We start from the raw sequence: 105877 nt of genomic DNA on the forward strand, positions 1-105877 counted from the left end.
ATTTCTGATTATGTGTTGAGGATCTCAGATCGAATTTATAATTATTACAATTGAATGTTGTCAGTTTTGTATGATTACGAAAATAGGTATGAAACAAAATAAATGCTTAGGAAAATTTTTATTCCGGAAGTAAAATGGAGTTTTCATTATGTTTTCTGTCATGCGGACTCTAACCCACCTCTATCCCCACCTATTCCAGATAACCTAGGTTATACTTCTTCACTACCTAATTCATTTGTATTTTAAAGTGTGCTGATGAAAAAGACATTGGTTATGACGTAAAAGATCAGAATTATTATGTTATAAGATCACTTTTGATAAGTTGTTTGATACCACTTTAATCGGAGATGGGAGAGAAATATCTTAGAGTTATGAGTTTTAAAATTGACTTGTTTTGGTAACTAGGTACATAAGTTTATATTACTTTTTCAATACTACCTGAAGGGTATGCAGACATAAAGACCATTGTCCGCAAAAAGAGTTAATGATACCATCTAGTGGAGAACTTTGTAAGTTATTAGAGACCGTCACGCTGGCAACCTCATTAAATTTCGATTAAAATATTTTTTGGACAAACAAATTATGATAATTATCATGAAATTTAATGAGGTTGACAGTGTGGACATGGGCATTTTAGATGGCATAATTAGAAAAAAATAATAAAAATCATTGTCCAAACACTGACCTCGGAAAGAAAACATTGAAATTCAAAAGATAGATCATTATCACAAACATTTGACTAGGAAAATATTATAGTAAGTACCTACCTATATAATATGTAATTATTTTTTTTCCAAAACTATATTTAATTAGAGTGAATTGTGAATGTAATTAATGTTAAATTAACATGTAAGGTAACTTTTAATTTAAGTTTAGCAGATAATATACATATAACCAGTTTAAGTTTTTTCACTTATTCTCTAAACTGAATTAATGTGACAATGATTATTCTTTTCGCTTACCCTTCACCTATGTGCCAACAGAAAATTGATTTAATTGTATATCATAAATTTGGGACAGGACTTGAAGCTGTATTCCGGCCAAGCTGCGAAGGCCAATGACCGATATGAGTGAATTTTGGATAGTTAATTACGCCGTAATTGTCCTTTATTTTCCATTTTAACATAAAATCACATAACACTTTTACTGGCAGATATACTAATATAAAGTTTGAATATTACTACAATATGTGTTTCTGGTTAGAAGTCCAACTGAAGAGAGTCTTTTATATACTGGATAGCCACTAGGCAGGAATAATATTGATGATGCAAGGAACCAAAAATGAAACATGATTGAACATGTAAAATAATGAACTCATTGTTTCCAGCCAGAGTCAAGCTACTGATATAGTTGACTCACCAATAGTTACATAATTTGAATGGCACATAACAACAGGCTCGAATCCTATCTGGCGTCATATTTTTTCAAGCACCAATGTCTCTGAGGTGTTTTCAAATAATGTAAGTAGGTATGTTATGGTGAGTATTGTCATGTCCTGTCACGCATTCTCTTAGCATAGGTATAAATAAAATATTGTTTTTCACTGGCTGGCTTGCAATACTTTTATTAATGGAATTTAAATACAATAAAAAAACAGAATACATGTTAAAATGCATGCACAAACATGCACTAACGATGCACAAACGAATGCACTCAAAAAAGTTGGAGTTTTAACATTGGGTGACCCAACGTTTAGCTGGAACACCCAATTTGAAATTGGAATTTTTCGGTTATTATAGGTGCACAAACGAAAAAAAAATCGTGCACAAACGAGCACTAACGATGCACAAACAAATGCACCCAAAAAAAGTTGGAGTTTTAACATTGGGTGATCCAGGTAAATGGACCTAATTTCTTCTTTTCCTGACCAAAATTTCAGTAGACATGGCAACACTGTATCATTGTATTATATTTTTTGTGAACAACTATAACATCAGAATCTATTTACAACGTACCTATTGTAGATTTTGCATACAAAATTAAATACCAGTTATTTATTACAACTTTGTCAAATTTAGAATTATACCGTAAGAAGTTGTACGGCGTCAATATTCTAGTTGATTGTAGGTACCTACTTTCCAGCGTTCGAAATGGAAAATTTTACGAACCGGAGCGCTCGATAATTTTACGAAAATAACAACTATATTATACTATACTACATTAATTGTAAATGTGATTTATAAAAATGAGTGTTATTTTTTTATTATATGAAATATCTAGCTCAGACGGTCAAATTAATATTTCCACGAGACGGAGCGATAATTTTGTGGATTTTATGAACCGGAACGGCGCTCAGGTGCGTTCCGGTCCATTTCGAGCCCTGCTACTCTCTAAAAACAATAACATGATAACAAATTAAGGTGCAAATAAGTGCCACTTTTCCTATTAGAAATTAAAATTAATCTGATGGGAACCTCGCTTGGTAATAAATATAGAAAATAATAAAGATAGTTGTATAGAATTTTATGTTAGAATAGTTAGATTGTAGTTGCATTTCTCATAAACTGTTTATCATGCCAGGTAGGTACTTAACGGATGAACAAGGATTTGGATGGGTGGCTGATGAGATCAGGGCGTACCTTTCGACTTGAATTCAGATGGGGCGAATTGATACACCCCTGTTACAGGCGGGCTTCTCTCGATGTAAAATAATCATTTAGTAGCTATAAGGCGAAACGTAACCCTGACCTCTAGAAACGGCTTCATAAAACATCTAATCTGATTCCTTGCTCAACCACGTAAGTATTTTTTATTCATAAGTAAAGGCCTTCGTCCGGTGTGTGAAAATCATATACTGGGCGGATGTGTAATTAAGATAAATTTAATTTGATTTAAAAAGTATAAATGATGATGGATGAAAGAGATAGGTAATTTTAAGACTAAATATAAGTATTCAAATATAATAAATTTTGCCGCGCATTGTGCAACGGTGAAATCCTCGCGCGCCGGCGCCAGGGTCAGGCTCGTGATTCGCCGAATCATAGATCATGCGATCAGATTTGGCCAATCACGAGTCCTTTTTACTAGTCGGCGTGGGTACGGGAAATTTAAAAAGAAAAACAAGAAAGTTAGTAAGTGTCCTTTGTAAACCGTGTACGGACCTGCGAAACTAATTGTAAAAACAAAATATGTAAAAGACTAAAATAACGTTGTCCAACTAAATATTAAAATATATAACGCTAAGACCCGCACAAGAAAGACTTAGTGTTTTATTTAATTTAACAAACGCCAATATATCGTTCTTTTTTGTGAATCTGGGGTTCGATCGACACCTGAGCTAGCCGCTGGAACCCCGGACATCTCACTAACCTAACTCAACCTAACCTAAACTAACCCAAACTAACAAATAATCCAGTTTATCGGCTATTTTCAAAATGCGTTTTCCGCTGTATTCCGTATAACCAAACAGTACCGAAGTATAACTTCTAACGTGCATACATAAGTACACACACCAAGGCCTGAACAAAAACGAAGCATGAGTGTGAGTGAGAAAGTATTCGGCACCCTTATAATCTCTGCGACACGCGCTAGAGTAAGATAAAAGGTCTACCTATTTTTTAGTTAGTTTCCAAAAGTATCGCCGGCAAATCGTGCTGAATCGCTTCACGCAGCGTCGATAATCTGCGAGTTTGTGTTGCTAAATTTGCTATTTTTTGTGTTAAACATAAAGTCAGTGGTAAATATTTGTAGTTAATTAAATAGGAAAGGTGGTTCTGCGTGTTGTATTAAAATATGGTAGCCGTACTGATAAGCAAGATGATGGTATTACGTTTCATAGGTAAGTTGATACATGTTCGTGACAATTTATTTGTATATTATTATTTATTTTAATATCAGTGACCTAGTGTTTCTTGAAAATAACTTAAATTATGGATATCTTTACCTAATTGGTTGCATTTTGACCGCTTAAAAATACTATATAACGTAAAAAAATAGAAAATTATATTTTAATTCTGAGCGTCTAGTGCGAGCACTTTGGGCGAGCACTAGCGAAATGGTCTATGGTCTCGAACATTTGTAGGCGAATGCGTTCGCTCGCCCACAAACCAAACGCACGGCACGTAGCTTCATTTAGCAATGCAACGGATGGCGTCTAGATGTATCTAAAGTCTATGACACACACTTTAGTGTTATTCCTTCAATTCGCACCTGGGAAATAATAGTGGCACAACTCAAAATTCTTGTTTCTGCAGGAAAGCAGTTTATTAAAAATTGTAAGTAAAATGTTTTTTCAACAAAATTTGGGAACCAGGTATTAGATTTGGATACGAATCTGAATTTTGAAAAAATTTCATATTCTAAGGGTATTTAAGACAAATTTTGGATTTGTGCCATGATGAAACATAATCTTGTTAATAAAAGTCAATTTTTAAACATATTTTTATTAAAACCAAACAGTAACTTAAAACAAAATATAAATAACCTGTTTTACTTCTTACAAAGTTACTTACAATGCAGTTATAAATTAAAATTATCAATGAAAATTATGATTGTACCAAGTAAATCATCGGCATAATTATTTTAGAACCAATAGCTGGAGAAACATTTTAATTTTAAGAAACAATAATTTATACTATTACGCCTCAACACTAACACAGTAAAAATAATAAATAAACAAAATGATATAAGAATATCATCAATCGTATCAGCATCGGTAATAGTGGAAGTCCTCAAATTTTTAATAATTTTCTTTCAATGCTGCTTATTCTCGCCGTCTACTGTTTCGTATGATGCACAAGTAGAACATTGGTCCTTTTCGGGAGGAAAAAACCAATATTATATTCGCAATCAAAAGATTTTTCAAACGCTGTCGTAGTTCCATAAGATTTACCTTCACTTCTACATTTTTCAAGGTAAAAACGATACATAGTTATTATGTTTAGACTCTTTCAATCACTGGAGGTGTCAACTTAAGTATCGTGTAATTTATTTTAAGTGTAATTCTTTTTCTTCGGCCATATTCGAAGCCTTAGTTGGAGCATATGGACACCATGCAGCGCCTCCAAGTATCCCTGTCGCTAACCAGTTTTCTTGGATAGTTCAAGGTTGTACCAGCATCCCGTAGCTCCGCCGCTATCTAATATAGAGCGTATACTCTATAGATAGTATTTAGTGACCTTCCAGGCGCCGGAATCTGGTTGGCTTGAAGAACAGACATGTCAGGTTGAGGTTCTATTCTGGCATCTGTAGCAGGTGGCTGAGCCAGGTCCAACGCCGCCTCTTCACTCTCAGCGTGGAGAAAGGCTGCTTGGTGCATTCTATTATCTCCTTGTAACTTCTAAAGTCATACCATCACACACCTAGTATCCGTCGCATACATCTGTTCTCGAAGCTCAGTATACAATTGCTCTGAGCCTTCGTAAGGTGCCATGATTCGCTAGCATAAAGTAGCACCGTCAGAATCCAGGCGTCGAATAGATAGCAATCGTGAGTCTCAGATACTCCGCATCGAGTTGAATGTTGCTGCAGCCATTCCCATTCAGATAGCGAGCTCTCTCTGCAAAATACCATCTCCTGTGACGTGTATCTCCAGGTATTTGAATCTGTCGACGCTCTCGATGTTTTACCCGTCACTAATCAGTGAGAAATCTGGATCAGGACAGGTGCTATAACACATAACGTTGGTTTTCTTCGCGTTGATTTTCAAACCAATGCGAGACGAGTTTCATTTACAATAGAATTGTTAGGAATCAAATATTAATCTCCAAATGAGTCATCACTATCAGTCATAATTCTATTGTCATGATAAATGCGATACAACTACTGAGTTCACAGTTTCAATATACTCAATATTTTACTAGCATTATCTGGTGTGGTTGTATTATGCGAATAAAGAACTTCGTGTGACAAAACTATATCTGAAACCATTTCTTAATTTCTTTCATTGTCCTGTATAGCTGTAACTGTGTAGCTTATAATAACTGAGGAGTAAGTGGAGTCCGTAGTATTATTCTGTCCTAAATCGGTTGGAATGACCAAAGTTTTTTCACTCGTAATACCCTGAATAATATGATTCTCATCATCTCTGTCTTCTAACAAAATATTATACAACACAGATGTAATCTTGTTTGATAATTAATTACTAATAAAATATTAATATGGATGAATAATTATAAGTAAACGTTAAAATGTGGAATGAGTAAAGAAACATCATAACCTTTTTAATGATTAATGACACAATACATACATAAATACCTTGTTATCCAGTGGCATTTGTTTATTTTCCACCATTTTCATAAATCTTGCAACTCCGCTGGACATTATTATATATTACTTAATGTCTTATGCAATTAAGAACACCCAAAATATAGCTTTTAGACCTTGTAAAGTAAACAACAGCCCTGTCAAATTTTGAATTAAGACCATAGATTTCAAAAGACATTCGCAAGAATAGTGGCACAACGTTAAATTAGCGTGAAGTTGGCACAGTTGTCATCTCATTTTGAATTTTATCCGCAACCACTATTTCTGCTTGAATTCAAGTAAAATGTTATAATATGATAATGACAAAAATGCTTTTAAGGTCACCAATATAATTTTAAGAATTATGCCACTATTTGTGCGGATAGAAATGATATCAAGAAACATTTCTGCATACTTAACTCAAAAATGACAAATTTGGACTTGTGCCACTATTATTCCCCACGAGATCACGTTCTTTATCTTCAGTATCTTCAGCAGCAAAACGGAGTTACACATTTTTCTAGTTTCAACAATAAAAATATGTACCTTCGAATGACGTTTATTTATTGGAGTCGTTAGCTCAATTTATTGTTTTGAAATAATTGGTTTATGATAATGTTTATTGTTTGTCCCAAAGCCCTCTAGGCTACGACACAAAATAAAGATACAAAGTAAAAAGTTTACTTACTACCTTTGCATTTCGATTTATTTTTATGTTTGGTTAATTAAAAATTATGGCTGAGCGGATAACGCATTGGCTTATAATGTCCTAGATCCCAGGTTCGAATCCTGGGTCTCGCAAATACACATATAATTTTTTAATGTGTGTTAAAAGTCAGAGTATGGACCTAATAGGTTGAGCGAGTGACTAACACCAACTTCTCGTAAAAATAAAAAATCTGTTAACACAAACCTATATTCTGTGGATGCCCATATGATCTTATTAGGATCAGACATGGTCCAAAAAAAATGTTAAAACCCATTGAAGTCCCTGCACAAATTAATTTTACACTGTCCACAGTGATACTCATGTGGTTTTCACAGGTAATGCCTTTGCTGTATAATTGTCACTGTAGTTGGGCCGATTGTAATCCCCAATCCCATCCTTAATCATTCTCGTCAACCAGGCATGACAATCACGGGTCATCCTACAACGGTGATGTAATGACCGGCAGTTATTCACCAACGACGAGTGAGTGCACTTGATATAGTGTGACGTTCGTCTAGAAAAAAACTCAATATAACACAAATCAGAACCTTGACTCAAGTCGTGTTACCGACACAAGGGTAGCTGATCATCATTCAATACTAACATCATCATTATCATCATTGCAATTAATCCACGTGTCCAGTGAGAGTGAGACATTGACAAGACAATTTATCTACCAAGTGCGTGAGTGTATGACCCGTGACAGTGCCAGTACGCCCTCAAATCATCAGTAAGGTCAGTGTCTGGCATTCTTGTTCATCACCCCCCTCCCCTATATCCGGAATTCCCAGCATCCTTCACCAAAAATTACAGTCCACAAATGCTCAACCACACAGTTTAGCATCAGGTCTGGGCTTCTTCACTGAAGTGATTTGTAATAAAACAATAAATGATTGAGTCAAGGTAGTTTTTAATCAAATATTTGAGTATGTATAAAACTTTTAATGCGTGGTAGAATCAGAGAATTAGCAATAAAATCGAGAATGCCATGTTTATAATTATATTCAGAACCACTATTTAAAAATTAGCTCATTAGCATTATGAGTAATGCGGTACAAATGAATATTATTTGATGAATACTTACGAGCAGACAGTATTGTGATATCTTACAATTTTTATCTAATGGCATCAATTTTCAATCTAACATCAATAGATTTAGTACACAGCCATTATAGCAAAAGTTTATTATAAATATATAAATAATAATATTTCTGCAAAAAGTTGATAAGTCAATAATTTAGGTATTTAGAGTTAACAATGGATTATGTGGCCATATTATATAAATGTGAGCCAGATAAAAATTCAAGGTTATCCGGTATATAGAACATGCACAAAGAGATAAGCATTATGCCTGATTTTAGAGGGCATGCCTAATTTCAAGTTGCAATTACTCTACGACATGATTTCGAGACTTATCAACTTTTGGCAGTAACAACAATAAATCAATTTTCCCATATAATAATAAATGCAGTTTGCAACTGACATAAGTTTATTAAGGTAATGTCTTCTATTCTGGACGAGAGTTTCATCAAGTTAAACAATTACTGTTGAACCTTGAAAGTAATATATGTTTTATAATAATTAAAGTGTATAAATACATTGAATAGTTATTAATACAATATATATCATCAGCCTGATTAAATTTCCATGTCTATCACATTTTCGTAGCACCTGGAACCGACAGGATAACAGCCGAGCTGATAAAGAGTGGTGGCCCAACACTGGAAGCAAATATCCACAAGATAATTCTCAATATTTGGGAAAAAGAAATTTTACCTGAGGAATGGAAGATGGGTATAATCGTGCCTATTCTGAAAAAGGGAGACAAAACAATGTGCGATAACTACAGAGGGATCGCAATTCTAAACGCAGCTTATAAAGTTTTCTCATCTGTACTGTATAGCAGGTTAATGATCTATGGTGAGGAAATTCTGGGAGAATACCAATGCGGCTTCCGACCAAATAGATCCGCCATAGATCACATCCTGGAATTAACAGTGGTCTATGGTAAACGACTGTAATTTGACACAGATACAGACCTAAGCTCAACGATATATAGCATCGTGAACAAATAATGTAACAAACGTTACGAGATTGCCAAATGTTTCGGTTTTGTCACAACAGTTAATACGTGACCAGATCATAGAAAGTTTAGATTTGGTATACTATAGACCAGCACTCCGCAACCGGTGTGTCACGGTGCATTGCTCCAAAAAAAAAAATACAAATAATTTTGTATATTATACAATACTTACTTAATAGCCAAATTTGCGTACATGGCTGGTAATATATTTGAGCATCTGCATGAACTTAATAAAACAATGCAAGGTCAGAATGACAATATATTGACATGCTCTGATAAATTAGAAGGAATTAAGACAATGATCTCTACAAATGTACCAAAGGACCTACCAGACCACCATTGAAAACAAATAATTAATTTTGGATCCGTCTCAAAAACATTTAACTTTGCCACAAAAGAAATAAAATTTCATCATTAAATATACAATCGATACCGTTAATTTTACCTCAAACACCAATTGAAAAACGCTATTTTAGAGTATCACACTGTTTTTAAACTTAGTAATAGGTAGGGGGGCCCGCCAAAAATCCTGGCCTAGGGTGGCCCCTTCAGGATGTGGGGTCGATGTTTTGGTGTATAAATTGTTTTACGTGTGGTGTGCCATGGAATTCTGGGAATACCTTTGGTGTGCCGTGGGTGAGAAAAGGTTGCGGAGCACTGCCATAGACAATAAAACAATTAATAAAACATAAAGCTGCAATATGCACACAAACAATAATCGGTCGGATTTGCATATCACCCCAACTCGTTAACAATATACTTAAATAAACTTTATTGAAAATAAAATCAATATACAACTAGACCAGTGTTTCCCAACGTGGAAGTACGCCCCACCGGGGGGCAATTTTAATGTTTTGGGTCACTGCTATAGACAATAAGACAATTAATAAAACATAAGAGGGCTCGCACATCAGAACTCGCCGCATGCGTCTTACGATGAATTCGTTGATGTGACGTCATCGTAAACCAAGAAACAAACGTTATCAAATGGAGCTTCGCAGATAGGCCGATGCAACTCGACGCTGCGACGATCCTGCATGCAACATGTCGCATTCTGCTACAGCCTGCATGTTGTATCTAAAAAAAGTCGACTCCGCGCAAGCGCACAGCCCGCGGCCATCGGCCATTTCTGTCTCTATCTCTGTCTACACTGTCATTGCTCGCTCATCGCTGGTCACCGCGTTTGACGTTTGTTCATACAATCAACACAATAAAAATGGCAGACGAGAGACTCTCCGATGCGGCGAATGTCGATATCGCTAGGCAGATATGCGAGGTTTTATCAAGGAACAACGCCTGCCCATTCTCGGAAGCTTTGATTTATGGTGGTTAGGCACACGAGGCGAGTTGTGATGTGCGAGCCGGCTAAAGCTGCAATATGCACACGAACAATAATCGATTTGATTTGATTTGATTAAGATTTGCATATCACCCCAACTCGTTAACAATATACTTAAATAAACTTTATTGAAAATAAAATCAATATACAACTAGACCAGTGTTTCCCAAAGTGGGAAGTACGCCCCACCGGCGAGCTATTTTAATGTTTTGGGTGGCAATATGCAAATCATTAATATTTATCATTAATTATGACACTGATAGACCTAATCATAATCACAACAGATGAGGAGGGCGGGAGTCAATTTTCCAGTCAGTCAGAATCATCATCCTTCTTGTTGTAATCAACATCAAACATATCGGTATCATCGTCATCGTCTTTGGGGTCATGTTGAATTCTATAAATCATTTTGATAAATATCAGTAAAACAGGTATTTATTTTTTACTTGTATTGTCAGCATAGATGATATGTGTACATCATATAACTTAGATATTCATCAATGAACACTAATTGTTATTGAAATATAGTCTATTGTAAATTTAGATAGTGATATTACGGCATATCTGAATATGTCTCTATTGCTATTGTAGAAAATAATCTACAAATCATCTGCTGGAAAAATCATCAAGATGTGCTGCTCCGTTGTAATTATTTATGTAACATAACTAATTTAGGGACAACGTCGGCTCTACAATCTGGTATGGATCTTGGCTGCTTCACAAAGAGGTTTTGTAATATGATTTTTTTACGAGAAATGGATATTAGCCACTCGCTCAACGTATTATGTTCACGCTCTGGTTCCAAACACACTTTAATAAATAACATGCGAATTTTACCAGACTCGGGGCTCGAACCCGAGACCTTCAACTTACAGAGAGGATACATAACAAAAATTGTATACACCGGTAAACACTATTTTAAAATTATAATAAATTCTATAGAGAATTACGCTGTACTGAATATTATTTACTTTATGTGGGGTGGAACTTTATGAGATAACTGTAAAAAAACTTTTTTCTAATAATATTAGAATTTAAAAGACGAGATAGGATGAAATCTTATGAATGTCCCTTTCTTCCATAATTTGGTCTTTTGAGGATGAAACTTCTTCAAGCTTATATTATATAGCTTATGACTGATAGCTATGAACTCAAGAAAGTTGAAAATCATATATATTTGGGATCACACGTTACTCCTCGAGAAGTTAACATATTATATAAGAATTCAACTGACAGTAATTTGAGATGGAGACTCCTCTTGAAGAAAACTAAAATAAAGCTATACAAAACTCTTATCTATGGATTGGAATGCTGGGCCTTTCCAAAAAAAATGAGAGTGAACTGAATATCTTTGAAAGGAAGATATGACTATGTGTAGGTAGGGAAAAGAAAAGTACTTACTCTATTCTAATTATCTCTTGTTCTAGTTTTTGTAGCTCATGTTCTACTCTTAGAACCACCAATACCGTCTCATACATATTCTGAGCCTGCAGGTATAGTTGCTCAAGAACTAAAGCAATCTGATAAAATAAAAACATACATTCATGAGATGAGCTTTTTGATAGATATTAATATTATTATATTTTTATTGACCATGTCCGATCCTATTAAGATCGTATGGGCTTTTACGAGAAATGGATGTTAGCCACTTGCTCAACCTAATAGGTCCATATTTTTGACTCAAACACTAGTTGAAAAACAATGCGTTTTTGCCAGACCCAGGACTCGAACCTGGGACCCATGACATTATAAGCCGATGCTTAAGCCGCTCATGGGAGTACTATAATAAGTGTTAATGTGTTATTATTTCAAGCAAAACTTTTCAATTCAATGATTTTGGTGTCGTGAAATCCTAATTAGTATCTCACAAACTCAAAAACATTGAAAAACACTGCGTCTATGGCAATGATCTATCTATATTTAAAATTTCTGAAGAATGAGTCTCCCGTCACCATGGTTTCCCAAGCCATAGAACAAGAATCGACACCCTGGGTGGTTGCGAGGTGTCTTCTAGGGAGTTACCACTGATTTCTTTTTTACTGTGATGTAAAATTCAATATTAAAATTAATTGTTAATCTCTGTATATGACACTCGATTAACTTTGACTGAAAATAAAAGAATTCGGGTCAAAGTGGTTAAACAGTTTCAATTGAAAGTGTAATGAATAATATATACACAAATAAAAATAGTCAGATATAAAGTCTTCAAGCGACTAATAACAAGATACCGAATCTAATGTATGCTAATTTAAAGTGTAAATAGAATAAGAGAATGAAGGGAGAAAATGTGATGTTCAGTATCCACATGTATTTTTAAATTCTGTGATTTTTTTTTGCGGCAGGGGGTTGCATGCTATTTGACTGTTATAAAACGGGGTCGCGACTTGAGAAAGGCAGGAAGCCTGCGCTCTATCACATGCTAAGCAGCGATTTCCAAACTGGGAGGCGCGGAGTGTTGCAAAGGGAGGCGAGAAAATTGAACACAATTAATATAGCCATAGGTTGGCAGTTTGTAAATGCATAGTTTATAAAACGGCCGCTAGATAAAAAACAGTCCTATAAAAGGTTGTTTGCAAACCTGTCTGAAAATATGGAGACTAATTTTACAATGCCTCACTACAATACTATTGTGAAACGAGGTGGCTATCTCGTGGAAAAATGAAATAAAAGGGTCAAATCATAATGCTGAAATTTCACGCAAATTTGTTTAGGAACTTGTCTATTTGGTTGACATTTAAAAAAAATTGAGTGAATAAATCAATGCAAGGACCACTAATGCATTCGCTGATTTAAAAAGACTTTGGAAATGCTGAAACTCTGAAAATTGGAGCTTAGGAAATCAAAACTACAAAAAAATAAGTTCGCCATGTTTCCACTTTTAAATGATTTCTGCGCCAGATATATTGAAGCAAACAAAAATCTATTTACTGAGTTCTTGGTTAGTTTGCTAATGCACTTTTCACATTATTTTATTAATAGTAAAAAAAATCTGCTTTGTTTCAGGGCTATTAAACGTTTTAAATATGTGGTTGTGCGTTGCAATTTGACATGATACCTACATGATTGATATATTTAAATGATACCTCCCGTGTATAATTTAGGGACCACTACGTTAGAACACCACATTGCTCTTAACCTCAGCGATACATAGATGGGTCCGCCAAAGATCCTGGCCTGGGGGCCCGCTTCAGGATGTGGGGCCCATGATAGAATCCATTTGTCAATGAACGATGATGAATTTGGATTGACTACTATTGAAATTGATTGTGCAATAAACAAGCACATTCGTCACATGAAAAACAAATTAATTTAAAAATGAATATAATATAAGTATCTAGTAAAACCTTGTTAATTTTTATATATTATTTTTTTTTCATTATGTATTAGGTAAGTAGTACATTATTGACTATTTAAAAAGTTTCTTGAAATAAAAGGGGAGACATACCTCATTTTCAATTTCTACGGGGGTAGGATCATGAATAATCATGAAGCACCGATCGGTCCAGGCAAGCGGCTTAGATAATATTTGTGCAATCCAGTCCGTTTCAATTTCACCTGAAAACACATAAAACATTGATAAAACCCACTTTCGAGTATAGAAGCTGAAAAAAAGCGATTCACTTAATTCATTCTCATTAATGTAAAAGTGATTTATTTATCTTGTCACGTCTTTATCGTGTTTTTTTATCTTTTAAATAATCATATCGTCATCCCTACCAGTCTCAATCCACTGCCGGATGAAGGCATATGCTTACTGTCTCCACTCTACCCTGTTCTTAGTCTTTCATTGCCACACACTTCTACCCAACTTAATTATCTCATCGATCTAGCAGACTTATTAATCTTGGACAACCATTAGGTATTTTCATAATACTGGGGTACCACTCTATGATGACCAGCAATAAGTAATCTGTTTTTCGAACGGTGTGCCTTGCGCATCTTCAAAGTTTTTACACTTTTTATAATACTCAACATTTTTGTTTACTTCATTACCCATTATTTCTTTTACGACATTCAGTAATATTTTATTCAGATATCCGAATGGACTCCATCCCAATTTTGATCTCCAGACAATTTATTCAGAAATGCCTCCATCTATATACATCTGTGAAATAACAATGTATAATTAATAATTAAAATAACTAACCTGAATCCTCTTCCGAGTCCGAGTTTACGATGGATTGTGACATGGCAGTTTCTTCTTCAGGCCTATCATTCAATTCCTCCAAATTGTTGGCACTCTGCTCCTGTAAGCATTTTATTATATAATTTTTTTTTTTTTCCGACCATGTCCGATCCTAATAGAATCATATGGGCCTTCACAGAGTAGAGGTTTGTATTAACAGATTTTTGTTTTTTTACGAGAAATGGATGTCAGCCACTTGCTCAACCTATTAGATCCACACCCTGACTCACACACAAATTGAAAAACAATATGTGTACTTGCCAGACCCAGGATTTGAACCTGAGACCCACGGCGTGATAGTCCAACGCTTAAGCCGCGCGGCCACCGTGGGGGTTTTTATATATATATATATATATTTTAGTCCTCGAATTGATCTCCATCACGTTGTGGTGAGGAGTCTTGCGTGTTCCGAGGATTCGTAGGGCTATGCTGGCTGTAGTCTAACTATCGGAAGGGTCTCTCAAGCCAGACAGGTCTATGATGAGGAGCCAGACTAAGAAGGGTCCACTGGAGGAAGGCAGCAATTTCTTCAGTACTGACTAAGGGTGGTGATCAAGGGGATTGGAACAGCCTTAGAGCAGACACTTGAAGGCGATAATGAATACATTAGGAACGGCTTCTATATTGCGATGTGGTAGGCAACGGGAAACCACCACATTAAAATCCCACGAAAACCAAATGAAATGCAACAGCAAAATCGTAACAGTACGTCGGGCGATCCGGCTGACACCCGGCGCCATGTACGGTCCGGGCCGCGTGGTTTGAAATTGGTTACTGGGCACACGGGTGTGATTTATCAGGCAACGTGTGGGTAATCGGATACTGGTAAATCGGTCACGAAAATAGGTACATGGAACGTAAAGGGACTTGTACAACACCCCGGAAAGCTCGCAATCATCGATAAAGAGATGCAGAGATACAGCGTAAATATAATGGGTTTAAGCAAAACACATTGGAAAAGATTCGGACTCTTTGAGACCGAACTTGGCAACATGGTAAATTGTTCAGGACAAAACGAAAGTCGAAACGGAGTAGCCTTTATTGTACCACGAACTCTCCGAGATAGTCTCATTGAATACAATTCGATCAGTGACAGGATAATAACAATAAAGCTCAACGCCCAGCCATGTTTGCTGAACAGTATACAAATATATGCGCCTACAGCTGCATCAACAGACGAGGATAGCGAAGAAATTTTCAAGGAGCTAAGAAGCACAATCCAAGAAATACCGAAAAGAGAGATCACCGTTGTTCAAGACGATATGAACGCCAAAGTCGGTAATACCATGAACGACAATCATCTCAGAGAGTTTATCGGTAAATTTGGACGCAATTTGTAACGCAAGAGGGGAAGGTTTTTTACAATTCAGCATAAAGCAGGATCTTGCAATCATGACAATCATGAATACATGGTTCCAACATCACCGAGACTATATACATGGATATCACCTGGTGATCGCTATAGAAACCAGATTGATTTCATAACAATCAATAAAAGATGGCGGTCATCAGTGTATGTACAAACCTACCCAGGTGCAGACTGCAGGAGCGATCACCAACTTCTTGTTGCCAACATGAGACTAAAGTTGAAAGAGACTACTCGACCGTTTATATTTAATGATACTACGTCATCGCAATTTAGCGAGGAGGTGAATCGTAAAATGACATCACTCTAGGGAGACCCCAGCGACAATATCGAAACAACATGGAATAAGTTGAAGTAAGCCACCTTATGTGCGATGGACGAAGTCCAGAAACTCAATAACTGTAAGGAACATCCGAAACGTCGCAAGATCTGGATATCTGGGGAGGCCATACAAACAATAGCCGATCTTAGGAATAAGGGACTTAATTCAACTATAGAACATGCAAGGTACTCTGAACAAAATAGAGTTGTTCAGCGACTCTGTCGGCAGGACAAGAATCTTTTCCTCAGAAATAAATGTGAAGACATCGAAACCCATGCTGTCAGAGTAGAAACTCGCGATCTTTTCCAAAATTGAAAGAAATCACAGGAGAAGTTCTAAAATCGGCGAATCTTTTGCTTCAATCAGTAAGCACAATATGTTCAATTTTCAAAAACAAGATTATAATATTAAAGAATATGTTCAATATTCTGGAAATATTTCTTCAAGGATTGTTTTTAAATGGGTGATAGATGAAATCTTTGTCATCATGGATTGATGGTTCAAAAATGGATAAAAATTAATATTATAAGAGCAGAAAGTCATACAAAAACAAAAAAAAGAACTGTAGGTACATAATAATTATGGTAGTTTTCAGTTTTGTGTTTTAAAAAACCTTTTTATACCTTGTGTTCGTTCGGTTGCTCCATGTTAAAAAAATAAATAAATATCACTCAAACTAAATATTTTAAAAAAATCTGAAAATTACGATAAATTACGATAAATTCTGGGTAATAAATTCTATGGTACTTTTTTATATTAATATAACAGTTTTTGAAGTTTGAATGTTTGAGCTGACGAATTGTCTATAAATATCCCAACCTCTATGAACACAACTTTGAAATTGTTTTGAAGTTAATAAAAGCAGTGTTGCCAACTCAAATTTTTTAATTTCAGTAGAATGTGTAAAAAAAAATCAGTAGATTCGACGAAATATCAGTAAATTTCTGTTTTAGGAGAAATATTTCGCCGCGGGCCGCAGGTTCCCGATTTTTGAAAGACGACTCGTTTTTTTCCCGGATGGTGGGAATTTTGTGGAATGAAGAAAAAATATCAGTAGATTCAGTATATTGCCAAAAATAACAAAAAATATCAGTAGATCTACTGAAATTTCTGTAGACATGGCAACACTGGAAAAAAGACAGAAAGATTGTGCTGCCAGCCAATAAAATAAAAACAGAGCATAAAATAATAAATCATCCGATATGATTAAGTATCATGAAAAAATTTATCTATGAAAGATGGATGTTTTCGTATAATTTAATTAAATTTATTAATGTATTTATTACAGTAAACACATATTTAACATAATACTTGTATCATAGTAAGTCACACAAAGGATAGTATTGTACCAACGCTTCTTACAACCTTTTTATTTTAAAACGCTGTTTTTTATGTTAAACAGGTTTCTAACAATCTATTTTGGAAGTAAGAAAATATGAAGGTGTAAAAAATATATTTAGTAGGTACCTAGGTATCTAGTTTCATAAAAATATTAGGTACATACCTATTCTTGTTTTTATAAAACTATTAAATACTACAAAACATAGGTACCTAGGTTAGTTTAAAATTAATTAGACAGTTAATTATAGTACTATATACAAGTCAAAATAAACGTATTTTGAAAACATAATTTTAAGGGGAATATATATTCGCACAATTGAATAGACTCTTTTCACAAAGCGCAGACAACATTTAAAAAAATGTTCGTCACATCGGAAATGGATGATATTCACAAATCAACTACGACTCTCAAATGATCGATTTGCACTAAGAAAGTAGTCTTCACGTATCAATATACTATTGTAACCAATTAATCGTAAAAGAATACAAACACTTCTAAGAAAATTAGGTTTAATGATTTTAAACAATATTTTGGCAAAACATAAGTATGTATTAGGTACCTACTTTCAGATTCAAAGTATTATAAGTACCTATTTAAAAAGTGACGTTAATTAAAACTTAGGTGATTGTGCCGCAGATGCCGTCATGAGCTTTTATGATTTTTTTTTACGAAAACAGTTTATTCCACGTAGACAATTATTATAATAAATACCTTTTTCTGTCGGCGCAAAGGTTTTTCGATCCAATAATTGTTAATTTAAAATTTGAAATGCTAATAGATTTTGATGCATCATTATCACAAACTAAAATTATATTAGGTAATATTAGGTTGAGGTAGGTTAGGTTGGGTTAGGTTAGGTTAGGTTCCCCCCTGCGTCTGTCACCTTGTCGTGGTAGGGGGGCTCCCGCTGCCTCGGCAGCTTACTAAGAACAGACAACGTCTTTAACCCAAGATATAGTGTAAGGCATCGTGCTGATGGATGAGTGGCCTGTAGACGCAAAATAACAGGTTGCAAACGATCCCTCAGAGGTACCTGCCAACCCCTCTGAGTATTCTGGCTTATCCGGCTATGCGGGGCTCTGGTCGGATGGACTTCTCTTCCCTTGCCACTCGTGGGATCAACTATGGACACTTATCAAACAAAAACAAATACAACGAAGATGTGGGAGACGGTGGACTTGCTGAAGGCAAAGGTCACGTCCTTGATGGCGTACATCAAGGAAAAAACCAACGTCCACGCCCCGATAAAGGAGGGACTAGCGGTGATCACCAATGCGGTATTGATATTGGCTGACCTCCGCAAGCATGACACGGGCACCTGCCAAGACGTGGCTGAGACTGGGTTGAAGCTAAAAACCAAGGCTACCCAGACTTCATCACTCACGGAAGCTGGGTCTCCAAAAGAAGAGGAAAAGTGGCGCAAGGTCACTTCCAAGAGAACGGCCAAAGCAGAAAAGGCCAAGGAGGGGAAAAAAGAATCCATACCAAAGAGGAAATCACCAAATGGCCCAAAAGGAAAAGAAGACTCTAAAAAAAAGAACGGAAAAGAAGAAAAGTCCCAGAAAGGGAAAGAAGAAAATCCAAGAAAAGAGAAGACAAGACAACTTCCTGGACCCAGAAACGACGCAATTGAAGTCAAAGCTGAGGGCAACGCATCCTACGCGGAGACTCTCAGGCGCATCAGGAAGAACGTCGTTCTCCCGAATCTCGAGGTAGCAGGAATTCGACAAACCAGGAGTGGAGACTTGCTCCTGCAAATGAAAAGAGGCACAAGCCAAACTGAAGAGCTCGCAAACGCGATCACCAAGGCGCTGGGAGAAGGAGCTCAGGTGAGAAAGCTTACCCCCAGCGTCACTGTCGAAATTCGTGATATCGACGGAGCAACTGATACCATCGAGCTGATGGAAGCTTTGACGGCTGCGTCCCCCCAAATGGCAAAGGATGCAAAAGTCATCTCTCTTAGGCCTGCCTTTAGTGGCACCCAGTTGGCGGTCGTCAGACTACCTAGAGATGCGTCCGCAGACCTTATCAAGGGAGGGAAAATACGGATCGGCTGGGTGAACTGCCGACTAAGACCTCGGGCTCACCTCCCAAGGTGTTTCAAATGTCATGGATTTGGGCACCTTGCAGCGGATTGTACAAGCCCTGAAGACAGAAGCAAGGAGTGCAATCGCTGCGGGACGGAAGGCCACAAAGCCGCCGCCTGCACAAACAAGCCCAAATGCAGGACATGCGCCAACCTCAAAAAGAGCTGCGATCACCAGACAGGGAGCAGAAACTGCGCAGCCCTCAGAGCTGCATTGGAGGACAAGAAAAAGAAAAAATGATCCGAGTCCTCCAAATTAACCTGAATGGTTGCCAGGCTGCCCAGGACCTGATGGTGCAGATAGCTGAGGAGCGGCGAGCAGACCTCGTGATAATTTCTGAGCAGCATCGCAATGCCCCAAACCGGTGGTACTCATGCTCAGGTTCGAGGTCTGCAATCTACGTGCCGACTACTCACTTACGCATCACAGGCGTCGGTTGTGATAACGGAGGCGGCTGGACATGGGTAGAGATCGAAAAGCTTAGACTTTACAGCTGCTATTTCTCTCCCAATTCTCCCATAGACGCCTTCGCAAATGACCTCAGACGCCTCGAAGATGACGTGAAAACGTCAATCCTACCTGTAATCCTTGCCGGAGACTTCAATGCAAAAGCTCCAGAATGGGGCTCATCGACAACAGACAGAAGAGGAGTCTTGCTCTCTGAGATGGTGTCTCACTTGAATTTAAATGCGGCTAACATTGGTAGTCGTCACACCTTCGTCCGAGGCAGTAACGGTTCGGTCATTGATGCCACGTTTGCGGACGAATCAGTCGTGGGGGGAATCAGAAATTGGCAAGTCCTCGACGCATACTCCCACAGCGATCACCGCTATATCAGTTTTGATCTAGAAGCGTGCTTCACCAGACTCCAACCGAATCTCGCAAATACCGGTTGGGGGGTCCGAAAGCTCGGCCTGACGGCACTTGATGAGGCCGTTGCTGAAAGAAGGAGTGCGGTGCTAAGCAAATCACAGAGTGCTAGTGCTGAGGAAATTACCAGCGCTCTGAATGACCTTCTGCAACACAGTTGTGACGCTTCAATGCCCAGACGTAGCAGCCAAAACCAGCGACGGCCAGTCTACTGGTGGAACGAAGACATTGCTGAGCTCCGCCGCGAATGCCTTTCCTCCAGACGCCGGGCTCAACGGAGACCTAGCAACGACGACCTCCAACGGAATCACCAAGACCACAGGAAGGCGCTACGGAGAGCCATCAAAGAGAGCAAGGCAAGATGCTGGGCCGAGGTGTGCAGTTCAGTCAATGAAGATCCCTGGGGCATGCCCTACAAAATTGTAAGAAAGAGGCTCCGGACTGCAGTCGTAGATCCCTACCTCTAGGGTCCGGGCAATTTGGAGTCGGTAATAAGCACCCTTTTTCCACAGCACCAGCTCAGAGAAAGTTCCTGTGCTGCGATGGACGAGGTGATCAGCCCATTCTCCGAAGCAGAACTGCTTATAGCTGCCAAGCGCATAAAAACCGCAAAGGCACCAGGACCAGACTGCATTCCAAACGCGGTTATCAAACGAATCGCATTGACTGACCCTGAGCTGCTGCTGGCGGTTTTTAACACATGTCTGCGGGAAGGAACTTTCGCTTCGCCCTGGAAGAGGCAAAAACTAGTTCTCATACCAAAGGGCAAAGGGACGCCACCTGGCCCATCTTCGTACCGACCACTCTGCATGCTCGATGGAGCCGGAAAGCTGCTAGAAAGACTAATCCTTCAGCGACTCCAGGTGTCATTGGAGGATGAAGACAAAGGACTGTCACACAACCAGCACGGTTTCCGTCCTCGTCGATCTACCATCGATGCAATAGCGAAGGTAGTAGCGACGATCCGACTTGCCTGGCAAGGAAGTGTCAAGGCAAGTAAGCACGTCGTGTTGATTGCACTGGACGTCAAGAACGCATTCAACACGGCAAATTGGGAACAAACCCTCAACGCGCTTGTCGAAATCGGCGCACCAGTGCACATCGTCAGGCTCGTCGAGAGCTACTTCACGGAGCGAGTACTCGAGTACGAGTGCACGGGCAAGAAGTGCCAACGTAACGTTTCGGCGGGTGTTCCACAGGGCTCAGTCCTTGGGCCAGCTCTGTGGAATGTGATGTACGATGGCCTTCTTAAAATCCCCTTGCCCGAAGAAGCGACTCTGGTTGCCTTCGCCGATGACGTGGCCGTCCTCGTCACAGCTAAAACAACCCAGCTACTACGCTTTGCTGCAGAGGAGACTATAAGAAAAGTCAGAAGATGGCTTGACAGCAGAGGGCTCGAACTCGCTGTCCATAAAACAGAAGCCGTCTTTTTCACAAGGCGCAGAAAGCTGGCGCCGCCAAAACTTGAGGTCGACGGCTTCGAGGTGCCGTTCTCCAGATCATTACGGTACCTCGGAGTGCAGATCGACGACAAGCTGCGATTTGCAGAGCACGCAGAAAAGGCGGCGTCCAAGGCAACGAGAATTGCAGAAGACCTTGCCAGGCTGATGCCCAACATCGGTGGACCAAAATAAAAGAGACGGAAACTCTACTCCGAAGTGGTCCACTCCGTCCTCCTATACGGCGCCCCAATATGGGCCGATTCCACGAAAATAGAGAGCACGAGGCTCACTCTGGCAAGGGTGCAAAGAAGAAGTGCACTCAGAGTCGCTTCGGCATACCGCACGGTGTCGGAGGACGCGATCCTCGTGTTGACTGCCACCCCGCCCATAGACCTGCTTGCCAAAGAAAGGCAAGCAGTGTACAACGGTCAAAAAAAAGTCGACGCTAAGGAGCTGACCATGCAAAAATGGAAAGAAAGGTGGGATGCCTCAACAAAGGGCAGGTGGACACATCAGCTCGTCGGAAACCTAAACGCGTGGTGCGAAAGGAAACACGGCGAGCTGAACTACCACCTGACCCAAATGCTCACTGGTCATGGATGCTTCTCCAACTACCTTCACAGGATAGGGAAAGAAGTGACCCGCGAATGCCATCACTGTGGAGGCCATGACGATAACCCTGCGCACACGCTGTTTGACTGCCCAGCTTGGGAGGAAGCCAGAAACACCCTGAAAGGGATTGTCAGCGAGGAAGCAATGTCGCTGACGAACATGGTTTCCTCAATGCTGGAAAGCACAGCTGCATGGTCAGCATGGGCAGAATTCGCATCGTGCGTCCTCAAGACCAAAGAAGAAGACGAAAGATCTCGGCGAGGAGAACAGGTAGAAGTGGCCTAACAAAAGGCAAGGACATAGCTGCCTCCCTGAAGTAATGCATAAAAGCGGATTCCGGGGGGGCAGCTGAGAAGAGGAGGGGGGTTTTAGTGGGTAAGAATCCCACACTACCATCAGTCAGTCGCCGCTGACTGCTGGTGGTGTCTTAAGAAGATTTCCCCCCGCCGAAAAAAAAAAAAAAAGAAAAAAAAAAAAAAGGTTAGGTTAGGTTGATTTAGGTTAGGTTAGGTCAGGTTAGGTTAGGTTAATTAGATTAGGTTAGGTTACGTTAGATTAGGTTAGATTAGGTTAGGTTAGGTTAGGTTTAGTTCAAAAAAGATACTTATACAATCTCATGATGGCATCTGCGCCACATTTACCAAAATTTATATCGATGAACCGAAAAAGATATACCTAGGTGGTGTTATTTGGTTGTAGATTTACATCAAATAATATATGAATGATAGCAGCACGAATATATACATATTTACATTACTGCGTTAAACATTAATTATATTGACACCTAAGCATCATTTTTGCGATTGCCTTCGAATAAATTGTATTGCTGCCACAATTATTAGTTTGACATTTGTGAATTTCTACCTTTTCTTTGTGCGATATATCATTTATCTGTGAAATCAATTTTACAAATGTGTGCAGTTGTCAAAATTGAGTGAATTTATATTTACAATGAGTGATTTATGATTTTTGTTTTGTGAAACAAACTATTTTATGTGATTTCATCTATTTAAGGTAAATGTACCAGTAGTTGACCATATACCAGTAGTTGACCTTTTTTCAATAAAATGCCCAAAATAAGAAACGTAGACACGGGATTGCTCTAAATTGTAAAGTTGAGACAAGTGAAGCCATCTGTGGTCAGATTGAGGAACTAACACATCACCATATATCATAGGAGAGTCATAGCAGCTATTTGAAAACAACACATCACGCCGTAAGCATTTTATTTTTAATTTCTAAAGTAAATTGTTAAGGATATCAGTGGATGTAAGCATAATTATTATGGCAATTTAATGTTTTTGACTTAATAATATCAAGTTAATGCATTACGGGCAGTCATAATATTGAAGTATCGATATCATTTGTAAATTTTAAGTTATAGCAAGCAAGTTTGTGGGGGGGGGGGGGTCAACTACTCAAACTTTTTTTAATACTTTTCAGTAGTTGACCAGGGTGGGCAACTACTAGATAAATTAAATAAAATTATTTCACTTAGTTTTGAACAATTTTTACATTCATAAGAATGGAACGATGATTATTTATTAATTAAAAGTGTCTAGGGTGGTTCTGTCCAGTAGATGACCTATGCGTCGACTTTTTTTTTTTTGGTTTGTGTATTTTTTCTTCGGAAAACAAAAATTTCTTGAATTATAGCCCTGAATATATAGCAACTGAATGAAGCAGGCCAACAATAGCCGACAACTTACGAGAAATAGCGACGCGATAAAAAAAATGCAGGGCATCACGGAGGATATACTTTGGTCATTATAACGTACCCATATAATTAATAATGTTAACGTTAGTTTTGCCGCAAATTGTTTATCAGCCTACCTCACCATACTTTTTTATATAACCTGCCTGCTTCACCATACTTTCATATAACCTGCCGCCCCTAGGGGAGCAGGGTCTTAGCCAAAAAAGGAATAGAGACAGTGTACCAGCAGGTAAATGCCGACGATAAAGAATGCATAACCATCATAGTAACAGGGAGTGTCGGTGGGGCTGTCACACCAACGACAGTCCTCTACAAGTACAAAAGAATTCCTCAAGAAATTTCCGAAAATGTGGACTTTGTCCATGGAGCCCTTAAGCTGTAACAGTACCAGGAGAATCGTAAAGTGTGCCTTCAATGGTTACATCAGAGGAACCCAAGCGGTATTTAGAGAGTTCCTGAGTAAAAACATTGATGAGGAAAATCTTGAATCATTCCGCAAAAACAACGATCCTGATAAAGATGATAAGTCACTGTTCGCACTGTGACGAAAAGTAAAAAATGAGTTGGAAAATATCACTCCATCTGACCCGGTCAGACTCATCGATGAGGCATTGCAAGAAGAGGAATCCGATGATATGATGTGTTTGGCCGCCTGGAATACTATAATTATTATGATGTTTCATCTCCAATCGCTAGGGCACCTGTGGCTGGTCTAACGACTTGTGATGGTGATTCGTCTCTAATCACCAGTGCACCTAAGGCTGGTATAAGGATTTGTAATGATACTTCGTCTCCAATCGCCAGTGAACCCGTGGCTGGTCCATCAAATATTCGTAGTCAATTCAAGAGACATTTTTTCTTCCCCGGTGAAGGGGAAGAAAAATTCAAGAAGAAAGCAAAAAAGGGAAAAATCCCCACCCCACTTGCCAGGAGTATTTCTAAACAAAAAGAGGAAGAAAAAAGAAATGGAACGTTTGAAAAAAGAACGAGCTGCAGAGAGGTAAAGAAAGAAAGAACTAAATGAGCAAGCAAAGGAAGAAAAAAATGGGGGAATTGAAAGCAGTCAAGAAGAAAATGCGTTTTTCTTCTGAGTCTTCTAACCCAAGTGTTGACATTTCAGACTCAGCGGAGAGTGAATGGCATAAGTCTAGTGATGAAAGCTTTAAGCCTAAAACTCGATGGCTGCCCGTTATGAAAGTCATTAATGAACATTATATTATAATATTTCCCGGGGAAAATCGTCCATATTTCTTAAGTAAAAACTACTATTTCATCGATGCAAAAGTGCGGGAGACTATGGAAATGGCCAGAGCGACCCGATGTACTTAGCCATGAATGGAAGGCGGTAGTATCCCACATAAATGACCCGACACAAGTAAGCAAAACTCGTAATGTTTATTTAGTTCCGGAATTCGACTTTATTTGGAATATCTAAGGATTTTTATGTTAAGTTTTATTTTGGTAAGTACTGAGCCTATGCGTTACTATGCAGTATGTATGTACTTAGTTGCTAAAATAAATATATTTTTGTATTTTTAGTTTGAAGTAACTAATTTTGCGCCTTTTGTTACCCGAACATAGCTCATGAAAGCTGTCAAACAAAATCCTCTCCTATGTAACTTGTTACTGAACCGGCCACTGCTACCAAGTTGATTCAAGTAGCTATGGGCTAGAGTGGTCTGACAGGAAGCCCTGAGGCAACTCTGATGACAGATTTGCCATAAAGCCTTCTGATTAGACATGGTCAACTACTGAAAAATATAGTGGTCAACTATTGGAACCCCTGATTAGACATGGTCAACTACTGAAACATATAGTGGTCAACTACTGGAACTTTCAATTTTTTGGATGGTCAACTACTGGAACAAAAACATGGTCTTGAAAAATTGAACACAATTTTTTTGTAACAGACCCTTTCTTAATTTTTGTCTTGTCATATTAATTAAGACATTTGATCCATTATGAGTAGACTTGCTTTGCCAACATTCGGTATAATGCTAAACGTTAATCGTTATTTTTGTTGAATTTTTTTCTTAAATGGTCAACTACTGGTACGTATACCTTATTTGTGAAATTATTTAATATATGTGAAAACTACTTTCCAAAAGTTATTTTTTTTTGTGAATTTTGATTATTGCATTGTGCGATTAATTCCCACCCTAATTTTAATGGTTAAAAACTATAATGGCTAAACAAAAAGATGCCGCGACCAAAGAGATTAGACGGTCATATTATTATCTATGGTGCTTAGCGGCCATTGTGTAAACATAAACATGACAATATAAACGTCACTCTTTTTGAGGGATGGTGGGGGCATAGTGATAGAAAAAAATCCTTAGAATATTATTGTGAATTTGTTTCACCGTCATCTCAGACTTCGAAGCCCACAATTGTGTATAAATTTCCAACCTCCAGCGAAAATAATGATCTCTTGGAAAGTGCGGTTAAGTGTATCTTTCCTTTCGAATTTGAAAGGCAAGTTAATACTTTTATCGTGGATTATCTTATTTAATGTTTGGAAGTAAATTATTTATCACTAGAATTCACTGCCATGTCTCAGCCATACAGGAGCACAGGTAGCACGCATGCGTTAAACAAACGACATTTGGTCCTCACAGAATACAGCCTTGACCTCCATGCGACTCCAAGTTGGTTGAATGTAGCCCGCCATACCCATGCGGATACCCACTAGAAATACCACCGTCGAGTCTCGGCTTTTGAGCTTTGAGAATCGATTTCTCCGCCGAATCTTAGGGGTACATTGGTACGACCGCATTACAAACATCCGAGTTCGTGAGCACACACAGCAGCCTTCGGTGATTGAGGTTATCACGAAGAAATTCTTTACGTGGCTGGGACACGTATTCCGGATGCCGCCAAAGAGTGCGACACTTCGTACTCTTGTGGCAGAGCCTCAAGGGTTCCGTCGCCGTGGCCGGGACACCCTCACCCTGCAGCGGTGCTACAGGAACGACCTACGTGCTGCAGGTCTGACATGGCGGGAGGCGTAAGAGTTGGCGATAGACCGAGGGAAGTGGCGTGAACTTGTGCTTGCCCTATTCCCCAATATTGGGTTGTGACAGGGTGGAAGAAGAAGAGAAAAAGTATTCACTAGAAGACACTGATAGTGACCCTCAAGAATATTTTCCGCATAAGGCAATAAACAACCACTCTTAAATAATGTTTAAGAGCAATTTATCTGCAGTTGGTAGAATAAATGTGCCACGGAAGTTTGCGCTATTAAGTTTGTCTCCTTTCTTGAAGATCCATCTGTTATCCACTCCGTGGAGGCCCATATTATGATCCTCTAGGGATCGAACATTGTGAAGTAGTAGTAATAAATAATGATAAGATAATGTATTTAAGTGTACTGTAACTGTGAGGCGTATGAATGTAAACACTGCTTTAAGTGTGTCGAGTGGGTACTACTTAATTGAATTTTTTTTTCCGTTTCAGACCGCGGTCACCATATAAGAAGCCCGTCGTATCCAGGTTCCCCATTATCTATTGCTAGTTAATTCTGGCAGCACATCAGAATGGGTAGTCATCAATATTGATGGAATGTCGATGCAGAAATTTGATTATCACCGGATGGAAGGGCTGACTGACACATTACTTAAACTTATTATTGTTTGATATTGCCATTTTCGGTACACAAAAGAATGTGTAGTTATTGTTGTTTATTTGTATTTAAAAAATGTTTCTCATTATTTTGAAAATTACTAATTATATTAGATTTATCTAGCTAAATCCTGTGTATTTATTATAGTTTTTTTCTAATGTCATTCTTACATTTTCCCAGAAAGTTTTGCGGGAGTTTTGATACTTTACATTTTATGTATTCTGGGGTGTCCGATTATAGTATGGAAGGTAGAGGTAGAGATAGAATCATTGACCTCCTTCATGGGTTCCCAACGAGGAACATTTTTGTTAGATCTACTCTTGTTTTTCCAGTATACACTGGACATTATCAACCCGGTTGGACGAAGTTGGTGAGTTTTGAATTCTGAAAGTACTTCACAAATACCTACCTTCATATTCATTTGTCTGACTTTGATATAAAGATTACCTTTTGGAAATTATTGATTTTTCCCGTAAATACTCTATTTAAATAATCTATTTATATAATTTTGAAGCCTTATTATCCTTTATATTTATTTTAAATATTTCATGACTGCATAAAGAATTTTTATTACATAAAATAATATTCTTTTAAACCTCTCGCTCTAATGTTTTAGAATATAGTCATATTTCGGTACATGAATGTGCAGTGGTGTTAAGATTTTTTACATTTATTAATTTTTAAACGCATTTATAAAACCATTAGTATAATTTATGACGAGATAATTTTAGTAAAATATTTACGATAAAAAATTATATTGATAATCTCTGTGATCCCAAATTTGATAAGAATTAGGCATTTTATTATTCAAAAAATGGGCAAGATTAACACATTTGAAGATGATTCTAAAGATACTTATTATAAGTTTTGTCTTTGACCATTCAAGTGTGATAAACATCTTACGAATAATGATTGCTTTATAATAATTATTGACCTAAGAATAAGGTAGTGTTTTTTTGAAATACGCCATTTCTTTTGGCATTCCCCAGTGGTTAAGCTACAACATACGGCCGTAGCCACAAATTGACAAACTATAATTGAAGTAGGGAGTAAAATGATATTGACGCGCGTGTTTGAACGTTTAAGGAATGTCCAGGATCATGGTTTGAAAATACAATAAAAACTCAATTTTGACCTACGCTGAGCATGTCCGCCCTTATGAAGAAAGTGTAAACTGTGTTCCTCCCATAAACTTCGAAAAGAAACTTTACATGTCCAAAGAGTGTAAAGTACCTCTACATCTACATATTGGTAATTGCTTTTCTTCGTATCATTTAAAAAAAAGTGTATTAGTTGTTAGTTCATTTTACATTCATAGTTTTATAAACTATTTCAAATAATTTCAGTTTTTGTGTTTAATTTGTTTTAAATCTACTCGTACACTATATTATTATGTGACAATAATTATTTCGTGCCTAGCCAGTTATCTAAAGGATCCATAAGGTTGAGTGTAGATTCAAATATTTTTGTAGAATGTAGATGTTTGTTTTACAATTTATTGCTCATAGATTTTGTTATATGATTTTTTTACGCACGCCTCTGCACTGTTATTGGATTGTCTTGATACCTACAAAAATACCAAAATGTAATAAGCTGTGGGAATGTATATGGGTGCATTTTATTTAATTGAATTTACTCGAAAATATGCACGCCACTGCACTGCTATCGGCTAGGCCTCAGCGGACATAAAACTAATGAATTAGTAATAAGTTTTCATTCGGGAATGAATAAGCATTTATTTTTAAACACTTTTACAAAGAATTTTTATTACATAAAATAATATTCTTTTAAACCTCTCGCTCTAATGTTTTAGAATATAGTCATATTTCAGTACATAAATGTGCAGTGGTGTTAAGATTTTTTACATTTATTAATTTTTAAACGCATTTATAAAACCATTAGTATAATTTATGACGAGATAATTTTAGTAAAATATTTACGATAAAAAATTATATTGATAATCTCTGTGATCCCAAATTTGACAAGAATTAGGCATTTTATTATTCAAAAAATGGGCAGGATTAATACATTTGAAGATAATTCTAAAGATACTAATTATAAGCTATGTCTTTGACCATTCAAGTGTGATAAACATCCTACGAATAATGATTGCTTTATAATAATTATTGACCTAAGAATAAGGTAGTGTTTTTTTGAAATACACTATTTCTTTTGGCATTCCCCAGTGGTTAAGCTATAACATACGGCCGTAGCCATAAATTGACAAACTATAATTGAAGTAGGGAGTAAAATGATGTTAACGCGCGTGTTTGAACATGTACCTAACCGAAATTTTTTTTATTTTTTTTTAAACGGTATATAAATATAACGGATAATAAGGCTTCAAAATTATATTAATAGATTATCTACAACGTTTAAGGTATGTCCAGGATCATGCTTTGAAAATAGAAAAAAAGCTCCATTTTGAACCACGCTGAGCACGTCCGCCCTTAAACAAATGCATTAAAGATTTGATATACACATCCTCAAATATTTCAAAAGAATTGTTGCCTCTAAACAACGCATAACCCATCTCTGGCAGTAGTCTTTAGTATATCTTTGCAAATATTTTCAGCATGTCAGATACATGAGTAAAGTTATCCTAATACTTTGAATTTAAATGAACACTTCGCTGTTACTGTAGGTAATGTTAACACTATAAAGTCCGCGAATTTTCGCGAAGTACCTACACCAATATCCGGTATTTTTTAATGAAAATCAACAAATTTCGTTTGCGAAGTTAAAAATGATATAACTTTTGAACCTATTGATATACCTATTTCAATAAAATTTACAGAAAATACTTAAAATATATCAATGCATCAAATTGTGTCATTTATTCAACACTTGTTAACCTCTGGCTCGCGTTCCATAAAGGTAAAGTATATAATTTGTAAATTTTCGTAAATTATTTATTATATGTTATTAGATTAGTTCAATTTGTTAAATATAATGTAAAGGAAACAGCCTATTGATATAAAGCAATCTCAATATATTATTTTTTAATTAAAAAATATAATAAAATATTCAAATACAAAATGTTTTACACCGCTATAGAATACGTATCAATCCATTTTTAGTACTAGCTACTCACATCTTTGATTATCAAATAAAATAACAAAGACTTCCCACAAACTGTGAAGTGTTTAAAAATAAATGCTTATTCATTCCCGAATGAAAACTTATTACTAATTCATTAGTTTTATGTCCGCTGAGGCCTAGCCGATAGCAGTGCAGTGGCGTGCATATTTTCGAGTAAATTCAATTAAATAAAATGCACCCATATACATTCCCACAGCTTATTACATTTTGGTATTTTTGTAGGTATCAAGACAATCCAATAACAGTGCAGAGGCGTGCGTAAAAAAATCATATAACAAAATCTATGAGCAATAAATTGTAAAACAAACATCTACATTCTACAAAAATATTTGAATCTACACTCAACCTTATGGATCCTTTAGATAACTGGCTAGGCACGAAATAATTATTGTCACATAATAATATAGTGTACGAGTAGATTTAAAACAAATTAAACACAAAAACTGAAATTATTTGAAATAGTTTATAAAACTATGAATGTAAAATGAACTAACAACTAATACACTTTTTTTTAAATGATACGAAGAAAAGCAATTACCAATATGTAGATGTAGAGGTACTTTACACTCTTTGGACATGTAAAGTTTCTTTTCGAAGTTTATGGGAGGAACACAGTTTACACTTTCTTCATAAGGGCGGACATGCTCAGCGTAGGTCAAAATTGAGTTTTTATTGTATTTTCAAACCATGATCCTGGACATTCCTTAAACGTTCAAACACGCGCGTCAATATCATTTTACTCCCTACTTCAATTATAGTTTGTCAATTTGTGGCTACGGCCGTATGTTGTAGCTTAACCACTGGGGAATGCCAAAAGAAATGGCGTATTTCAAAAAAACACTACCTTATTCTTAGGTCAATAATTATTATAAAGCAATCATTATTCGTAAGATGTTTATCACACTTGAATGGTCAAAGACAAAACTTATAATAAGTATCTTTAGAATCATCTTCAAATGTGTTAATCTTGCCCATTTTTTGAATAATAAAATGCCTAATTCTTATCAAATTTGGGATCACAGAGATTATCAATATAATTTTTTATCGTAAATATTTTACTAAAATTATCTCGTCATAAATTATACTAATGGTTTTATAAATGCGTTTAAAAATTAATAAATGTAAAAAATCTTAACACCACTGCACATTCATGTACCGAAATATGACTATATTCTAAAACATTAGAGCGAGAGGTTTAAAAGAATATTATTTTATGTAATAAAAATTCTTTATGCAGTCATGAAATGTTTAAAATAAATATAAAGCATAATAAGGCTTCAAAATTATATAAATAGATTATCTACAACGTTTAAGGAATGTCCAGGATCATGGTTTGAAAATGCTATAAAAGCTCCATTTTGACCTACGCCGAACATGTCCCCCCTTAAACGTTTATTAGTCGCGGAAATCCTAATTATTTGATGTTGTTTTATACTGCCAGAGTCTTTGTAATGAAGTAGGTTCTATGGGTTGAATGTGTATCAAAAGATGTAGAAGGTGCATGCGTTTCCGCAACATCACTTGATTCAGATGTCTGTATATCCTCGATCCAAACTAATAAAATTTCATTTTTCATTATTAGTGAAATGTAAATAACGCAATATTTTAAAAACCGATTACATGGCATAGTTTTCGAAAATATGGGAGTCTATAAGTGGATTTGTTGACCAATAAGACTGTAGAGTCGCTTTTTTGACAATGCCCATTATTATCACCAACCCGAACCACTTTTTTAACTCCGACATGGTTATGTCCACTCATTTTTTAGATTTAGCTTCAGGACTTAAATTATCAGTGTCAAATGTCACTCCTGACAATCCTTGAAATGGCTTGTTGTCTCTCGGCGGATCATCATCGTTCCAATCAAGTGTCATGTCGGCCTCAGTTTCTGAATCCTCAGAATCACTCCCGAAATATGTTGTACATGGGGGTGTTTTCTAAGGAGCAAATAAGTCTGTTTCAATATCACTAAAATCTCCGATATCTTCAGTCACTGGGAATATCTGACATGCAATCCGCATAGTTTTCCTCTAAAAACGATTGGTCCTCCGTTTTAAAAGTTTTTTTGGAGATAAAACTAATAAAAAATATATATCCTAGCTAAAATATACTTAAGATTAATTATTTTTTCAATAAAATTAGTGCAATAAATATAAATAATAATAGCTATTATTTATGCAGTTACACAAGCAATAATCTCCCGAAAAAAGCGAACGAAAATGACAACGCGATACAAGTTCACATTTATAACTGTTCTCATTTTCAAGATAAAATTTCTATCATGGATGATGAAGCATGGTGGACGTATGGGTAGTAAACCATTAAAGATAAAATATCAAATAGCACGCAATTTCATGGCCAAAAATCGCGTTCATTTAAAAAAAAAAAAGAATGCAGGTTCATAAATGGTTGACTACCACTGAAAAGGGTCGACAATTAAATTTCGAAGTTGAAGTGACGACACTGACTGGAATATAATATTGAGTGTTTATTACTTTTTTTGTTTATGTCTCGTGATTCACTTGCCTAGAAATGCGCTTGTAACTAATTAAAATATGGTATAGGTACAAAAAAATACTGAATGGTGTTACGTCCGCCATCTCTGTAAAATCCCTGAAATATTTTTTTTCCTTTGTGATTTTACTTCTTGCACATGTCATTCAACCATCTGTCGATAGATCTAGCAAGCAAATATTAAATTTCATATTTTTTTCACAGTAAAGACATGCTTAAGTAACAACGCCACGCCAGTCCGTAAAAGACGCCAATGTGGTGGTCGCGGACCGCAAAGTGTTAACATACATAATTTAAACGCTTTTACGGTATTATTATATATTCTCATCCTTCATCCATTGTTGCCATGAAATTTCCTCTCCAAAGTTTTATTCTCAATAGGCACTTTCATTACACTTACGTTTGAAATCTACTTCAGAATACATTATTGTTTAAAAGTATGTTATGTTAAAATTTTCTTTACTCGCATCAAAAAGTTTATGCAAATTCTCCCGGAGCTCCTGACACTACTCGTAAAGCTCCAAGGTTCTGCGGATCTGGTTTGAATCACTGCACGATATGGGAATGAATTATTTTTAATGTTTTGCGATATAATGGTGCTCAGAATGGCCAAGTGACTACGCGTCAGGCTTATAATGTCGTGGGTCTCAGGTTCAAATCGCGGGTCTGGCAAAAATTCACGTTGTTTTTCAAAATGTGTTTGGACCCAACAGGTTGAGCAAAAGACTAATATTCATTTCTCATGAAAACAAAAATCCGTTAAGAAACGTCTCCGTGAGGCGGCCCAGATCTACATAGGAGCACATGTAGAACCAATATAAAAATATATATATTGGTGAAAACATGCCACACTGTCAGTGTTACCAACTTTTTCTATGCTAATTATAGTAGAAAGGTGTAAAAAATATAGTATTTCAGAAATTATTTTCCTACGGGAACATTTTTCATCTTTGGTAATAAATAGTACACTGCGGATACAGTGTTTGGAGTTTGCATTCCCTCTCATCTCGTTTCTCCTAAATAAATATGACAGGGCGGGGGTATATAATATTAAAATTCATAAACTTTGGTTTCAAAAGATTATTTATTTTACATGAAGGATTGAACATAAAATAAAAATTACCGTATCAAGGCAAATATATGGCGATTATTAATTCAGGAATAAGACAATGTGAGCAATACATTACACGGTTTACTAAAAATTTTAGAAGTTATTTGCTAAAATTACATACTGTTGCATTGCGACACTAATGGTGATTCTGACTGGTAACCAAATAATGCGATTCTTTATGTATCATTATTTTATGAGAAATACACATCACCAAAATCCATTTGTGACTTTGATATACTAATCAAAAGAAAATATCGCCTATATATGGATTGATACGATGTACACGGTTCTGTAGGTTTGGAATAAACAATAATTTAGTTAGGTAATAGATAACCTGTAAAAATTTAAGAACTCAAAACAACCAATCGTGTGAGGGAAAAAAAGTATATTACACTAAAAATAATAAAAACATACATATTGTCATTTCTAGAAGTAATAAATATATACATGGTTCCTATGTGGTTAAATGAAAAATATGTTATACGCAACAACCATTTCAAATCACAATATGAAATAATATTCTAGTAATGCCCGAAACTAATCAAGCTTTATAATGGATTTAACTGTAACATAATAAGTCAGCTACTTTGCAAATAACATTCATGAATTGTCAAGAATTCCATTCCTTAGATTTTTTTGTAGTTTCGAATAGATCACATGTGATGTATGGGATGTAGGTAAAAGCAAATACACTACAAATTGAATCCATGTTGCAAAGTCTAGGAATGAGGACACTCAGATGCATAGTGAGCAAAACTAAGAGATTATAATTAATATCACACAATAAAATAATTTAATGTGACCATCAAGAAAATTTAATATAATATACTAGAATGCTATTGAGAAAAGTTTTATATATTATATATATTTATATGGTATTTTAGTTACCACTTAATTAAGTATATAACAGAAACATTAAAAGTACAAAAGCATCATGGCGGCTGACTAAAAGAACAAAAATGAAATGGCACTCTCTGATTTGCAGATTCTCAGAAAGAATTTTGTGAAACCCATTTATTTGCAGAACAGATCAGTTTTTGAAAGACAATAATATATAATAATATTATGCTGACATATTTTGTTCAAGTGTATATACAGAAGAAATGAATTTATATGTCAGACTGTTCTAGTTTATAGTACCTACTTAAAATTGTACACAAGAAGGTATACTTTCTATATTTTCATAAAAATCACTGGGAAAGGTTTTCATTCTTGACGATACATATAACGATGCATGTAGTATTTAGGAACTAAGTGCAAAGTACATCCAGTAAGCAAATAGACTATGTATATTTCAAATATTTGAGTATCCCTTTAATATTTCACCATTAACATCTTATATAGGACTCATGTGGTGTTTTTGGTCTACAGGATAAACAATATTCAATACACATAAAATTATTTAATAATTAAATCTATTATAAAACTAATTACATAATACATAAAAAAATATTTGAACCCTTTCAAGTGAAGGGGGTTATAACAAAAATAAACGACAGGACAGCGATAGTTGTCATCACATTTTTCTTAAACAAAATTATTATAAAATTGTAAGTTTTGTACTTAAATATAAATGAATAATGTTTTATTTTACACAACGGGATGTACATCAGCAGGAAGGTGTACAATCTGTGATTCGTTAACAAAATTATCGATCAATAACAACATCAGTTCTGTTCATTTATAACATGAGCGAGTCATTATTATGGATGTTTTATGAACAAACTTATATAAAACATAACTATATATATGTAGGCTAAATCAAAATGAAATTTTAAAAAAAAGTAAACTAAAACTAGACTAGTTTCTTCCTGCTCAACTTTTACATCCAATTGTTATTTATCAAAACAAAATAAATACAACCAACACAACATAATCAAGCGGATACAATCACGATAAGTAATCAATACATACATTATATGTATGCACTTTTCAAAAAAAATAATTAATAACCAATGCACTGTTATGATCATAATAACTAGTTGTAAGAATAAATGTAATATTCTTTGTAGATTACTCAATTTTAAAAAGAATCGGCTCTATATACTAAGAGCCTACCGCAGATAAACGTCAAATTTTAAGCGTCTATACCAGAACCCATCCAAATGTCACTTTTTAAGCATAGACAACCATGGCAAAACCGCTATTATAAGCGTAGACAATAAATACGGTCACAGAGAACAGTGAAATATTATACATTATTATTAAAAATTATCACGATGTCTAAATGAATTATATTAGGTATTGTGGTTATATTGTATTATAAAATAGTGGTGTGAGCCATTTTATCGAGGCTGTATTGACCGGGCCATTTGTTTGTGGATGCGAAATGTTTTCGTGGGGCTAATATTAATAATAATAACTATAATTACAATAAAAATATTATGTTCGTTATTTTTAAATTCAATTACTATCATGCGGATAGGTGAGTGGTTCTAAACATTATAATATTTTTAGAATTGAAGACTGACTATGAAGAAATCATGCGAAGTTGACAGTAAAACATTAATGTAGGAGGCATCCAAGCCATTTTCATTCCTATACCTACCTTACTGACTAAATATTATTCATTTTCAACTCTTCACAATAGGTAAATACATATAAATATTTGAAATAATAACACAATAATATAATAATTTGAACAGTAGTGCAGGCTGTTTTGTCAAGGCTAATTTGTTTTGGAATCAAATGACTAGATATTTTTACAATAACATTTTAACATTGTGGGTATTTCGTTCATAAAGCGCGACCCAAACTGAGGTGCATGTCACGGTGCTTGTCGCCTACTGTCACGGGCTGCCGCAACATGAAAAAAGTGTGTAATGTCGTTGTTCTTGGTGTTTAAAATGTTATCAGTCTGATGCTCCCATCCCGTAGCACATTTTGAACCTTTAAACGAACATTGTCAGTTGAGAAAATCTGCCGTAATCACTAAAACAACAATGAGGGCACTTCATGTTGAACTGCACTGCATCAGCACTTGTATGACATTTTGAACATTTTTATCATATTCCACATGGCTGCACTTTTCGAATGTCATGTCAAAATCAAGCTTTTTTTTTTAGCGGTTGGCACATGTATTTTCTATGAGAATGCTGTCTATTATCTATGGTCTGTGGGTTGAGCTCTATTATCTATGAATATCATGCCGCATGTATTTTAACGTACGCACACATAGAAACTGTAAAATTAGCATGAATAATTAATAATAATTCAAATTACTAATACATTATAGTAGGCACTCTTCATCAGTGTCACTTTTCAGTGAATTAACGAAATGGTACTCGTTCAAAATATTCTAAACCATAGACAACATTTTCGCCGCGACATCACATGACAGTAGGCGAAATTATCAAGGTTGGAGCTCAATGCAAGGTTGCACATGGTATCAAAGTGTTTTGGACCGCTGGAAGGAACCATATTCACAGGTGCCGCAAACGGTACGGATATTTCGTTTGAATGCAAACATAAATGCCGAATCATGTTCGTACTTTCGTTTCTCACAGCGGTGACATGCCCCTCAATGTGGGTTGCACTTATTTTTCACCTCTTAAAAATACTAGGTACCAGTTATTAATGGAGCCTGTTTTATTTATTATACATTTGAATGAATACGGATTACTGACTATTGATACATTTTATAAAAAAAATCACTAATCAAAGAGTAAATAAAAAGCATTAAAGCGATTTTCACTGGTCGGAATTATTTGAAATAATAACAATATTGTTTAGTTAACAAAGCTAAATTTTATATAAATACTATTACCTATAACATTATTTTGAACATTGTTCCTTATTTTCACCGGTTAAGAGCGTTTTTACACGAGTGTCTTTGTGTCAAAGGTTACATGATATTTATTTAAATTTTATGAAATGCATTGGCAAACTCTACTATGCTATACTGATTTTTATATTTGTAAGTCTATGCTTATAATAGCGGTTTTGGTTTTGCCATGGTTGTGTATGCTCAAAAAGAGGCGTTTGGATGGGTTCTTGTATATACACCTAAAATCTGACGTTTATCCGCGGTAGGCTCTCAGTACATTGAGCCAAAAAATCTTTTCCATTTATTATTTAATAAGTCTTGAAAAGAGATTTGGGATTTTTTATAGATATTAATTAAATTGCATATATTCAATAATACAATAATAACACGATATGCCTTCGCAAAAATATTGCAGATTCATGAAATGAGAGTGTGGCGAGAATAGACCCGACATTAACAGTCAACTTTTTTTTTAATAGTAAAATGAAAATTGTGCCACAAAAGTAAAAAAAAAAACATAAAATAAAGAATTGCAATTTGATCTTTCTTCAAACCAAGATCAATATTTCAATTATTACAAATAACGTCTTAAAATATCTAAATAACATAGTTAGATGCAATAATATTAATAATTATCACAATCAATTTCAGGAGCATTTCCCTGTAAATCTATTGAATCAATGCAATAACTCTTTGTGTGACAAAATGATAATACTTTGCAGTACCTAATCTTAAACACCTTATTATTTTAACTTCTACATAAATAAATAAGTGTAAGCATATGTAATTTTAACAAATAAAAAGTATATACATTATTATTTTCAACCACATTATACATTCATTGAGTCAGTGGTTGGTTATAATATGCTATTGAAAGTTCCACTTAAGTTTACAAAACAAGTATTTTTGTAAGTCATGATGTTCTTTTGGAAGCACTAGGTTACAGAAAAATCCTAATTTATTGCAATTCGTAGTTATTATTAGTGTCGTTTTGAAATGTCATGTCGATTGCGTATTAGGCGTAACATCTTCACAAAGAAAAATATTTCATACAACAAATGACAGTAATTGGGGAAAATAATACATTTAAAATTTGTTCATCCAAATGTGTTCATTATGCGTAAAATCAGTGAGGAGAAATTTGAATTTGGTGTTTTCTTGACAAGTCTTGATCTGCTTATTAAGAGAAAGTACTCATTCAATTAATCAAAAAAAATTAGATAGTGTCAATGAAAGTATAGCATAAAATAGTATTTCAAAATAATTTTCCTGTAACCATAGTTTTCTTAAAAAACTAACTAATTTCGATTCAGTGCTTCAGTGATCATTTTAAAATTCGTACTTTGCTCATTGAGACATCATCCTCACTGTCTTTATGGGTGCGAGGGTTGGCCCCTTTTGCAGTGAATCTACTCGCTCGAGCGTCAGGACTCATCTTCCGTACTTCTAAGCAATCTGAATTAATCATATCTGTGTAAACCTTTGGTAGTAGGCGGTAGGGTATATGTTCTTCTTTAATATTATAACCCCCAGATTCAATTGAATGCCCGGTGCCTGGTCCCGATGACTCAGCTTCATTTTTATCAACAGGATTAATTTTCGCAGGCTCAATGAGCTGCTTGTCCTCAATATCAGTCTGATTATTGTTGACACGTTTATAAAAAAGAATGTACGGCGAGTTGGATGCCGCCATCCTTTGTAGAGTTTCATCAGGTGTTCGGGTAACGGCTCCATCACTATACTTATACCAACTATTACCATCTTTGCCAATGGTGAAATAATGGCCCGAATCTAGAGTCGTTCCACTATGTATGATGGTCGCGTACAAATTGTAATAAACAGTTTGACCATTTTCGTCAAGAGTGACCATGCTGTTGCTATTTACTTTGTGATTAAGTTTTGACCGAATTTGTGATTTCGGGTCATATGAAAAGTATTTAATCACAAGAATAAGATTTTTTGGGGCCCTCATTAAATTTATAGAGCGCTCAGCGTCTTGGAGACAATTGCAGGTATCACACGAGTACCGATTTTGGCCAGACAAAACTTCAACTTTAAAGTAGTAATCGATAAGCTCTTGCACAGAGCTGCAAACGACACGTCCACGTAAATGGTGGCATGTTTTGTTATCCGGAAAGCCTAAATGAATATCACGGAAAGTATCAGTTTTGACACTTTCAGTTCTGCAGACAGTGCACATAATAGATGATGTCAACACACCGCCGAAGATATTCTGCACTATAGTGTTGAAATATAGGTCAGGGGTGGTTGGCTGCCACTGTTCAATATCAACACGCTGCCGTTTCACAGATTGGTTGTCGTCACCCGCCTCCTCTAGTCGTTTATTGCGAGCTGCAATCAATTTCAAGCATAATAAATATTGTGTGAAAAATAAATAAATTATTGTCATTTCTCGAAGACATAATGAAACTTTAAATCGTTGACAAGACCGAAATTTAAAAAAATAAATTGATTTGGTTTTAAAACCGGTTCTGTGCCATACAAAAAACGCGAACTCATTCGCCTGTCTTTGAAGACAGAATGCCAGTCTCAGGCGTTTGTTTTGAATAATATAAAATTCAGAAGAATACTGGTCCAATAATGAGACATTTAGCAAATGATTGGTAAGTGTTTATGATAAACTTTCAATATATTTAAAAAAAAAAAAAGTTTATTTTTGCTAAAAAAATCGCGGCCTCTCACTTGCCGCCGCCATAAAAAAACCTCCCAGCACAGATTGATTATAGCCTTGAATCCCAGACATTCTGCACTGTACTGCACTGCACGGGATTAAAAAAATATCACTCATCAGGTCACCGCGTATATGGTTCGGATCGCTACTCAGTGCTTGTGCACCAATGCCACTTTACTGACGCATTTGTAACCATACGAGTTCGCGATAAAATCATATGTTATATTGGTTTTTAGTGATTGAAAAACTATTTGGTGCGTAAACTGTTAAATAGAATATTTGAAAGTTACATTGATCAAAGTGAATTTATAAAACATTTTTACAAAAGGAATGCTTTTGGAGATTGCATTCATTCGTCTAGCCGCTAGTATATTATCCGCGAGTTAATAGTTTCAGAAAATAATTTGAACAAGGTGTAATTTAAATATACGAGTCCGCGATTTAATATTACTCTTTGTTTATCGATGATTAACATTTTTAAATACTATTTTCTGGTTATACTACTACGGACAAAAATTGTTTATTTACCATAGTTATCAGTTATTTATAAAGAAATAAGTTAAGTGAATTGAATTAAGTGAATAAACATTTTCACACAATTAAAAATTACTGTATCGGAAAAATTAAAAATATTTTGTGATAGCTACGTATATTTTGTGATTATTTTAAAATGGATATCCCTACTAATTTGTGCGATGAAATGGGAGAATCAATTCATGATCCTGATTCAGATTATGAGTTGAGTGAAAATGACATGGGAGAGGCGGGGCAGTTGTTACGGGGGCACATTGTTACATTGTAGTTAACTTTCCAACCATAAGGTCCCTTGGCTTACGTGTCGCATATCATATGTAAATATCCTGTCCGGAGTCGCTGACGAGATGTCTACTGCATTGATTGTATGCAGTTCAAATAAAACCATTTTGAATGAATTTCGTGTCTCAAAGTATCTTTGGTTGGCTGAATTTGAAGTTTGGTTGTTACCATACTATAATATGTAAGTTGTTTCAGAGTATGCCATTAAAAATTTACATACAGTATAACCCCTATTTTACGTTTTTTAAGGGACTGAAGAAAAAAAACCTAATTGGAGGGAAAATGTAAAAGGGGGGTATTGAAAAAAAAAACATTTAAATTTTATGTTTCTAAAAAAATAACGTTTTATTAAAAAACAACATTCAATTAAAATTTTTATTGAAAAATCGTTCGAATGTCACGACCCAATCATTGTCAAGTGCGCGTAACTCGCATATTTTGAATATTTCCGACGTAAATCGCGGGAAAGAAAAACGTAAATGCGGGTATTAAATGTACTGAAATACATCGGGACTGAAAAAAATACACGCAATTGCCGGGAAAACGTGAATTCCCAATTATTGTTTTAGTTGGTAACAATGTGCCCCTACCCTGTAACAATTTGCCCCCGACTGGGGCACATTGATACAATTTTCATTTTTTGTTTTTAATGCAATTATTATTTTTGGAACGTATGTATGGATACAAATAAACGGTATTGTGTTAGCTAAATATATGTAGAATTGGTAATAGTTAATATGATGTGTCTTAAAATAAACGGATTAGAGATATTTAACTTTTTAGATTTTTGTAACAACAAGCCTCGCCTCCCCCTACTACGATGATTCAGATACTTCCAGTGCCCCATCAGAGAGTGCTACTGCCGCGGCCTCTAATTCAATTGTAAATAGTTATGTTGACGATCTGTCTTCGTGGACTGCTGGGCCGGGCCTTTCATACCGGTTATTCACGAATTTGATGATTTCTTTTCTGGAGTCAGCCCGCACACAAATTTATCAGATAGCTCTAAAGAAATAGATTTTTTTGAACATTTTTTGAATTCAAATATTATAATGGACAGAATCGCAATTGAAACAAATAACTACCTATTATACAGAAGACATTAAAAGACAAGAACCGTTGCCGAAATCACGGATGCATAAGTTTCGGAAGTATTCAAGATATATCTGTTCCAAGTGCCGTTATGTGTATACCCGTGTTTTAGACAATATCATGAAAAGCTTAATTATTGAAATTTTGAAGTGCTAAAAAAATATTATTACGTAGAACAATTGGTGTTGATTTTATGTGTTCTGTATAGTGTAGCTATCATGATTACAAAACAAACTAATAATATTTAAAAAGTGGGGTGTAAATAAAATATTTGTCGAAATTTATTAAGGTAGACTATAAGAATACAGAACTGTTTATCATCTGTCATCGACGCACTTATCCAGCGCCGATTCGTCACTGTCATGGCAGCACTAGGGAATGCTGGCATTTTTTCTATGAAGCAATCTTGTTCATGATTTATAATCAGATTTAGGCGACGATGTTTATTTTTAAAGTCGCATAAAATATTAGGTTCCGTCATAATCATTTTTGAACTTGACACCGATTTTTTACGACTCTATTTGTGTATGTTTGACTGACATTAATTATGATTTATTGATGCTTGAAAGTTATTAAGCCAGGATTCGTAATGCTTTGAAAGGGTTAAGTTTCTATTCTATGATGGTCAATGTCAGTAAATCTAATCGTGTTATTCCTTTCAAATATATATTATATTATTCCAATACCAGTGGCGAATAGTGGTGGAGGTAGGCTGTTAACTTTTGTTAATATTTGTTTTCATTTAACTAAGTCTACAATGTGTGGATAGTGTTTGTTAGTTTTTAAAATTCCATTAAACCCTGCCTAATCCAAGCCATAGAAGGTAATAGTCAAAAAATTGTCTAAAATATCTAAAATTATGCCATTACACATACATAGTTTTAGATAGAAGAATATTTGGTACTGTTTCGGTTATACGGAATACAGCGGAAAACGCATTTTGAAAATAGCCGATAAACTGGATTATTTGTTGGTTTGGGTTAGTTTAGGTTTGGTTAGGTTAACCTAACAAATAATCCAGTTTATCGGCTATTTTCAAAATGTGTTTTCTGCTGTATTCCGTATAACCGAACAGTACCTCTTTTTTATCGATTATGGTTTGGTATAGGCAAGGCTTAAGGAATTTAAAAAAACTAACTGACACCTATTGTAATATGTATTCTTAATTGAACGAAAACAAATAAGTATGACCGAAAAAGTGTGCAATATTTTTGTTCGATCACCCATAGCATACCTAAACTATTACAGTTTGGTTTAGACAGGGTTTAATTGAATTTTAAATACTAACCAGCACCATCTGCAAATTGTATTTTTAGTTCAATGAAAACAAATAAGTATGACTGATAAAGTTTAGTGTGCACTATTTATGTTGAATCTTAACAGCCTACCTCCACCCCTTGTCACCGTCAAATATAATGTATAGTTATATAATAAGATACTAATAATGATAGAAGTAAATATGTTTTCTATAAAATGTTTAAAAATTGTGATAACAATAGAAATATTGAAGTATTGTAAAAATATGACTAAGTAGGTAAATACAAACTCAAAATCTACTTAAAAAATGGAGAATCTGTCAAATTATATAGTTGTATTTACCGATTGATATTGCTTTCAAAGAAGAAGAACACCCAGCTTCTGAAGGTGTTACAATGTCAGGCTGCGATGTCTTATTTGACACTCCTTGGCATTTGTCAGGGTGCAAGGCTAAGGTGTAAGTCTCTCGCTCGTGGAGTTTGTCGAGAAGATAACTGGAAAAAATTACATAATCTTTTTTATTGTCTCAGAAACATAGGTTGATGTTCTAAAGTTAAATCTATATTATATTCCAGTTTATGTTTAGTTATTTAGATGGTAAGGCCATCCGCTCACATGAATACTCAAGAAAAGACAGCGAGACTGAAACTCCAGTATCTAGCTAATGTATTTCAATGGCGGCTCGCTGACGGCAAGACTGGAATCTCTCAGTTTCAAAACGTCCGCGACCGAAACCGAAGAGACGCGACATGCTAGTCTCCCGGTCTCTCAGTTTCCAGTCACCCATAAAATAGTGGTAATATATGGCCAATATCAGTAGATTCGATCAAAAATAATATTTTGTTAACAAAATTGGTAGAACTGATTTTTAATTTAAAATATGTGGCAGATGTTGAGAAATACTCCTGCTTGTATAATTACAGGCTGCCAGAATATTCCCGTAAAGATATTACGGAAAAAGCTTAGAATGAAGTAGGAAAGACGATGGTTTTGACAGTTTGAGGTTATGAGATTATTAGGTTTCAGTAGTGCTGTGTGTGAAGCATCAGTCACTGGCCAGTTTATTAGTTCCATCAGCAACCAATTTGTCGGATTTTAGTTTCTGTGTGAGCGGATGGCCTTAGGTTATGAGAAATGATGTCCACAACATTGGGAGACATTTTATTAGTTTGTAATATTTACATATAATTCACTTTCAAACAAAAGATATTTCATAATTAGGCCGATATTTGATTAACAAAGACCTTTGACAAATATCATCTAGGAAGAATATTTCATAAAATGTGACAGCATGACAAGATTTTTTATGAAAGATTTGTCGTAAAGAATGTTTGCAGTGTTGCCTGTATTATTAATCAGATTGAAAACAAAAGTTAAAAAAAAACTGCTTGATGTAAAATAGATTAGTGGCCTTCGAAGTGTCCTATTCTTATAATCTTCTAAAAAATCACATAAATGTGACGTTTAATCCAATATAATATTAAATTTCAGTATGGCTGTTGTGACAAGTCGTTCAAAAATGGAATATGGCAAAAAATTAACCAAGAACAATTATTGAAAATGATTTGTTTAATATATAACAAAAATAGAAATAAAAGAGTGGAAACATACAGACACAAGCTAACATAGATTTGTTTCTTATACTTGTAACTTTTATAAAATATTTTTAAGCAGTGTAATATATTATCTTTCATGTTTTATACAGAAACGCTATAAAAACATTTGATAAAATATCTTTGATAGTCTAATACCAGCCTTATAGGGAGAGTGATTTCTGGGATAGGTATCATCTTTAAAAATCCTTTGCAGGTCGATTGTTTGGACGCCGCATCAGTTGAAATACAACCTCACGGTGGAGTGAATTCTAAAGAAATTTTTGAGACTTTTTTGCGGCTATATGGATACTATTTGTGGGAGTAACTCTGTTTAAAACCAAATCGCTCATTCAGTGTACTTCCACGTATATACTTTATAGTTTTTGTACCTATTTTCTCTTTATACTATTTTTCTAATACTGCATATATTTCTGTTTTTAAACATCATGTTTAGAATGTCTTGAATTTGTAATTTGTCAATTTGAATTAAGAATATTATGAAACTTAATTGCAATGGAATATGAAAACTTTTATGAAAAAGAAAACCAATTTGATTTACATTATAATAATAATATACAGTAACACCTCGTTAGTAAAAACACTGATAATTCGAAATTCGCCGTAATTCGAAATTTTCTCGAAAAAAAAAGTCCCTTGAACATTATTTTCATATAAAACCATACCTTTAATTCGAAATGAGTCCCTGGCACATAAAAATATTCAATAAATCGTAATAAAGTACACTATTTCGGGAGCCAGTCATTGAAAATTGTGACAGACTTTTCTAAAAACATCCAAAATTACTTATTTTATGATGGTAATAAAAATAATCCTGACATTATATGACCTAATTCGGTAGGCACATCTATGATCAGAAACGAAATTAATGAAAATCAAAAATTTTAATATTTTCCCCCCATACATTTCGTAATTCGTAATTTGAATTTTTTTTTCGATTTTCGGTCCCATAGAATTCGTATTAACGCCCCACATGCTCAGCGTACGTCAAAATGGTAGATAGGTTCCATTACTTAACGGCCCACGTGGGTCAAAATGGAGTTTTATGCTATTTTCAGAGCATAACCCTGGACATTCCTTAAACGTTGTAGATAATCTATTTATATAATTTTGAAGCCTTATTATCCTTTATATTTATTTTAAACAGTTGATGACCGCATAAAGTATTTTTATTACACAAAAATAGCATAAAATCTCCATTTTGACCTACGCGGCGCACGTCCCCCCTTAACAAGGTTTTACTGTATTGGGCAATGATTACCGATTTGTGGTAATCGACCAATAAAAAAAAGATGTAAAAAATAATGAAATAAATGTACCCGAGAAACTCAGAGCTGTCGTGTTGACTGCCAATGTTGAACAAAGGGGGCTTGGCAAGTGTGTAGAACTCCATTGGGTTTATCTGTGCGTATGGCGAATATTGCAGGCGAACAAATAATCCACCCAATTTCCGAATAAATTGGTCATCTTCTTTCAAAATCACTAAATTACTGAACCTGGATATAAAAATTAATAAGAATCATAAACACAAATGGTGCTTAAAACCAATAGCAATGCAAGAACTTATTTGTAAACCAAATCATATAATTAACTATTAATAACAGCAAAGTAATGTCAATTAAAACGCTTTTACTTTATTAAATTCAAAGCACTATTTTTAATTTAATCCATTATATTTAAATGAAGTAACATTTTAAATTTTAATATATTATTTAACACATATATTCTATTGTTGTCATTAATATAAATATTGCAGAGTTCTTTAAATAAAAGAATATTATTTATCAATTTATAAGCAAAAAAGGGTATTAAAGAATTTTGACTAAATTTAGCAGACAAAAAGAGAGGAATTAGGTAAGTTAAATTGAATGGGTGATACACAACCTCCATTCCGTTATTTTAAACGTCACATTGCAGACCACAAGATATTGCCAGCTGGCATATTGCTCTTACAGTTTGCAACGCAATCTATAAACTATGGCAAGTGTGTGTGTATGACAGTTCATTTGTTGTTTATCTCATTCCTCGTTTACTGTTTGCATCCACGTTAAGCGGTCCCGCACATACAAATTTTATCCATGTAACTTAATAGACATACACAAGATTTATGTTATTGATAAATATATATTGGTAAATTGGTAGCGACTAGTCATGCTTTTCGGCTATATATTATATAGTTGCCACTGGCCTATCAAAACGCATTAAATTGGTAGCAATAGAGATAGCATATTGCTGTGAAAACACAACATGACGATGGCTGGCGAATGTAATGAATATTTTTCATACAAACATTGTGAGATATATTCTTTTAACAAAAGGTACATGAAGTATCACTATTTTTCTAATTTATCGAATATTCCCTTGCCAAAAAAAAATTAATCCTTTGCCGTACTGTGTTTTATGTTTTGTCGCAAGCAAATATAAGCCCGGTCGCACATAGAAACTTTTCTCAACTGCAACACATTGAATTTGTCAATGTTATTTTGTTGTCCTTCACAAAATACACATAACTTAATGTACTGCCTCACGTAGTATTGGTGACATTTTTGGTAGAAAAAACACATCTGCTTGTCACATGTAACAAATTTCACTCGAAATGAAGTACAGATAGAATAGCAAATGTCATATCGGCGCATGCTGCTTTTTCATTAGTTTTGCTAGTCCTAGCATGCTCTCGCATGTGCGCACAGAAGAAATTTGCAACACTGGGCCCAGTCTTGATTTATGACCATATCCCAGTTGAGATGATTTTCTATGTGCGACTGGTCTTAATATTATTCCAGATTGGTAAATGTTTTTGAACAAGATGCCCTATTCTAATAGTTGTGTGTACTGTTAACGCTAAATTTAACACCGGCACCCGCACCCATGGTATGAATAGTGAGCACAAACATTTTAGGTACACAAGCAGGTGCTATATTTCATAACGGCAAACACGCCTGCTAAAATAGAACCGCAGGGTCACTCAGCCAATATTAGATTATCAAATTTTATTTTCACTGCAAAGTACATTTACAAATTTAAATTAAATATTATCTGACCCGCCATTTGGGGTTACAATCCACCAGCAGAAAATGGTTCGTCATCGCTGTCCTAAGCTGTACTTTGAACAAATCGGAAGCTATGCTGAGCGCCATAAAATCACACAACAGCAGTGGCGAGGGGTGGAGGTAGGCTGTTAAGATTTGACGTGCACACTAAACTTTGTCAGTCACAAAAAGTTATTTGTTTTCATTGAACTAAGAATATAATTTGCAGATGGTGCTGGTTAGTTTTTAAAATTCAATTAAACCTGTCTAACGAAACCTAATGCTAAGGGCAAGTCGACACTTTTTAAAGTTTAGTATGCACTATTTATGTCAATCTTAAGAGCCTGCCTACACCCCTGGCCACTACACAACAGTAACAATATTTATTTACTATACAATACATAGATTGACACACAGTTACAAGGTTTAAAAACACGCGCAATAATTTAAAATAGTTACAAATTTTTTATCGCATTGGGGTAACTAGTGATGTGCAAAGTGGGACTCGTCAGACTTGAATGCAAATCCGCAAGTCAATGGCGGGTATCAGAAATCTACATTACATTAACAATGGCTAATATGAATGTATTATTCTGATGTTCTGGCAAGTTAAAAAATGATATTATATTTATGAACATACATACTGCCTTGTCAATATTGTTTGTGTGCAGATAATCGTAACTTTAGTTAAGTGCACCACTGATTCTAATTTAAAAACACCTCACATATTAGAAAAAGACATGGCAACTGACTTTTGTCGTTTGAATCAAGATACCAATAATAGGTAATTAGCTTAATAACTAGCCAGCGTCAGGAATCTTTCGAAATTTCAGTCTTACAACACTAGTTTTTGAAGTATTGATGCATCAGGTGTTTTCAATAAAGAATGTCAAATTCTCAAATCTTGTGAATTACTCATTATTAAACTACTATTAGCAAGTCCATGTACGTTAATACTTAGATTTGGAGATTCCTGACACTGCTAAGTCATCAGGGTATTATTGGTACCTTGATTCAAACCACAAGTCAGACGTCAATGTAAAACGCTTCAGCAGTATGACTACTAGTTAATTTCATTGTAATTGGGTAGGATACAGGTGGCTTAATTATTACTAAAGCACATTGGCTGGAATTCAATGGATGCAGGTTCAAATCTTGTCCAGCATCGTATTTTTTGTAATAAGTATATTTCTGAAGTGTTTTCAATGAAGAATATTACATTAACAAAGCTTGTGAATTATTTATTGAATAAAAAAAAAAGTTTCTGAAAATATCAGTTATAAATTTAGGGTAAAGAAACCCAGTGAACTAATTCTAAAAATGTATCAAAGCTTCAAACATTTTTGATAAATCAATCAATTTACTGTCAGTAGGTACTCACTCTTTGGTTAAATGCAGTGCCTGTAGCACGCTGTTCATGTAACATGTATTTCCGAGATTCTGCAATCCTACCTTCATCTTTTCTGATGGGTTTGGACTACTCGAATGCCAGACTGGAAAGTCTACCAAGTTGCATTTGCTTGACTTAATGTGAGAATTAAGACGAACAACCTGTAAGTTGTAAAATACACACTCATTTAAACATATTATTGAAATAGGTTAGGCAAGAAGTTGTAAAACGAAATTTAAAATTATCAAAAGAATAATGATCAGTATCCCCTTATTCAACATATTTTCTATTATTTCTTAATCATATAAATGTTTCATTTACTATATCAAAATAGCATACGGAGACATCCCATGTCACCATGGTCAATATAACCGTTGGACCTGTGTCCCTTTTCCAGATAAAATAATACATCTTTCTGAACACTTCTCGTAAGAAACTTAAAAATACGTCACAGAAACTGAATTTATTTTCCATCATTTTAAGTTGTTATCCACTATAACACATAAAAATAACTGATCTTATTTCACATTTCAGTACAAAAACATGCAGTCAGTGTGAATACCTACGTCGTGCATTACAAAATTTTAAGAATACAATACGATATAGTATATTATTTTTACAAACTATGACGCAGTATTTATATTTTGGTATCCAATATACAAAATTATTATAAACAGTAATTTATTATTATTAATGTAATATGACACCAGTAGATGTGTTCATAGCAAAAGTTGGGAAATGCCAAACTGCCAGCAAGTCCCATCTGCTGGCCTCCAATCAATAGCCATCAATGCAGCGTAAGCTGTAGTTAACAGCAGGGGGCGAAGGGCGAGTGACCGGCGTCATAAAACTGGCCTTCTGGCCAAGGGAAGGAAATCCCCGACAGAAAAACCCGAACGAGCCGACCCTCAGGGCCCTCGTGGCTCAGGCCTCGGGAGCGCTGGGCTTATCACCTTGCCTCCTTAAAAGCAACTGATTAATATAACACCTTCACAGCAGCCTTGGATGACAACCAGCTCTGTAAACCGACGATCCAGCATAGAAATGGACAATGAAACCAGTAGAGTAATCCTCTCTAACAACTCGAGCATGCACATTGGGACATGTTCGCACCCTGCGTACCCCCGGAAAGGATCTGCACGCCACTCGCATCATGCACACCTACGGTGTGGATATCCTAGGGCTGAGCGAAGTGTGCTGGAGGTTTACTCTATTGTCTACTCAGGTCAGGAGTAATATCATCGTCAAGTGGCAGTATTGATGTCAAAGAGAGCAGCTTGTTGCCTCATGAAATGGGAACCAATCTCTGAGAGACTGATACGTGCCTCCTTCAAAACGCCTGGTAGCTCCTTGACCGTCTTTTAGTGCTACGCCTTCACTGAGGATGCCGATGCGCAGACAAAGGATGCCTTCGTTAACGTTAACGGGTAAGTATTGATTAAATATGAAGTCTTTACCTAAATGGATAAAATGTTATTTAATTTCTATTCCGTCTTGACATTTTTTATCTTTTTAATTCTTCGGTAAAAATTCTATCTTACTCTAACGCATGGACTGGAGGTATAAGTATGCCGAATGCTTGCTCACTCGCACTTATGGTTAATTTTCATTTATGGCTCGATGCCATTCGAAGCTTTGAACACGCGATATTTACTTTGAAACTAAAAATTTTAAGTCCTTCAGTCAAAGCGGTTTGGCGACAGGTTTCGCAGTGCTTTTGCCAGAGCAATCAGTCAGTGACGGTGGTAGTCAATTAAAACCAATTGCTGCCTGTTCAACACCTGCATGCTGATGGTGCTGCTTTACGGTAACAAGTTATGGCTCCTTACAAAAGCTCAGTGCAACTGAATACTGAACGGATGCATGCCGCAGGTACTAGGTGTGTGGCAGTATTACTTTAAAAGTAATGATGCAGCAACATTGGATCTAGCTCACTCACCAGTAAAGATCGGTACTGACTTGAGCAAATTTGTGTGCATGAATCGTTTACGCATACGAACATTCATTCGGAATAAAAATTTTGTTCACGCACGTACACGCAAGCAAATTTGACATTGAACTGACATGACACGCACAGTGTTCGTGCGCAAAAATATGCCCAAGTCAGTACTGATCTTTATAGAGTATAGGAAAAAAATATATTGATCGATTGTTACATTGGAAGTGATTTTTTTTTTTATTTGGATAATTTTAGTATGTTATATGAAACTCGACAACCAAAACGTAGGTCCGATAACTCGAGGAATATATGTACCTAAAAAGACAGTTAGGTATATAAATTTGCTGTGATAGTAGAGAATGGTCAACTACCGATCCTTATTAGAACTCTCCATGAGTTCACGTTGGATGATTCATACTCTATCCAGTTAGTCTATTCTATAATTATCGATCGCTAAAGGGATAAATATTATCAAACTTAGCGTAGGTTTGTATCACTTATTGTAACAATTATAATAAGTTGGTTGTAATTGTTGCAATAAGTGCTATATTTTAACAGCACCTCTCTTGGCTGTGATAAAATTTAGAGCGAGATAGACAGTTTTGACTGTTTAGACGGCTAACTTATTGTAACAACTATAATACCTTAATACAAGTATGTAATAAATAGTATCACTTTAGCGGTCGAAAGTCGCCTTGTGTATAGAATAGACCCGCAGGGGTAGATATGGTGAAAATAAATTAGGTACTTACAATCTCAGTATGATGACTTTTTAGGGCAGGGTTCTGATCAAGCAAAGCTGACAGCGTTTCAACCAATTTATGAAGTTGGGCTCTGGTGTTGGGTGAGCTGTCACTTGCTAGCGTCTCCAATATTTCAGGAATTTTCGCAGAAATCTGTAAAAAAAAATTGTCAGACTATATTATTATGTATGAGAGAGGATTTTCTGTGGCCAACAAAGATTTCCTTGATAAAAAATTTGGTGTGTTTACTTATGTACGAGTGTTAGAAGTTATACTTCTTTGGCGTAACAAAACAAAATAAGCTGTTACCTGAGTCTATTAATATTACTGTGGATTAGGTTTTACTGTACGTACAAATATATTCCACGGTGAAATATTCAACAAAGAACTCGTCATTTGAAGAAATGTTATATGAACACATGTTTCACGTACACCGGTTCACGAAGAAGTGTCCTGGGGTGAACTGAATACGTACAAATTTCCGGATACGATACCCAACGCGCATGTGCGAATCAGTCAGCTGTATACAAACGCAAGTTTGATAGTAGAATTTTTCCATTGTCTAGGCCAGTGCTCCGCAACCTTTTCTCACCCATGGCACACCAAAGGTATTCCCAGAATTGCGGCACAAAGCAGCACACCACAGGTAAAACGATTTATACATCAAAATATGGACCCCACATGCTGAAGCGGGCCCCTAGCTATCGCTAAGGTTAAAGACAGTGTGATACTCTAAAGTAGGTAGTGTTTTTCAAATGGTGATTGAGGTAAAATTAATGGTATTCATTGTATGTTTAGCTATTTTTTGTATTTATTAATACAAACACTCCCCAGTCTAAAAATATTAGTATCAGCGTGGTAATATAGCTCCGCAGGCGACTTTTTTTTTTAACCATTAGAGAAAATTTGTAATTTGTGTTTATGTCACTTATCTGGTTGATCTGCCACGCCCCCCCTGAGCCAGACTAGAGCTCTGACGAAAGAAAAACCCGAAGTTCGCATCACCCGTCAAGTATGATTGCTTATCATTTTTAATTATAGCTTGAGTTGAAAAAAGTTGCTCACATAGTTATATGTCGTATAAAATGGGAGCTGAATTGCGATAGCCTTGTCTGAAATCCGAGGATATTCTTTATTAACCGAAATCCAGAAAATACCTAATGGAACATCGGCGAAATTCATTTTTAGCGTCACGTCGTTCCTCAATTCAACAAAATTCCTCACGAATATAATTATTATAGTGCTTCTATAGAATTTCCGGCTTCGGTTGCAAAAGGGTTTCGAATCCAGTCGTATTGATTGTATGAAAGTAATGATGAAATTTCTTTTGCAGCAAAGTTACAAGTTTTTGGACCGGACCCAAAATTCATTGCTTGTTTTCAATGGTAGTGAATTTATTTAATATCCCTATGGTAGTGAAGCATATCAATATATTTTCATTCTGACCTTGCCTTTTTTATTAATTTTATTCAGGTGCTCAAATATACTACCAGCCATGCACGCAAATTTGGCCATTAAGTAAGTATTGTATAATATACAAAAGTATTTGCAATTTTTTGTCACAATGCGCCGCGGCACACCGGTTGCGGAGCACTTGTCTAGGCAACGAATTTATTATAGTCGGCCATTTGCAATTTCTAACGTAAACGAAGGATTAAACATCAGAGTGATAGTAGTTGTTACTTTAAAAATAACAAAAACAATGAGAAATAAATATCATTCTAATTTGATTATGCTTTTTAATTAAAACTTTATTGATTGTATTAAATATCTTTTATCGTATTTTCTTACGTTTTTTTGTTTTGTTACGCCAAAGAAGTATAACTTCTAACGCGCGCACATAAGTACACACACCGATTTTTTTTTGACATTTTTTAATCTAAGTCACAGGTTCTCAAACTTATTTCGATCACCGCCCACGTTGAGATTTAAAAAAAATCTGGTGCCCCAATACCTCTATGAGTGCCCCCCATATTTTTTAACTTATCATTTTACATTACCATCTGTTGCGTATCTTAAAAACAGTTATTGCAAAGATTCGTAAAATAAAAAACGGGAACGAGACTAGTGCATGTGCAAGCGACTCTAGTTTTTTCGTCTATACGGGTCTCCATGCATTCAAGCCTAAAATCGCATCTCAAGAATTTCGGATAGGAATGGGATCGTCGCGATCGACCTAAAATTTTTGTATGAAAAAAAATATCGGAAATCACAGACAATTTTATTTAGTTAACTTACCCATGGACTACGTACATGAAAATATAAGCGACTCTAATTTAAGCGTCTATACGGGACTCGAAGCATTCAAGTAGTAAATCACATCTCAAGTGGTGTCGTGTCTAGATGCCGTCGGATTTTTATAGATAGAATTTATCTGCCGTCGCCCCTCTAGATTTCCTTAACGCCCCTAATTTTCGTTGAGCCTTCTACTGCCCCCCTAAAAGACTCCAGCGCCCACAAGGGGGCGTTATCACCCACTTTGAGAAAGACTGATCTAAATGATATATTTTCCTTACTTACTTACAAAACCGATGATTATATATATAAATCCTGATAACCAAGGTCCTATTTTATAAATTTATTAAATTTAATACCACTGAAAAATGTGATGAAAAAAGAAATACCTTTTGGAATGGTGCCATGGTGTTCCGCATGGATGCCAGTATGTACAGAAATATGCTGAAGACAAGTGGTCTTGAGGCCGAGATGAGTAGTGCATCGGCAAGCTGTGTGATGACCTCCAATGACACGTCAACCAAGATGTCAAATTTTCGAGATGCCTGCATCAATAAAAAAAAATGTGTATAAAAGATCATTTCTCATATAATTCTAGGTTTGTAAGATCTAGAGGAGTGTTCTGCAACTGGTGGTCCCCGGAATCCAAGAGGTCCTCGGACTTTGCCTAGGGTGTCCGCGAGTCGCCTAGCCAAATTATACTAACGTAGAGAAAATTCTTAAAATAAATTAGACATATACAAAGTCTGTCACAGTTTTCCTGCACTCATGCTGTTTTATTATTTTTTTATCACTCATACATACTAGCCATTTTGGAAGTATAAAAATCACAAACAAATTATGAGTAAACCACAAGTGCGCACAAAGAGTGATTAGTTGGACATTGTTATGATGCAATCGATTGCATCATCTGACTTCCGCTAGCAGCTTTTAGCAGCTAGCAGTTTTTTTGTTTGTTGTAAATAAGAATGGTCGAAAGTCGAGGTGGTAATAAATCAAGAACTCATCCGACCATGTCCGATCCTAATAAAATAATATGGGCCTCCACAGAGTAGAGGTTTGAATTAACAGATTTTGTTTTTACAATAAATGAATGTCACCCATTTGGCTCAACCTATTATGTCCATACTCTGACTCATATACAAATTGAAAAACAATATATGTACTTGTCAGACACAGGATTCTAACCTGGGAACCACGACGCGATAGGCCGCGCGGATCACTGATCAAGAATCAAGAACTCACTGTATTAAAAATAAAAATCGAATTAAAATGCTTTAGAACATAACCAATAATAAAATGTCAAATGTGAACTCATATTATGGATTGCAAAAAGATATTAAAATTAGATATTTAACTAAAATTCGTCACCTGAAGTCCTTTAATAAATGCTAGAACCCAATCAGTGAGGACGGGAGTATGATGCCAGGTGCATAGCCAGTGGCAGAGGGTGGCAAGCGAGTTGCGTAGCCCACTGTCTCCATCAGTGGAACTATCGGGCTCAGCCGTACTCGAGATATCATCATCAGTCGTTTGTGAGCTGTCTGGCATCGGCCAGTCTTTGTTCTCTGCACTCTTGCTCCGGATGAGCCATCCGACAGCGCTTTCGATGACTGCCGGCCTTACCACAGAAAGCACCACGCATGCAGCGGGGCATGGTTCAGAGTCTAAAACAGTTTAAACAGATATATAACGGACACCCATTATCAACAATTATTACTAAAACTATTAGTCAAGTGCTAATTACATATAAATCTTTATAAAATGAGTTTCTTTAACCGGATGCACACACTGCCATCTCGGAATAATGGTGAAATACTTCGACATGACATAATATGATAAAATGTAATCGATATTCCATTCATTTTGAAAAGAGCTTCCCCAGGCAAATATAGAGTAATATTATGGGAATTGTAGGAATCCGCATTCACTTGTATTTCGAGGTCGTGTTTGGCATATCTGATTTTATCTTACATGTTTCACAGCAGGAATATTGTGATTTTATAGTGTATTACATAAGGAAAGAAAACAGTGTCCTTTGTATTTGACAAAAATTATTTCTTTATTATGCTGTGTTGTGAGTCTGTGTTTGTTTATTTTATAAGATTTTAGAGTGTTGAGACCTAATCGCAGTGTTAGCTGTTTTTATATATTTACATAATCCTATTTTTTTTTACATATAAACTTTTTGATCCACTACTGACTCAAAATGAAAGGAGAACAGAGTACATCTGAAAATGTGCAACTAGTCAAAAATTGATGGGACAGGGTTGGCCTCACTTAATGACCTGAATGAATCTGATGATGAACAACAGGATGTCTTCAACATCCACACTTTTGATGAATGTGCACCAGTGTTTGAATGAGAAAATTACCAAAATTAACTGGTTCAATAGCTCAAGGCCAGGAACAGAAAATGTTGTAAACAGAAAAAGCAGATTTTTCCAAGATGGTTTTGACCAGCAGACGGTCATGAATTGTATTACCGATGAAACAAATGAGCAGTACAAAAGGCACGCAAAATGATTTTGTATGGCACGCAAATGTTTCATTTCGAAGAGAAAAGAAATTAAGGTCAGTCGGGGGGGGGGGGGGGGCAAGATCGGCATACAAATTGAAGAAGGTGATTTTACGGAAATAGTAATTGAGGTTTTTAATATATTTTAAATTTGTTGAATGAAACATACTACAGTATAACCTCGTTTTTACGTGCCCGGTATTCACGTTTTCCCGGCAATTGCGTGTAATTTTTTCAGTCCCGATGTATTTCAGTACATTTAATACCCGCGATTTACGTCGGAAATATTCAAAATATGCAAGTTACGCGCGCTTCTGAAGAACTGTCTGATGAAGACGAGGTTGATATTCCAACAAAAGAAGAAGCAATGAGGTTCACCGAGGGTTTAAAAACCAACTTTACAAACTTTGCTGATATCCAAGATGACACTTTTAAATGTTTATATAGTCTTGAAAGAGAATTACATAACAAAAAAATAAAAATGCAACAAACTAATATACATATATATGTACATGATTTTTTCAATAAAAATTTAAATTGAATGTTGTTTTTTAATAAAACGTTATTTTTTTAGAAACATAAAATTTTAATGTTCTTTTTTTCAATACCCCCCTTTTTACATTTTCCCTCCAATTAGGTTTTTTTTTTCCAGTCCCTTAAAAAACGTAAAATAGGGGTTATACTGTATTTAATAAAAGTAGTGTTTGTTACAAAAGTATCGTATGGCTTAAATGGCATGATTTTGACAAAAACGTAAAAACGACCCTTATTACGATCTTACCCCTTCGTCAGAAATAATTATTTTCATTATAACATGTTTGAGAACCACACGGGTTTAGACCGTCAAAATATGGTTATTGGTAGAGAAAAGTATCATACCAAAAGTATAAATACATGGAATAAAATATCATTTATGATCATATTTCACAACCATGAGGGTACTTCGGCTTATTGAATGTATGCCGATGTAACCCCATCACAAATGTTTAGGCATAGTAAACAGATCTAGTATTAAAAGATTGTTTAAAATATAATGTTTATTATTCTCATCATATACTACGTAGAAAATTAATTAGGAAAGCAAAGTACATACCGCACCGTGAGTGTAAAACCAAGGCATCTGCAAATTTTTCAATTTCGAGATTAAATGCAAAACAACTGCAAAAGTCGTGAACTTGATAATGTAAAAGTGAAGTAACTGAAAGAACATGCAATATAATGTAGATATAAACCAAATATTATGGTTTTTTTTAGAAACTCTATTTCTCCTAACAAAACGAAGACTTCAAACCTTAATATATCCAAAATATGTCTTTTGCAGATACCTTGGTTTTACACTCACGGTGCGATACATATAAAGTATTATTTTCGATAAATGAATAAGTAAATGGAATTTGTATTGAATATTGAATTGTTGAAGATTAAAATTAAACATAATTTCACTTCTCCTTAAAATTAAAGGTTGCGGAAGAGTACAAATTATGTCTTCATCGAGAACATCAGAAATGTCATCAATAACTGGAAATATAAAAACTGTTTGCTTTTTCGAGACCATATTTTTTAATAAAATCTTTCTCCAGGTAAACTTAACCACGGGTTTGTCTTCTTTGTTGAAACTCAAAATTTTACCAACAAAGTGTTTGATGGTCTTTTTGGTTTCAAACCTGACTAAAATCCAGTCTTCAATATTTTTTTTTTCTTGAGGATCATTTACAACTTGTACTGCAATTGCATCCTCAATTTCTAAAGGGTCTTTAAAATTCTCTTTATCGGTGTCTGGCAACAAGTCAGATATATTTACAGTATCAGATGATGCTGAAGTGAAGTATTCGTCATCTTCAGAGCTTGACGTTGAATATAGTTTTTTTTGCCTTTATAGGCTTAATTTTGCTTCTGATATTATTTTTTTCACTTTGTCTGATTTGTATTTTTTACGATGAGTTGATATTATATTTCTTTTTTTAATATTTTCCCTTTTCTCAATTTCAGTCTAACGTTTTACCACATCATCATGTGTGATCACTTCGGCACCATTTGCAATTCTTATTTTTTTAACCTTGGGAGCGCCAATCTGATTATTACCTCTCATGGTTCGCAATAAAATTTGTTCAAATGTTTGAGGTAAGTTTTCCACAGATGAGAGACCAATATCTGGAGTCGAAAAGTTTTGTTGAACATATTGGATGTTATAGGTAGAAATTGAAGCATGCTGACAAGAGGAATTGAATGAGACGATTTCTGATGATGGTATTGGACTGACCTCTTCTATGAAATCCATAGATCTCGAATCATCAAGCAAATTATTTTGTTCATCACCTACAGGAGGAGGAATTTCATAATTGGTTAAGTTGATTTCAGGCAGTGATGGAGTAAATATCGGGACTATTTCATGTATAGACGAAAATATATCTTGTTCATTAGTGTCGAAGTTTGGTTCAAATCGGTCAAGATTATCCTTTTCAATATCATCAATCATTTGTTCGTAGGTATCAAATGTTCAAATTCCATTTACTGGTGTATTTTCATTTTGAACGTTGAAGTTTGGTAGTGGTGGGCAATTTTGATGTATTTCCCATCGTTCTAACGCATCGGGATCATATACATTGTCCGGAATGACACGCTCATTGAATGGAGAAATTCCGGCTTTTTTAAATCCATTGAGAATAATGTTCTCATCAAGATTTTCCCATGTCCTTGATATTATACATGAAAACTGCATTTTATGTAGTCTGGTAGCGGAATTAGACCTTTGCAAATTGACAAGTCTTTTCATCCCACATACATTTTAAGGATTTAAAAACGCTTAAGTCAGCCGGTTGCAATAAATGACTAGAATGTGGTGGTAGTTTTAGTATGGTAACATCTTGTCGGCGAGCTAGGCGATCAACTCTAGACCTATATGGGTTTTATGGCCATCGTAAATTAATAGAATAGGCCGTGTATCACCAACCGATTTCAAAAAACACCGCGTAAAATAGTTTTTAAAAACTTCCTTCTCCATCCAACCATTCTTTGTGGCTGCATATGCGGTCCTGTCACCAGATATATTTGTTGTCCACTGGTCCCAAACGTTTTTACCCTTAAAAATAATTAACGGAGGTATTTTTCCACCTGCAGCATTACAGGCTACCAATACTGTTGTGTTCTGTCTTCCAGAAGAGCTTGTTGTACGAGTGCACTGGTAGCCTAGGCGGCCAACAATTTTTGTTTTAGATGGGTCTTCAGAAAAACTTGACTCGTCCAAATTCCAAATCTGTGCTGGTTTGTCTGTTAAATTAAGTCCAGCGTTGATTTTAGAAGTTTGAAATATCCTTTGATTACAAATGGATTGCAGGCCTGTTTTCTTGCAAGTTCTACTGCTTGCGGTTTCTTAATGGATAAACGGTTTCGCTTGGCAAAGGCTGTAAACCAATCACTCTTTGGAATGCCATTTTTAAATGGAGTTTTTATTTAATTTATTTGAACATAATGTCCAACTAACTCCATAACTTCCTTCCTCGATAATCTAAAACCATTTCGCTCCATTACGTGTAAATTTTCTGCCAAATTCCGTTCTAGATCAAGGGATAAAGCAGTTGATTTGCCCATCGATGAGGATTTATGCCCATGTGTTCCATTGACGTGGTCCATGAGTGTCATTCGTGGAATTTTAAATAGTTTGGATGCTTGATATCCACTCATTCTTTTTGATGACACTTCATCAACAGCATGATTCATTGCTCTTTTGTGTAAACGTGGCTCTGTTAGACTTTCTTTTGTAGGTTCGAGGCATTATCACGGCTTTTTTATCTGTAACAAACCAGACATTGTTATAAGGTTTTTAAAACTGAGTTGGTAAAAATAAATATATTTCATCTAAGTAGGTATACTCGTACGAACTAACCCCATATTAAAAAAATACGGGTATAGATCGTCATACATGTGACGAACTTATCTGCTGTTAACCAAGTTAACCCCACTAGGGTTAGTCCGTCAGCAGTAAAAAATAATTGAAGGCACATGTAAAAATAAAAAAGTACATACCAAAAATCAGTTGATTTGGGCATTGGATTATCGAGATATTTTACGATTTGACGATCTAACCCCATTTACAATATAAAAGCTGAACGACACAACTTCTCTCCTCTGCCACGTAAGCCAGACTGAAGCTAACTTCATTGCAAATGTGGAGGACGTTGGGTATGAATGTTGGTAACACGGATATGAAGTGGCACTCACCCACATCGCTGCAATAAGAAAATAAAGGCACTGGCCGAACTAGACCCGTTGACAATCTTGCCACGACTTACCTTACTTAATATTTTATATATATTTGTGTTTTTTTTTATAAAAAAAAATTACAAATAAATATCTAACCTACTTACTTACGTACTATATTAAAAAATAATAACGATATAGCCATGCGTATTTTCTTCTGTTTTTCATATTATGTTTACCAATCGATGCGCAAACGGAAACGAAGAAATTCATTCATAAATGACAAATCGCATTGTATAAAAAATAGCAGGCAAATCCTTTTCAAGAATAATCATTACGTTTAATGTAAATATACAATTGCATAGGTCAGTCCTTAGGAACGGGCAATTAAAAATAAAAATATTCAATGAACGAACTTGTGAAATTCATTATCGGCAGTCATTCAAATATAATAATGCTTGTTATTTTGCCTCAAACACAATATCTAAAAATGGAAAATCGTTCAGTGATGGAGAATGTAATATGAAAGAAGGGATTTTAACTGCTTCCACAATCTCTCAGAAATTTGAAAACAAAAAAATATTCAAAGAATTAAAGATATGCCTTCAGCTAGAAATACGATGGAAGATAGAATATCAAAAACTCAACTGTATTTTTTTATAATAGTATTCTAAAAACTATTTTTTTAGAAAACTTAAAAAAAACGTTATTTTTTCGCCATGAAAAACTGCTTGGCACGTCAGACAAAAAGGTTCGCCATCCCTGATATAGGTGGATTATATTCTGACATTGTTTCTTCCATTCTTCTAATGCAGGGGAGGGCAAACTGCGGCCCGCGGGCCGCATGTGGCCCGCCGGGTATTTTTTTGCGGCCCGCCATCATTAATTGTACTTCTGATTACGAATAACTTTTTTTATAATGTTTTAAAAAATATTGACAATAGATTAAAATTTGAAGAATTTGTTGTTTCGTAAATGTATTATCTCAGTACGTCTTCCTTGCGTCTCGTCTCACACTATGTAACCACTATTTTCTACGTTGAACATCGATTTCAATAGATATTGATAGTGTACCGACAGAGCTACAACTTGAGATTATTGATCTGCAGTTTGACACTGATTTAAGAGAATTGCATCGTCGTGAAGAAATCTCCAAATTTTGCAATGCCCTTAATTCAGGCAAATTCGACCAACTTAAAGATTATGCAAGAAAAATGTTCGTTATTTTTGGATCAATTTATATATGTGAACAAACATTTTCGATCATGAACCTCAATAAAAATTCTTTACGATCAAATACCTCCGATGCCCATTTACAAGCAGTTTTGAGAATATCAACCACAAAATTAACACCTGAATTTAAAACAGTTTCATTCTTCTCATATTTTTTTTTGAAATGTTTATTTTTCGTGATAATAAATAGTGTATATCTAAAAATGGTATTTTACTTGCGGCCCGCCGCTCATTTTGAATTCTTGAATTTGGCCCTCCATCCAAAAAGTTTGCCCTCCCCTGTTCTAATGCTATGGTTTTAAGAACATCTTCGGTTAGTGTTACTAGTTCTGCCATTTTGCAGTACTTCTCTTGATGACCAACTAAATTTAGTTAACCCTACTCTCCAGAATGCGGGGAAAAATTTATACCATCGTAATACTTGACCTTCAGATTTGACATAAATTGTGGGCGTTGATATTAGAAAGCGGAGGATCACATGTGGCGAAATTGGAGGGAGTAGTAGTTCATAACTTTGCCATTATGCCAATTTATGATGGTCCTAGAATGGTAGTAAACATACAATAGCATATTTGTATGTCATTAACCCTTTCACCGCGGAGATTTTAATTACCAAATTTAAATAACATGCTAATTATAGCGAATGGCCAATTAATGAGGGCACAACAGTGTGCCGTTCTTGCCATGTAATTGAAAAGATCTTTAAATTTTACTCTGCAAAAAGCTACGGAAAATAATTAATTACTTTGGAATATTTATAAAACATCAAAATGTACAGTAAAATTATAATAATCAATCTGGCATAAAACCACGTGTCACCATTATTTGGGAAATAAATATGCAAAAGGAAATTACCTTGTGACGATATGATATTGTAGAGCTGTTTTAAAATTGCAAAAACAACTTCGTTTCTTATGTCAGAGTTGGCACCGGCAATTAGGTGCTGCAGAAAATTTTCAACGAGTTTCACCTGTTTGTGAAATGTTCCTAGCTTTGACGGATCCTTTGGAATCTGAACGCGTGCTGAAAAGTATTGACAAATGTAAATGAATTTAACAAGTTGACAATGAATATTTGATATCATGTATAACTTGAGCACATTGGCCATTATTATCGAAGAACTAAGGAGTTGTTTCCATCGCTGAATGGAGCCTATCAGTTAATTAACTGGACAAAAAACAATTGGTTTTTATGTATTGCCATCGTCAGCACCTAACCTAGTATTTTGGTATCGGCACCAATAGGTACATGTAGTATGTAATGAATACTTTTTCTTAGATTAATAACTGACTGGAGTCAGTCACCCACGGTGGCCGCGCGGCCTTAAGCGTTAAACGATAACGCCGTGGGTACCAGGTTAGATTCCTGGGTCTGGCAAGTGCACATATTGTTTTTCAATTTGTGTCTGTCAGGGTATGGACCTAATAGGTTGAGCAAGTGGCCATCCATTTCTCGTAAAAAACAAAATCTGTTAATACAAACCTCTACTCTGTGGAGGCCCATATGATCCTATTAGGATCGGACATGGTCGAAAGAAGAAAGAAGGAGTCTACTGGAGCGAACCAAAATTTTTGGTGTTTAGATGAGATAAGAAGCATGATAGTTATCCTTTAATCAGAAAATCAACTGACAAAATAAGGCTGCCTGTATGCAATAACTGATTCAATCGAGCCGACTAAGGTAAGTGCAGACTATAGTCAGGACTGTAGTTAAATAGTCTATGTGTTCGGACCATAAAAACAAATGAAGAAGCGCATGCTGACAGCGAGAGATCTCATAGACAAAATAGTCTAGTGGCCATGTGAACTGCTCCTAGACAAGTCTCACTAACACCTGCCTGTTTTTCTTTGAAATGTATGGGAGAGCGCAGACTACAACAAAACAATCTAGCGTCCCACATCCTTACTGCCAAAATCATCTGAGCATCTGCAAGGAAACAACATGTTTTGTTTTGCTCTATTTGCTGAACCATGTTTGTGGAAGAGGAACAAACAGAAAACATAATCGATGAGGTGGAAAAGTGGCCAGTTTTTTACAATAAATTGACATTGATTTAAAAAGGAACAAAACGGAAGAAATAACTGATATAGGCGTAGATTTGTGTCTTGATAAGCAATGTAAGGCCCAATTAATTTCAACAAATTATTAAAGCTGAAATTATCTGAAAAATTTTCATGGATGATCGATCTTATAAGGTATTATAAAGTGTATAAAATTTTCCGTTTATTAGTCTTTCGCTATATATTATGTAGGATACACCCAATAATCATATTGTCTCTGTTTATGCCGCAATACCCTTAGGATGCCCAGGGCAGCAGCCTCGTAGACATCTATTTTCATGTAACCAAAAAATTTGTCATAGTCAAAAGACTGATTTCACGCAGTGTGTGTCATGTGCTAGTCAAAACTATTTTGTCTCAATTTTTTATGACAAAGACAAGTCTGACCAAAGACTGTCTCTACAAAGTCCACACTAGGCTGTAATCGGAGGGTCTAAAACTAAATTAACTCATACAACGCTGGCAACACGGCTGCTGAGTTGGCATTAGATACTATTAGCATATTTAAATGTGGTAATTAAATAGTAATTAATAATTCTCGTACTAAGAATTTTACAAAAACAATAAATGAATCAGATATTTTTATTAAAATTTTATATCAATAAAATTACATTTATTTCATTTACTTATTCGAATTAGTACGACTTCTGTATTCTGGCTAATACATATCAGCACTGTATGAATTAATGAATTATGAAATGACAGAAGCGGAGGACGGTGTAGATATATAAATGACACAGCGGAAAACATTTTTAGTACCCAAAATAGCCACGATGACATGTCAATCAGAATATATATCGAACTAGCTTACTCTTCTGGAGGAAAAAAAAATTAAATAAATAGAAAAAAACAAATAATAACGAGTTAAGATATTTACCGAGAAAGACAACAATGTTCTTCCACCAAATTATGCATTCTGAGGTGGATGCAAAATATGTTTGCAGTTCGCTCAACGATTCAATCTGTTGGGCCAGCAAGGCAAGGTCTGCCTTAGCCGAATTATCATGGTTAATCTCATGTTTCTTCACCGCCATCTTAGGCTCTGGAAAAACAGGAAAAAAGATGAGAGCGCGGTAGAAACGCTTGATTTTCATAAAAGCATATTTGAGTTTTACATAATCTCATCTTAATAATAATTACAAGATAAAAAGAACTTTTTATATACGTTTTTAAATTTTCTGTTGAATCATATAAACTTGATTTGCTAGCTTAAACGATCAAAAAAAATTGTACTTGATAGAAATAATACTGAAATGTCATTTTGATTTCCATAGTAACGCACGTATATATTAATAATTTAGTTGCTAGGACCCCAGAACCCTAGCAACCAATAATAGTGGATTGGATTACGGATTTCTTCCGAAATAACTTTTCATACAAAACAAAATTAACTGAAAATGAATTAAATTCTACTGATAGATGGCTAAAAGTATTAAAAGAATGCATTGGCATCGTGTTCTGATATATCCTAAAAGTTTCAAATGTCTAGCTAGTCGAGAAGTTAGTTAAAAATCTATTGCAAGATTTGTACCGGACAAATAAGAATACGAGCTAATAAATCGTTGTAAAAATGAGACATTGACAACCCTATTTAAATTCAATACATATATACACACATTATTTCCAACCAAATGACAAAACATATTAAAATTGATAAATGAAATTTTTATTTTCATGAACCACAGTTTATGATATCTACAAGATTTATGTAATTACACTAGCTTTGAAAATTCTTGTGGGTCCTGATTGGAAAAATAGTAAACCTTAAAATTTTACTCGATTTACTAAATTGAACTGACTTACGTCACTTGGATAAGATAAGAAATCAAAGGAACTTGTCAATAATTGTGTGTACTTAGTGTTCCCTAAAATTATTGCTTCTATAAGTGGTATAATTGGCAGCGCATTCGGTTATGAAAGGAAGGTGGTTCGGGCCCAACTATGGAAGATATTTTTCCCATGCGCCTGGAGATATACCTTTCATTGAAAAGCAGAAAAAAGGATGGTGGTTCAAGTTTATCTCGGGCTGTTATTTCGTTTTTCAAGCCGGTCGTGATGGTTTACTTATTACAAACATCTCGACCGTGGAAAGGAAAAAAGGCGTAATCCACACAAATCAAATTTTACAGGAGGCTCAAAAACGTTTTTGGTATGATTTTCGTTCAAAGTTAAAATACAAAATAGACATAACCTTAAAGTTCATATTAATTAATAATTAAGTTTTTTATATCTTTAATCTAATATTAATTATTGAGTTAATTAAAAAAACCCAACAAGAATGATGGTTAAGTCGTTTTTTCCCACGTCACTTCATTATTTATTTTTTTAATTTCTAGCTAACTTTAGATAATAATTCGGCATTTTCAGCTTACGTCCTCTGTACACAACTTGTATTTAGTTGTGTTCAACGTTATTATGCAATAAAACCTATTTTAAAAAAAATTGAGGGTTACGCCCCTTTTCCTTTATACTGTCGATCTGGATTCACTCTGCCAACGATTTTGGTCTACGGCATTTGAAAACGTTTCACTTCATAACTACCAAAATGCATTCAAAATAATCTGTTCGGCAGTAGTATTAAATGGTAAAAATAAACCTTCAATTGGGGAGAGCGTCTTGTCGATCCAGCGAATGACTCTAATAGTTTCACTTCTGTTGCACTTGACCAAGTCCTGTTGTTCATGCAGGTCTTTCACAATGTCTGGGTGGACCAAATCCTTGGCGATGTCCTTGTAAGATCCTACACCTTCCAGCAGTTTCCATCCAATGCGCAACAGATACTTCACTTGTGGCGATTTGGGGTCGGTCAGCAGGATAAACCTGAGGATCAAAACAATCACATTTTTTTTTGTTAAACATAAATTCAGAAGAAACTGAAATAATAATTGTATTCTATATTATACACAGGGTTATATGGTGTGAATTTCACAGTCCTGTTAAATATTTCGTGTGTACTTTTTGACATATAGTCAGTTGAAAGTCTACCGTTTGTTAACGCAATCAGGCGTTTCTACACATAAAAATCGCATAACGCATAAAAATACTACAATCATACAACGAAAATAGCAAATCTCCGAGTGGTACTGTGAAAATTAGTCAGAATTCAGTAGAAATCATTGCCAGACTGAAGGCTGAAAATTGCATATGGAGTGAATATGAGCCTGAGAACCCTGCATCATTGGCAAGGCGGAATAACAATTGGTGGCCAGAAAATAATCAACTTAAGATTCGCAGATAATACGGTATACTTATTAATTGGAATAAGACCAAGCTTATCGATCAGGCTAACCTTCTACCAACAGCAAGTATACTTCAAAACTTAGAAACACTGGATGAGTTTGATCGACCATTAGAGGAAAAGGCGGATGTGAAGCAGAAATAAGGTGCACACAGATTGCAAAAAATGCGATGATACATCGGAGAAATTCAATTGCCACAGTAAACAATTAAATAGTCTTCTCCATATTTTTGTAGTATCGAATCATGGACCCTGAGAGCTGGAGCGGAAAGTAATTGATGCCTTGGAAATCTAGTGGTGGCGCGCAAAGGTTCATATTTCTTGGTCAGAGTATAGGACGAACCAGTCAAACATCCAGAGACTACTGAATTACGGAACGAATCTTGACAATATGTCTGAGATGCATTCTGCAGTTTTTTGGACATATTTTTCGGTGCGGACCGGATAACCTAGATTACCCGAGACTGGTGGTTTTGGGTAGCCTTTAGGGAAGGCAAAGTAGAGCAAGAAAGTCGATGTGCTGGATCGACCAAGTGAAGGAGCTTACTGAAGGTAGTCTTCACTCTGCCTTGAGAGAAGCAGAGGATTGAAAGGGGTGGAAAGTCTTGGTCACTCAGAAGATGACGGATTTTCAAAGTGGTCACGATCCTCGGCCATGAGGGAACAACCAAGAAGAGAAATGTGCATTTGATTTCAAAAGTTGTGAGTCTTTGTGGGTGGGCATATAAAAAGAGTTAATATAAATATGAAATAAATCTAATAAAAGTGATAGCATTGATGGCACATGATTTTTCCTTTGGGACTTTCACTCGGTTCAGCTTGAGATTTTGCAATTTGGATAGTATTATTATCCAAATAATTCACAATATTAGAGAATGTAACATTCCTTTATTGAACATACATATTTTGAAAACACCACAAATATACTTATATTTAACATAAAAAATCTTTTTGAAAAAAATATTGTCCAGTGGGACTCGAACTTGCATACACTTGATTTGTGCCAATGTGCTTTACCTATAGTACCTAAAAACATTTACCAAATTTTAATAGTAGAATTAATTAAATTAATAGTAAGTGCTGTTCAACTTAACCCTCGAATCCGCTATCAGAAAGTCTCAAGTGAACAGGAGCGGCACTATATTAAGAAGACCGAGCCAACTGATTGGCTACGCAGACGACCTCAACATGATGGGCAGATCCATACAGATTGTGAAGAAAGAATTTGACCACCTCCAAAGGGCCGCACTAGAGATTGGCTTAAGAGTAAATGAAAACAAAACTAAAGTCATGGTACAAAGCCGACAAAATCATAGTAGGCTGGGCCAAAGTTCCAGTTTTGGAAACCATCAATTTGAGGTTGTCAACCGGTTCACATACCTGGGTTCCAATATTACAAAATAAAACGAGGAACTGGAAGAAATAAAGGCCCGAATAACCGCTGCAAATAAATCGTACTTCTCATTGATGCCCATATTCAAATCTAGAAATGTCCACAGAAAAACGCACAGTGGTTGCATACGGGTGCTAGTCATGGACGCTAAATATGAAAGCAGCTGAAATGGTGGACTGCTTTGAGAGAAAGATCCTGAGGCGGATATACGGACCCATGAATGATGGGGGGAGTGGAGAATTAGGTACAACACGGAACTATACCGCTTATACTAAGATTCAAAACTCTCCACCTTCATAAAACTCCAGAGGTTAAACTGGGCAGGCCATGTCCAGCGCATGCCTGAGTCACGGATACCGAAGAAGATCCTCGAAGGAAACCCAGGGTGGAAAAGGCCAGTGGGAAAGGCCAGTGGGAAAGCCACGCACACAATGGGGTGATAACATTACAAAAGATGCCAACCAGCTGCTAAAAATCAGGAACTGGAAAAGATGTGTGGAGGACCGTTCCGGCTGGAGGACGGTGGTGGAGGAGGCCAGGGCTCGACTTGAGCTGTAGTGCCATCGAGGAAGAATAGCAAGTGCAAGTACGTTATAAATAAAATATGGAGAAATCTTGACACCGGTTAGTAATTATTATCAATTGATTTAAAATAACAGTTAGATATTGGTGCATACAAGTTTGATACGGTCGACAGTTTCATATACCTTGTATCTCTTGTAACTCGACATAATGATATTACAGAAGAAATAAACAAGAGAATCATGTCTGCGAATAAATGCTACTTTGGTCTGTTAAGACATTTTAAGTCAAGCTTACTATCTCGTCGAACTAAAAGCACTCTTTACAAGACACTTGTAAAGCCAGTGCTCACCTACGCATCGGAAACCTGGACATTAACTCTGCGAAATGAACGAGCCCTGATTGAAAGAAAAATTCTCCGCCGTATACATGGATCGATCAGGGATGGCACCAATTGGAGGAGAAGATATTATGCTGAGCTCTATGTGCTGTATGAAGATTGCAGCGCAGTTCAATCAATTAAGATTGGGAGACTGCGATGGCTAGGTCATGTGCACCGTATGAATGACAATGAACCGGCAAAGAGAGTGATGTCCAGCAATCCAATAGGACGTAGAATAAGAGGGAGGCCAAAGATTCGCTGGTTGGATGGAGCTGCCAGTGACTGCCGTATTCTGGGGGTACCAAATTGGAAAGCGACCACACTGAATAGGGACAGGTGGAGGGAGCTGTTGGAGGAGGCCAGGACCCACACCGGGTTGTCGCGCCCCTGATGATGATGATTTAAAACAAAAAAGCTGGTTTCCAAAAATTAATGTAATTTGCAAACGCTTTAAAATGTAAAAACTACTAGATAATTTCATCCCAATTAGATATGACGCACCTGAGTAAATTGATAAAACACATTGGCTTGATTCCAATGGATGTGAGTTTAAGTCCCGCTGGGATAGGGATTATATAGGTATATGGGGTGTTTTCATATTATGTAGATACAGTGATAGTTTGAGAGTGAAGAACTACAAGGTTTTAAGTGTTTGTCCTAGGCGAAACAAAAGTAAGAATGAGGCAGTTTAGAATACCACAGGTAACCCCCCATGTGTCGCGGGGGATACGTTCTAGACATGGTCATGATAAGAGAAATTTCGCGATCAACGGGGGGATTCCCTTGTTCTACGTTTTTTGTGTAAAATTTGCAAATACATACTGTCAAGTAATGCATTACAGCCACGTTTTACAGCACTCACTCTCTCAGAATCTTCGTCATTCTCTTCTAACAACTCCATTTTCCACAGTTTTACGCTTAACTTTCGCACGGGAATAGGTTCGGAGACATTATTTTCTAGGGACGTATGGCAGTCCATTTCCTGCAGCTCTTCGTTAGTTAAGGGTTCGCCGTATGATTTTAACAAAGTCTGAATATCATCTACATCAAAACTTTCGATGCCTCCGGATATGGCTATAAGACTAATCTCTTCGATGATATTTTGAATATCATTTTCATAATTGAGAAGAAGAGTTAGACGATCCTTGGATGGTTTAAATCTAGAAGCAGTCTTCTCCTCTATGGAAACAAACGTACGTGTTGGCATTCGTTTCCAATAGAGTCCTGTCTCATCCACATTACAAATTAAATTTGGTGGATAATTTCCCCTTTCACAATTTCCGGTTTTAAAAAATATTAAGATTAGGATATAACGAAACCGCACTCGCCGGGGTCGTGATGAACGAGGGTTACCTGTACTTCATTGTTGGGTTTGTTTTCTCAAGCATGAATACTTAGAACCTTGTAGTATTAGGCTCGCGAGTTGTCAAACTGCTAGTAAACATTACATCATTATTATGACCCACTTTTAAAGTTTGATTCCCCGATAATTAAAATAAAATGTTGAAATTGTCAAAAATGCTGAAAGGCATAATGTAGATTGAATAATAAATGAATAAATAATAATATGATGGTCTCTTAAACAGTATTTTAATTGAATACAAGAAAGGATAATAAGACAAAATATTCTCACAACATTACTACATGTTGTTAAGTTTATTGATATTATCATTATGGATATTTCCTGACATTTAATATGATAAGGAATCTAATGATGTCCTTAACGGCCCACGTGCGCCACGTGGGTCAAAGTGGAGATTTTATGGTATTTTAAGAGCATAAGCCATAAGCCTGGACATTCCTTAAGAGTGAGTTGAACAGGAACAAGGTCATTCATACTTCAGTCGGAAAGTGACCTCAGCGTTGAACGCACGTCATTTTAATTTAGTCTAACCTCAAAAACCTCTAACCATCGGGGATTTATTTTAAGAAACGCAATAATTATTAATTACAATTCTCGGTCGAATGAATAATCATTATTATTACCGTCAAACATAAAATGTACGCGACGTAAGCTGTCGCCGGCCGAAGGAATACAGGGCTGTCAAAATAATATCAATCTAATGGTACGTTTTAAAGAGCTACAAATTTTAAGTTAAAAATAGCTTACTGTACAGATGGAACGATTACATATTTCCAAGCGTCAAACAGCATACAATATTCATCTAAAATAAGTATGAAAAGACTAGCTGATTTTGTTATGTTACTTTTGTATTCTTATTTTTTTGCTTATCAAAATATTTAACATATTATCTGATGATGTGTATTTTGAGTATATCGTAATATGTATCCTGTATCATTAAAATTGCTATTAAGTTAATATAACATAGGAAAATCTGTAAATCATTAAAATGTTAATTTCGTTATAGTTTTTAATGAAACCTGTGCAATTACATATTAGATTTAAACACTGTTGGACTGTGTGACTTTTATAATATCAGATAGCCTTACGCAAGATGGGCAAGATAAAAAATAAAACTGTAGGATGTCGGCAGAAGATTAAACAAAACTCAGAATCCTTCGCCGCTTGGCGTGCAGCACGTACGTGTACCGCTGCGGCTGCATCGGGAAATCAGCCGAACATGAAAATCAAATGGACAACCAAAGTAATATAAACTTAGATGGTAATTCTTGCTATGAAGTTAGCAACGGAAACAATTTAATAGAAACAAAATATATAAAACTTTATATAACTATATAAAATTTTTTCTTATCAGAAATTAGAAACTTAGATAATCACAGCAAGTTCGGGTGTAAATTTTCGAATATGGAGTAGCTTTCCGAAAAGAGAGAAGGATTGAGATGGTGCATTGTACTTAAATGTAAAATGTGCAATCTAACTTCTACGTTATGGACTGATCACTTATCATAAGAATAAATAATAAATAATTACGTCTTCGACAGCCCTGGCGTGGTTAAAATAAATATGCTCTTGTCGGTATCCTTTATAATGTTCTCAGTGACCGCCTGGCTACGAATAAAAAAATAATCTGTGGGTGGCTGCACGTTAATAATCATTTTTTATATAAGTTATTTCTTGCATTGGCTTTACTTGCAAACAAAATACAATAATTGTTGTACCTACCTATTGTTTCACTAGGACAAAAGAAAAGTTGCGTTACTTGTTTGTAAAAGTGTCGGACTAAATTTAAACCAATCGGATAAGTAATAAAAATTCACTCTCTTTTTATAATAAACAGATATCACTATATTCTATGTTTTTTAAAATATGCATTAGAATTAAACAATATGTACCTATTTTTTAATATGTAATAGGTCCTACACATTAAAAATAAATACTATTCATTAATATTGTTTTTTGGATAGCACATGAAATAAAAATGTATGTAGATACGTATTTCAACATCCTTCGTATGTTTAGTTCTTGGACAAATTCAGGTTAAAAAGTTATTAATATATTATTAAGTTTATATCGTGGCTACCACATAATTGAAAACGTTACCATCCATCATATTGTTTGCAATACTTCCCACCAAACAGCTAATTAACAAATTGAATTTAGCGACATTTACGTATTATTAGAAGATATTATTTTTTGGTCATCCCATACTCTCTTCACTTCGACCGTGTTTATGATTTAAATTTAATTTACAGACCATTTACTTTTGACACAAACATTGTCGGTAACCTTTGTATATTATTAGTAGACCAATAATTCCAGACCACATATTAAAAAAATCTGTAGAGCGTCCCCTTAAGCGTTGTAGATAATCTACTTATATAATTTTGAAGCCTTATTATCCGGTATATTTATTTTAAACATTTGATGACTGCATAAAGTATTTTTATTACATAAAATAAATAGTATTCATTAAAACTCTCGATCTAATGTTTTAGAATATAGTCATATTTCAGTACATCCATGTGCAGTGGTGTTAAGATTTTTCAGGTTTAATTTTTAAATGCATTTATAAAACTATTAGCAAAATTAATGTTAACATCATATATTGAAATATTTATGATAAAAAATTATGTTTTATAATCTCTGTGATCCCCAATTTGACAAGAATTAGGCATTTTACCACGTTTTTATTAGCTCGTATTCTTGTTTGTCCAGTACTAATTTTTTCTTGTGTGTCCAGTACATTTTTTTCGTGTTTGTTCAAGATTTGTATTGGACGATTGAAGATTTTTAACTAACTTCCCGACTAGCTAGATATTTGAAACATTTAGAATATAATCAGAACACGACGACAATGCATTCTTTTAATACTTTTAGCCATTTTTAATATATACGTGCGTTACGATGGAAATCAATATGAAATGTCAAAATGACATTTCAGTAAGTAAGTATTTTATATTTATTTAGTATTTCTATCAAGTACATTAAAAAGTTTTTATTAATACATAGAATTGTCAAGTTTATATGATTCAACAGAAAATTTAAAAACGTGGTATATAAAAAGTTCTTTTTATCTTGTAATTATTAATATTCAAAAAATGGGCATGATTAACACATTTGAAGATAATTATAAAGATACTGATTATAAGCTATGTCTTTGACCATTCAAATGTGATAAAACATCCTACGAATAATGATTCTTTTGTAATAATTATTGACGTAAGAATAAGGCAATATTTTTTTTGAAATACACCATTTCTATTGGGATTTCCCAGTGGTTAAGCTACAACATACAGCCGTAGCCATAAATTGACAAACGATAATGAAGTAGAGAGTAAGATCATGTTAACGCGCGTGTTTGAACATGTACCTAACCGAATAAAACGATTATCTACAACGTTTAAGGAATGTCCAGGATTATGCTCTCATAGAGAATATTGCATCTTTAGTGAAATTAAATTCAAAGGCATTGTACCTAGACTATGGATCCTTCATAATCTGTTTTTAGACTTCGTAAATGTTCCAAGAAATTTATAAAATCAACAAGGTACTCAATTCCTGTGGCAAACGCTGAAACCCAACCCATGGCTTTGATGGTGTTTTGTCCACACCTTCTAATACGCAGTGCTTTTATGACAATCATTATTAAGCCTTCAGAAGTGTTTAAAACTGCATACATCTGGCACACTATTTATGGATTGGAGGAATATCGAAAAGATCAAGAAACCCAATGCCAAAGATCATACTAATTAAAATGCCATTTTTTGCATACGATAACGTTTGTTTATTATAATTTTATTAAACGTAAAATATTTCTGATTATCTGTTATTTGTTTCATAGGTGCATGCGCTGTTTATAAATACAATATATCTAATAAAATATATATTTGTCAAATATATAATATTATGTAGTCTTTGTCGACTGGCCTGTCATTCCATTATTGGCTATAAATGTGCTTCTGTTGAAAATAAGGTTAGCAACCCCTATGATGTAGTCAGACTGCATCATCTCTAGAAGCCCAATGAATGGAATGTCACAAATTCTTAAAAGACCTTATACCTATACCATCGATCGAAATTTCATTGTGAAGTTGCTTGTTCAACAATACATTGTAGATAAATTTAACATACCTATCAGATATTACATATTGGACACGGGCAGGCACAGGGTTGAAAATCGTTAATCTATTAGATTCTAAAACTAGATTGTAACCTTTTATGTATCAATGTGAAAACTTCTAGAACAGGCATGTTCAACGCATTGATCGAGGGATAGATTTTGGTGGATCGCACCATAGGGACTGAATCAAGAAAATGTAAAAAGTATTTATAGCGCCAGTACATGTGCATGGATTTACTGGTAGCAATAGTGTGTCAATTCTCAACCTCACTCTTCTCATTCACAATTTTATTCTTCAGGCGTAAGCAAGACGCATTGTTGTCATTGTATGGTGTTATTTGATTGGTAAACGTCGAAATGCTCTGCGGTAGTTCATATTTTTTCCGGCATATTCGTCAATATCGTTCTACTGTGCGGGCGCAGATATCGCACAAGTTCCAACTGTCATGTGAAAATTCAGATGCCGCTTAACTATTTTGATCCATGCATACAATATTGCAACTTGCACAATAATACGTACGTACTATTAGCACAAAATCCATGCACATGTAAATGGGCTATAATATTCAGTTGTAATATACTTGATTTTGGAGGGGAAACAATAACCATTCGTATTTTTATTTTGTTAACCAGCTGAAGCGACTTGTTTTCTATAATTATTATTTCTTATTTTATGTAAATGTGCCGCAGAGGTGGACATGAGATTTTACAACTTTCTTTTTAGACCAAACCAAACCTACCCCAACCTAATATTACCTCATACAATCTTAGTTTGTGATAATGATGTATCAAAATGTATGAAAATTTCAACGATAATTGGATCGAAAAGCCGATGCGCCGACAGAAAAAGGTATTTATTATAATTGTCTACATGGAATAAACTGTTTTCGTAAATTTATAAAAGCTCGTGTCCACCTCTGCGGCACAATTACCAACGGCTTGCCACAGGGGTGAAAGGGATGTGAATCTCAGCACTTTAAAATGACGTGTAGTTTCCTCTTATCATCACACAGTAGGTTCTTTGAACAGTAGAATAGTTTGGCGGCTATCTATATAATATTACAGTAATATTTTGCGTAATGATCATTTTAGAAGTTTGTGTCTCGATAAAAATTTCTCAATTTGTGTGGTAGATCACTGTTAGTTTTGAAATTTGGTAGTAGATCGCAGCATAAATGTGAACATGCCTGTTCTAGAAATTGCGAAGCTTAAATACCTTTCCATACGTTAAAATAGCTTGGATAGTTTTTCCCAGTACCTACTTGTATCTGGAAGTAATAACCAAAAACCAAAAGGTAGTCTTCCACATTTCCACTAATTTTAATTATTCAATTAGTTTCCTACTTGACTTAACACCAATAATGAAAATTTATCAATTTACTTGGTCACAATGTCACTAGTCTGTAATATTAAAATTACTAACTGTTGATAAAGTAATAGGTAAGTGATATTGCGAAAAAAACGCACTATTAATAAAAAGCGAATTGTAAATTTTAATGGTTTATGTTTTGAGCCCAACAATATTTAATCAGTTTTAGGTAAATGCGAATCAGGAAAGAATCCTTGATGTAAAAATCAGTTTTCCTTAATGAGAAAACAAAGAGCAGATTCATCATTGGTTATTAAGGATACATATTAGAGAGTAGATTAAAAAACAAAAACACAAACTCACTTGGATTCAAAACAATCGACTACTAGTGGAGTGTATTATTCACTACGGAATTTTTTGACCTAAGGAAATAGGTACATCTGTTCACCACCGAACCAAATAAAAAACTTGACAAACAGTTGACCCTTCGCATAAAAAATAGAAAAACGTGATTTGGGCAGACTTGTGATAAGATTAACAAAACGAGATTTACTGTTTTGTGATTTAAGAGTATATTAAAAAAAAATAGTGGGTGAAAGATGTGTACCTGAATCCCAGCTGCAATGCCCGCTGACAGTTGGCCTCCGATATAGATTCTCGCTCTCTTTTGTCTCTTAATATAGTCACAATGTATGGTAATTCCTTTTCAATGTCGATCGAGAGAATCGACTTCAACGACTGGAACATATTTCAGCAGCCGTAAAGCAAGTGATCCGATCGGAAGCGACATTAGTACAGCCAAAAAATATTCTATCTTGATTCTTCAACAATGAATAATAATTATGAGCCAAGAGACCATAGACTAATACCAACTAATACACTGTGTACCAATACAAAGCGATGTAGTACAGGCCTACAAACTTATCTGGAGAATGAGATTGGAGAGCCACTATCGTAAACTAGCCAATCACAACTCGTAACTGGCAAAATCTGACGTTCGGATGACGTTTTTCAATATGGCGTCCTATGATAGTTCGTAGTTCCATTTTTGGCCATTCTCCAGATAAGTTTGTAGGTTGTATTTTGGAATATACAAAGCCAGGCCAGGGCATTCGCCAGCGTTGTGTTCTTGACTTTCGGCCATAGACCTACTGTTGCCATCTTTTTGTTACCGAATAATTATTATAGTTCCTACGCGGTCCAAGAAATTATAGTATTTCGGCAAAAATATAGTAGGTTGGTACCTACTGGTCGTCATCTGTTAAAAATGTATAGGTTTTTCGTTTCTCACAAATAAAAAAACGGAGTATTAAATTTGAGAAATTCTGAGCTCCTCTTTTTGAGGTTGGTAGGTAGGTACCTACCAAAGAGATTACCTACATACCTACATCTTCTGACTATAAAAACTTTCCGGAGAATTCAAAAAAATCGATTTTAAAACAGTCTTTTTCCGATATTCAATATTGGTTCCGTATTGGTCCAAGCAACTCTTTGGCAGTGAATTTTTATTTGGTTATTATTTTAGAACGATTGGTAGAGTCTATGATTGGTAGTATGTGTCTTTATCACGTATATTATCTATGGTGTATATGTTCTATAGTTTATGGTATAATCGGTCTAGTACACATCAGAATCTGAAGTCCTTGTCAGTTTTCTGTCTATTTAATTATCGCGTTTTGCTTAAAATATCAGTGCTGTTCGCACAAATATTTTTTAGTGTATATTTGAAGAATTGTCGTTTGCATGCGAGGTATCTAGTAAGTATACATTTGGAATATTGCGCGTTTTTATCTATCCCTAATTTCCAAGAAATTTCATATTTGTCATTGTTGCATCGCCAGTAGATATTTGACACTTGCATACATGTTACTCAATGCAAAAATCATTTTTAGCGTATTTGTAGCGAGTGAATAATTCTTGTGACACATCTAGCGAAAGCGATGATAGAAAATACTGCTATCAATGTTTTGATACAATAGGCACTTCTTAAATTTATATAATATCCTAGCAGAATCACCGACGGTCGGACGGCAATTCTGCTACATGAGAGTTTTAAAGGACACGTTAGATCCAATGGTGGATTAGTGCACGATCATCTATTTCTGAAACCGTGGGTTGAGGGTTTGAATCCCGTATCTGGCAAATTCAAATGTTATTTCAATGTATGTTTTATTCATAGCAAGGATCCAATGGATCGAGCAAATGACCTCTATTATGTGGAGGACTACTAGCAAAGATATTGTACTCTATGTTGTCAAATAAACCTTGAAAAACAGCCTGTTGTTCACATTTTTAATTGTAGAAATCACCATGAACATATACCACACCAGTTTATGCAATATCTACTGCTGTCTTCGAATTGAGATCTAAAACATAAGTATTACAATCTACTCTACTGTAACTCAGACACTTAAGATCACTTGTAGTTGCTTTGCGCCATAGGTTAAAATACTGGAGCAAGATTGTTTATTCAAAAGACCATCTACTGGCACCTGCCATCGTTGCGCTTGCTTCTGTCATTGTGTTTAGTTTACATGAAAAAAAAAACAATTGAAAAAAATATTTTTTATCGTCTTACATTGTATAAATTGGTAATAGCATTTTTACATTAAGAAATGTGAATTAAGGGCCTTTTTATGGGTATTTTTTTGATGATGGGGAATATCGTATCTTTACCATTCTACTTTTAATATTAATTTATCTTCCAATATATGTACCTATCATATGAGGTGATCAGAGGATTGGCCATTGGAAGACGTTCCCTATTACCTCTGGAACCTTTTCGAATGGTTAACCCCGTTTAGACATTTTTGTGGGTTACTTATGCCACTTCTGATCTGATCGCCTCATATTTCTCTGCTTATACAGATAACCCTCGTTCATTGCGACCCCAGTGAGCGTGAATTCGTTGTATAGTGATTGATCTTCCATAATATTATTTTTTGTTCCACACTTGTTTTAATTTGTGCCACATACCAGTAATTATAATGACTGCAAACATGCGCATACGATCTTTCTCGCTAGCTTGCATATACTTAAGTGACGAGTACAAATGAAACAAAAGCAATCCAATACGTCATAAACAGGCCAAGGAGGAACTAGAAAACTTTTTGCAACAAACGGAACCAAATGAATGCTATTTTTTCAGCTTAGTACCTACTAAGTTATTAATTTATGTGTCCGGAAATTTGAGAGATGTACTCAGATAAAATTCATGTCTAAATAAAACATGACTCTTGTAAGTTTACAGGAAGTCAGCGGCAAAGAAATTTTGAAAATAGCTAATCAACTGGATTATTTGTTAGGTTAGGTTTTCATTCTTGAATTCGTGAATTTTGCCAAAATCGGCTATGAAAATTGGCGCGATTCCTGCCTGGTTTCCTATAAACGGACTTGTACCTAAAATACTTGCAAATACGTAATAAAAACTCCCGATATACAAGGGAAAGACAGTAGAGGTAGGTATTTAATTAAATTAGAAATACAGAACACGTAATTTTTTCATCTCGGTACTATAATATATCTTTCCATAAGAAAGCTCACGGCAAACTGTGCTATGGTAAAATGTAATACTACAGTTTAGATATTGTAACCATTAATTTATGTATGACATTTCTTTCATTATTTTAGTTTATTAATAAAGTCTTTGCATTCTTTTAAAAACCCCTGTTCATTGCGAAATTTTGCTATTCAATCTTAAATTCAATCTTAAAAATATTTTGCAACTAAATTAGCCTAACTGACGTTAAGCTAGTTCTGCACGCAAAAGTACACCTACACGTTGGCAATATCGCCTCTTTCTATTGCAGTTAGGATTTATTTGTACTAGTTCGCTGTCAATGTCAACTGCCAACGTAATTACGCTGATGCTGTAATTACCGACAAGTATTGCAATCATTCTATGGGCCATCTAGTGGCTCCTTCCACGTCTAATTCGGTTGATGATGATGATGAGATAGTTAACACATTTTCTACCGAAATCAGTGGCATGACTGGAATTCAATCAACACCAAATCGATTGATCCCGCTGACTCCAAATAACGAAGGAGAAATCAGTGCCACAGTGGTCCACTTTACATTAGAACAACGAGGTAATTATGAGTTTTATTGTTCACTTTTTCAACAAAAATTAACACTTGCTTGACTGAAATAAGAACTGCAATTTGCTTCTATCCCGCACATTAGCTCAATGATGTATATATTTTCAGACTTTGTAATCATCGACAAGGTTTGCAATAATTCTATGGATGATCAAGAGGTTCTTTCGACATCTGATTCCTTTGATAATGATGGGAAAGTGGACCCATTTTCTACCAACAGTGGATCATACTATGAACCACCACAGCATTCACTATCATCACACAGTGATGAAAACTCATCAAATGGTATTATGGTAAATCGACTTTCAGCACCTGTCCTAGAGGTGATTAACTCAAGTCAAGCAGGAAAAAAAGACAGCGTGATGAAGCTCTGTGGCGCAGAAATGTAATAAAAAGGCAGCGAAATTCTGGAAACGAATTTATAAACTGGAAAAACAATGTAATATGTGAGCGTCAAATGAAGGAACCCTCTCCTCAAACATGAAAATTTGGTTGTTCTATAAAAACTACCCAAGAACAGAGGGTTGCAATATTTCATCAGTTTTGGAATTTAGGTGATTTAAATCATCTACGTGAACCGCTTCGTTGAATTTAATAAAAAAAGAACTACAATTGATACTTATAAGTGAAGGTAGAGAAAGAAGTCATCGTAAAATGACTGACAATCAAATTTTCTTTCAGAAAATCTTAACAAGATTAAAATATGCCAATTGTTTTTAAACTCATGAGCATACGTTATCAAATGGTTAAGACTGCTGCAAAGAATTCATACCACCTTAATTCAAGCACGGTTGCTGATAACAGCAGAGGGTCGCAGAGGATATTTGCAGTAAGCGACCACATGAAGCAAAACGTGAGGGATCACATTAACAGCTTTTCTACAGTAAGCAGCCACTATTGCCGAAAAAAGACCACGAAGCAGTACTTGGATGCAGCATTCAATATAACAAAGATGTTTGACCTATATAAAAAGGACTACGAAGAAAAAAGCTTGACAGTAGCCATTGCTTCAATGTACCTACATATAGAGGCATATTTTGTAATGAATTTAATTATTCATTCTATACTCCAAAGAAGGACCAGTGTGACTTTTTCTTGAAATATGAGCAGAGCAGTAATGAAGAAAAAGATATTATGAAAGCAGAATATGATACTCATCTAAAAAATAAAGAAATTACCCGAAAGTAAAATAAATGTCAAGGAGCAGGCAAACTTAAATAAAACGTTACTATTGCACAACAACAAGTCTTACAAATCCCAGAGCAGAAACCGCACAACTATACTATAAACATAAACGAAAGTATGCCACATACAATCTCAGTATTTATGATCTAGGATCACAACAAGGTCATTGTTTTATGTGGCATGAATCAATCGGAATGAGAGGAGTGTGTGAAATTTGGAAGCTGTGTCTTTGATTTCATCAAACAACAGGTATCGGAAGGGATAAAAGAATTCATATTTTTTTCAGATAATCGTGCTGGAAAAAATCGTATCCATTTCATGTACTGTATGTACATGTTCTGTGCGGCCAATTTCTCTTGTAAAATAACACATCTTTTTAGAAAAAGGTCACACGCAGAATGAAGTTTATTCGATTCATAGTTTTATTGAAAGGGCTGCCAAGAAAATACCAATATATACACCGAGCTAGTGGTATTCAATAGCACGATCAGCCTGTAGGAAGAGACCTTACGCCCACATTGCTTGAAATCAACAACCAAAAATTGGGATAAGGATGAACGTGGAATCAAATTTTCTTGGCAAAAGATAAAACGAATCTCAGTAATGCCAGAAAATCCACACACACTCCAAATCGAGTACAACTTTGAAGATTCGCCTGCACCAGTTAATACAGCTGAGCGTAGCCGTGGACCACTAATTCAAAAGATAACTGACTTCAAATTGATGCCAGTAAGAAGTTCGGTCATACCAATAGCCAAGCTAAAACATTGTGACCTAATGTATCTTTGCCGGGAGAAAATAATCCCTATTGACTACCATTCTTTCTATACAGGACTGATCACCTCACCACAATAGTGAATAGGGATGAATAAATTAAAAATAATGCTTATGAGTAATAGGTTTTATTGCCTTTTCATTTATATAACTTCTTTAACTTTAAATTTCATTAAGGCCATGCATTAGTTGAGGCACGGTCTAAAAAGATCGTTGCTAGGCGATGTGCGGATTGCGGGTCGCGGATAATAAAATATTATTTCTCATATAAATCCAACATATGTCCATTTTATGTTCTGTTTATTATTCTATTAGTAACAATAATAATATATTCATTGACATGTTTTCTTTTTAAAGTAAATGGGTAACGTTTTTAGTCATCTTTACACGATTTTAGAATTAATTGGCCCGTCGCCATCACGCAGCAAAGTGACGTATGTCTGACTCGACGTTCTCTCAAGGAATGCGAAGCGAGTACAAAATTTCGTCGCGCGTACAGTTGAAAATTATTTGGCGTTTCACTGATGCGTCACCTTAATAACTACAGTATATTATAAGTACCTATGTTCATTGAAGTGTTTGGTAGATTTTGTGAATAAAAAAACTATGTCATGAGATTTAATTTTTATTTTGTAGTGGCTATACAAATTTATCCTAACTTCCTAATGCGCTTAAGGTACCATTTTTTATTGCCTTATGTTCGCGTTCAAATACCTTAACTCAATTAAGATAGTTCTGATCTGAATTATTGTAGTACAACCATATCCTAATAGTTATGCAGAACAAGCTTAACTCAAATAAGATAGTGCTGATTTCAAATACTGTAGTGCAAAAGTAGCCTATCTGCATAAAATATGTGACGGAATATACTTTTTGGTATTTTTTTTTCACATAAACAAAGCATTTAACCAATGCATTATCATATATTTAAATCAATTTTTTTATATTTACAGTTTTCAAATTAATGACGAAATAAAGTTTAAAAGTGCTCTCAGTTAGGCTAGTTCTGCAATAAGGGGACGAAATGTATTCGGTAAATTAGTCAATGACGTTTGTAATTGATTTTTTGCGTTTTGTATTCGCCTTGATACATATATTTTATGACAGTTTTATATATATATCTGAATGTCATTTTATATTTTATTTTATAAAATAGCATTTTTAATTAGTATTAAACACGTTAGAATAATTGTCTTCTTTAGAAATGTGTAATAATATGTAGTATTTTAAAAAGAAAATACCACAGTTAGGATTATCCATGTTTTCATTTATCCGTGCTGCCGCTCCCCAACATTAGCCCGGATAATCGGGAGTTTACTGTATTTGATAAAACATACAGTTTTTTTAGCATGACTTCATTTTCTAATTATTTCAATCATCATTGTTAATCTCCGCCTCATATTATGGTGAGTGACGAGCGAGTTTAATACCTCTATGTGAGTGACTCATGGTGAAACATGAGTTTCAGTTTATATAATAAAAAACCACTTAATGGTAATATTTTGTTTATTGTTTATGCTAAACACACGATAATATGGAATACTTCAGTAATATACGTATTGGAGAAATATATTTGTATTTACGTATTGGAGAAATATATTTGTATTTGTATCAAGCGGGTTTTGAAATTGCATTCATCAGTTTCGGCCAATGTGCTTTACCAATTAAGCAATCTGTGCAATACTGTATGGAATTGAGATAATCCTCGGATACACAGTTGTTACTATATTTTGATGTGATTAGTATCATCTACATTGCTTAATTCGTGAAGCATATTGATCGGAATTAGTGCGAGTTTGGATAGCACTCAGTATCTCAGATATCTTTTTCTAATCTATATTTTTATAGGTGTTTTAAGTATATTTTCATATTCAGAGTGCATTGTATGCAGCAGCTAGTATTCACATTGGCTTAACCTTATTAAATCATGTTTCAAACTTGTTGCGAAAAATCTTCTGTAATTTGATAGGAGTGTAGCTAATTAACAACTTCTTTGGCCATATCCGCCCCTTAACTGGAGCATATGGACACCACGCGGCGCCTCCAAGAATCCCTGTCGCTCGCCAGTCTTCTTGCTTCGTTCCAGGTCAAACCAGCATCCTACGGGATGCTGGTTTCTCTGCTGTATACACTCTGTAGATTGTCTTTGGCGGCCTTCCAGGAGGCTTGAAGAACAAGCAAGCCAGGTTGAAGTTCTCTTCTGGCATCCACAGCACCTGGCCGAGCCAGGTCCAATGTTGCCTCTTCACTTTCAGCGTGATGAGGGGCTGCTTGGTGCGTTCTCTTTTTTGCTTGTTGCTCCTAAAGTCATACCACCCCACCGCACACCCAGTATTCGTCGCAAACATCTGTTTTCGAAGCTCAGTATACGGTTGCTCTGAGCCTTCGTAAGGTACCATGATTCGCTACCGTAAAGCAGCACCGTCAGAATGCAAGCGTCGGATAGGCGGCATTTGGTTTTGACCGAGTATAATCGTGAGTCCCAGATATTCCGCATCGAGTTGAATGTTGCTCCAGCCATTCCCATTCGGATAGCGAGTTCTTTCAGCAAAATGCCATCTCCCCAACAGAGGAGTTGTTATGCAACCTGTCGATTGTCTCTTGAATGCTCTCGATTGAGTTGTCAAATAGGACAGCGTAATCGGCGTATTCCCGGTCGCATAGCTTCACTGTGGGGGTAACAGGTATGCCTCGGTCGGGTGGTATTGACTTCAGTAGTATGAAGTCAAAAAGGATGATGAAAAGACACGGTACAAGGACACAACCCTGTCTGACATCGGTCGTGACCCCGAACCATTCCGTGACAGCGTCTTCAATTCTGACACAGCATTCGCTATTCTCGTGTAGGCATTGGCAATGATCTTGGGAGGGATCCCGTATGCTCCCAGTATCATCCAGAGGGAGGGGCGGTGCGGACTGTCGAAAGCCTTCTCATAATCCACAAAGCAGCAAGCCATCGGGCTCTGCTGGAGAGGACATCGAAGGTTGTGAATTTGGTCTGCACACGCTCGACCAGGTAGAAACCCGGCTTGGTTTTTCCTGAGGATGTGCATTATTGGGTCCTTTATTCTCACCAAGAGGATGTTTGCCAAAATCTTTCCCGGAACACTGAGTAGCGTAATGTCTCGGTAATTGTCGCAGCTTAGAGGGTCACCTTTTTTATGAAGTGTGATGATTTCACCGTTCACCCAGTCCCTTGGACAGCGCTCTTCTTCCCGCACCTTTGTCATCAGATGAAACATAGGGTGCAGGATTGCGCTCAGGCTGTACTTGAGGAATTAATGATGAATCCTGTCTCCCTTTTCGCTCTGTTTCTGTCTTTTTTGAATCCGGTCGTTTTCCGTTCTTGAGCCTTTTCACAGCCGATTTTATCTTGGTGTGCATGGGCGGTAAATCGGATATGTCGGTCGCTCGGGGAATGTCCAAAAGTAAAGCTTCCGTAGATATGTCAAAGGGATCCAAAGGGGGTGGGCGGTTCAGGCGCTCCGCAGAAATGATTCTTCCAAATCTTCTGGACGCATTCTGCGTCAGACTCTATTGCTCCACTAGGACCACGAATGGCTCCGGGAGTCGGTGGTTGCCTGCCGCAGACTTCACGGGTGATTCAGAAGTTTCCTGGTGTCATTTCTGCTTTCTGCTGCTTCGCGTCTTAAAACGCTATTGGCTGCCATCCGGTTAAAATTGATGTTAGTTATTTAATCTAAGACGCTTATGATTGCTTTAAGTTATATAACTAATCATTTTATTTATATTGGCTTTAAAATGACAGCTTGCTTGTATGCTGCTAATTGATTTTATGATTGAATTATAGAACTTATAATCACTGTTGGTTTCATTAGGCTCTAGGATTTTATATATATTAGTGGTTAATGATTTTATTCAACTTTCTTGAGGAAGTTGTAAAAAGGGCGACTGTAAAATTGTCTAGATTGGCTAGGCTTTGGCTAGATAGAAATTGGCTAGAAATTGCTTTTCTCGTAATCCAACTTGCTCATATCTGCTCGATTATGCATGGTTATGGCCTCTAGGGTTTCATGGAATTGGATTCTTTGGGGATGAAACCCTTTGAGCGGTATTACCATGTTGATTGTACCTATTGCATAACATGTACATTAAATCTTTTCCGATCCCATAATCTTGTTAAATTTCTGTATCTTTAAATATTTATTTGCTTTTCAATGTCTAATTCGAATTATAACATTGCGTTTGCGATTAACTATATATCTTGCGCTATAGTTATGTCAAATTTGCTTTTATTCAGTTGAAAGTAATCCTTATTACAGTGAAGTAATTATTTGAAAATGATTTCTCTAAAATATTCCAAAGGATATTTGAATGCAATGCTTTCATTAATTTAATAAATGACGTAAATGGGTTGTGTTGTGTTTATGTATTGTGCTTATGATATAGTGCTTATGATAGTGTTAAAATAGCTTAAATGCATTAGTTATCATTCCCATTGTATCCACTTTATGAAAATTATTGATAACTAGATAAAAACATTTATTAATAAAATTTGTATTGTTTTGTGTGAATCATTCTAACTTTTCAATGTGTTCACGCATTTTAGTGAAATTATCTACACTTTAATTTAAACAATCGGTTTTAAAGAAACTGAATCACATTTGCATTGCACGGAGAATTGTGATTTTGTATTAGGTGTAATCAATATGTTATTTATTGACATGGTCTTTTCTTTGACCTCTTGATATCTATCATTATTATTTTATGTACAAAGTAATCCTGTATGAGGAAGATGTTTATGGTTAATAAGATAAGCATTTATGCAGATTAATTTAGCTGTTAGGGTAATATCTCACTGTTTTTATGAAGGAGTATTATTTTTTGTAGTGTTCAGTAAACAAATGTTTAATCAATTGCATTTTGTCATTTATTGCATGTTACTTACATGTTTCTTACATTAACAATGTTAAATTTTCAGAAGGTATATTTAATTAACTTGATCTGTGCCGGAAGATTTTGTATTACGGCAAGTGAGAGGCTGCGAATTTTTTAGCAAATATAAACCTTATTATTTAATTTTTTGAAATATACTGAAAGTTAAAATCATAAACACTTACCAATCATATGCTAAATGTCTCATTGTTGGCCCAGTATTCTTCCGAATTTTAAATTATTCAAAACAAATGCCTGAGACTGGCATTCTGTCTTTTAAAGACAGGCGAATAAATTCGCGTTTTTTGTATGGCCGGCACTGTACGCCTACACCTGTACCGGATAACCGGTTCTCTGCCAAACCATGTTTGATTGCTTCAGGTACAATAATAATGTGATCACAGATAGCTTTTTGGATAGGAGTTATGTAGCGGTAGTTGACATCACTAAAACATTGTCTATGCAAACCAGATGGCGTTGGTTTCCTAGAGAGCGTTGGTTCTGAGGGTATCGTCAAATAGCGATGACATCATTTGCATGACGGCTGTCATGGCGGAACAATCAGTCGTATAATGTCTTTTCCCGTGTAGCGGTGACCGTTGTAAAATAAAAAAATGAGTGCAAACACTGCAAACGTAATTTGGACCATCGAACATGACGAAATATTGATTGATTTTGTAAGAAATAATGAAGCCCAGTTAAAACAAAATATATAACGTATACAAAAAAGTATATATAACTTTTAATCTGGACATATTGGATTTTGTGTCTATTATATCGTTTTGAAGTTAAGTCATCTCTTATGTGATTCAGTACGTACATAATCGAACAATACTGGTGTTAAGCGAAAGTATTGCCTGAAATTTTCCCCGTTGCAGTGCAGGCCATAACGCACTAAAATTTGAAATGCACCCTCTGTAGCACGATTTCAAAATATCTCGCTCTCCTCCAAACGACAGTTTTCATCTTCTGATAACTCCTCATCTCCAAATATAGAATGTCTAGATCGTCCTCTCTGATTATCGTTGTTTTCTTACATTCGTCATGTTACAGCCGTTACACAACGGCACCGCTTTCTTAGGAAACCCTAGCATTAGTCAAACTTTGCAATTCTAATTAAGTTTTGTACTATTCCATTTAAGTAATTTTTTGCGACCTGGGTTCCATCTTTCGGAATCCTCCGGCACTATGGGTACTCACTCACCAATGGTGTCACACACTGACACGAAATGCAATTAATTCTAGTTCACGATAGCTGAGCGGTTACATGGTAGGCTTATAATGTTGTAGTCATGGGTTAGAAATCCCGGGTCTGGAAAGTTCACATGTCGCCGTTCAATGTGTATTTGGACCCAGATAATGAACCTAATAGGTTGAGCAAGTGGCTGACATCTATTTCTTGTAAAAACAAAAATCTGTTAATACGACATATATAACTAATATAAATCATTAGCAAAAGTGCAGGTAAATAAAATTTGGAGAGAGCCTGACCTCTGCTAGTAATTAATGTAATTGGTACTTTGATTTAAGTCACAAAAGCCGGTTGCCAAAATTAATGCAATTTGTTGAGCTCGTGAAGATGGTAAATATTACTAGTTAATTTTGTCATAATTAGATAGGAGGATGCACATGGGTCAATTGGTTAAGCACATTTCAAATCATTCAAATATGTTATATTTATAACAAGTTTTATAATAGAAAGTTTTTCTGAATTATTTTGCTGAATACTTTTTATTGGAATTAAATTAGCGGGTGCCGACAAAAGAATTAATTGATAAACTGCAATACCTACAATTGTCTTATGAAACTAAATATGATATTAATAATAGATTTTATATTTTAAAGTAAAGATACCGATATCTTGTCACGTTCACAATGTTCACAGTTAAGTCTTAAACTAATCCCAAATTATTTATTTTCAACCTATTTAGAGTATCTGCCTTCATAACAATGTTTACGCTAGTGTCGACGAAAATAAACAGTCTGACATCTTGGATTTCACTTTATTGTATGCAATCTATGTCACATTTTTCTGTTCTAAAGTCGAGTCACCCTACTTTGCTGCACTGCGCATGGGCTCTTTAATGTTGGATTGCATGGGCTTTTGGGTATTTGATTTTTTGACATTATTGTTGGTTTTTTCCAGACGATGGGTTTGCTGTGTTGCAAAGAAAAGGCAGAATCCTCAGAGCCATATGCTCCGAGCAATTCCCAAATTCACTTAGCTTCTGAGGAATACACCCGTCAAATGCTGACGACTCTCGCCAATACGCCGTGGACTGACAGCATTTCACTACCAATGTCCGGAAAGGTCGATCAGCTTGTGAAGGATACACTCGGAGTCATAGGAAATCTCGTCAATAAGTGAGTAGATATAATAATTTATACTAACTAACATTTAGTGTATTGTTTATGCTTGGAATACAATGAGACAATATTAATTTAGTTTCTCTGATGAATTTAGTTTATGTAGTTTATATACTTACTTACTAGGATACTTTGTGCTTCGAGCGACTGGTGGACTGAGTCGTTAACATTTAATTTTCTGCTCAGTCGCTACTTCTACTTTTTACCGTGAGATGTCTCTATAGGTATTCGTCTAGTTTTTTTTATTTACAGTGAGCGAGGTAGAACCTGAAAGTACATATTATTTTGATTGAAATTAAAAAAATTAATCATTATGTGACAGTGGCAAAGGGTGGAGGTGGGGTGTTAAGATCCAATATAAATAATGCACACTAAACTTTCTCAATCAGACGTATTTTAATTTCATTGAACTAAAACGACAATGTGAAGATAGTATTTTGTTAGTTTTTAAAATTCAATGAAAACCTGCCTAATCCTAGCCATATTAGATAATAGTAAAAAATATTCATCTTATCTATAAAATATCTAAAATTATGCCATTAAAACAAACGTTAATTGAGATATTTTATAGATAGAAGAATATTTTATATCAATAAAATTATCGTTTGCTGAATGTATGACTGAAAAAGTCTGTACTATTTTTATTCATACCTGAACTATTATGGTTTGGTTAGGCAGGATTTAATTGAATTTAAAAAAATAACCAGCACCATTTGTAAATTGTATTCTTAGTTCAATGAAAACAAATAATTATGATTGGCAAAGTTTAATGTGCACTATTTATGTCGAATCTTAACAGCCTACCTTCACCCCTAGTCACTGTTACGTGATGCCATGCTCACTTTAGCGGCCAAACACAAACTCTGTGTCAATTTTTTAAAGTATTTAGTTGTAAATATATTTGTAAAATTACAAAAACATGTTGAATAAATTAAATTGAAGGTACTTATAAATAAATGCATGTGTTCACAAAATAATAAATTTAAAAAGTGTTTTAACATGGACATCTGAAACTCATAATTGGGTTCATTCCAAAATTGTTAAATCTTATTGACGGAGCCTTGTGTAGTTTCCCCATAAAAATCACTAAAGCAAGTTTTTGTATGGAAGATAAAAATAACATGGTGGAGAATATGGAGGGTTTGTCTGAGAAGTCCGGGAGTTCAATTTTTTTGCTTCACTTTCATGCTTTTAGACTCTACCTCTACGAGAAGGGTTTCTACAGAATCTTTTGTTTATTTTCAATTTTAACAAGACATACTACTGTTTGAAGGTATTAATATATTATGTTATATAAAAACCGCTAGCATCCACCACATAACTTGTAGAGAATAGGGCAAGCTGAAGACTGATTCAGAATCTCACAGAACCTATTCTGGAGCGATCACGATGTTCAGTCATGAGAGTTATGATGAGAAAAATATTATGAAACGTTAATTTCTAAGGCGCTTCGCACATACAAAATTGTCTCGTCTGTGACAGTCATAAATCAAACTTTTTCTTAACCTGAAATGTCATTTTATTATGATCATATTAATAGTCATTTTTGCTGTAGTGATCTGACACTGACAGGTCCTCCGCAGTCGCGCGGCGATCATGTGTATTACTGTACTAACTTGGAAGGCGCCTCACGTGCTGTAAAATAGCATGGATTCTGTGCGTGGTAGTTGGACTTTTTGAACTACACACAAGCGAAATGCATGCTGTGTAGTTCGACATCAGGCGTGTTTTACAACCATAAATGTTGCAATCATGTGGTGTGCGGGAGTACATTTTGTGAATGCCAAGAAAATCACATTGACAAATGCAATGTGTTGCAGTCGAGATGAGTTTGTATGTGAGACCTGGCTAAGATGAGAAGGATGGGGATCATGACATATACCTACATTTTTCTTATGAATTCTATAGATTAGGCTCAAGATATTTTTTTTCATTTTTAACCTTTACACAACAGTTGATGTTTTATTAATGAAGATATTACGCGAGCCGAATACTACAAGGTTCTAAGTGTTCGTCCTTGAAAAAACAAACCCAACAATGAAGTAGTATTCTAAGCTGCCTCATTGTTACTTTTGTTTCTCCAAGGACAAACACTTAAAACCTTGTAGTTCTCCACTCGCGATTACTCTACACAACATTCATTTATGATAGATTTTAAAGGCTTTGAGAATGTTTAATACAAATAAGACGATTGTTTTTATTTCATATATTTAATACCCCTTATGGATTGGATATAGGTCATGATATTGTTGTTTTCAATGAAAAGGGCTTGAGTGAATAGTTTATTAGTAATGCTTTGCAAGAGTACTTTTACGATTATAGCTTGATGGCTTCATCCATAATTTTATAATAGTCATGTGACGGGGAAGTATTATGTGTTTGTTTATTCTATTACAGTGAGCAAGAACCGCCTGCCTCGTTGATGATTTTGCACAGTATAGCGGAGAAGGATGGAGGATGGATTAACATTGTGTCTTCAATGGCAAGAGTTATTCCAATGGACGATCCCCTTGGTCCATTGGTCATCACGTTGATCCTGGATGACTGTCCGTTGCCTTCCAGAGATTGTGTTTCGAAGGTAGTGATAATTTACATAATTTATATCCAACTTTCTATAAAACGTTTGTAAAGAAAAATAGTTTTTGAATTGACATCAGTATCAGCATGTCGACCGCAACATAGGAACTGAGTCATGAACATGTAAAAAATGCAGATGTAATATAATGATTTCATTGAGAATTTAAGGGGGATGTCCCCCCGTGTTCAAACACGCGCGTCAATATCATTTTACTCCCTATTTCAATTATAGTTTGTCAATTTATGGCTACGGCCGTATGTTGTAGCTTAACTACTGGGGAATGACAAAAGAAATGGCGTATTTCAAAAAAATACTACCTTATTCTTAGGTCAATAATTATTATAAAGCAATCATTATTCATAAGATGTTTATCACAATTGAATGGTCAAAGACATAGCTTATAATAAGTATCTTTAGAATCATCTTCAAATGTGTTAATCTTGCCGATTTTTTGAATAATAAAATGCCTAATTCTTGTCAAATTTGGGATCACAGAGATTATCAATATAATTTTTTATCGTGAATTTCTACAAAAATTATCTCGTAATAAATTATACTAATGGTTTCATTAATGCGTTTAAAAATTAATAAACGTAAAAAATCTTAACACCACTGCACAGTTATTACCGAAATATGACTATATTCTAAAACATTATAGCGAGAGGTTTAAAAGAATTCTATTTTATGTAACAAAAATACTTTATGCAGTCATCAAATGTTTAAAATAACTATAAAGGATAATAAGGCTTCAAAATTATATAACTAGATTATCTACAACATTTAAGGAGTGTCCAGGATCATGGTTTGAAAATACAATAAAAACCCAATTTTGACCTACGACGAGCACGTGGGCCGTTAAAAGAGATTCCTATTTTTATTTGCTTTATCAGCTTCTGTGATCATTATCAAATTAACCATGATGCCCGCTTGATTTCATATCACTTGATTCGTATTTCATCACTCACGGCCTGCCGCAGGAGTGAGAGGAAGAAAAGATGTTAATTCCCATGCTTTAAACTGAGGTGCAGTTTCTTCATACCATCGTGAAATAGGCTATTAGCAACATCGCCCCCACATCCTGAAGCGGGCCCCCAAGCCAGGATCTTTGGCGGCCACCTACCTATCGCCGAGGTTAAAGTTTTAAAAAAATAGTTAAATAAACTATATTGTTGTTTTAATTTAATGAAACGCATTTTTTTTTTTGTAGTACTTATTCCACTTTTAATCAATAAATTAGGACCAGTTTTGTCCGCCTCAGAGGGACGAAACCGGTCCTAATTTATTGATTAAAAGTGGAATAAGTACCACAAAAAAAATTGCGTTTTATTAAATTAAAACAACAATACAATGCAGTTCCACCATGAATTGACAGTTAACAATGTAAAAGAAATTAAATAAACTATACCTAGTAGAACTGGGTGATAATCTATCTGGTTGGTGACTGGTTTGGGTTAGGGATAAATGCACTCATCTTGTTGGTCAAATGTTCCAAGTCAAGCTCGTTGGTTCAAATTGTACAATAATGTATACTTGACAAAATTATCAAGCTGAATACCACTTGCAATGATTAATGATAATAATGTTTGTTTTGTTTCAGGTTGGAGGCTTGTTTCAGCTTTCAGCGCAGCAAGCTCTTCAAAAGAATAACAGTATCACGCTTCAGAGGAACGTATGTGTGATCCTTGGCTGTATCGCGGAGAAATTGGCCGGACCCAATAGCATCGCGACGCTTACCAAGGACACCCTCGACTATCTCCTCACTTACCTTGTATGTAATCATATTATATATACAGATATACAGCATTTTATTTGATCAGGTCCTTTGAACCAAAGGCAATAAATATATTGTTATAATGCTGACATAAAGATATAATTTTCAAATACAAACAATATGTTCTTAATTTCAGAAAACTGACGGAGAACCAAAGATAACACTTTTTACAATAGTAGCCCTTGAAAAATTCTCCCAGACACGGGAAAACAAATGCACCATCGCCGAGAGACTCAGCTTGGAATCTGTTAACCCTCTCTTGGGCCTGGAAAAGCTTGCCACCAGCGACGACTATATCTGGCGACAAGTTGGATTCTCCGCCCAGTGGTGCCTAGATAATTTGTGTAAGTATTGAAATTTATTTTGAAGATGGAGTATAACTTATCATGTGTCACATGAACATACTTAAATTAGCAGTACAGACCATGACAAATTGCACAACCGTCCTCTAGAATCTGGACTGGGCTCTACTCTTCAGTCAGTCACAATCAGCCTGATCACCTTGTCCAGGGGCAGCCCAGCGGCCTACGACCTGTTGAGGTTCTTTCATAAATCTTATGGAGAGCTGTAGATCCATTGAATCTAGCAAGATATTATCTATATTAGGCGCAAATTACTTGAAGACCTTAAGTTTAAATTACTTGGTTTTCATAGAAACTGCAGTCAGATAGATCTTTACCGTTTTCATCACACTTTAAGTTCATATGTACAACTTACTTTACTCTCCACGTACCTGATTAGATTATAAGTTGTTTATCTCCCTTCAACAGGTTTTTTTTGATTTGGCAATAAGTTAATTTCAAGAAATAGACCTGTCAATTGGCCTCCAAGATCGTACGATCCATAGTGTAGTGTATCCATAGAGGTGTCCATAGTTTTGTCTATTAAAATACGAGTTCACCCCTGCCATTAACTTTCATAAAATATTATAGCACCTGTACACATGCATAGATTTACAGGCAACAATAGTGTGTATTTTAAACTATTGTGACAACAACTGTTTACACGTAAAAGTGTTGACTGTCTCTCCAATCTCATTCTTTAAGAGTAAGTGAGACGCGATGTTGTCGTGGTACTATTTGACAGGTCTTAAAAATCGGTTAACTTCAAAATGAATCTCTCCGCGGTGTAGTTTGTTTTTTTGCCGGCAGGTTCGCCACTATCGTTCTACTGTGCAGGCAAATCCCAACTGTCGCATGAAAATTCATAGGCTTCTGAAACTTTTTGATTTGTGCATGCAATCTTGCAACTTGCATGACTATACGTGTTTACACATGCATTTTATTGTTATGGCCACGATAATACGTACTGTAAACATGCACATGTAAACAGGGTATTACTAATGTCAAAATAACATTGTTCATTTGTTGCGTAGTAATTGGAAAATATGACAAACTGACACTTTTTAAGCAAACCAAAGGAGTTTTTGTTCCCATCCTATCTACGATAATCAATTCAATCTATATTATTATAGTTAAATTTATAACGAGTATGCAAAATGCAACATGATAAATATAGAGTTGAGACCATTTTAAAACAATAAATTTGTTTTATTTTATTATACAGTCTAACTTGGTTATTAGTGTTATTACGATCACGGAAATAGCGAAATCTCAGATGTAATGAGGAAACATTCATTGAAATTTTAGTTTATGATTTTCTCCATCCACTTATTCACTTTTATAACGAGCTACTTCTCGGGTATATCGAGCAAAACTGTTAATGTGTCAATCGTCCCTAAGCAATAAAATCCGACTGGGTAGTTAACTAGACTGATGCCGCCGGGATCGGATTACGTTTATGATACCTAATTGGTGTTTTCGCCGACAACATTGAAAAAGTATCCACGCATATGGTTGAAATTGCATGTAAAAAACCCAAGCTTTGTGAAGTCAGTAGGTGCCTACCAGCGCCGGCGGGTCAGCACTTCATTACAATAAACAATTTCTTTTGGAGTTTATGAATGCCATGCTTGTTTCGAGGATTTTTATGATGGTTTTCAGATTTTTTATGTTCTATGCTTGTATAGAACGTGGCGCGAAAAATGTTATATAACGAGTAATGCTTATAACGAGCAAAATCAGTCAGCCCCATCTTCCTCGTAATAACCAAGTTCGACTGTATTTCAGTAATGAATGTTTGAAATGAATCAAACAATGATACAAAAACGGCATAGTAGATGCATCTTCCAAATCCCAAAGCCTGAATAATAAAATTACATGACCGAGTTTTGTTTGTAATGTGATGATAATATTGTGCCAATCCATTTTCAGTTTTGATAGAAGGGAGAGAATTTTCATACCAGAATGCGGACTTTTCGAATATTAATGTTATACTGAATCCAAACGACATGAGTCAATATTTGAAGATAGGACCGAACGGCTTGGAAGCGCGGTGTGATTCCCACTCCTTTGAGAGCGTCCGGAGTACTTTCAAGGTGGATGAAGGCTGTTGGTATTACGAGTCATTAATCATCACGCCCGGTGTCATGCAGATTGGATTTGCCACCAAAACTAGTGACTTTCAAAACCAGGTTCGAATTATTTTCTTTTTCATTTGGTCAGCTTATGCAGTAACTATTCTAACTCACATTTGAAATATTAAAGAATTAAAAAAAAATCGGTGTGTGTACTTATGTACGCGCGTTAGAAGTTATACTTCTTTGGTGTTACAAAACAAAATAAGCCGTTACCTGAGTCTATTAATATTACAGTGGATTAGGTTGATGAAAACGTACGCGATTCATCTGTGTCATATAGCACATGATAATTGTAATTTAATTATTCTATTGGACCAAGAAGTGCTCATGATAAATTAATAAAAAATCAAATTTTAATATATTTTTTTGAATTATTTAGCAACTCAAGATTCACAAAATTTACTAGATAATTACTTTTTAATTACCACATTTCAATAGCATGCTAATTATATCGAATGGCCGGCCGCCCGTTACGCGCTAGGTGCGACTTTAGCATTCAATGACTTGAACACTTTTTATAAACTACAAATATTTAATAAACTACAAATATTGAATATATTTATTTTTACATATTATTTACATGTTATTGTGAGATTGGGTTTATCACCAGGTGGGAGTTTCTTATCCCAAGCTCTTTGTTCCTTTCGGTGACCTTTGAATGGAAATAGTATTAAAATTAAAGTAACATTTTGTGTGTTATTACCCTGTACTTTATCTATTCCAGGAAGGCTATGGTATCGGAGATGACATGTTTTCCATTGCCTATGATGGCTGCCGTCGTCTCATATGGTTTAACGCAATTTCTGAACCTCAGCCACTCCCTTGCTGGTCCCCCGGAGATATCCTTGGATGCCTTCTGGATGTAGAAAGGAAAGAAGTCATTTTTTCTGTCAACGGAGTTTCACTAGAGCCATGCTCACACATTTTTAGGACTTCCATGTGAGTGTAATTATTTATATAATATTTACTATACTTAATTCATTCTGTTTGTTATTTTATCCAAATGGCAATTGTGCATACTAGCAATTCAATATAGCAAAGCTGTTCGGTACAAATATCGAATGTATAAAAAATTTCACATATTTTTCAATTAGCGACATATTAAAATTAAATAAACTGCAAATGATGAATTACCAAATACGTTAAGAAATCTTCTCTGTATTTTTACATACTTTAGCTACAGACCATTCAGGTCCATGGCTGACTGCACAACCATGCTCCAGGTATCTCTCTCCAGCTAGTCACATTCAGCCTCTCTGCGTCCATCTCAGCGTTATCCATCGCCTCTGTTGGCTGCCCAAGAGCCGAGTGCTTATTGGGGTTCCATTATAACTTTGTGAAGGGGTCTAAATCCATCGCATCTAACAATGTGACCGGCCCATGTGAGTCATCGCCCCCTCAAGACATTAATGATATTGGATTTAAATTGTTCTCAGAGTTCACCATTCTTATGTTAAATTCTTTAATTACCTCGAGTACTTTTTGGAGAATTTTGTTTTCGAATACTGTATACCTAGAATTTTATATTTTTGACGGCATCATCGGTCTTCAGTGCGAAGAATGCGGCATTTTGTTGTGTGAGGCATCGGTTTCCAAATACCCATAAAAGTACACACCTAACATCAAAATCCAACACATTCTATGTGTAATAAAGGGTTATCCAAACTCTGGTACGAATTTGTTTTTTAAATAAAACACACGTGTTAACTTTTTGTGAATATATTTATTTCTATCGATAGTTTCGTCTTTGAAATTACATATGAAACACAATATTATTCAAATGACTTCCCCGTGCCAACTTGCAGCTCACAATCTGTTTTCACCAATTTTCGATGACCTTTTCACACATTCCAGGCTCTATCATAGCCATAACGTTACAGAGGTCGACCTAAAACTCATCAATAGTTTACAGATTGTTCGCATAGACACTTCCTTTCGCGTAATCCCACATAAAGAAATCCATCGGTGTCAAGTCGCACGGTCTTGATGGTTAATTAAAATCGCTAAGCCGGTGTTCAATGAGCTATATGTCATGTGTGAGAAGATTATTTTTGTTAAAAAATCATCATCTGTTGCCTGCCATTCTAAGAGCCAATCGGTGAATCTGTGACGCTGCCTGTCGTCCATTGACTTTAGTTCTTGCATTAGCTGGATCTTATTCAATAATTGTAGGTGAAGGTCTTTATGGAAAATTTGCCATACAGAGCCGTATGAGAGGCCAAGTTGTTGATCTTCTCGCACAGCATTTCCGACTATTTGGCCACACTTTCGCATACAGCAGCAATGTTTTCATGTGAATGGGCTGGATGAACGAACATGTACAGGTTTCAGACGATCAAAAATATTACCAGTCTGTTAAAAAATTTTCAGCTTGCAGATACAGCCTTTGGTTAGGCGAAGATTTCTACCGAATTTAACCTGAATTTTCGCAATACAACCGTCATCATCATCAGGGCCGCGACAACCCGGTGTGGGTCCTGGCCTCCTCCAACAGCTCCCTCCACCTGTCCCTATTCAGTGTGGTCGCTTTCCAATTTGGTACCCCCAGAATACGGCAGTCACTGGCAGCTCCATCCAACCAGCGAATCTTTAGCCTCCCTCTTATTCTACGTCCGATTGGATTGCTGGACATCACTCTCTTTGCCGGTTCATTGTCATTCATACGGTGCACATGATTTAGCCATCGCAGTCTCCCAATCTTCATTGATTGAACTGCGCTGCAATCTTCGTACAGCACGTAGAGTTCAGCATTATATCTTCTCCTCCAATTGGTGCCATCCCTGATCGATCCATGTATACGGCGGAGAATTTTTCTTTCAAAGATGTTCAGGGCTCGTTCATTTCGCAGAGTTAATGTCCAGGTTTCCGATGCGTAGGTGAGCACTGGCTTTACAAGTGTCTTGTAAAGAGTGCTTTTAGTTTAGTATACAACCGTCAAAGACATGCTTTTTTCGTAGTATGATTGTACGACTTTTATGTGTTGTGCGGTGGAGAAAAGATTCATTGTGTTAAATTGAGGTAACAAATGACAGGACTGAAATTCTTATCACAAGTTGGATAATCCTATATTTCACACAATATGTAATGATTGATTTCATGACTTGCAAAACCCGCCGAAAGCATACAATAAAAGAATGTTTAAAACACAATGACTATGCAGTAACTTATTAATCAATTAAAACAGGCAATGTAAATGTTTTGCAAATGTTCTGTATAATTACAGTACCCTCTCAGTAATCCGCCACCCCAAAAACCAAACAAGTGTCCAATTAGTGAAAGTGGCGGATTATAATGCATACTTACATACAAAATATGATAAAAATTAAAACAGGTATTTCGTAAAAATAGTCTTTTTGAGAAATTTGTACTAGCAATTTACGGTTTTATTTATAATCAAAATCAAGTAAGTATTTACTAAATTCTACATAGTTATAAACTAAGTTTATTAACTAAATTAAATCACTAATTAAATCACTAATTAAATCACTAATTAAATCACTAATTAAATCACTAATTAAATCACTAATTAAATCACTAATTAAATCACTAATTAAATCACTAATTAAATCACTTGACACAACCAGTTGTTCAGTGAGGCAGATATTCTTGAATGGTTTAGTATTCCTGGCTTTCACTATGATCAAAAGCTTCGAGAAGTTTCCAAAATAAACCCGTTTCATCTGCGTTGTATACTTGTACACGGCAGACTACTGAATTTGACTTTGAATATTGATACTGAGTGTATCTGTTGGTATTTGGAAATAGGCACATTGAAAGACCTAAGAAGGAGGCTATAAACGAGAGTTTTTAGCTGTCATTTTTCTATGCGGCAACAAACAATAAATTTATTTTATGAATATTCAACCACTCTTAAAACGTTATACAGGCGACTCCCTCTAATTATTGTGGTCCAAGCTTCTTTGATAGTTAATTTTTTTACCTGGTTAAATTTAATGTTCGTTTTATATCATTTCAGCTGTGGATTTTACGCCGCTGCCAGCTTCATGTCGTACCAACAGTGCTCGTTCAACTTTGGTTCAGAGAAATTCGCCTTCCCGCCAGAAGACCGACCGTTCCTGGATTTCAACAGTCAAGCCTCGTTAGCAGAAGACCAGAAGATCATCAAGCCTCGCCACATGGTGTTTGACCAGCTTAGAAAAATTCAAATTCCAGACGGCTCCTGTACATTGTGCTGTGATCAAATTTCTTCAATTGTGCTGGTGCCGTGTGGTCATATGTAAGTAAAATATTGTTCTATTTCTTTTTTTTTTTAATTTGTTGGCTGCCATACACTCAACGCAGTTAGCGTTTTATCGGACAAATAAGAAAACTATAAAAAATGTGTACGTCACGAGATGTGTACAGGAATGCGCACGAAATATGAAACATGGCGGCCGTCCACCTCCTGTCAGTTTGACACATGACAGGGGCCTAATTATAAAGGGTGTTTTTTTTAGAGGTATAGAACTTTGAAATGGAATAAAATAAAGATGACTTTTTATATTGACATGAAATTTACTTTATTCGAAAGATGCTCTTCTGGCATTATAATTTAAATATGACTTCTGGCATATGACCGCCACGGCTGGCTCGGACGTAGTCTAATCTGGAGGTCCAATTTTCGATGACTTTTTCCAACATTTGTGGCCGTATATCGGCAATAACGCGGCGAATGTTGTCCTCCAAGTGGTCAATCGTTTCGGGCTTATCGGCGTAGACTAGCGACTTCACATATCCCCACAGAAAATAGTCAAGCGGCGTTAAATCGCACGATCTTGGAGGCCAATTCACGGGTCCGAAACGTGAAACTATGCGGTTACCAAATGTTTCCTTCAATAAATCAATTGTGGCACGAGCTGTGTGACATGTTGCGCCGTCTTGTTGAAACCACAGCTCCTGCACATCATGGTTGTTCAATTGATGAACGAAAAAGTCAGTAATCATGGCTCTATAGCGGTCACCATTGACTGTAACGTTCTGGCCAGCATCGTTTTTAAAGAAGTACGGACCAATTATTCCACCAGCCCATAAAGCACACCAAACAGTCAATTTTTCTGGATGTAACGGTGTCTCAACATACACTTGAGGATTATCATCACTCCAAATACGGTAGTTTTGTTTATTGACGTATCCATTCAACCAAAAGTGAGCTTCATCGCTAAACAAAATTCGCTTATGAAAATCGGGATCAACGGCAATCTTGTTTTAAAATAAATTTTCACAATTTGGAAGCGTTGTTCAGGCGTCAGTCTATTCATGTTGAAATGCCAAACCAAACTAAACATAAATCACTTAACAGCTGACAAAATGGCCGCCAATTAAAAAAGTGCTGCCAGCTTAAAGTTCTATACCTCTAAAAAAAACACCTTTATATATATGTAGAGTCGGCAAAAATGAATTCATTACAAGTTTTTTTATTGGCTCGAATCGTCATTACTATAATATATGTAATACATATAATTATAATTGAGCGTCCACTAATTTTGTAGATTCGGTAGAGCATTTGCGAACTTTAAACAGTATTTTTGCCGTTTAAAAAACACATCGTGAAGCAGTCTGCATTGATTCAAAATATCACCTAAACTGTAATAAACAAGATGAAAATCTCAATTGCTTACATATTGCATACGCCTCATAGCCAATGGGTAGAGTGCTACCACATTACAAATAGAAGGCATGCCACAAAGAGATTTCTTAACTAGAGCACATTTTTTAGCGAGAAATGCTTGTTAACTATTCATTCGCTAACAGTAAAATGTTATGGAGGAGAGTGTCCTTTACGAAAAATTAATAAATTTATATTAATTTATTATTGATTTTAAATATAACAATTAATATTAAAGTAATTATTGGATGGCCCAGATGGTTCTACCAGTTTATGAGTACCATGGGTCTTCCTCTGACATAGGCCTTATGTGTCATAGAATGCTAAAATGAGTGGGGTCATCCCGTTGAGAAGGCTGTTTGACAACCAAATCGTCCAAGTCACGATCTTCAGTCATGAATGAGGTGCTGATGAAGAAGAAGTAATATTCCATTTACCCGAATACTACTCTGTCATTCATCCATCACGGTGCTGTGGTTGTAATTAAATTTGTAAATTACTATTTTTATTTTAATAATAAAATATTTGCATATGATGCCCACGTCTAATTAGATAACTTTCATTCTGCTTTCAGGGGATTCTGCTCCGTGTGCAGTTCTCAGCTCACCGAATGTCCACTTTGCCGCGCTGAGATTATGGACACCAAGTTGGTGGAGAAGGCAGTAGAAAAGGAATGAATAGTAAATGTGATGTTGCCAGGTCCATTGAGATTTATTTTTAGTGCTATGTTCAATCTGGTTAAGACTGTCACTATTTTATTTCCGTTTTTGGTTTTGATTTACAAAGGGTGTCCAGTCTATTTTGAATGCTCAAAGAGGCTATTTTTTTTATCTCAGTATGGTGCATTTTGTAAATTTTTTCATAAAATTAGATTGATTTGTCTAACTTAGTGTTCTAAAATATAATATGGCAATCATTAATAAAAATATCAGAATCGTTAAAATAAAATAATTAATGTACACTCCTTTTATTAATATTTTTCAAAGATTATACTTGTCACTGTCAAGTAGATTTTTAGAAAAGCGTTGTGGATATATTCCAAAAAAAATCCACTCTATGTGCCAATTATATGAAAACAAAATATTAGATTTTATAGACGTTCATTATAACAGTTCTCATTAAGTATCTCTTGACATAAGTTCATATTATATTATTTTTTCTTCCATATTTATAATAAAATATAATTGTTTTCACTTATTATTTTGAAGATGGCGTCTCTAGGTACCTTGGGCACTAAAATAGAGTGCCATGTACATTTTAAAATGATGTGATTACCTTAAATATTTTAGCTGTCTACTTATTAAGAATTATTATTGAAAATAATTATAATAGTTTTAAATATTAAATCTATTCTAAATAGACTCGGATTAAGGGGTATAAACCTCAGGCCTGTAAAATAATCCGGGCCCTCGAACTGACTCATATATAAAAAAAATAATTAAGACTATATTTTACGGTAGATCTTTAAAATTATTAGTGTGTGGTTATTTACTTTTTCTTCACTAGCACATAGCTTTTTAGGCCTAACTATCAGCAAGTGAAAGTGTTGTGCAGCTTAAAGTAGTTGTAAGAAATCAGGATGTTTGCTGAGGAATAATGTTTTGTAGGAAAATAATATTTCAACTATATGAGATGCACACATGTACACGTGTTCTTATGAATAATAATTATTGAGAAATTGAGGATTAAAGAAGCCATTGTCACACCACTAAATACTTAATATTTATTTCTGCATGAGAGAATATTCACACATGTCACTGTTTTGTATGTAAAACTGTAAACAAAAATATTCTTATCAAACACAAACTTCAAAATTGATTTACCCAACTCGGTCATCTATGCACATCGATCTCTTCCATACTATGTACCTCAATATTGATAGTTGGTTGTTTGAACTACTCATCTGAATTTTTAATTATCTTTTTTCATCATGTTAATTTTAGACTGGGATAGGCCTCGGTTTTTTCAAACATAGTTTGCGTCTTGCACTCAATAAAAACTCAATGATTCTAGTCCACTCTGTCTTCCCTGAGGTTTAAAAACGGTCGGTTTTTGCAGAGATGCTGTATCATATTTATGAACAATATGTACAGGCCGTTGGGGCTACTGAAACTTGATAGATTTGATGATATGTGGGGATTTGTATGTGCGCATTGGCCTTGTTAAGGCTATACACCAGTGTATTTTGGTTTTGCGTGACAGGCTATTTTAAAACAATTAATTTGTGTATTCAATTGTCACTGGATTCAAAGACTCTTGAGTTAATTACTGTATTATTCAAATCTTTTTTTTTTAATATGTACAATAAAAATAAGTAAAAAATGTGACTTAAGTAAAATTGTATCTACATAGTTTACATTTTTACAGAATATCATTTGTAATAATGAGATTTCAAACAACCATTTAATTAATTGTCATAATTAGGGAGCGGATTTATATGCAACAAAAAACATCATTATATGCATAATATGCACTAAAACCAAAGAAATATGCAGTTAAAAATTTACATTTTTATGGAAAAAAATGTAAATACTCACTTCACCCAATATTACTGATAAAAAATCGAATAACAAATTAATAATCTCAATCAATATAATACAATAACAGA

The 105877-nt window shown here is 35.4% G+C and overlaps 2 protein-coding genes across 2 annotated transcripts; one reads left to right on the forward strand and one right to left on the reverse strand.

Annotated features, from left to right (window-relative positions):
• Window positions 1–38853: 38853 nt before the first annotated feature.
• On the reverse strand, window positions 38854–78393 carry LOC147079438 (ubiquitin carboxyl-terminal hydrolase 35-like). The gene is made up of 11 exons (XM_085941056.1): window positions 78122–78393; window positions 67784–68007; window positions 66065–66229; window positions 63983–64150; window positions 56551–56846; window positions 55569–55724; window positions 52954–53097; window positions 50254–50423; window positions 47163–47339; window positions 44573–44724; window positions 38854–40725 (listed from the first exon to the last, which is right to left on the reverse strand). Exons 1-11 carry the CDS (start codon window positions 78259–78261, stop codon window positions 39698–39700), a joined length of 2820 nt encoding a protein of 939 aa, XP_085797182.1. The 5' UTR covers window positions 78262–78393; the 3' UTR covers window positions 38854–39697.
• A 723-nt stretch (window positions 78394–79116) lies between these two features.
• Window positions 79117–104332, forward strand: LOC147079439 (RING finger and SPRY domain-containing protein 1-like). The gene is made up of 9 exons (XM_085941065.1): window positions 79117–79271; window positions 90616–90833; window positions 93234–93414; window positions 95012–95182; window positions 95322–95529; window positions 97459–97718; window positions 98389–98603; window positions 101641–101901; window positions 103844–104332. Exons 2-9 carry the CDS (start codon window positions 90619–90621, stop codon window positions 103944–103946), a joined length of 1614 nt encoding a protein of 537 aa, XP_085797191.1. The 5' UTR covers window positions 79117–79271; window positions 90616–90618; the 3' UTR covers window positions 103947–104332.
• Window positions 104333–105877: the final 1545 nt, after the last annotated feature.

The sequence above is a fragment of the Rhyacophila brunnea genome, unplaced genomic scaffold (genome assembly GCF_057557595.1).
Source record: "Rhyacophila brunnea isolate RB1 unplaced genomic scaffold, BYU_Rbru_1.0 scaffold_1, whole genome shotgun sequence".
NCBI lineage: Eukaryota > Metazoa > Arthropoda > Insecta > Trichoptera > Rhyacophilidae > Rhyacophila > Rhyacophila brunnea.

Coding starts and splice junctions, on each gene's coding strand:
- LOC147079438 (XM_085941056.1), bottom strand. CDS start 78,261: ATGTTCCAGTCGTTGAAGTCGATTCTCTCGATCGACATTGAAAAGGAA. Junction 64,151..66,064: donor GAACATTGTTGTCTTTCTCG/GTAAATATCTTA, acceptor AATACTTTTCAG/CACGCGTTCAGATTCCAAAG. Junction 47,340..50,253: donor GCACTGCATTTAACCAAAGA/GTGAGTACCTAC, acceptor TTTTATATCCAG/GTTCAGTAATTTAGTGATTT.
- LOC147079439 (XM_085941065.1), top strand. CDS start 90,619: ATGGGTTTGCTGTGTTGCAAAGAAAAGGCAGAATCCTCAGAGCCATAT. Junction 97,719..98,388: donor CTAGTGACTTTCAAAACCAG/GTTCGAATTATT, acceptor TATCTATTCCAG/GAAGGCTATGGTATCGGAGA. Junction 101,902..103,843: donor CTGGTGCCGTGTGGTCATAT/GTAAGTAAAATA, acceptor TTCTGCTTTCAG/GGGATTCTGCTCCGTGTGCA.